Source organism: Chenopodium quinoa, unplaced genomic scaffold (genome assembly GCF_001683475.1).
Source record: "Chenopodium quinoa cultivar QQ74 unplaced genomic scaffold, ASM168347v1, whole genome shotgun sequence".
In the NCBI taxonomy this organism is placed as follows: domain Eukaryota; kingdom Viridiplantae; phylum Streptophyta; class Magnoliopsida; order Caryophyllales; family Amaranthaceae; genus Chenopodium; species Chenopodium quinoa.
Genome location: NW_018744062.1, coordinates 195,518 through 339,696, shown reverse-complemented (window position 1 = coordinate 339,696; position 144,179 = coordinate 195,518). Strand labels below are relative to the sequence as shown.

General features: G+C 36.7%; 8 protein-coding genes across 11 annotated transcripts; 3 read left to right on the top strand and 5 right to left on the bottom strand.

The window, feature by feature from the left end:
- The first annotated feature begins 22,911 nt into the window (after positions 1-22,911).
- Positions 22,912-33,709, top strand: LOC110690645. Of its 2 annotated transcripts, none has more exons than XM_021867497.1 (4): positions 22,912-23,250; positions 23,339-25,119; positions 25,316-26,373; positions 33,247-33,709. In XM_021867497.1, the coding sequence occupies exons 2-4, from the start codon at positions 23,635-23,637 to the stop codon at positions 33,362-33,364; spliced, it is 2,661 nt and encodes an 886-aa protein (XP_021723189.1). In that variant the 5' UTR covers positions 22,912-23,250; positions 23,339-23,634; the 3' UTR covers positions 33,365-33,709. The 2 variants fall into 2 exon arrangements, with proteins under 2 accessions (XP_021723189.1, XP_021723188.1); XM_021867496.1 differs by having other exon boundaries at positions 33,244-33,709.
- Positions 33,710-38,044: 4,335 nt separating this feature from the next.
- On the top strand, positions 38,045-43,920 carry LOC110690642 (probable glycosyltransferase At3g07620). The gene is made up of 4 exons (XM_021867493.1): positions 38,045-38,360; positions 38,886-39,112; positions 41,801-42,149; positions 42,717-43,920. Exons 1-4 carry the CDS (start codon positions 38,091-38,093, stop codon positions 43,377-43,379), a joined length of 1,509 nt encoding a protein of 502 aa, XP_021723185.1. The 5' UTR covers positions 38,045-38,090; the 3' UTR covers positions 43,380-43,920.
- LOC110690643 (CBL-interacting protein kinase 2-like) lies at positions 43,830-48,559 on the bottom strand. Of its 2 annotated transcripts, none has more exons than XM_021867494.1 (2): positions 48,240-48,559; positions 43,830-45,769 (listed from the first exon to the last, which is right to left on the bottom strand). In XM_021867494.1, the coding sequence occupies exon 2, from the start codon at positions 45,344-45,346 to the stop codon at positions 43,973-43,975; it is 1,374 nt and encodes a 457-aa protein (XP_021723186.1). In that variant the 5' UTR covers positions 45,347-45,769; positions 48,240-48,559; the 3' UTR covers positions 43,830-43,972. The 2 variants fall into 2 exon arrangements, with proteins under 2 accessions (XP_021723186.1, XP_021723187.1); XM_021867495.1 differs by lacking the exon at positions 48,240-48,559 and adding an exon at positions 46,739-46,942.
- Positions 48,560-56,664: 8,105 nt separating this feature from the next.
- Positions 56,665-61,379, bottom strand: LOC110690641 (proactivator polypeptide-like 1). The gene is made up of 6 exons (XM_021867492.1): positions 61,219-61,379; positions 60,463-60,558; positions 59,018-59,169; positions 58,211-58,408; positions 57,207-57,266; positions 56,665-57,041 (listed from the first exon to the last, which is right to left on the bottom strand). Exons 2-6 carry the CDS (start codon positions 60,551-60,553, stop codon positions 56,874-56,876), a joined length of 669 nt encoding a protein of 222 aa, XP_021723184.1. The 5' UTR covers positions 60,554-60,558; positions 61,219-61,379; the 3' UTR covers positions 56,665-56,873.
- A 5,374-nt stretch (positions 61,380-66,753) lies between these two features.
- On the top strand, positions 66,754-68,627 carry LOC110690809 (peroxidase 5-like). The gene is made up of 2 exons (XM_021867694.1): positions 66,754-67,179; positions 67,738-68,627. The coding sequence occupies exons 1-2, from the start codon at positions 66,847-66,849 to the stop codon at positions 68,536-68,538; spliced, it is 1,134 nt and encodes a 377-aa protein (XP_021723386.1). The 5' UTR covers positions 66,754-66,846; the 3' UTR covers positions 68,539-68,627.
- A 971-nt stretch (positions 68,628-69,598) lies between these two features.
- LOC110690640 (WEB family protein At2g38370-like) lies at positions 69,599-78,832 on the bottom strand. Its single transcript, XM_021867491.1, has 3 exons — positions 78,451-78,832; positions 76,774-77,007; positions 69,599-71,053 (listed from the first exon to the last, which is right to left on the bottom strand). The coding sequence occupies exons 1-3, from the start codon at positions 78,613-78,615 to the stop codon at positions 69,806-69,808; spliced, it is 1,647 nt and encodes a 548-aa protein (XP_021723183.1). The 5' UTR covers positions 78,616-78,832; the 3' UTR covers positions 69,599-69,805.
- A 15,387-nt stretch (positions 78,833-94,219) lies between these two features.
- LOC110690767 lies at positions 94,220-96,217 on the bottom strand. The gene has a single exon (XM_021867659.1). The coding sequence runs from the start codon at positions 96,215-96,217 to the stop codon at positions 94,220-94,222; it is 1,998 nt and encodes a 665-aa protein (XP_021723351.1).
- Positions 96,218-120,292: 24,075 nt separating this feature from the next.
- LOC110690639 ((-)-germacrene D synthase-like) lies at positions 120,293-124,592 on the bottom strand. 2 transcript variants are annotated; one of them, XM_021867489.1, is made up of 7 exons: positions 124,395-124,592; positions 123,314-123,593; positions 122,597-122,954; positions 122,192-122,410; positions 121,571-121,712; positions 120,978-121,229; positions 120,293-120,747 (listed from the first exon to the last, which is right to left on the bottom strand). In XM_021867489.1, exons 1-7 carry the CDS (start codon positions 124,497-124,499, stop codon positions 120,439-120,441), a joined length of 1,665 nt encoding a protein of 554 aa, XP_021723181.1. In that variant the 5' UTR covers positions 124,500-124,592; the 3' UTR covers positions 120,293-120,438. The 2 variants fall into 2 exon arrangements, with proteins under 2 accessions (XP_021723181.1, XP_021723182.1); XM_021867490.1 differs by lacking the exon at positions 120,978-121,229.
- Between the last annotated feature and the right edge of the window lie 19,587 nt (positions 124,593-144,179).

Here is a 144,179-nt window from a genome sequence, read left to right as displayed (position 1 = left end):
AAGATAACAAGGACCCACGCCCGCGCATCGCATTCCCCAAGACCCAAACCTGACACGGCGTGGCACGGCGCGCGCCTGTGTGGAGTAACACTTACCTCCCACTCACTCAACTAATAAGTAGTGCTAAGACACTACAATATAAAAACAAGGAAAAATCTTTCCCCCCAACCAATGTGGGATTTAACCCCTTTCATTTGTTTTTTTCTCTCTTTTGTTTTTTCCCCAACTCTCTTATTTTATATCAAGAACTTTCAACATTATCTACCATATACTTATATATAGTAATATATATGAAAAATTAGTTAATATCTGAAAAGATATGACTGTTCACAAAGCAACTAAGCTACCCAAAATGTTAAAACACTGATACGACTCAATGTACACACCCTATTCCAAAACCTATTAGGAAAATGGTAATGATCTTTTGATCAACCACTCGATCCAGCGTGCAACATCTTCACATAATGCAAAAATTTTACATAAACATGACTATTGAGCTTAGCCTGATCAGGCAAATTAAAGCACAAACCAATCTACATATTCTTATATATATTGTTTTCACCTAAGTTGCACGGAAACGGGAAACGGAAACGAAGACGGGAAAGGGAAAATCGGGAAACGAAAATTTTGAAATCATGGAAAACGGGGACGACACGAAAAAATAAATAAAAGACATTTAATTGAAATGAAATACCAAATGAACTTGCAAGAAATAAAAACAAATTAAACAAATACTTTGTTTTGTAAATTGCAAGAATTCCCCTTTCTTACAAATTAAATCCAAAAATAAACATCAAATTGGTGAAATCTGTCGGTGGTAGTTAGATCAACGTTGTTCTAACAAGATGGTGACGACAGTAAACAAGGATCTCCAAAGCTTGGAAACGACAATTACAAAAACAACTCAAACAACCATGCTGCTTGACTGCTCGTAATTTGTGATATCTTTAATTAAGTTTCCAGGTTTTTGAACTTCTAAATTATGTGAGACGTGTCGCAAAATAAGGAAACTCCATAAGCCGTTTTGAAACGTGTTTCGAAACGCAAGACGTTTTCAAACATTTCGAAAACGAAACGTGGGTAAAATCGAGAGTTTCCGTGCTTTGGAGGTTTTCACTAAAGTAATTTACTTTTCATTAACACTAAGTATATCCTTAAACTTATTTTCCTCAACACCTAGTATATAAAATGCAAACTTCATATATATGGTCCGATCTATCCCTAAGAATCTAAGATAGAGGGATCGAATCATTAGATTAGTGTATCTTTTCTTCTAAAAAATATATATGTATGATACATGCAAAAGCCCCATTTATCTCATAGAATGTTCCACCTTCTTACTTTTCCTAGCATTAGACTACATTAATTAGTACATTTCCTATAAATCCTAACATGGTAAATTCAACTTTTTATGTATTTGCACTATTCAAATGTAACAATCTTTTTAGTTATTTATCCATCAAGTTGGGCTGTTCCCATTAACATCAAAATTTTGGGACATTAATCAGTGGGAAGCTCACATTTATTACTATAAAGACAAGTCAATATATATCATTCCATCATTTTCACCTTCAATCATAGTCTTGTGACATTTACTCTTGTCCTTATAAAGTACTAAGCTACTAGTGTACATATAATTCTCAAGGGAAGAAAAATCAATTCATAGAAGAATAGGAAGAATAATAATGTACTAACTTTATAAGAAAATTTTACAACCACCAAATTTTTGTTAATCCTTTTAACTTTAAAGGAAAGCAATCAACTATAAATTAAATTAAGGGTCCTACCCACTTTCTAATGTCCTTATCAAATTTAATAATAATGTTTCATTTGAATGATGATTGACCTTGGTTATCACCTTTGCTTTCCATTCTTTAATACTTATACCATGGTTAATTAGTTTAATTTGATTATTAATCACTTAATCATATTTGTCTTTTAGTGATCCCATGTCAATTAGACAATCATTAGTATAAAGTATTGTCCTTAACAACAAAACTTATGACATTAGCTAATTAGTGCCTTAAACTAGGTAATAAATATTCCAATAACTTGTCCTTTTTAATTGAATTAAAAATTATTTAATACTAGTATGGTAGTATATCGCATGACATGTCGTCAATGCGTCAATGCGTTATGTGTGTATAGAATAGAGTAGCTAGCACGTACGTACACATACACCAAATACATTTTAGTACGCGTACAATATCTTAAAGAAAAGGATGACTAATTTAATTTGACAAGAAATGGTCTTTGGGAGCTTATGAATTTATGAGGTAATCCACAATATAAATAATAATTACCATAAATTTAGCATGAAAAATATGGCTTAGCTTTTCCAAAATTTGTTAACTACGAATTAGACCTTGAGAGTTTGAATATGTTAGATTTTGGAAAAACTCATCAACTAGAATGTGTACGTACTATTGATCAATATATATAGAGTTTTACAAGACTCGTAATGATATCATAATCTGCGACAAATTTTATCATAACTATAACATCTATCAGAAAATTAATAAAAACATTTTTGAGATACTATGATATGACAAATTTCAGCAATAATAATAACATTTTTGAGATATTATGATATATATGACAAATTTCAGCAATAATAAGTGAAATTCAGGTAAATTATCTTAAGCAATAAACTAGCTACTCTTTTTTCATGAATGGTCTCGCCAACAAGCGGATTACTTGTTCTAATATTAAAAGAAGGAAAATGTTATACATAGCAGAATGACTACAAATAAAGAGAGTTTCATCTTTACTTGTAAATTTCAAAATTAAAAGACAGAGGGTCAAAGCGTTTCATTTATTAAACACGGAGGGAGTAACTTTCAAAATAATAATTTAAAAAAAAAAACACTAGAATGAAAAGCACTTCATTGAAAGAAAAAGTAATCAACTAAGCAATGTAACTTAATTATAGAGCTATGTTAGACTTAAAACCTAATAAAGCAACCAATATCCATGATAGAGTATATAAATCGATCCTAGTCTCCTAGGCTTCAGCTTAAGGTTTTGGTTGAGTTGGTCATGTAGCATGGTATCAGAGCTAGCGTAACACAAAAGTCATGGGTTCGAATCTCATCCGACTTCTTTCAAAGTGGAATTAATTCGCACCAGGTATGGGTGGGCCTGTGTTGCATTCACATTTCAAGCCCAAAAGGTCTTTTATGTGTGGGGGAGTGATAAAGTATAAAACATATTCCTAGGCTTCAACCATCAGCTTGAGCTTTTGGTTGAGTTGGTCCAGTAACATCAACCATCAACTTAAACTTTTGGTTGAGTTGGTCCTCTAACATGGTATCAAAAGTCAAACGTGACACAAAGGTTACGGGTTTGAATCTCTCATCCACCTCTCCTTACAAAATGGAATATTAAACGCTAGTATAGTGGGGGCAATGCTATATCCACAACTCAAGTCTAATGGGATCTCATATAAGAGAGCGTAATAAAGTATATAAAACGATTATGAATTTCAACCATTAACTTAAACTAACTTTTGTGGTTGGGTTGATCCTCTAGTTCATACAAATTGAACTTTTTATAGCAAGTACTCTTTTATTTTGAACATCCCTTTCAGTTGTTGGTCATGGTAAAATGAGGACATTGGATAGAGGATATGATATTTTCCATGTATGAAAAGGGGAGATGCATAATTCGTACAATTTGTTGTACTTTGTAATATTTATACTCAATCTTAATATTGTTCTTTCCACTACTTGATCATCACCTCCTCTACAATACCTTACCACCACTCATCCTACTTGACTAACTGTCACCTAACTGGCTAATCAATATCCCATAGTAAGCCATCAATCGGCGGCCCCATGTCACCACTTGACCAAACCATCGACTTAAAGAGGCTTTTGAATAAAACACCAAAAGGTGATGGCGTTTGCAAATGCCATCACCACCTAGCCGAAGCTGTCTAGTGATTATTGTTCCTTTGTCTAAACTTTAACCAACTAAGCTAGTTATTCACAATTATATACTTATATTTGCATAGATATGAGATTTAGTGACAATAATCACCCCGAGATATATAAGTGTTAGCTTGAAAGTGCAAGGGTTTTAAACTTTTAACTAGTCTAGCTTCAAACTACCTCCATTACAGGTTATGTGCAACGATTTAACATAAAACAGAAAGAGAAAATGTATAATCGTTGCACATAACCTGTAACGGAGGTAGTATATACTCCGTAGTTTTCAAAGTGTATGTTATTATTACATTAACTAATTAAGGTGAATTTGACCAATAGGCGTAAATCCGACCCTAAACCCTAAATCACACAAGCTTAAGCAAAGATAATTTAACAATGTTATTATGCATGTACGAAAAACAATAATGTTCATTTTTCTGACATGATCAGCATATCGTTACATATGATCAGCATGTGAACATATCATCATTGAGTTATCAAAAGCACTAAAGAGTTTGGTAGATAATACAAAGTAGTTAAAAATAAATAAATAAATAAAATAGTTTGTCATTTATAGAGAATTGTGAATGCATGTACATGTGAACACATGGGATATGCAGCGGTCCACGTCGTCCAGCTTACGGATATTATACAAAACAGATTACAGAGCATTTATAGGATTCGGCGACTGTAAATAATCCAAGTATGAAACTACCAAGAAAGTATGGATAGATGCTTGTTCAAATCAGTCCACCTCTAAGAATCATTTGGTATATTCCAAAGAATCTAATATAATGTTAACTCATTCAAGATATTGCATGCTTCTCTAATCAATGACTAGAAGTTGCATGTACATTTTATTTAATGGAAAGAGAACTTTGAGTAGGTTGAGATTATTTTGATACAGTATTTATAGTGATTATATATTTGAAATTAAGCGTTTATTCTGATTTATTGAACTGAGCAAAACGAAACTGAACTGAACTGAAATGAATTGTTTATGAAAAAAGGAAATTAGAAACTGAACTGAATTAAGCTGAAGAGAACATGCTCTAAGTGACGTGGTAAGAGATTCTCAACTCTAAATATTGTGGTTGGGAGGATTTTACCTTGTAATTTCAAGGTTACAAAGTGCACCAACTACGGCAAACCATGCATGGTATAGTATTGCATATCTACATCGACTACATGCAATGATGCAAACAACCGTCTATATATATTGTGCTTAAATTATACGGAGTATTAAAAATGTGTATCCATACCTTTTAAAAAGTACCCTGGATTAGGTAACTCTAATAAATAGTGTTTGAACAATTATATCCTCTAAAGTATTTATTTACTTATTTATTCCCATTAATGTTATGTGATTTTCTAACGAAGTTCTGCTATAATTTGGATTTGATTGTCGTCTATGTGTTATAGTTATATTATCGTCAGTGTGTAGTAACATAATATGGATCAATATTTGTGCTTTTAGATTTTTAATTAATGAAATATTTTTGCTATTAAAAAAATATATATTTGTGATTTTAATTTTAATGTTAAGTGTTTTTGTGAAATATATTTGTGTTTTTTTTCCTTACCAGAAAAATATTAAAATTAACCTAATTGCATGTAAAAGTACATATAATTTGACCGGTTGTATGTTCTATTCGTGTGTCTAGACATGTTTAGTTGGTACATAGTACTTGTGTTTCTTAATAGACACGTTTTGATTTTAAACCCTATTCGTATAAGTTTTTTTTTTTTTTTTTTTTTTGAAATAAAATTGATTCATAAATAAGTCATACGACATCTACAAAGAGATTTAGATCTAACAAATAAATAATAATTGAATCAAATAAAACATTATGTAAGCAAAGCTACGATCGTTGTTGCAAATCGTACATTTTCATACCCTCTTTCATATTGTTGTGATTTACAGCCTTCTTCGGCGAGGGGGTCTATCGATCTGTTGTAGCCGTGCAGAAAATTTCCATCTGATTCGTTCGATAGTTGTCGAAATATTAATCTCTTTTTCAATACCGCACAAAATTTTACCCATGAAACAACTCTATAGTAATCCATGAAATAAAAAAAACAAATCCTCCCTCAAAAGAGAGAAGAAAAACCCGGTCTTTCGAAGGAGCCAAATCCTCCTAAAGAGGAAGAAATTAAAAATCTTGTCTTTCGAGGGAGAAATATTCCTCCTAGAAGAGGAAGAATTATTATAAACCTAAAGCAAGAGATTAGACACAAAAGAAACAACGATTGGGGCTTTCCACCGGTAAATCCGATGGAAGCCCTAGTCTTCCCGGCGACCGGGGGCGAGGTGGGTGGTGGCCTGCACAATCAGGGCTTGTTGCTCGTTGAGGAGATTCTGTTTGCTGTCTCTTCAAAATTCAATAATGGAGGCTAGGGTTTTAGAGAGAGAGAGAAAAAAAAACCCCTTAAGTATATGAATAGTGTAACCCTATTCGTATAAGTTATTTTCACATCTTTTGTGATTTATATTTAAAAATATATTATAGTGATATGGGGAGATTATATGATAATTTGAGTGATAAGTCATATTGAATTTTCAAATATGGATTTCTTCATTTATAAATAAATTAAACTTCAAATTAAATGCTTGGATATTATGATATTATCTTTCTCAAAAAATAAAAAATAAAACATCTTTTTTAAGAATTTTTTTTTTTTTTAAAAAAAAAAGAATAATACTTGAAGTACCTAGTTGTTATTAATAATTCTTCCACCCTACGCGCATTATTTGATGCCGCATAACGCAATTACGGAGTAATTCAGCGTGTTAGCTATTATCGTTTTGCATTAGAATGGGTCCGTTGGTTCCTATTTGTTGGGGAAGTAACGTAGTAGACTAGTAGTGTATTGTGCTTATTTGTGCATATTGTTCATGATACAATGTAAATTATGTAATATACTTAGTCCTGTTCTGATTGACTGAATTAAATTAAAGGTTTGTTCTTTTACGTTAAAATTCAGTTCAGTTCAGTTTATTTCAGCTCATAATTTACTTCTTTTATAAAATATTCATTTCAGTTCAGTTCAGCTAAGTTTAGCTCAGTTCAGTTCAGTTCAATACTTCAATTTAGTTGAGTTCAGTCAATGAAAACAGACCTTAAATTAAAGAAAAGATAATTTAAGGAAATTTTATCTAGAACTATCCTAAAGATAGGGTCATTTGTGAACAACTACCCAATTTTTTTTTTTATTTGTTTAGAACTACCCACAAGTTACAAAACGTTTGGGTAACACTACCCATTAACGTTTTCCGTCAAATTAAGACGTTATTGGGCCCACTTTTTCACTTTTTCCACTTAATTAACTCCCTAATTACCTTCTCTCTTCTCCCTAATTAACTTCCTCTCCATTCTCACTCAATAATCCAAAATATTATACTCAATCAATTGAACACAAATTCTCAACTATTCAAGTAATGTTTCACACTTTCCTTTAAATTCATTGTTTATTGTATTTGTATACAAATTTTAATTAAACGCAATTAACATAATTAGAGTGTAAATTAGGGATTCAGATTAGGGTTTATAGGTTCAAATAAATTTGGGGGTTTTGATTTCTAGGATTTAGGGGTTTAATTGAGTTCTAGGTTTCACTTATTTTGACTTTAAGATTGAATTCAATTGCACTTTAATTACTAATTGGCCATTGTAGTTGGTAGGATGTCTAATTGACCATTGTAATTGATAGGATGTCTAAATTTGGGGGTTTTAATTTCTAGGGTTTAGGGGAAGTTAATTAGGGAAGAGGGAGAAGGTAATTAGGGGAGGTTAATTAGGGAAGAGGGAGAAGGTAATTAGGGGAAGTTAATTAGGGAAGAGAGATAAGGTAATTAGGGAGTTAATTAAGTGGGAAAAGTGAAAAAGTGGACCCCATTAACGTTTGTTTGGACGAAAAACGTTAATGGGTAGTGTTATCCAAACTTTTCTTAACTTTTGGGTAGTTCTTAACAAATTAAAAAGAAAAGGGTAGTTGTTCACAAATGACCCTATCTTTAGGGTAGTTCTAGACAAAATATTTTGGTCGAGTTAATAATATGTATGAGATATGTACATAAATTTGAAAATAAATCCGAATAATATGGTTTTTTTTTTTTTTACTTTTTCTCATACATTGAAGAAGATAGACGTTCTCAATCAAAGTAGACGACACATAATCAATATTTTTTAATGTAGTTGTTAAGTTTTGTTGAAATCAAAATATACTTTTATATTCTTACTATAATTGTCTACCTCTTTGAATTGTATCTAGCTCATTCAGAAACTAGCTATTAAGGGTCAGTTCACATTTACTTAATTTCAGTTCAGTTCAGTTCAATTCAACTCCAATCAGTTCAGTTCAGTTCAGCTCAGTTCAGTTCAGCTCAGCTCTTAATTTCCCTCTCTCATAAAATATTCATTTCAGCTCAATTCAGTTCAGTTCAGTTCCAATCAGTTCAGTTCAGTTCAGTTCAGCTCCAATCAGTTCAGTTCAGTTCAGTAAATGTGAACAGACCCTAAATCAACTTCATGTTTTCCACCATTGAATGTATAAGTATCGTGTCATTATTATTGTTATTGTTATTATTATTATTGATGATTTGGGTAGACTTAATTATAGTCCAACACATGATTAAAATAAAAAATAAAAAATTATAGTCCAACACATGATTCATGACTAGCTATTTACCTCATAACATAATTCATTTCAAAACATCACTTCATAATGTTATGAACTTGTACACTACCATCCAAAAAATAATATGATACAAGTAGATTCAAGTCATTATCTCTTGATCTCGTGCTATAAATGGATAGGAAAAACTCATTATTGCTTGACTTCATCATCCTAGTAGTTCAATTTACGGACTATATTACAATAGACCAATAGTTTACCATGATAATTTTGTGTTTGATAAATTTTGCCAAATTAAATGAGCAAATGTACAACAAATTACTACCCTTAGCTTGATTTTGCGATAAATACAAATGATCTACCAAAATTTTCGTTGTTAATTTAGAAAATCTATTATACTCCGTATACTTTTTTTATGATTAGTCATGAGTAAGCCAAAAAAAAAAAAGAGAGCATTTTATGAATTCATTAACTTTTTTTTCATTATTAGTTCCTATATATACTTAAATGAATTGTAGCAAGAATTGTATTGCATGAGTCTTGTCATTGGTAATTTGGCTATGAAAATAAGATGAAGTTTGAGTCTTACAAAGTTACAATTAGATCGAGCATACATTAGTACTTGTTATAGTTACGAGAAATTTTGAGACAAAAATTGAGTCTCACCAACGGAGAACAATAGTTTAACTCAAAAAAGGTTAAAGTATATACTAGAATCTAGAAGTATTATACGAGTATCAATAATAATGAAATTCTTTAATTCGCCAACTATAATAATGTCACTAATTTATCAAAATATTATAAATTTGGACCCTTCGTGACATATTCAAGCTAATAATAGCCTAAATAATAATTTTTATTCTACTAATCAATGTTATAACTTCTCAACCATCGTCAATAAGAACTTATCAATGATTCTACGAAACTATTTGATGAATATTCATTTATTGAGAAAAGAATATATTCTAGATATAACATGTCAATTCCACAGATTCTTATACACTAAACAATTTTAATAAACACTCCATATAAATTTTCGTCACTTTCACTCCTTGAGGTATTGACGCATCACCTTCAATTAATTTATTAATTTATATGACTTGTCCCTAAATTATTTGAACCACTTTGTGATTGAGGATAATGACATGGTTCGTGGAACACGGGATATGATCATAAATTCAATATAACAAGCATTAAGTTTACAGGGTTTATGGACTACTCCATTAATGAGTTGGTAGCATTTAATTGGCGTTCGTCTTAGATAGATCGAGGCTATGTTTAGTTCACCTAACCTAATCAGATATAATCTGAATTGATATTATTTATATATTTAACAAAAAATATGACTTTACTTGTACACCAATTTAAAAGATATAAGTCAACAATTATCAAATGAGATATCATGAGATCTTATTAATATACTTGTTCATCTATACTTGTTGCATTTTGAATTCTTTGCAATTTTTGGTACATTAGCATAAGTAATGAATTGTAGTTCGTGATAAGTTTTGATAAATTTAGACAAATGAATATAACGTACTCTTAGAATACACCATTAGAAGCATTTTGCCGGCCACTTTTTGGTTTATCTCATCACCCACTTGATGATATAGTTATGTGGCCACTTTCCATATTAAAGCACTAGCTTAGATCTCGTACACAAGATAATACAAAAGAACTATAACGATTTTATAATTCAATCACTCATTATAAAAATAAATGTAATTTCTTTGAAGAAATCAAACTACTTAGGGCCTGTTCACATTTACTTAATTTCAGTTCAGTTCAGCTCCAATCAGTTCAGTTCAGTTCAGTTCAGCTCCAATTAGTTCAGTTCAGTTCAGTTCAGCTCTTAATTTCCCTCTCTCATAAAATATTCATTTCAGCTCAATTCAGTTCAGTTCAGTTCAGTTCCAATCAGTTCAGTTCAGTTCAGTTCAGCTCCAATCAGTTCAGTTCAGTTCAGTAAATGTGAACAGACCCTTAGCAAATTAATTAGTCATATAGCTCATGATAAATTAGAGCCTGTTCTAATTGACTGAATGGAACTGAATATTTTATGAGAGAAGGAAATTAAGAACTAAACTGAAAACAATCTAAAGAGAACAAACTCTTAATCTATACTTATGCAAACATAAATTGGTACAAACCTATAAATATGATAATAAGCTTTCCTAGATAATGGCTAGCTAAAATGAATGTAAAAAAGAAAAAAGAAAAAAAAAAGGTTTTTGGAGGAAAATTTTGCATTGTCATTCCTAATTTTTGTTTTAGTATTATTTTATTGATTGATTGATACATACAATTTATACAAATATTTGTAAAATAACACAAGAAAATCGGTATATATATAGGTATGTACATAGTATATGGACGGTTGAGGAGGAGAAGGGACGGTGATGATGGTGGTAGACAGCTAAGGATCGAATAGGGTTTAGAGAGGAAAAGAGAAGATAACCCTAGATAGAATCTGATACCATGTAGAAGTGTGTAATTCTCCTTAGTTGGAGTATTCTCATTAATCAATATATATAGGTATATCCGTATATGTACAACTTAATAATGAGAGCCCTAATACACAAGGTATATTTTACAAAATATTAACAAGATAATATATAAATCTATTATCTAACAATATGCATTGGCATCTTACCAATATTATAAAGAAAAGTTGTGTTATTATGTACTTTATATACTGTAATATATACCAATAGGTTATCATAGCTCATAGGGGAGTTAGTTCTTGACTTCTTGCCAATATTTTTCTATGTGTTTAGGTCTAGCTATATTATGTTTTAATGTTTATCCAATCAGAATAAATTATTTAAGAAATCATGCATTGATCAATAATATAAAATAGTTTAAATCATCTACTGAGAGCAAAGCCAATGGTTGTGAGCATCAAGAGAGAGAAAGATAAAAAAATATTTAAAAATTCAAAAGATGATACTTTAGGAGAGAGAAATCTAATGACCACGTCATGGCCATGACCATTGGCCAAGGGTGGGCAAACAATATGTGTGTGCCACTTGTCACGGTATGAATGGAGTATCTTTTTTTATTATTTTCTTAGTTAGTGATGAATATTATGATCATAAAAAATTAGAGGGCAACCAATGGGTATATGTGGGCATAACTGGGCATGGTGATTGGGCATAGATGAGATGGAAGAGAGAGATATTAATAAAAAAGTTGATGACCACCATTGATTTGGGCAGCCATTGGCTTTGCTATGATAATAATGAAACAATAATGTCTCAAGACTTTGCCTAGACAAACAAACACCTTAGTGTACTACTGTTGGGTGTTGGGTTTGTTCTTAGGATTATTAGGGGTTAATTATGCCTTAAACCATCTTATTAAACCAACAATAGTTTGTGTTCTCTTGCAAAAAATAGCCCAGCTAAAGTTGGAACTTGAAAGGTGCTATCTAGTGCTCAAACTATATGTTACAATATGCAAACCACTCGATCCCAGGATCTCCTGAAATCGGGAGGGACACTCTAACCACTTGAGCTATCCCTCACTCTCTACAAATCATTCCATAAATATTCTTCCTTAGCTAGGGGATGTTTCAATCCCGAACATCCAATTCTATACAGTCAGTTCATTCAACAATTCTCAATGACATTTATCATTATCATCAAGGAATACACCTTAAACGTACTCAACTTTGAGCTTGCCATAGGCCTGTAGCACGTATCAACTGTAACATATTTAGTCATTTGGATGTAGAGGAAGCGAACCTACTAAACTATATTAGATCCGATCCGATCAACGTTAGAGTTGCAAGAAGCTATACTTCATTTTATTATATGCTGACGAAAACAATTTATGGGTGTGCAAACAGAAACATAACCTGTATTCTTCTTTCAAAAAAAAAAAGAAACATAACCTGCATTCATTAAATTGCATTACAAGGGGTATATATAATCTTGTACAATTTAGAGATATTAAGCCCAATTAAAATATATAAGCCATAAACATAAATCAAATAATTAAGCCAAATTAAAATTTAATCTTGGACTTTGACCCACTTGATGTTTGGGCCTCATTAGACCATCTAACTGGGCTACTGGATTGTCATAGCCCAACACTTAGGCATCTTAGACTCATTAATGGACTTCTGGACTTGTGCAGGATTATTTGGACAATGGGTCTGAACTTGATAAGCCCATTACTAATTCAACGATCAAATTGTTAAGAATCCATTTTACAAACTTGAACAATCTTATTCTAGTTCATACTTAAACAAACTAATACTTCGTATACTGTAAGTATGAACTAGAATATACAACTCTTTGTAGTTTGTACATGTGATTTAATTTACTCCATACGCTTTTAATTTTTTTTTTAGGCAAATTCTGTATAATAATAAACAAGTGCGTCACTATTTTATGCATAAAGTTTAGGGGAATTAAATATTCTAGTTCTTTTTTAATCCCAACTTTGAAAATTTTAATAATATCCCCACAACTATTCTGACTATGATTTATACATTAGAAAAGCATAACTAAAGATAATGGTATATACTAAAAACATTAGCTTTAATTTTTATAATCCGTTATATTTACTAAAGTTTAATCAAAGATATTAGTATAAATTGTGCATTAGCAGGCGTGAAAACCCTTATGGTTGCAATATTTGACATACAAATTATTATTATTATTATTTTTGGTGTTTAGAGAAAAACAAGCTAAGGGCAGGGGTGAGAATCGATCCCATGATTTCCTGAAATCGGGAAGGGAGCTCTAACCACTTGAGCTATCCTTCACTCTCACATACAAATTATTATACAAGTGTGAAAAAGACAGAAAACCGTAATGTTGCAATTTAAAAAGTCAAGTGAAATGTAGTATTATGCAAATAATATTAGAAAAAAGGAAAAATTAGATTTAATAATCCCAACTTTCATCAATTTTAGTAGAATAATCCCAACTTTAGATTATTCTAGAATAATCCGAACTTTGAGGGGTCTTCTTTTTCTTCAATCCCAAATACCGGTTACCGGTTCAATGGGTTAAATTTTTTTTTTTAACAAAGTGACATGTGTCACGAGTTGATTGGTTAAGATAAATTTAAAAACAAATAAAATTGAAAAAAAAACCCCATCCAAACCCAGATTCCGGCCACACTAACTTTCCCGGCGGCGGCTGCTTCTACTTCCCCTCTGCCTGCGCCGATTTCTCCCCTCTCCCTACACCGGTTTCCCCCATCCCCCAGTTCCGGTGATACAACCCACCATCCTCCCCTCCTTTTCCGTCAGCAATCACAACTAGAAAGATCGAAACTGCTTTTCCAGCCACCACCACCACTCAAAACACCCTTTAAAACTCTCCCCCAACTCCCGAAAACCCCCAAACACCCTTCCCCCACCATCTAAAACCCTAGTTGCTAGGGTTTTGGGTGGAGGAGGAGTTTTTTGGGGGGTTTTGGGGAGTGCGAAAGGGGTTTTTTGTGGTTTTTTGCGGGGTTTTGGAGGGAATTTCGGGGAATGGGGAAAGCGACGGTCCGACTTAGGAAGAGCAGTGGTCCGGCGTGGGAAGATCGACGGTCGGCGAGGGAGTGGTGGTAGAGGTTATGGTGGGACGATGGGGGGAAGGGAGGTAGGCTAGGTGTTTCAGATTTTTTGGTTTTTTTTTATTTTATTTTTTGTTTTTTTATATTTTGTTTTTTTGGACCAATCAGGGATTGACACGTGTCAAGTGACCTGATATAATAGGTCATTGACTTTTGTTGACCGGTTACGGATTGAAGAAAAAAAAGATCTCCCAAAGTTCGGATTATTCCAGTATAATCCAAAGCTGGGGTTATTCTACCAAAATTGATGAAAGTTAGGATTATAATTTCTAATTTTTCCTAGAAAAAATAGGGAAATTATCAATGGTACACCAAAGGTTCTGGCTTTTATCAATAGTGCACCAACTTAGTTTTTGTTTATTAGCGGTACACCCAAGGTTTAATACACTCATCTACAGTAACCATAACGTTAATCAAACGTTAATTAATGGTTAATCCACTTAAAATGAAATGACTAATTTGCCCCCCTACTCCAAATACATTAAATCGCTCCTTTTAAACCTCAACTACCTTCTCACTCTCTCCCCTGTTTCTGCTGCTGTGAGGTTCCATAATCGATGAGCGAATTGAACAAAATTCTAGCAAATTCTGCACTTCATTGTTGATCGCTTAAGGTAAGTTTTCATCTGAGTCTTTGATTTTCTGACTTTCGCTTAGTTTTGGTAGTACATAAATTTTTTGTTTAAATGGTTGAATTTTGGTTTCCATGTACAATTGTTAGCAAGTTATGGTTTAAATTATGCACAATGTGCCTGTGATTATTATTTGTTGCTTTATTGTTGTATTTTTTGCACAAATAATTCGAATTAGGTGTGTTTGAGTAGATATATGTATGTTTGTGTGTGAAAAGGGAAAATCAGAAAGGAGGGAAACTATATATAGAGGAAGAGGGGTTGGGTAGGGTAGAGTACATAGAGGAGGGAAAATGAAGAGGGAAAAAAGGAGGGAATTTTTTAAGTTAAAAAAATCGAATTAAACCCCAACTTAACCTTTACTTAATGTTTGTTTAACGTTAAGTGTATAGTTGATAATCGTGTGAAACCTTGTGTGTACCGCTGATAAACAAAAACTAAGTTGGTGTACCATTGATAAAAGCCCGAACCTTGGGTGTACCATTGATAATTTCCCGAAAAATAAGTATATATTAACCTAAAATCGTAATCAATATCCAAAATTATAACTATTAACCTAAATACCAGCTATTAATCCAAAATTATAATTATATTAATTTAAAAACCACAACTATTAACCTAAAATCATAGCTATTTACACAAATATCATAATAATAATACAAAATCATAAATATTAATTTAAAAACCACAACTTTTAATCTAAAATCATAGATATTTACACAAATTCCTAATAATAATCCAAATCCTTAATAAATCTAATAATTAACCCTAAAATCACACTTCGTAACTAATAAGATGATCCTAGCAAATATTTAGAAAACTAACTAAAAGTCAATCTAGTGGGGTTTGATGAGGTTGGTGGGGTCAAATGGTGGTGGTGTAGGATTGTAGGATGATCAAATGGGTTGGTGGAGTTAGCATGAGGTTGTGTTGTCAACCGAGTGGTGGTTGTTGGGCCTATATTCCTAAGCAGCCTAAAGGGCGTAGGGTACATCCAAGCATCCAAGAGCAGAAAGACTTGCGTGGACATGGTCCACGATAACATTATTGTGCACCCGAGATTTATACACACGCAACTGACATTATATTGAACATAATGACCCTTATTTTAAACATAGAACCTTATTTTTAACATAATAACCTTTATTAAAACTTGTATAACGTTTAATATTATTGTGAACTTGAATAAGACATTATGACCCTATTTTAATACAGTGACCTTTATTATTCATATTGACCAGCATATAAAATATTTCATTAAATAAATTAACCTCTTATAGCCTATATATTACCAAAATGACTTTTATTTTAACATAGTGACCTTATTTTTATTATAGTGACCTTTTTTTTATTAATAAAACAACCATAGTTTTTCTAATATTAGTGGTCCATAATAAATTAGTGTGAACCGGTTCATTTAAGAATTTGTGTCCATGTAAACCCTAACAATTCCTAGGTATAAATAGTCGAATTAGGCATTGTAATACTCTCATACATTCACGGATACATCAATACAAACTATATATTTATATGTTCTTTCGAATTCTGTATGTTCTGATCAAGGAGTCTATCCTTACTCAGTATTGTATTCTCTAAACTCTTTTTTATACTTAAACTATTCGTTTATTGCTTTATATTTGTTCTTGGTTATTATTGTTTATATCGTGGCTTTGATTGTTATTCCCCCTAATAAAAACCTTAAGCAAATTCCTAAGACTATCTGTCTAAAGATTTGCCTAAATTGTGGTGAAAAACTTTAACTAGGAGGGTAGGTTAATGCATGATTAAAGTTTTTATGGTTTAGTAAATTTTCCATTAGTACAATTAGTTTTTGTAGACCAAAGATAATAGTGCTTATAGTAAAGAGAAGGTTTTGAGAAGGTTCTAATATATGAAATTAATATTCTAATATCTGATAATAATATAACATTTTAATATATGACGATAATATTCTAATATACGACATTAGTAATCTAATCTCTCACATAAATATTTTAGGGGCTCATTCATTTAAATATTATCCAATACTCTCCACTTCCTCACTCTCCCCTCTCATTTTCTCTCTCCTCGACCACCCATGTCCGATCTGAATGAGTTATGTCTTCGATAACTGCAATTACTAGATATATCAAGGATCACTATTATGGAGATAATAAGTTCATTCTATAGGGTCGTCAATGTTTGGTGCTAGATATGACAATTGATCTTTGGGCTAGCTTAATGGCCCAAAGCCTTATAGAATGGATCCTACAAGGTCACACATAAGAGTATTGGGTTAAACAAATTAGAGGCCCATTATTTGGCCTCATGAGTTCATGACATACCATATTGATAATTGGGCTTGGATAGTTAGAAGAGTCTAATGGGTTTTGGACTTGACATGGTTTTATTTCTAGATATGATCTATAAATTTAAACCATGCCTAGGGTTGCAAGAGAAAACAATTGACATACAGTGAATTGTCACACAAGCAACCTATTTCCCAAAACCCTAACTCTCTCTCTCTACTCGGTCCTCTCTTTCTCCTCCCTGTCCGTACGGCCCTCCTCCCCGGGTGGCGCGTGGGTTGTGTTGTGGTGTGTTCGTGGCTCGAATCTCCGTTGAAGGTTGATTGAAGTGTTCAGTCACAACTAACTAGCATTAGTGGAGGTTTAATCCGTGCTCGTGGACTATGTAGAGGAATCACACGTGGGGTTCTTGTTCTCCTTATTGTTCTTGTTCGATCACTTGTGGAATCACGCTTCAAAGTTATAATTCTTGCTTCTTTATGTGTTATGTATGGGATCCTTGGTTTAGGTGCTTTATGAATATGATTCATATATTTCCGCTGCATAGTACCTATAATCTCCTACAAGACCACAACCACCTCGTCCTCTCTTCCTTTAATAAATACCTCTCTCTCGAAATCGTAAAAAAAAATTGGGGCTTTTTTTAGACAATTGAAAAGCTCACGTTCTTGCTTTTGTCAATAGATTTAGGAGGAAGAAAGGGGATTGTTGCTAGTTGTTTGGTGATTTTGAATTGTGGTGCTTAAATATAACAAAAAATCTTGCTTGGATTTGTTACATTTCGGGAAAACTCCTCACCCTAAAGTGTGTACCATTTATCAATATATATAGTTTTACAATAGTAGACCTAATCTTATTAGGAATCCTAGTACGATAAGAATACAAAATTTATACAAAATATATCCCACATCTGCGACAAATATTATCATAATTATTATATCTATTAGGATTGTTGAATTTTTTCATTGGAACTGTTCAATTGTTGCCTAATTTGTTGAATTTCTGCAATTTTGTTTGTGTTGGTGTGTTTGTCAGGTTTAATGGTAGAGTGAATTGGAGAAGACAAAGGAGAACTAGAGTGAGTGCTACAATGGTGAATTAAGCACTACAATTGTTGAACAAATTGTTGCCTATCACTGGTATGTTTTGGGGGATATTTGCACTAATTTTTCGTTGGAATGATTTGCCCAATTTTTTTGTTGGACTGATTTGTGGACAGGAAAATTTCACATTTGCTACCAGGGAAATGATCCTAATTCACATTTTCTATTGTAGGGAATAGTTTCAAGCCTTTAAAAATCCCAATAGCTTGAACCCCACTGTGATCATACACTAAAGTACGGTGGCGTCCAAAAGGGAAGAAGATAGAGCAAAAGAGTCGCCAACAATTTTTTAAGGAACTTGTAAACCGTTCATAGGATGAAGGTTACACCCCTTAACGATCCAAAAGATCGTCAACTCCATAAGGTCATGAACCAAATAAGGGTTCGGGGATGATGGTACAAATCCAACCTAAAAAATATTGAACCTGCCCTAATAATAGGCCTCTACTTTATTCTGTTCGTATTCATGTGCGCTTTCTGACTAACATACAATTAATAGGATTAACCCTAAACCTGTTTAATCTATGTTGGTTGAATTTAATGCACAAATAAACTATTATTGGTGATCACTTGAATTTATAATCACAATTAACCTAACAAGATTATTAATATCTTATTAAGCGTGGTTGCAAATACCAATTCCCTTTAACCTGCAATAAAGGTGATCAAGCAATAACAATACAAAATAATATGCATATCAAGCAACATAATAAATAATCATAATAATTATAAATAATCATAATAATAATAAATATTAGAAAGAACATAGGAAGCATCATACTTTATCATACTTAATATTAAAGATACCCTAGACATGATACTATGAATCAAAATAACGACCTAAGCATGATATCTACATCATAAAATCAATTAATCAATTAAAGTACTTACTTGGATGCCTCGTACCTCTTTCTAATAACAAAATACACGCGTTAGTAACTTCAAGGAAAACAATAATCAAAACAATTAAATTAAATAATTGAAATAGAGATTTGAGACCAAACCCTCAGAAATTAAACCTTTCACGTCTAGGGCGAAGGCAACTTCGAATATGGCTAGGTGTTTCTAGATCTTGTGAATGCAGAATTTTGTATTAAAACAAGAAAGAAGAGAAGGAAGAGAAATGTTAAGAATTATCGAAAAGAGATGAAGATGATGAAAAGAATTGATGAACGATTTATTCATAAAAAGAGTTGATTAATGGTCAATGAATATTGATCATGGGTAATTGAAAAAGTGATTGTTGATGATGAAACCGGAGTTTATTAAAACTTAAGAATAGAGAATTGGTGAATGAAAACGGGGTTTTTGATACGATATTTATAGAGAAAATCATCCAAAAAAGATAATTTATCAAAACAGAGTCTGAAGATCACAAAACTAACTTGGCGCCAGCCCTGGCTCATTGGCGCCAGGACCAGTGGCTAGCGCCAGGCGCCAATGGCTGGCGTCTGGCGCCAATCCTGATTCCAGGCGCCAAGGCCTGGGGTTGGACGTCAAACCGGATTTTAACGCGTTTTCGAAAATCTGATAATTTTACCGTACTGGAAGATAAAATAATATAATTTCAGTCGAAAATGCTATTTGATCTTGATTAAAACTCTGAAGAATCCTAATTGAATTAAGAATGATAAGACCTTTTAGAATGTTCTAGAAGACCAAAACCATTCCTAATTATATTAGGAATGATAAATCATATTAGGCCCTCCCCTAGATCATTGGGCCGTACTCAAACCGGGCCCAGTTTAGTAAATTGGCCATAATTTCCTCAATATTCATCGGAATTGGGCTTATAATATATCGTTGGAAAGGTCTTTGCAAGCCCCATCCAACTACACCACTATTGGAACCATATCATGGACCAACCAAACTGGATTGGCTGTTTTCTTAAAATAAAGTTTTCAAAAACAGAAAAAAAAAAAGAAATAAAACTTTCCGCAACACTAGACCTTTCCACACTTTCGTTTCATTCGATTATGATTCGACGTGAAAGGTACTCATCACTGGGTTTGGTTTTGGGGAGACACAAATGGGTGTCTACAACTACCCTTTTAATTTTTTATTTTATATTGCTACCACCTAAATCAGAGTATTTTAAAAATTACTACCACTAAACGGAATCCGTTAGGATTTCTGTTAGGTTTATAAAAAAAAATTAAAAAATTAAAATTTAAAAAAGATAAAAACCACCTTCCCCCCCTCCCCTACCACCCCTCCCGTCAGCTGTCACCCCTTCCCTCCCCCCTGCCGGCGCCCGACGTCCAGAGCTTCGGTCGGCGCCGGCGCGAACCCATCCCCCACCCTTTCCCCCACCCCTACGCAGCCAACGCGAGCGAACCCTTCCCTTTCCCCGTTTTGCTGCCCCCACCCCGAACCAAAACCCCTCCCACCGAAATTCGTCCCCCCAGCCCCGTTCCCCCACCGAAATTGACCCCCTCCCCTTCCCCTACCGTTTCGGCCTTCCCTAACCCTAAACCACCACCCAAAAACCACCCAAAACGAATTTAGAGTTTTGTTTCCGGCTCGATTCAGGTTAGGGTGGGGATAATCGACCGTTTTCGGCTTGATTTAGGTTGGGGAAAGGGAAAATCGACCGTTTCCGGCTCGATTTAGGTTGGTGTGGTGTCGGGGCTGGTGTTTAAGGGTTAGGGGTGGTTGTGTTTGGCTGTTTTGGGTGGGGGAAGGGTGGTGTTGGGGTTGGTGTTTAAGGGTGGGGGCAGCAAGGAAGGGATAAGGGAAGGTGGTGGGCTGTCACCGGCGCCGACAAGGGGTAGGGAGGTTGCTGGGTTTTTTTTAAAAAAAAAAATCATGGTGGGTCGAAGGTGGCAAACGGGGAGGTAGTGAGGGTGTCCGAGGAGGGAGGGGTGACAGTGAGGGTGGTTGATCTCAATAACGGAAATTGTAACAGAAAGTGTTAAGTGGTAGCAAAATTAAAATTATGTGATTTTGTGTGGTAGTACTATAAAATAAATAATTAAACCGGTAGTAAATGTGAAGCTAGGTGGTTTCGCTGGTAGCAAATGTGAAATTTTCCTTGTGGATATTATAGTGGAAAATTAGGGAGCAAAAACAAAAGAGGGAAAAATGCCTAATAGTGCCTGCAAGCCTGCAACTCTGCAAGTAGGGAAATTCTTGAGTCAAACGCTTGAAAGTTGGAGTTAATGCCGAAAAAGAGGGGGGGGGGGGGGGTGAGGTTTTACCAAAAAAAAAAAAAGGAAAATTTGATTCTAATAATCCAACCTTTGTGTGATCTCTTTTTAGTAATCCGACCTTTTGATTATTCTGCAATAATCCCACCTTTACACCCTATTCTATTCTATTAGGCCAAGTTGTTCAGGTAATCTTAATTTTCTTTTTTTGTAACAATTAAGGATTTTTTTGTAACTTCCCCCTTCCCCGACCACCCCCACCTTCCTACCTCCCCTTCCCATTTATTTCCATTCGGACCACCCCTTTAGCCACCTTCCTCCTACCACCATTAAAATCAATCAACAAAAATACCAACAACAACCACCATGAAAGCTCGATTCCATTATCATCTTCATTCTCACTCCCTCCATTGCCCCTCAACTCAACCTCTGATTTCGATTTCAAAACCACTTTCTCTCTCCTAATTGTTGTCCTCATTTCCCCTAAAACCCAAAAATCTGCCATTAACAGCAATGTCTCTCTTTCCTAATTCCTCTCAACCTCCATTTCTATGGTACTCAAGCTCCAAAACCCATCATTCAATTCTATAATTCCGCGAAAATCCACCTCAAATTCTGCCTAAAAGACATTTATATATTCGAACGCACGTTTATTTGAGCGGTTGCCGAAGGATCTACCATTTTTGGCTGGATTTTGAGGAAAGGTAGGTTGGTTTTATGGGTTTCGAGCTTTTGACGAATGTGGTTGTTTTTTTTCTTGGTTTTTGAGCTTTCGACGTAGCTTTGACAGAGGTGGGTGGTTGTTTTTTCTGGCTGGGTTTCAAGATTTAGATGGAGGTGGGGATTCCAGGGGGTGGGTGACATCGGGAAATGAGGGAAAATGGTGAGGGGTACGGGGAAGGGAGGTGGGTAGTGGAATAGTGGTGGGGTGGCCGGAAAGAGAAGAGGATGGGAAGGAAAGGGAAGTTGGGTGGTTGCTGGTTGGAAATTATGGAGGAAGGAATGAGGGAAAAAATAAAAATAAAATTCAAAAATGTTTTTTTTTTAAATGTAAAATTAAATTTGAACTAATTAAATTTTGACACATGGCAAGGTGACTTGCTATTGTAAGTTGATAATTGGGTTGGCCTAATAGAATAGAATGGGGTGTAAAGGTGGGATTATTGTAGAATAATCAAAAGGTCGGATTATTAAAAAAAGATCCGGTTGGATTATTAGAATTAAATTTTCCAAAACAAAAAGTGATCGTGGTGGTTTTTTTTAGCAAAGAATCGCTTAAAAGGGTTTTTTTTTTGTTTGTGAAATGAGGCATTTAAAATGTTTTTTCTAACTAATTTTCCTAATTAAAGATATTAATGTTCAAATTTGTTTATCTGCAATCGTGTCCACCAAATAGAAGAGATACTCCAATCCGTATAAATGTATGACATAATTTTAAAATTTTAAAATCGTATAACATCTAGTATTTAAAGTTATAAGCTTTTATGTTTATATGCTCCATGTGACACATAAATTTACTTTAAACGACTTTCTAATTCATAGATATTGATATTGATATAGATATAGATTTCCCTAATTAAATTCTATTCCAATTTTTAATTTTTATAATATTTATATTAATAAAAAAAAATTAAAAAAAAAAAACCTGCTGGTCATATCATATGAACATATCGACTTATCTGTTTGGGTTACACTACCTTTTTCCTTAGAAAAACCAAATCGAACAAAAAAAAAAAGAAAAATACCGATAGACGAGCAAAGCAAACGCCGTAGCTGCCCCTTATCATCCGAGTAGACTCAGCCTCAACTCGCTTGCTCACCTTCTTCTTCTTCTCTCTCTTTCTTTCTGCAACATTTCTCACATTCCAAACAATCGAAACGTTTCATCAAATTCAGCAACTTTCAATCTTAGGCGCTGTTATCTTCATCAATTCGTAAGTTTTCCCTCTTTTTTCAACCATTTTTATTTATTAATTTTAACTCTATTTTTTTAATTGGGTTTTTAATTTTAATGGGTGCCAGAGAAATTCACAGCTCGATTGAAAACCCAAGGTATTGCGATTAATCAATCAATTAAAAATTTTTGGGAATTTTTTTTATGATTGCCGTGTGATTGGGGGTTTCTTTGATCTTGCGTGTTAAATGCGGAAAAGGGTATTGATGAATTAGGGTTAGTAAGCTGTTAATTTTGTAAAACGGAAGAAGTTTGAATTTTTGAGGGATTTGGATAAGAAGCTTGGATTATTGAATTTCTTGTTGTTAGGGTTTATATCGCTGGATACAATTGTGGGAAAGATAGGTGTAGGTTAAGGGGGATAATGTGTATGTTCTGTGTGATTCAGAAGTGGTCGCGCAGGGTTGCTACTATGCTGCCTTGGTTAGTTATTCCGCTTATCGGCCTATGGGCTTTGTCTCAGCTACTACCGCCCGCTTTTAGGTTCGAGATTACGTCCCCGAGATTGGCCTGTGTGTTTGTGTTGTTGGTTACTTTGTTCTGGTATGAGGTTTTGATGCCACAGTTGTCGGCTTGGCGGGTTAGGAGGAATGCCCGGTTGAGGGAGAGGAAGAGGAATGAGGCATTGGAGCTGCAAAAGCTGAAGAAAACTGCTACTAGGAAGTGTAGAAACTGCTTGACACCTTATAGGGATCAGAATCCCGGTGGGGGGAAATTTATGTGTTCGTATTGTGGGCATATATCAAAAAGACCGGTTCTTGACTTGCCTGTTCCGCCTGGTATTTCGAATTCTGGAATTCTTAAGGAATTGCTTGGTAAAGGTGGGAAGATATTGAATGGGAAGCCCTGGTCGGATAATGTCTCGCTCTGTAGTCAAGAATGGGTAGAGAATGGGAGTTGGGCGGTGAATGGCTCTTTTTCAGTTAAGGCTTCTTTTCCGTCCCGGAAAAATGGTGTTGGATTGTATGGAAGAAGTGAATCTTGCCTCGCTGAGAAGTCTTATTCGGGTGTTTACCTTTTCAGTTGCAAACTCTTGACTTCGTTTTTGCTGAGTATAAGATGGCTTTGTAGGAAGCTTTTTAGGATTAGTTCTTCAGAGGATTCTTCGTCAGATGGTGATCATGGAGGGGGGATGTCCAAAAAGGGTGAGAATGGCAGCACAGGACAGGAGAGCAGGGGTGAGAAAGCTCGTAGGAAAGCTGAAGAGAAGAGGCAAGCTAGAATAGAAAGAGAACTCTTGGAGGAGGAAGAAAGAAAGCAAAGGGAGGAGGTGGCAAGATTGGTTGAGGAGCGCAGGAAGTTGCGAGATGAAAAGATAGAAGCTGAAAATCGTGCTAAAGGAACCTGCTCATTGAGGGAGAAAGATAGTAGGAAGGAAGCTGAGAAAAGGCGGCAGGAGCGAAGAAAGGAAAAAGACAAAGGATCTAGTAAAAGCAACTCTGATGTGGATGAGTTGGAAAAGAAATCGGGGAAGGAAAATGATCGGAAACGGGATACTGAAAGAAAACATGAGTCGCCGAAGTCTGGTGTAGATGGTGTGAAGGGTCAGAACACTGAAGCAGGTTATGGAGCAAAAGGTAATTCTACAAACAGTTTTAGCCGAGTGTATGTTGGTGCTAGATATTTTGACCGTGTGAGAGGTACTTTCTTGTCTTCTTCAAAGGCACTTACTGGCAGTAGTTTTTTTGGCAAAGCTGCCCCATCTCATGTTCCTGCTTCCAAAGAAATGAAGCCCAATAGTTCTGTTGAAAATTCCTTAGTTTCAAACAGCAAACGTGATTTTCTTCCGCCAGAGCGTCTACCTGGGAGAGCTAATATGAATGCAGACGATAAGAGCCATAGTCGCCCTGTAAGTCATGGTTATTTGTTTGCTGATATGTTGGTTATTCCTTTTTCTCTTTATTAGGTTTAGGGTTGGGAGGGAATGCTGTTCTTCTTTAGTTGACATCATACCCTATACATTCTTTTTATCAAGGTATAGGAACTTTATGTGTGTTGATATTTATAGTCGGTCTGTTGATAAGCTTAATCTGCCTGTGCTTCAGGTCTCTTCAGATATACAACATAAGACACAACCAAAGTCATGGCAGCAATTATTTACTCAAGCTCCTCCCTCCCATCCTAATGTAATTAGCAGACCAAGTGCAAACTCTGCAAAGTCTCAAGTTAGTCAAAGTTCTCAGCTACCTTGCTCAGTATCCTCTACACCGCTTTATGATAACCCAATTAATTTGCCATCTCCATTTATGCTGCCTGCCTTTTCAAGAGGGCCCCTGACTAATAATTGTAGCCCACCTGTTGCAAAGGATCCATTTTTTCCTAGTGTTTCGGACATGTCTCATGATTTTTTCACGGAAGAGCCAGAGCATTTTGAGGACCCGTGTTATGAACCCGATCCTGTATCACTTCTTGGCCCTGTTTCAGAATCACTTGATAATTTTCAGCTAGACCGTGGCAATAGTTTTGTAAAAGATGGAATCGGTAATTCATGTCCTATGATAAATGTTTCCACTCCTTTGGATGTCACCAGGCCTTCTCCAATCGAATCTCCATTGTCGCGACTGCGAGTTGCTGATGAAAAGCCAAATAACCATAGCCACTTCTCTAGTAGTCCAAGGGGCCTTGATATGCACTTTTTTCCAGCTGCTGACATGAATGATAATATCAATGATAAGGGAACATGGCATATGTGGAATTCTTCTCCACTTGGTCCCGATGGGTTAAGCTTGGTTGGTGGTTCTGCCAGTTGGATTTCACCTCTAGAGCGAAGCAGACTTAACAGTGAAGACCTGATGCATCAATCACCTCAGAAGACCATGGCTTCTTTGTTTACAAATGAGAGCCATATTGCTTCAGGAACACATTCACCTCAGAAGGCCACCATGGGAAATGCTCAAAGCTATAGTGCCTTTGGTGTCTCTGGTTCCAGCTCTTATGATCAAGATCAATGGATGCAGAAGGCTTTTTATCCACCGCTGTGTAGCAGTGAACTCAATCTTCCTGTTAGTCCTACAGAGGAAGCTTCCGAGAGCAAACTTTTGTTTGGGAGTCCTAGCAGGGCTGCTGCCAATGGTCTTGATCCATCCACAGTGAGCTGGTCCAAGTAAGTTACCATCTTTATGCATCTAATATGCAATTTTTTCTTTTACTATTTGATATTTAGTTGCTGGAAAATGGATGACAAATTGCATGTCTTGATTCTGTTATGTGAATCAGCTTATTTATTTATTGATACTTTATGTTCTGTTGCTACCTGGATCACTTAACTTATAATCTAGACACATGCTAGGACCTGCTGCGTTGTCTTCTACGTATAAAAACAATTGCCTTACTCCTTTGTCTTTTAATTGGTGGTTTTAATCTCTATTTTGGGCCATAACTAATGCTGGGTTACTATATTTTCTGGGGCCTGTTGGCTGAGTATGCAAGTTCCTAGAGAGTTGAAACCGTGAAGTGCATACATCTGACTTTAAATATCCAAAGAATTACCATATGTAGTCTTTGGATGAATGACATGAATCACATCTGTTGGTTTTATATACATTGTGGTTGCAGGTTGTCATGAAGGACATGAAATTAGATGACCATGTGTTTTGTAACAAATTGAACCAAACACTTCCTATATGACTAATTCACTCTTGACATTTCAAATGCAACATTTCAGACAGTACAACTATGACCATGTTTTTTGTAGCAACTACGTTTGTGGATTTCTGTAAATCATTTCATTTGCTGTTGAAACTCACCTCCATTGCTAAGGATAATGTCTTGGAGCAGCCAAAAAAAAAAATAAAAAAATAAAATAAAATTGTGGATCTTTGTTAGCCTTGGTGGAGTTTGTCATGAATCATTAATTTTGCCGATGGTAAAAAAAGGATGGGGTTTTTTCCATAATTTCTCTGATGCTAGTTTGTCTGAAATCTCTAGACAGTGCCTGATATGGAAGTCAATCTGGAAAGGCAATAAATGTTGATTTAAACTAGGTATCTTATACATTCTCTATTTTCTTTTATTTGCAATATTTCCCTTTCATGGAAATGTTGTATCATTTGCAAACTTGCAACTAAGCCTTTCTAGGTAACTTTGAACCTATAAAATTACCGCATAAGGTGTACTTTATTCACATAATCTCATGAATTCTCCTACCTCCTCCCCCCCTCTCTCTCGAGTCTTTATTTTCTTAAACATGCCACTTCACTTGGTTGCTACTTAAAAGGAACAAAGGGAGTAGTAGGAAATCAACGAATCAAGTGACAAGGAAAAATTACTTGAACTTTTATTTACTACTTAGATTTTTTCTCTGTAAACAGGGAAAAATTTTCCACTCTACTGATTTTATCCTTCTAATATCTACTTTTGCACTAGCAAGTTGCATTTTAAACCAACTAGCTTCCCAACAGTTTTTAATACTGCATTCCTTCACAATTCAGTTTTTATTTTATTTTTTATATTTTTATATTTATTTATTTATTTATTTTTAAGTTTTTATTTTTTATTTTTTGTTTTAATTTTTATAATGCAACTGAAACTATAATACGGTAATACCACATCAAACATTTCAAAAACCATTGGATAGCTTTTCTCATGGGTAGGTACATTTAGGCCCAGGAATGCCAGGATGGGACCAATATCTCCTTTAACAAATTTATTTACTTATTTTATGGTGCTCCTGATTTTGTACAAATTTATTTATTTATTTTAAAATTTCCTTGTTATTTTTGTTATTATTTGTATCCTTACTATTTTATTATATAATTTATGTTATTTAGAATGAAGATAAGATATATATTTTTAAATCAATATGATAAATTTCTTGATATATATTGGAATTTTGAATCCTTATTAGCTGTATCGTTTTTTTCCCTTGTTTCTTGTTGCCTCATCTTGTAAAGTAAAGGATTTAAATATAACTTTTTGTTGAAGCCTATGACTTTGCTGTTCACAATGAGTGAGTCCTGTGATGCTCTAGACTTGTACCATGTACCTGTTACTCTGTTAGAGTGCTAGTTGGGGGTGGGGGGGGGGGGGTTGAGGGGGGAGGCAATTACGAACTTCTGTTGTATAGCACTACATTAATCTAGCGTAAGGATATAGCACTACATTAAAGGTGGTTCCTTACAATTGTATAATGTGTTGCCTTTGTAACAGTCCTCTCTTTCCATCTATGTTGGGTTGGAGGGGATTTATAGGAGAATTGTACAGCAGACATTGAGAAGTTTCCATGACTATAGTGCTTTGAATGAATGCTGTGAGTAGTTATATTGGTATCCATATTCGACCCATGCTTCTTGGTCCCTTCTACGTCTTAGCTCATGATGACCAGTTGTGCAGCTAGCTATCTGCCTTGTAAATGGTATGCTTGCTTCACGTAGCCCTGACGGTATGATGAGTTATAGTTGATATCCTGGTTCTTAGTTTTTGTTGCATGATATCTACAAGTAATAATAAGTACTCCTTTTGTCCCCAATTAAATTTCCTATTTGCCATTTGCCTTTTGCTCAAGTTTTTACAAAGGTGAACACAATATCCATCAATCACAGCCTTAATCCCATAGGTGAGGTCAACTACATGAACCAAAAGTGATTATTCCGTGTAGTCATCGACAAAAATCTTCCTCCTCCATCCCAATCCAATGCCTCATCCTCATGCAAATCCATGTACTTCATATCCTTCGTAACTCCTTCCAACCAAGTCATTTTTGGTCCCCCTCTTTCTCGTTTAACCCCTCCATGGTCCCACTTTTCCAATCTTCGTACTTGTGCACCCGGTCTCCGTCTTACATGTCCAAACTAATGCAAGCGATTTCCCTTAGTTTTTCTGTAATGGTTGCCACCCCCACTTTCTTGCAAATAACCTCATTTTTTATTCTATCTCTTAGAGTGTTGCTGCACATCCACTTTAATATGCACATTTCCGTAATCTCCATCTTTTTAATGTGCTCCTTCTTAGAAGCCTAACATTCTGTATCGGTCCAATGGAAATCCTATAGATATTCCCCTTCAATGTAAGGAAATGCTTTGGTCACATAACACTCCCATGCCGCTCTCCACATAAGCCACTCTGTTTTAATCTTGTGGGCCATGTCTTGATCAATGTCACCATTTTCTGGATGATTGACCCAAGATATTTAAAACATTCACGCATGGTGAAGTCTTCTCCATCCAAACTCACCACATCATCGCCGAGTACCAAAGCTACATACTAAGTATTCAGTCTTACTCCCATTTAGCTTAAACCATATAGATTCCAACCTTTGCCTTCATTGCTCCAATTTGGCATTTACCCCATCTTTAGTTTCATCCACCAAAACGATATCATTCGCAAACAACATACACCATGGAACCTCATCTTGAATCATCTAGAACCGTTGCCAAAAGAAAAGGACTTAACGCTTGATGCAATGTGATTGTAATTGAGAAATCTTTTGTCAACCCTCCTCATGTCCTCACATTTGTTGACATATCCCGATACATATCCTTAACCAGGTCCACGTACCTTCGTGGGATACCTTTGTTTAACATTGGCCACCAAAGTACCTCTCTTAACACCTTGTCATATGCCTTCTCTAAATCAATAAAGACCATATGAAAATCTTTCTTCTTTACCCTATAAAACTCTATTATTTGTCTTATCAAATGGATTGCTTCCATATTAGATCTCCTAGGCATAAAACCAAATTGGTGATCCGAAATGCTTGTGAATGCCCTTAACCTATGTTCGATTACTCTTTCCCACAACTTTATAGTGTGGCTCATAAGCTTGATCCCTCGATAGTTAGAATAATCTTGAGTGTCTCCGTTGTTTTTATAGATCGGGACCAAGTTGCTCTTCCTCCATTTTGCGGGATTCTTGTAGCCTTCCAATCTTGATTAATTGAACACAGTAATATTATTTTGGAGCTCGATTGATTAAAGGTGAATATAAAAAATCAAGATAGTGGGGGTTGGTTGTTTATAAGATATGCTAACCCGAGTGAGATTTGGGTGTCGTGTCGATCTAGTGTTTGACAACACTCTACTCCAAAATTTTGGACAGTCAAAAGAGTATGGTGATCAATTTCTTAAATATGGCTACCATATAAGGTATTTGAAAATTTTCAACCCACATTTTTCATATAACAAATAAATTGTACTTTAGAAGAAATTCAAAAATAAAAAATGTGAAATTTAAATTATGATATATATGAGTAAAATCTTCTTACCTACTTAAAATGAATGCAAGCTCCAAAACCTACCTTAAATATATATAAAATCTTTTTTAAAGGGACAAAATGTTTGAGCAGAGACATATGATCATGCTTTCATCAATTATTTGATTATTTCCTAAATTAGGCTTATCTTCTTTCTCCCTTCAATTTGGACGTCAAGAGGTTGGTGAAGGCCATGACATGTGCTCTATTTTGAAGGTCAAAGCTTTCAACCAACTCAGCCCAGCCTCCCATTCGCTTAATTTGTTTTAGGGGAAAGAAGTATGGAATTGTCGATAACACACCAACCTTCTATTTGGAATTGCCTTGTGTAATAGGTTCAGGATATGAGAATGGGGAGACTAGGAAGGGAATGGGAGGCTATGAGGGAAAAGCGGTTGTTGTGTAGTAAGTAAAGGTTATGAGAAATGAGGGGACTAGGAGGGGTATGGGAGGCTAGGAGGGAAAAGAGGTTGTGGTTACAGTTTGGTTTGGTTATTGGTAAGGAGGTGAGAGTGGAGTTCGTGGAGATGGTTGGGACTGATTACAAGGAAATGGTGGTTGAGAGCAGAAATAATTTTGCGATTTAGGTGTTGCAAAGATGTCCTTCATTTTTTGTATTGTTATGTACAGTATGAGTTAAAGCTGATGAAGCAGAAGGAAAAGCAATGTAGGTGTGTAACCTTCCTTCAAAATTAAACTAAATAACTAATGGGTAGGATGAATTTGCTCTTCCTTTTTGTTTCCTTTGATTTCCGTTTTCACCTCTTTTTGTAAAGCAAAGATCCTTTACTCTCCCTCCCTCTTTGATCTCTTCCTGATTGGACTTGTTAACAAGAAAATTGTGTTTTCTCTGAAGATACCAAATGAATTTTTCTTTGCTCTGATTGTTAAAACTATAAATTGTGGGATAGCAAAGGATACCTATGAAAGTCACTCTTTTATCTGTGTTTGGAAATCCCGAGCTGTTTTAACTGCTATTCGATTTTTCTTCCTGCTTGGGCCATTTACCTGAGTGACTACCTGATATTTGATGTTGGGGATGCCAGCTCTCAGTAGCGATATTGCTTTAAACTGCTCAGAGCCTCATATGGGTAGCCATTATATGGATCTAGTATCAATGCTGTATTATCCATATGATTGATGACTATTGTTTGTCCTATTGTCTTAAATTAAATTAATGTTAACAATACAAGCCTCACCATGAGTCACAACTCTGCTCTAAATCCCCTATTTTGCACCTCCTTTCTTATAGAATGTTAAGGTTGCTAATTTCAGTACTATCCAATCTTGAGAAAAGTTTGAGATGAACCAAGACGGGAAGTGGAGAACAAAATTTGGTACTGAGGGATTACATATTAATATATTATCTAATTTAAAAATTATAACTTCCTCCCTGCGGCCCTTGCTGGGTTTCACAGTAGGTTGCTACATTACAAGGCTAGAATATAGGATTTGATAGTTGAAGTACTAGTATTTAAAATTGAAAGTGGGAGTTATAATATTATGTAGGAAAAGTACAATTGAGATTGTGCCCATCAGGGTATTGTGGGAACATGACCAGGTGTTTATTACCCCAAAATGTAAAAAAGTTTTGGGACATTTACATTAAGAAAAATGCAAGAAATTATTTTGGACTTACATTATTAGTGGCTATTAGTATTAGCTACCAAAAGGAAAATAAAAATTTGATTTTAACTATTATTGGCAGCATCAAAGACTGAAATATATTTATCAGTTATCTGAAAGATGCCTTATCTTTTCATGTTTATGTAATTATTTTTGGACTTACATTATTAGTGCCTATTAGTAATAGCTGCTTGTTACTTTTCTTCTTTAAACTTTAAACATACCTAACCAAGTAACCTTTGTCCCCATGCCGTTAATGAGGCTCTTGCCTAGGGCCTTGAAGAGAAAGGGAGGGGTTAAATGAAGTCTACGTTTTAGTATCCATACTATTTCACATGGGCAGTGTTTTCCTTGCTTTAATATTTTAATGATTTAGAGCCTGTTCAACCCAGAATATTGATTTGAAGGCAAGTAAATAGTATATGTATGACTTATTGCCGCTAGATATTTGATTAAGATTTTTGTAAACCAAAGTCGGACATTTGTATATTGAAGACTCTTTTGGTTAATCAGTTTTTTCTGCTCGTGAAATCAGCTCTTGGAGAACTGATCATTATACCTTAATCGATCGGTGTTTTAAGAACTTTACGGGGTTGCTGACCTGCTACTTAGTCTGCTTTGTTTGTGCTTAGTTTTTAATTGGCCTTTATGGGGGCTAAGTGGTGCTTTCTTATACTACTGAGATGTGTTATTAAGTGGACAAGCACGAGTCATATGCAGTTTTGGTTATCATACTTAAATTATTCTGTAGGGATGTGCTTGACAGTGCATGTGGTTCAACCATTCTATTGCTAAGTAATCCAAAATTTTAGGAGTACTGGTTACTGTCTGGCATAATTTAACCAACTGCTGAGGTTACTTCAGCTTTCCCTTTAGGAATTTTAAACAAGATTGGTGTTTGAACTTTTTTAGACATCAACCTCATGACAGATCTGCACCCCTGGTCTCTAGCAAAAGAAGGGGAAGAAACGAAACGTTGCCCAAAAAAATCTCTTGGGCTTGCAGAATACTGGTTGGATGCCTTTATATAGACTGCAAGCAGTTATGACTGACATAAGACATGATATTTTATTGTTGTTTGCTATGCTCATTCTCTCTTGTTTTACATCGCTTGCTTTCGAGTGGTTGTCTAATGACAATGTTAATTTTTCCTTGTAGCAGGAATGAATGGTCTGTTCAGGGCATCGGAGAAGGTGTTACAAACCCATCTATTGTCAAATCTCCTTTTGGTGGCTTATACTCTCCCCCTAATGTACATTCACTTTGGTCATTTGAATGAAAGGTAGAAAAAGCAAAAAGAACATAAAGGAATAGAAAGAAAAAAAAAATGAGAGGAAAACTTATGAGGGTACTTTTTATTATACATGTTCTTGACGAGGCTGCCAGCCTCTTTTTGAGGGCGCTTCAGATACACTGTAAGCATTGTATCATCCTTCTCCTAAGGGTGACCTATGTTTACTTACATTAGCAATGGGTTAGGAATACAAAAAGGGCATGCATGCTTTTAGTGCATCCGCGGAAAAAAAAAAAATGTTGGTAAGATCACTACTTTTGGCCCCTTCCCATGTTCAATGGTTTATACTCCATGTCTATGAGCAGGGAAGTTCCTATCTGTTCTTTTATCTTGTTGTCAATTTTGGCTCTCGCTTCATTTTATTTTGAGATAGTTAGATAGCGGGTTCTTATGCATCAAGGTCCCTGATTTGTAACTAATTTGATATCGGGCCGATGAGTATGCATAGGTCTAGCAATTCGTTCACATATAGCCTCCTCGGTTGGTGCCTATGAGTTGCTAAATGATGCAGTTCCATTCTCATCATATCGATAGCGGTATTGGACAATGATTCCCCACCTTAATTATTAGCTTTTGTTTTAGTTTGTCATGTGGGTATGTTTTAGGCTGATATCTGAAAGACCCAAAGATAACATAAGCTCTTGGAATCATAAATTCCAACGTAAAAGAGCTTGAGTCCCCCCTTTTCTACATTTCTTCTTATTGAGTATTGAGTAAAATCACTTGACATCAATTTAGCAAAGAAATTAGTTTATGACTGACTACCCTTCTTGAAAGAAAACGAAGCTCAGATGCTCACTTGTTTCGATTGGTGTTCGGACTTTAGAGTCAGATTACCTTAAGAGTCGCAGCTTGTTTAATAGTTGTACACCAAGGCTACGAACCGGGAATTAACCATGGTCCTTATAGTCTACTACTAGACTATGCTCAGATATGCTCTTCAACTTGGGATCTTATCAGAGTAATGTCGTATGCTAATCAGGTGGTGGGCAAAGCATAGCTTAGCCCTCGTTAAGGCAGCTATGGGTAGGGGGCTGCTTATCGTGCAATCATTTTACGAGTCCTGGCATCATACTAGATTAGATCATACTAAATTATCTTCTGCTTAATTGTAATTATAATCTGTGAGACGATTCATCTGTCTCGTTTTGGTTTTTCAATGATTTGGGATGTTTAGATAACAGAAGTTAACATGATACGCTACAATATGCAAGCACGTTCATTATTATCGATGATTAATCAAGATCACTATACTTGTAGTCATTACATAAACATATATACGAGTACTACACGAATTAGTGCAACCTTCAGCGTTGTGCATTGCAACATCTAGCGTTAACCAACAATTGCGTGGAAGCACAAATCTTGCAATCTAGCATGGCTTGTCGAGGTTCAGGCATTTATTGAGCATATATGTGTAGATGCACCAGTCCTGCAGTCCAACACTGACGTGCATAGATCTTTGGCGTTGACATTAGAGGTGTTAAAATTAAATCCGATTTGAAAGTGATTCAATACAAATTTTGACTTGCATGAGCACAATGATTTAAGATAATTTAAACCTGAGTTACACTTAATCCGATTATTCACATTGAACCCGACCCTAGTCACCTTACCTTAACATAAAAATCCAATCATTTTGTTACTGGATAATGCTATATGTAGCCCTAAGGGCTAGAAATAAGCATTAAATACACTCTTGAAAATGGAGTATAAAATTAGAAATTTATGGCAAAAACACGCTTAAATTAGTGTGATTAGTATTTATATTTTTATAATTTCTTAACTTTTTACGATTTTTAAGTGTAAATTTAATGCAGTATAGCATTTTCCTTTGTTATTACCCTTGATTATCGGCTACTAAATGAGAACATAAAAAATTTGTCAATCTATCTATATATTATACTAAAAGACAAGCGCCTCAATGTGAGGATGACAAATGTCACTCTCTCATTGGCTTATCTTATGTATAAAATATATCTATATAATTACTGTTTACATATTCAAGCATAGTTTTTTTTTGTTAAACTTCAAACAATAAAAGCAAGTTTCTATACATGCGTAAGATTTTCATGATTTCCTAACATAAATATTGATTTAATTTTTTATATAATAAATATATACTTTCCAATACTACAAATAATCCATAAAGTCTTTCCAATCTTTATTTATAGTAAGTTGAAGAATAATAATTAATTTGAAATAATATGATTAAATTGGCATAATTAAGGAAATAAATATTTCGTATTTTGAAAGGCTAATATTGTTTTTTTTTATGAAAATTAAATAAAATCGATAGAATTTAGTTTGACGTCAATTATGAAATCAATACAAACATTTTAAAAAAAAATCAGATGTACAATAAAATATTGTGCACCTATTATAAAAGCTACCCTGTAATGAATGAAAGTTATTTATGCTTTATTGATAAAAGTTACCTAAAATAGTCTACAAGTTATCCTAAATTCAATTCAAGTAATCAGATGAATACAAAAGTTTTTGATAAAGATACAAAATAGTGTAAAAATTACTTTTATTGTTTGTTGTACTCCTTGACAACTACTGAATGCTGAGTCGAAATGTTGTCTTAGAAAAAAAATACATAATCTTGAACATAAATTTAATTTTAATCGGCCTTTCATTTTCTATACAATGTGTTTTACAATGACCTTTTGTTTTTCTTGCATAAATTTTTTTTTTTTTTTTAAAAAAAGAACCAATAACCAATCTAAACAAGAAGAATAAAAGTTAAATTGAAATAGACATTTGACGGAAAAGGGATAGATATAAATTGTAACTATTACTCGTGTTTTAAATTGTAATAAACAATGCTATTACTTATGAATTTTTTTTAGAAAAACTAACATTATGATTTAAAAATCATGCATTGCTCATGTACTATACTAGATATACAACAATCATGTGCAATAATTTATGTTGTTTTATACATAATAATACTTTTAACTATAATAGTATGTGTATATAATATTTTTTATAATATAAAAAAGTATATGTATATAATATACTGGAAATATTTATAACATGTGTCCTCCATATCAAGTGTAGTCTCAATCACCACTACACCAATTGGTTGTTGGTGTAGTGGTGATTGAGACTACGCTAGGTAGGGAGACCTGTGTTCGCTCCCCTGCAACAACAATCGGAAGGGGAATGAAACCTAATAACCTAGAACCGATTCTCAAATCTGGATTAGCCCAAAGGGTGAACCGGATAAAATACCCAAAACTCAATGCATATATGACAGGAATTAACTTATCCTTTATCTATCGTAAACAAAACTCCAAAGTCTAATTTTTTTTTCAAAATATAATAATAACATTTGTATATTTTTGTCAATATGAAAGATATAAACCTATTAAAATGTATATATAGTTAAATTGTTTAATAACTTATATCGAATGTGTAGTTTTATTAATATTATTTGCATGTAATCATAAATGTGTTGGATGTTGTGTAGCTATATGCAATGCCCAAAACTTTAGTTGAGCGACTTTAATTTAGTGATTGTACGGTAAAAAGATATTGACTTCGATCTTGAAACCTAATAGTCTTATAAATTCTAAATAGAAAAATTAAAACAAAAGGAAATGAAAATAGTAAATGACTTTAAATATTGAAAACATAACCTTTTAAATCAATTTAGCGAATTCAAGAGATAATTTTAAGGCTTTTAAAATTAAATGGCGGAAATTATATGTAAAAAGAACATTTTTAGATATATAAATGTCCATGCACTATTATAAGAGTTTTGTTAAACTTTTTATAATTAAGGTAGGGATAAATCTTAGTAATATATATTTCGTATATTTTATTTATATAAAATTATCAGTATCCATACCTATATACGAAGTATTTGTGTTGTATACTATATTTAATCTGTTGGTTATATATGTGACTATTATATAATATATAGTTTTTGGCACAATGGTTAACTTAGGAAAATATATGTTCTGGTAGGTCAAATATAAGGTTATTATTGTGTCTATAGATTTAATGAGTGCGATGGGTAAATAAAACATGTATATATTAGGTTGATTGTAGCTACTGATGCGGATGGTATGATTAGAAAATTTTAGTTTTTTCTCAACGGGAGATTTAAATAAATTAGTCCACTTCTTATATAGCTATGTGGAGTATTATTCAATTATTTTTCAATTAATAAAATAACATTATAAAAAATAAAAAGAAATTCAAATAACATAAAATACTATTCAAAAAACGTTCCTTTAATTTTTTTTTATTGGCCATTAGTAACCAAGTCCTTCAATAGTAAATGAATTACCTTTGTTTTTATTTTTATTTTTCCTACGGGTTTAATAATTTGATTTGTAAACCGTACATTGCACGGGCACTATACTAGTGTCTAAACTATTCTCGAAGGAAGTTCAACCGACAAGTTTTTGTCTACCTCTTTTATGACTTCCTTTCCCCAAAAATCAAAGTACATACTACATTTATTTTATTTCCTTCCAAAAAAAGAGTCTTAATTAATTGTCAGGAAATTAAAGTAGATCCAATCGAACAGTCAAAACCTTCTTACCATTGTTACTAATAATAATTAATTAATTACCATTACTAAAGTTATAATTAATTAATTACAATGGCTCTTATTTAATCGTACAAATTCTATCAATAGTCTTTTAATAGAGCAATAAAATGAGAAAGCCCGAGTAATGCTAGGAAAACTATAATGAGTTCATTTTACACCAAACATTTACATATCTTTATTTCAATATTAGCCATTTTATCATTAGTTGCTATCATTTTTCAATCAAAAAGTTCAAATTCTTTTTCAAATTTCTTCTATTTTGCACCATCTTCTTGGTTTTGGCCTACAACAAATACAAATTCAACTCAAAATAATATTGTTATCCATCATGGAGTTACTTCCTCATTGTCGTTTGATTCTTTGGTGCATTCTCTTGCCGTTATTCACAATTCTTCCACTCTATCAAAATCCGTAAGTTCATTTTCATGTCATATGTTGTCGATATTTTGTAAATACTTAATTATCTCGAATATATTTAGATTTCTTCAAGTTGAACCTTAATATAATTAATTATATTCTTTGGAAGTATATCATATTTTTATGATATTTTGTAAATACTTGATTATCTCGAATATATTTATGTTTCTTAAAGTTGAATTCTTAAAAGGTTTTCCTTGGAAAAAAAAAGTTGTATCCTTAAAAGTTGCAAAAATAAGATTCTTTGTTCTCCACAATCTTGTATACATGTAGTGCTTCTTGTCTTTTTCTAAAATAAATCACTTTAATTAGTATACTTTCAATTTATAATATAATCTTTTATTAATTTTGTGTATCATATGATTATTCTCTAGGATATAATTTATGTATCAAATGATGATATATTACATTTAAAATTGCCCTTTTCCCCCTTAATTTTAGTTCAATTTTTTATATTTAAAAAATTTATTTTCTTGCATTACTTTAATTGTTAATTTATATTTTACAATGTTGTTTTAGGAGGAGAAAAGGCAAAGAACGATGAAGAAATTGCGTGATGAGATTGATAAAGTATTAATTGGAAGAAAGAAAGATGAAAAGGTAGAAAATATGGAAGAAGATCTTACAAGAGCAAGAATTTTGATTAAACAAGCTTTTGAAAGTAACACTTCCAATATTATTTCTCTTGAAGATGATGATGTACAACCTCATGTCAACATATACAAGAATGCTTTCTCCTTTAAAAGGTACGAGTACTAGTTCAATTTCTTAACATAAGCTCGTTAAACATAAAATTAAATTAAATTGAGTTTATAAAACATATACGATGGAGTACTATTTTTACATTTAGCATAAATTTTTACTAATATGGGGTATTATAAACTTTTCATTCATTCATATAAAATTAAATAAATATGTAGGGGTTGTTTTTCATTTAATTTACTCCTTAGTAATATAAACTTTTATTTCATTCATCTAAAAAAAATTAAACAATTGCTTGAAGATAATTGCTTTTTTATTTGAAAGCGCTTGAAGATAATTGCTTGAAGACAGAATATCTTAATTTCATTTGCATTGAAACTTGGAGTTCGGAATTCAAGAATAATTAATGTTTGTCAATATTGACGATTAGAAATTTATTTAGGCCGACAACACCTGATTTATGCAGCAATTAATGCCATGTGCTGCATTTGACCCTTACTTCTCATAAATCACTTGAACTTGTTCACTTTCCCCACATAGGGCACGTACTACTCCATATCTTAGGGTTAGGGATATACATAAACATTAAATATACTACCTAAAATGGAATTAAGTTGGGAATTTATAATAAAATTACGCGTAAATTGGTGTAATTAATGTTAATTTATTTATCATTTTCCTTTTTTAAAATAAATATTCCCCCCCCCCCAAAAAATAAAAATAAAAAATTGTCATAATATTATTGGAATTCGAAAATCACAAATTCTTATGTATGGGCCACTTGGCCGGCCACTCGCTATACAGTGTGGTCAACCATAATGAGAGTTACTTCGCAAGTGTTATCGGAGTTACTCGGTCATTGTTACAGGAATAAATTCGTTAGTGTTATAGGGTTACTTGATCGCGGTGAGAAATTACTTAATCAGTATCATAAGAATTACTCCGTCGAGGATACAGGATAACTCAGCCGCACACAAAACAAGCGGTTTAAAAATAATATGAAATCCATTCAAAAGATTTATTTGTAAAGAAAAATGGAAAATAAAAGTAAAATACAAGGGAGCCACTTTTACCATTTCGTATATCAGTTTATGGATTTTATGTTGCCACATAATCATCGTTATGATGATCAATTTACAATTTATATGAACTTTTGAGTTGCAATTTGCAAAAAAAAAATTTAAATGACTGCAATTTGCAAAATACAAACTTTAAATGGCTGCAATTTGCAAATTTTTCAAAATTTATTAGCATAGAAATTAGAAAGATCCCGGTTGAATTTTTAGTTGATCACTATGAAAAGACCCGCTGATGAAATTAAAGGCCCGAATCTTTTAATGGTGATCAATAGAAAAGTTCATCACCATAAAGTTGATGATATATATATATATATATATATATATATATATATATATATATATATATATATATATATATATATATATACATATATATATATATGAAGAAATAACATTTATAAGAGCTACATAATTCCGCTTATTTAACCTTTATATTTTATTATATAAATAGCAATTATCCAAATATTTTTCGGGATTTAAACGATTAAATAAAATTCATTAAAATATTTCGTGGAAAAAATAAAGGTAAAATAAAACACTTTCAAAATGTGACTTGTATGCTATCAGGTCATCACCCTTATGGTGATCAACTTTTGGTTAATAATTGTATTATAGAAAAAATTTCACTAGTGGAACTTTTTATGGTAATCAAGGAAAGGTTGATCACCATAAGATTGATGACAATGCACAATCTCTTTTTTATCTTTATTTTGTACAAAAAATAAAGGTAAACTAAAGGGATCACTTTTAATGTGACTTGTATGCTATCACTTCATCTATTTTATGGTGACCAAAATTTCTTTGATCACTATATAAAGATCTTGGCGTGACAATTTTAAGATGATTACCTTAGTATTTTCACAACTTGTTTGGTTTGTAAAGGTTTGGGACAGGAAATGAAGCTTGAGGCAAAAGACAGGAATTTGGGTCCAAAAGCTTGTTTTGGAAAAGCTAAAACAAGCTAATTTTATGAGCTTTTGTTTATAGGGGTTTGTGGTAGATTAGTAGTTGAGAGAAAATGACTTTTATATCCTAAAATAATTAATCATATTTACTACCCTTACCAAATTTATTAATCATATTTACTACCCTTACCAAATTTGCTTAAGCTAATACTGGTAGTAACTATGCTTATGAAGTTCCTATTAGATCTATTCAAAAAAAAAAAGTTCCTATTAGATACAAAGTAACAGTTATTTATCAATACTTTTACATAAACAATTAATATAAGCAACTAGTCGAAGGACTCATATAATCAGCTAGTCAAATCAACTCACACAAACAGCCAAGAATCGAACTGACTACTCATTGCCAAATCAGGTAATAATATATGTTAACAACATTTAAATAAAATAGTGTGTAACCAATTTACAACTTCGAATTGGAATAGGTGTGTTGATCGAGAAAGGAGATCTAACCTCGAATATCCTAAATTCTACGAAGCATATAATTATTGTACTACTCTCTTCGTTCCATAATTGTTTTCTCTCATACTTATCTTCCCGTATGATGTCTCGATTTAATCATTTGGTCCTCACTTTTTCTAGAAAATTGTGCTCGTGTCGAATATAAAATTCATGGAAAAGTGATTTTTGCTTTTTAAAGTATTGATCTATAAGTTGAATATTTCATCTTCATGGATCTTATTCATAGGAGCTACTTATTAATGGAAAAGATGTTCAAGATTTATATTTATGAAGAAGGGGAGCCACCTTTATTTCATCATGGTCCATGCAAAGGTATATACTCAATGGAAGGCATCTTCATGAATTTGATAGAGAAGAGCAATCAATTTAGGACAAATGATCAAGATGAAGCTCATGTTTATTTTCTTCCCTTTAGTGTGGTTATGATACTTGAACATCTTTTTGATCCAATTGTACGTGACAAGGCTGTTTTAGAGCGCACAATTCTTGATTATGTGGATATCATATCACACAAGTACCCTTTTTGGAATAGGAGTCTTGGAGCCGATCACTTCATGCTTTCTTGCCACGATTGGGTATGATTTCAAACTTCGCACTGTTCTCTCTATCTTTATTTACATGACATACTTTGACTTTTTGCACTTATTCGACTATTTTTATGGTGATATATAGATACAAATGTAAATATCAATTAAGAAAATGAAGCAAATTTAGTCGTAGTCACTATCATTATATTAAATTGGATGGATTACGTTACATGGATGTAACGATTGATGTTGTCTAGGGTTGGATAGATTGGCTCTAGATGATTGAAAACGAGGTAGTGTTACCAATCTTACCATGTCTTTATATATCATAGTATAAATTGTCGGTTGTTAATATTATGATAGACAACCATACATGACATATTTAAAATTATTGTACACATTCATTACATCTACATTTAGGACAGTGCACATATAAATTAAATGTATTAGTCATAAATCAATTAAGTAGACAATCACTTTCCAAGTTAAAGTCAACAAAATTCAGCTTTGTATTAAAATTTGATGTAAAAGAGCTGAAGTACATATGTTTTGCAATCACCATAACTTTGATAATTAAGCAGTGACACAAAATAATCAAGCATGTTTTACTTGCAGGGGCCGCGAGCAACATGGTACCATCCAATATTGTACTTCCATTCGATACGAGCATTATGCAACGCGAACACATCAGAGAATTTCAATCCAAGAAAAGATGCATCAATCCCAGAAATCAATCTAGCAAGTAGTGAATTTGTTGGCCTAAACCGCGGAACACCCCCTTCAAATCGTACCATCCTTGCATTCTTTGCAGGACGGATGCATGGCCATATTAGGCCTGCGCTCCTTACTCACTGGAAGGGCAAAGATGAGGATTTGCAAGTATATGAAGAGCTTCCGAAGGAACTTTCTTATAAGGAAATGATGAAGAGAAGCAAGTTCTGTCTTTGCCCTAGTGGATTCGAAGTTGCTAGCCCTCGAATTGTGGAGGCTATCTATGCTGAATGTGTGCCGGTTTTAATCTCTCAAAGTTATATCCTTCCTTTTAGTGATGTTCTTGATTGGAGCACATTTTCGGTCCATGTTTCAGTTAGTGAAATTCCAAATCTGAAGAAAATATTGATGGATATACCTTATGAAAAGTACTTGCAAATGCTGGAGGGCGTGAGGCAAGTACAACGCCATTTTGTAATGAACGATCCTCCTAAGAGATTCGATGTTTTTCATATGATTATTCACTCGATTTGGCTTCGAAGATTGAATGTACGTATTCATAGTTGATATACTTCAAGTTATACTGATGATTTTTTGCTCATATTTTGCTCCTGTCATATTATCTTGACTTAGTTTTCAAGGTTTGATGTGTTGACAATGCTAAAGCAAGAAAAACTACATAATTCTATCTTGATCAGCTTTGTGGTAAATAAGGCTTTCAAGGTATAGGCACAGGCGAAAATGAAGCTTCAGGTGTCCATACCCATGAAAACCATGTTATAGTATCGAGCATCAAACATTCACACCCCAAGAGGCCAAGAGGGCAAGAGCTACATAATAAAAGCACACCTACATTTGTCGAAGCACCATTCGATTTACCATGTATCATATAGGGCTCGTAGTAACAGGACAAAGACTCAACTGCGCCTCAAGTTCATCTTCTTTTGTGCATATTGATTTCAGAATCAGTTCAGAATAAGCAATCTTTGATCTTTCAGATCATAATTACACATCAAATATGGAATCACATAGTTACTTGAGTATTTAAAACATATTACCAAGAGTATTTCTATAAAGTAAACAGACGCAGGGGGATTAAACATGTAAACGCCAACAGTACGAAACTTTCCAAGAAAGAACTAAAGCCAAGATACATTAATCTAGGACTCTTCTGAAGAAGGCAAAGGCAATGGGAGCACAGGTGAAGATTGTGCTTCTGACTCACCTTGCCAAGTCCAAATAATATCCTTGAGAGCTGGTCTCATCTCCTGCTTCACAACCTTCTGATACTCATATGAATCCCCGCCACGTTTCTTCAGCTCCACCATATGAAAGGTAGGAGTAACCTCATATATTTCAGCATCGAAAGATAACACCCCTTTCCTCCCTTTACATCCTTCAAATCTCATGAGCCCTCCATCTTTCTTCTTCACTGTTAGCTTTGACTTCAGAGCTACTTCCTCCAGCTTTGATACAATTGTTGAAGCAGATTGACAGGAAGAAAATCTAACCTCCTTTTTCTGGCTCCTCTCTTCAAATAAACCAGATAAATCAAACCCCTCTGAGAAGGAGATAATATCGAATGCATTCAGGTTATAACAAGGCTGGGTATCTTCCTGCTTCGGTTCAAGGTTCTCAGAAGGCCCAAAGATAGCATCAACATCTAGCGCATCAGGCTTCATATCATTAACTACAGGCCTAACTTCTAAGAGTTTAGAATCAAACCCTTTTCGGAACCAAGAACTCTCCATAATCTTTGCTGTTGAAATCCGTGTCTTGGGGTTTGGATCCAAGATCTTGATGAGCAATCGTCGTGCATCTGAGGGAATCCAATTAGGGGATTTAAACTCTGCCTTTCCAATCTTTCGATACATTTCCATCAAATTAGAATCTTGGAACGGGAGATATCCTGCCAACAGAACAAACAAGATTACTCCACATGACCAAATATCAGCTTTTGCTCCGTCATAGCCTCTCCTGAGAATAACATCCGGAGCAACATAGGCAGGGGTCCCACAGGTGGTGTGAAGCAAACCGTCTTGCTTTCTGGTATCAGCGATAGCACTCAGCCCAAAATCTGTAATCTTAAGATTTTCATTTTCATCTAACAGAAGGTTTTCTGGCTTCAAATCTCGATGGTAAACACCCCTACTATGACAGTAATCAACAGCTGATATTAATTGTTGGAAATACTTCCGTGCAATATCCACCTTCAGCTTGCCTTTAGCAACCTTGTTGAACAGCTCGCCTCCTCTGACGTATTCCATGACAAAATAGATCTTGGTTTTGGTGGCCATAACTTCATACAGCTGCACCACATTTGGGTGCTTCACAAGTCCCATAACCGAAATTTCCCGCTTAATTTGCTCAATCATTCCGCCCTTCAAAACCTTCTCCTTGTCAACTACTTTTATCGCAACACTTGCACCAGTTTTGATGTTTCTCGCATAGTACACCTTTGCAAATGTTCCTTGTCCAAGAAGCTTTCCCAGCTCATACTTCTGCAACAAGATGGTGACTTTGTTTTGCTCCATCTCTAAAGTAATGATTGATTATTTATTCACAGCAGTATCTAATATTCTTACTCTATAGTAATGCAATACCAAAAATCAGTCAGCCATCTTCGCAGAGCTCATATGTAGAAACAAGGTAGTCTTCGACATTCTTGGCAACAGTGGGGAAGTAAAGCTTAAAACATAAAGAACAGCAATCAATGTGCTTATTCTTATTGATAGCTGATAATGGTAGCTCAAACAGAGCTCTAAACAAGGTGGGATTAGATCGAGAATACTTAGAAGTCAAGCACATCTTGCAGCATTCCCTATGTATTTTGGAAAAACTGGGATTCCAAAAGTTGACAAAAGATTAGCTAAAAAGATGGATGTTGTGGACAAAGACCGGGATTTCAGTGCTACTACATGAAACAGTTGCTTCAATTGAAATACGGATTAGTTCACCTGCAAAGCAAATTTAGAAGGTTCTGTCAGCTCAGTGTTAATTGACTTACTTCAGAATATCAAGCACAATCAACAGTAGATATCTACTTAATTCAATCGAAACTCTTATGACATTGGCAATCTAAATAAACAGAAAAAAAGAAAATAATAAAGAGTGCTGCATATCAACAACTTTAATCCAACGTGCATGTTTTCCTACATTAAATACTCATATTATTTGATACGTTTCCAACAAATCAACAAGTATAGTACATCAGTACACAAACAAGCAATTGAATACAAACAAGCATCATCATTTTCAGAAATAAATCTATAGTAGACAGTTAAGTAATGATATCAAACATATCCTTAAGGAGTAAAGGTTCATTACAAGTATGAGAAATTGTGAGCAGAATTACAACAAAAATAAACAGGATTTATGCATCACAGTATAAGCGCTGATGTGGTGTTACCCTACATACCTAAACAACAAAATATAATTTTGTTTACTCTCTAAATAAGTATCACAGTTGACATGTTGCCAAGGTAACACTAGAATTTTTTTAATAATCCAACTTGATTAAACAAGAAAGGGATAATATATTCACAAACTTCAGGTTAGTTAGCCATACAACCATACCGTCACTCAAAAATAGTGTTATCTATGACCTGAACAGCAGATGTAAATGAAATAAAAATCTACAAAAGAAACTGTCACTAAATAGCAGGTTGTGTTCTTGAAACAAAAACATATACTTCACAAGTATATTAGTTTGTCTTAGATGGAAAAAACAAGGGAGGGCTCACTTTAATTTACACCTAATAGATTATACCTCCTCCTCTCGGCTTTTCTTTGTGACCACACTTAAAATCTAGGAAATTCTATACAGGCATCGAGATAGATAGTAATGGCTGAAACATTTATGAGGCTAACATCTATAAAAGTAATAACTCTTTGTTACTAAAATAAAACAATCCAACAGCACTTACAGAAAACTTATTATATACGGAGTACAAATATTGCCAACGACGTCATTTCTCAAACAAAATACTATTAACTATTTATAATCGATTGTAAAGTCATAAAAAAGTTTAGTGTGTGAATAAGCATGAAGCATGTATATCTCACTACATTGCTACACAAGACGCTACAACCAATATCAATGGGAATAGTATTGTTTTAATAATTTTGGTTTACAGATATTTTAATCGAATGTACTGTCTTATAAAATGAGTACAGAGTATTGTATATCCCACAAAATTTATTTGTTAAAAAAAAAATATCCTAAAATGAGAGAACCTCAAAAATCAACAAAGCATATGCATCTACCCATGCTCCTATGTGGTCCAAATTGTGTGGTGGCCTACTAAAGATTGAAACTCAAACCAAACATAACAAAAAATGGTCTAAATATTATCTCAAACACCTATTTTATTAATATGTTCTTCCAATCAAACAAGTTGCCATCATCCAAAAATCACCTAGTCAAAAAGCATATCAAATGAAACAGAAGATGACTAGACTTGGCTTCATTTTAATTTTAAGACATTAAAAATCATAATCAATCATTATTCAAGACCAAATTTGAAAGTAGGAAGACATATCTACTAACATGATGTGTCAATTGGACAGGTAATTAGTTATTTCTTGTTTGTTTGGGCAGGTTTAAGGCATCTTCATGTGATAGACAACAAATCAAAGTCTTAAATCATCTTATTCGAGCTAATTATCGTGGTTGGCCCATCATTGAGACACAAGGAAGCAATCCGGGCAGACGGGGCAATGCCACATTTGCTTTGGTTCCAATTAAGGCCAAAGATTAACATGAATTTATTAATCTACCTTACACCCTATCATATACTCGTAAAAAAGTTCACATGCTCACGTGCAGAGCATGTGAGCTAAAAAATGTGAGAGTATATAATTTTACATCCGGGTGTATAATGGACATCCCCGACAAATATGGGGTTGGGTCTAGTAAAAAACCGAATTAGGGTTTCGGGTTTTGTTAGCAATTCAGTAAATGGGTCGGATCTCAATTACAATTATTGAAAATCGACAGTGGAAATTGGAGCAGTCATAGGGCTCATATCACAGCATAATCACTCTTAAAATCAAGCAAATTCAACAACTTTAATGACATACATTAACAAAATTTAACTTATTTGTATAAATTCAATAGATTTTCTTCTATGTGTATAATTTTAATACTAGTAGAATTCTAAATTATTCAAGGGAATTAATTTGTGAATAATCACATAAATTACACTCAATTATTGGGTCTCAAACCTATCAGAAATACAATGAACATTGAAAAATAAACCCAGAAATTCAAAGAAACAATGAACAACAAGGCAAAGTTACAGTCTTTTTGATCGATATAACATAGAATCACAAATTAAATCAAAAACCCAGAAATTATGTGATGATAAATTGATATATACACTAAAATGAAGCAAATTTTATCAGGAATTCAGAGGAATGCATTACCTCATCGAAATCAGTTGAAGGAGTAAGAAAGGTAGGATCTTTAATTGTGGAGGAAAAACCCAAAGCAAAAAAAATGAAAAAAAAGGGTTTTTGAATTGGAAAAATGTGTTGCTCCAATGCCTTTGGAATTTATAAGACTACCCACATACACTTTTCTTTCTCTCACTTGTTTCTCTCTCTTGTTGTGTAGTTTGGTGACGCATACAAACTAATCAATCAGTTACTACTTACCCTTCTTCCTTTGTGGTGTGGTAGGCCATTTAAGTTAAGTCCATTTGTGTATCATTATAAAATTATGGTGTATGGTTTGGAATGTTGGATAAGTAAGGTGAATGACCTTAGATCATATGTATCGCAATACGGAATTTTCATTCATCTGTCGCGGGCCTGACTTTACATGAGTGATTAAGTAAGAGTAATGATAAGAATATCTACTCTTTTACAAATCTAAATAACAAGTCTGTTGCTGAGTTTATTTTTATAGGATTGACATGTGGAACAAATTTTATCGGGAGATTGTTATTTGTATACTAAATGATTAACCTTAAACTTCTTTCTAATTCGAGATATATAAAAGAGATGTTTTTAATAAGGAAAACAATAATTTATATTATATAATAATACATAGTGGAAGATAATACGTTACTTCAAACTTTATGAACCGATTAATCGATTATCAATTTATTATCGATTATCAATTTATTATCGATATATGTAATATTTAAGCATGCCTTGAAAGTTGGAACATACTTCCTATATTCAAAGGTGACGTAATATTGTTTCAAGAGATGGAAGTAGGGTATGCTACATTGGCCTCGTACCATATATTTGTGACTACACCTTGGCCAAGCATACCTCACTGTTTTAATGTAGTTTCATGTAGTGCCAACATTGGCTAAGCCTTGCCCTACATTCCATGCCTTGATTGCCTTCGGATTCGGATTCTTGCTATACTAATTGCTAATTGATCAACCTTTAATTAAGTTCAAATCCACATGTGATTCACATATATATATATATATACATTTTTAGGGATATTGTTGCCATCAGTATATGCTGGTTTGATATGATATTGATGTTAGTGTCAAATTGTTAGTTTTGTAAATTAAAAATTTTTACAACATCTTAGACTTAGGTGATACTCTGATTCAATTGTAGCACGCAATCACGCATGGTTTAATGGTTAAAGCTTGAACATATAAACTTGAGGTAATTAAGGAGATCAAATAATACCATGTTTAGAGGTGAAGCACATATATAGAGAAGCAAATCAAGCGGCGGATTGACTAGCTAATCAAGGTGTCAATTAGAACAACAAATTCGAGTTGATTCAAGTCCCCCCCTTAGCTTTAGGGCGTATTTTACATAATAATGTCGTAGGAGTGACTTTGTCACGATTGTTCCCCCTTAATTTTATTTAATTTTTGTTTTTCTGGGGTTTTGCCTCTCGTGTGCACCAAAAAAAACCATGTTTAGATGTTCTGGTTTTAATTGTATACGATTGACATGGAATTAAACACCCAAAAGGAGAATGCCACATAACTTCTTCTTTCTTTCTTTTTTCTTTTGATAGATTACTATAAATTATTATAGATTACATATAGGATGTATATAAAAATAAAAATAAATATATTCATACCTATAGAAATCGTGTTGAATTTGAAAACTAACAATTGTTAACTACCTTTTGTGATACTCACATATACGTTATTACCAAAAACAAATTGAATAGTTCAAGGTTTATTTGATATTGTTGTGGGTTTTGTTTTTCAAAACCATATGATATTATCATATAATGAATACAAAATTAGTCAAAGTTATTAAATTATGATAATTATTTTGAAAACAAACAACTAAAAAGTGAAAACATCTTTTTCTTATTTCGTTTTTTTGGTTAAACAGGAAATTGAAAACAAAAATCGATTCCAAACAATTTTATTTTTTTGGGTGCAAACTAAATTACTTTCGGGGTGTATATAAAAATTAAACTCACTTTTTATTTGGTGCAAACATAAATGCTCAACAAAATGATTTTTCATTTAAAGGGCTCATTCATCTATCATGAAAATTCATTACAAAATTGTATTAAAAGATATTATTAACTTCATGGGCAGTTTAATAATCAAATCTAAAATTTTTCGTTATGTTGAAGAGGCATAAATAGTTTTATTTGAATATTTGATACTCCTACATGTTATAATAATGAATTATTGTTATAATAATGAAATTATTGCATGGAGTATTATATAAGCACATGCCCAAAGAACATAATCTACCCCACTAGAGGGTATTGGTACATTACTCCATATACAATTTTTCATTTGACAAATCAAAGGTAGAGATTTGGGGATATTTAATTAATTAGAATACAAGCAGAATCTTTTTTTTTTAAATAAATAATAAATGTATTAAATAAGTGAGTTCCAATCAAGTATGGGAAAAGATACAAAACTCATGACTACGTAAAGTAGAATTGTCTAATAAAATAAATATAATAACAATTATAATAATAATTTTTTATATTCATTTTGTTTAATTGTTTTACCAGAAAATTTTTCCAAGGGTCAATAAAGTTTCAATTGGAGTCAATCATTTGTTTAATTGATAGCCTCATTGTTGGCATCATATAAATATTATTGTAAAGATATAGTACTTGGTTCTTTACTACGGAATACTACGTAATAAAGAAATGTACACAAGTTGTGATTTTTTTATATATGTTTTTTTTTTTTCTTTTGTGCAAGTCTCGCATAAAAACGTCTGCATTATCTTAATTAGGAAAACAATGAATAATATCTCCTTAAAAAAAGTAGTGAACTTACAAATAAAATTAGTTATGCTCCACCAAACAATTAGGAATTCCGATCCATCCTAGCTTAGATATATTGAAACTCTTATGGAAGAAACATGTTTGTTTCAAGGCAATGTTCTCCCATGTTAGTTCAATCAAGCAAAAAAGAACTACAAATAAATATCAATATGATAAATTATTGGCTCAAACTTTAATTAAATCAATAGAAGAAAAAGTTATTTTGAGAAAATTCTAGTTAGTAATTAAAATTTACACTATATGCTTCTTGTATCACTTGATTAATAGCTTTGAAAAGTTTTCATTTTGCTTATTTAATGAAGAGACAATTAATTAATTTAAATTAGAGATAAGATAATTGATTTGATGGTAACTGGCATAGTAACATTAATATGGTGATCTAAATGAAAAATTGGCCTTCCCTTCTTTTTCATAGATATGATGGTAATAAGATTAATTAGCATATGGTGATAATGTATTGCTATGGATTATAAAGGTCATTTTTTTTTTTCAGTAGAGCAATGATTTAATCAGCTTTTTATATTTTAATTTGTTCTTGCAATAAAAATATAAAAAAGGTGTATTAAATTCATTAATAAAATATTGTAGATAGCCTAATAAAGATGTACATAATCAAATATGGAAACAGATTAAATACAACATAAAAATAGAAAATGTAGTACAGTATAAAATTAAAGTTGACATGTGTGAAATTTATAATTATATTGCTAGTTGTTTGATATCAAGATATAGTAGTATATCACCTTAAATAGGTAGGAGTACACTTGATTAAATATTGACATGGTTTTAATAATTAATAATTATTTTCTAAGTCTACATATGATCAACACTTTTTTGAGCATTACAATAGAGAAGAGTAGTAAGAATATTAATTAATTGATCGAGTATAATTATACTTTTTTATTGTATGTTATGATGTTGATATTTGATTGTTTATCAAGTTGAGTTCAAGATTAAAAATCTAACATTTAAGCCAAGCTTGAATTTTATGGTATTCCTGGTTTTAAACATTTAAAAAGAATTTCAAGTGTGTTATCCTCATTTATCTTACAGTTACTCAAAATTTAACATAGATAGCTTAAAACTATGTTTCACACCGCCTTCATGTTCATATATATTGCCCATCCCTAACCTTTAGCTAAGCAAAGCATATACAAACATGTGTAGTGTAAAATTATATTTGTATAACAATACGTATGTTCTTAGCACACATCTCAATAAATTTCATTACGAGTCATTCTTTTGGTTGAGCTCGTAACAGACCAATAGATGTTAAATTGTGACTTACCCAAAAACCCAACTTTCCTTTGTACTTTCACAAGCCAATTATTGAGATTTCTTTCATAATTCTTATTGGAAGAATATTCATTGTCCACATTTTTTCCATCAAATGACAAAATTGTTGCTACAGAAAGATTCATTGATAATCTTTCCAACAATAAGTGGCAATTAGTGCCTAATTGTACAATCAAACAATCACATAATTCAATTTGATATAATATATATAGCACATTATTGATAGAATTACGTGCTACAATAATCTTAATCAGTAGTAGTTGATTAAGCCAATCACCAAGTAACACCTACATAAAACCATTAGAATTTAGAAGAGAGAGAGAGTGATATGTCTTGCCTGCCATATGCCAAAATTCATTGTTATTATTCTTTTTTGGAGAAAGTGACTAACGGTTGTTTGCTAAACAAAGAATCTCTTGGCTCTCATAATTTGCCCATTTTTCATTATAATAATTATTTTTTTTTGGGGAAAACTTGGCAATTATTGATATTACTATTTTCTTTTTAGAGGTGAACGTGGTGCATGCAAAGGGATTTGTCAATAAATCCGTCTTATGCAAATATAATTTTTTAGCAGCGCGTTTTTTGTTTACTGGTTAACACATACGAAAATACTGACCAAATTAAATAACCTTTGATTAACCGATGATTAATTATTGACCAAGTAACTAACCTCGACCACACGGTGTAGTCAATCATTTATATGAAACTTTGTGAATTTTTAATATAGAATGAGAAAATGGTTGATCGACACATAGGAGAAATATAATACTCGACATAGAACAAAAAAAAATAGTTTAAAAAGACATACAGTATTAAGTATTTGATAAGGACTTTTTATTTGTTTTTTTCTCAAATGACGTGCAATAAATTTATATTTTTGGAGTTATAAAATATTGAATAAAAAAAAAAAAAGAGAGAACAAAAGAATGTGATTATATTAGTAAATTAGTAATATTTCAAATTTTATATATTTATTTAATTTTTGACCTTTGAAGGAACACTATTCTTCTTATGAATTCTAAATCTCTAATTTTTTAAGTCACAAATGACTCTAATAATATTAGTTGGTAACTTGATATTAAATTGTACTGTACTTTAGATTGTATTCTCATAATACTAAAATACGTACTACTTTAATTCACTAGTACCAACAAAAATCAATTGATTGTTGGTGTAGTGGTGATTGGGATTACACTTGGTAGAGAAGACTCGACTACACTCGGTAGAGAAGACTCGTGTTCGATCCCCGCAACAACAATTGGAAGGAGACTGTAACCTAACCACTCAGAATTAATCCCCGAATCCAGATTAGCCCAAAGGGTTAATCAAGTGGAACACAAAAAAAAATAAAAATAAAAAAAAAAAATTATTGGTATCAATAGAATTGAATTCTTTATTAGTATTTAGATTATATTATAAAATACAATTTAATATATTACAAATGCGTATTATTAGAGTAATTCAGGACTCTAGCTATTATAGATTTACAAGAAGAATGCAAAAGAAACAAAATAGTTGGATGGATAAATTAAAGACATAGACTTATTGCAACTTTGCAAAGAACATGCATGTGGTCCGACACCAATTGCCTATATGAATTGACCATTTGCTATCCTCTTGCTTTTTAGTCTTGTATTCATTCTACATGTTGTGGATGAATAATAATGTTTACAATCAATATCTTTGCCTTTCCACTTATATGCGTAAGAGTAAAGGTCAATTATTCTCTTTATTAATAAAATTATTTTTAAAATTTAAGAAATGACTCACTTGGTATGATTCATAATATTGGACTATTGTCTAATAAATCGTGAGGAATAAAGTTTGATCAGGAATCCTTCTCCTTGCCATTTGAAATAATATTTTGTGCAATTTAATTATTTTGATTGTATTTTTTGATATCTTGAGTAAGCTGATTTCAAATTTCTATTTCAATGATTTTAATCACAAAAGGTTAATAATTTCCCCAACCAACAACCCACAAGGCCACAATTATAGATAGATGGAGAATAGGGTCTCAAATCTCAATGGTAGTTAGCATTGAAGGGTTATGTGGATTTAAGAGTAATATCTTAAGAATAATTGGAGGATAGATACCATATGAATTAGGCTAAATTACAACGGCACCAAATAAAAAAATTTAAATTATTTTTATGTTTGTGATTGGAAGACAATGTTTCTTGCCACTTTGTTTTTGAAAACTTTTCACTTTAAAATAAACGTTGTTCTCTTAAGTTTGATAGATTTTGGGCTGACTTAATTTGAAGAACAATTAAAATCCATATTGCTAGGTGTACAACAATACAAGAGTTGAGTCGAGGTAAGACGAGCAAAACACAACACGACTACACGAGCATAGACCAACACAACCAAATGTAATATCTGAACTTATTTTCAAGAGAACAACACGACTCATAATTTGTACCATACGTGAACCCGCCTCTCAAACGACATTAATCAATCCATCCATATCAATGAAAAAATTAGACAAGTATAGATTCTAAAAAATAGCAACAATTAGAATACATGTTAAGTTAATTTTCTTAGAAACTTAATTTGGCACCACCTATCTAATCTACTTTAGCTAACAATAATAACAATATTTCTTATGTCAAAAAAAAAAAAAAAAAAAAAAAAATCAATATGACATCTTATTGAATGTGTCAAATTGTCAATCCATAAAGTAGAACCAAGAGTCGAAAGATGGGATATTCTCCAATCCTATTCAATCCTTAGGGCTGAGAATCGGGATCAATTTTCAGTCGACATGTATATTGTTGTTAGCCCATCTGAATTTTCGATTTGGTGGGGTGTGATATGATTTTCTAATTTTGACTGATTTTTTTTTTATTTTTTTTATACATTAAAGTTTTACACAAAAACAAATTATCAATAAAATAATATCAATAGATTTGTATTTAATGTCTATTCGTCAAATATGATTTATTTATTTTATTTTATTTTTTGAAAAAATTAACCTGCTCTAATACCATGCTAAAATTGTATAAACCTCAATACAAATTTTTAAATGGACCTGGTTCACACTAATTTATTGTGAATCACCAACATTAATTAGTGACAATATGATTGTTTTATTAATAAAAAAAGGTCACTAAATTAATATAAAGGTTATTATGTTGAAAAAAGAGTTAGTGTGACATTATAAAAGTTATAAGGAGTTAATTTTTTTTAATGAAAATTTTAATATAATGGTCAATATGAATAATAAAGATCACTATGTTAAAATTAGGTCACTATTCAACATAATGTTGTACTTTAAGTTCATAATAACATTAAAGATCACACAAGTTTTTAAAAATGTGACTGTGTTAAAAATAAGGTTATTATATTAAAATTAGGGGTCACTATGTTGAATATAATGTCAGTTACGTTGGTATAAACCTTAGGTTCACAATAATATTATTGTGGACCAGGTCCACACAAGATTTTCTGAAACCTCAAAGCTTGAATTTCATTGAATGCTCTCGTGCAAATATATAATACAAGATATTCCCTAATTTGATAGAATTAAGAAACTACCTGAGATATACTCAAAAGATATTCATGCCATAAAATAGGTAACAAAATATATCCTAAGATATTCCCAAAATATATCCCTCAATAAAATATTTATTTAAATAAGTTGAAGCTTTACTCGCTGTATTAGATTTTACAACTGATGTCTCTTTTTATTTGTATTAAAGAAGGACTATTTGTAAATAATACAAAACGGATGTAGCATATTTACTTTACACCTGATTAATTCAAAAGAGTCTTTATGAGAATCTTGTGAAGTGAGTTTTTATGTAGGGGTTTGTCATGGCTGTTGGCAATGGTTTGTGGTGGTACCACTACCACCTCACTAGTTACCTGTTGGTAAGGGTCTCAATTTTTTTTTTCCTCCTTCAAAGCTCCAACCAACTTTGCAACAAACTCATCCAAATTAATTGGAAATTGTGATCAAAATTGGACTCAAATAAATGGCCTGAAATTTTGGATTGTCCTTCATAGCTGCTGGTGTAAGAAAAGAGATGATCAATGATAAACTAAGGGGATGACAGCCTAGTCACATGAACACCGCCTAAGACACCTGAAAAAATGGCCTCGTTAGCTTTCGAGGGTGTCAGCAAAACACCCTAAAAAACGCTCTATAACTCACACCCGTTATCTGATGTCACGCATCTACTCATATTAACAAGTGCAAATGTCCATGTCAATCACTAAGCAGCAACAGAATATTCTCTTAGAATGATCATATGCTATTTGTACTTGTATTAGGCTGAAGAATAAACCTACTTGAGAAAATGAAGAACTGGATATTCCAAACATAGTTTCAAGATTATAAAGTATTATTAGCACATTGGTGAGTGCTTCTGTACAATAGAATATGACGGTCTTTCTGGCCACAAAAAATACATACCATAAGCATGTTTGCGTAGAATGAAACGCGTAGAATGAAACTCACTTTGTTTAGAGGGATATTATACAACATGACATTACGATATTTAAGATGAAGTCACCATTTCGATTTTCCCCTCAACTGTCTCTTGTTCTGTCTCAGCGTTGTTGTGCTTACTGCAAGCATGGAATGTGGAGCAGAGGTCGACTTTTGCAATAAACTTCTGTGCGTCAACAAGGATAAGAGGTCCAAACTCGAACACCATGGATTTACACTGGTGAAACACACACAAAGAAAAGGAAAGCTCAGAATCATTCAAGCTTTTTCAGTCCTGTAAATGAAAGGTAGTACGAAAGGCAAACGGAAAAATGACACTAAAGAATGAAGATATTTTTTATTTTAAGGGGTTACTGGATGCAATGCAATAAAATATTCGTACCTTCTTTGTGTAACGTCCTACAGCATTACAAGCCTTCAGTAGGATCTGAATTACCTCTAGCTGTATACAAATAATCAGAAAATGAGTTTGGTGAATGGCTTGATAGTTGAGACAACTAGAAGCTACATTAAGGAAAAAAACGCTATCATTATTTCAATCACCTATCTTCGCTAATCTGCAAAATCATTTACTCTGTCACAAGTGACTATATACACATCAAAAACAAGTTACTTTATTCTAGAAAATCAAACATTAATATATTTAACTTGGCAATTACTTGAATATAAATGTCAAGATGGCATACTGCTATTAATGGCCGGAATAACAATAAGAGGGAACACACACACACACAAAAACAATAAATAAATAAACAAATTTGCCTACGAAACCAAAATGTACAGGTTATACTCACAATGCAACCAATGTGCATCTACCATACGAGTATACCACCCCCCCTACCCTCTCTCTAAACACCCCCCCCCCAAAAAAAAAAAAAAAAAAAAAAAAAAACGGTCCATACAATAATATGTCAGAGATTTTGTGAAGCAGCTTAACAGCTCAACACAGATCCCCACTCAACGTTAACATTCTACTAATGGCCAATTCTTTCTCTCTATTTTTTTTTTTAAATTTAATTCAAGTACATTATTATTTTTTTACTCTACTTTCTCCACCTTAATTTATGTGCTCCATACCAATATTAACCTCGAGCTGGGACAGAGGGAGGATGAAACTGTAAAAGCCAAGGTATCTGCTTTGATTAGTCACTCTACAATAAGAAAATCAAGGTATCTTCTTATAAAAATTACTCTACAACAAGAACCTTAGTTGCTATTGACAATAAAAGACATGTTTCTTTGTCAAACCTGGGTAGGGAATGGGAAAAGGAAAGGTTTGGGAGAGTTGGAACTTCCATTTAGCATCTATTCAATCCTAAAACAGGACTACGAGAGCAAGTAATACTTGATTCATTAGAAAATACAATAACAAAGTCAAGTACTGACCTCAGTGTCGGGGTCTTTAAGCTTGTCAAGAGCTTCATCAACAGCTCTGTGGCAAAGATCGCATTTATTTTTCTTTTCAGGAACGGAGGACACCACAACATTTCTACAGAGATCAATTTTCTTGCAAAATCCTTCAGGTTCAACTGATGAAACCTCTAAGAAGAAAAGAGGAGCATAGTAGTTCACCAACAATGTACACTGTCAAAAGAGAAAAAAAAACAGTTTAAAACCTTAGCCTGCCAACTGTAAAGTAACGACTAATATTACAATAACGACACAATATCAAGATATATTTGCTGAGGGATCAAATATATGGGGTGATACTATGCTACGGCTTCAATAACTGAAAGGGCAGACAAAAGTGTAAAGAAAGACATCTAAGCCTCAAACCATTTACTTCTCTTCACAACCCTCTTCATTTTGAGCTTTACATTCGCAAATGATCTTCCAATAAGACATAAAACAACTAGCACAGTTCACTTGTGTATGACATATCTTAAACATCTTCTAATGAGCCAATTATTAATCAGGAAAATACTGTAGCAAAAACTATATTTTGACATGTTAAGAAACCATGTAATAATCATTAGACCAGTTTTCGAATTTGACTGATCACATGAGGCAACTACTTTAACCTAAAATTATTATGAGGAAGCTTATAGAAAGGGAACCAACATACAAGAAATATAAATAAGTTGATGCAAAAATATTAATGAAAGATAGCAAAGAAACAGCAGTGGAGAAAAGAAGAATTGCACAGATTTTGGCAGAGCTAACAAACTCATTCTGCCTTGAAGAACTCAATACCTGCTTCGCCAAACCATGCATTTGTAAGCAGGCCTTGTGAAGGGACTCCATAATCTCGTTACGGGTCTTGTTTTGGTTAAGGTAGTCAAGAGCCAATGTGGTATACTCTTCACACATAGTGCAGACATCAATAGGTCCGGCAATTTCCAAACCTGAAAGTAGGACATCAGATTGTCAACTGACTACACCAGCAACTGATAAAACTAGTTCAAGAATCAAGACAACATCATCTTGTAGAGAGTTGAGATGCTTCAACAATTAACATTAATAATCAAACAGAAGTAAAAAATTTGTAGTAAATAATAGGAACCCATCATAAAGTTTCTTGGAACTTTCCTAGGATATGTAAGCATAGAAAACTAAGCAATTACAACATTTTGGTACTGGTTGTACTTGTTTTTTTGGTCACTACAAGAAGCTTTATGAGGTCCATATGGCCCTAAATTCTTTACCAACCTCTTTATTTCCAAAGTCAAATGCCTTTCATGCAATTATTAACTCAACATACGATTCAAGATGGCTCTCACAAAGACAGCAGCACATCACAACACAAATTCATAAATATCTTTCTCCATATTTTTAGTAACAGAACCTAGATGAGAGTATCAGTATGCCAACAAAACTGAAAAGAAAAAAATTATAGGGCATTGTCCAAGTATGTTAAATTTGTGACCTTCCATCACATCTCAACAGCCTCAATAAAAATACAATCCAGTCAAGGAACATATAATCCAAACCAACATGAAAAAAAAAAAAGAAAATGAAAGTCGACGCCTAAAATACATGCCATTTATTTCCAATACTCCAAAAGGATATCTCGACCATTCAAAAAACCCAACAGTCAATGACATTGGAAAAGAGAAAAAATCACAAAAAATTATGGAACATACACATATAGCCATAATATTTCAAGGTAGTTCTGAAATTCATCAATCGAATGAAATTTGGTGACACATCCAAGGCAAAGGCCTATATGAGGAATATGGAACAGGAAGGCTTAATGCTATCTGGTATTCTGGGTATGAGTTTGTAGACAACATTCATTTGCTCTCGGTTATATGACAACTAAATCAGTATCAATATGGCCAGTATGCCATATGCATGGACATAGTCATTAAGTCACTAATACATTAGACATAAGCAAGCTACGAAATTTAACAATCCCTATTAGAGATTCTGTGAATTAATGTTAACGAACAGAAGAATATAGAAACAGATTTCATAAACAATTAAGGTATGCAGCACCAAAAACAATTGTAACAATAGTAGTATCAATCAGATACTTATATCATAATCACAGAGAATTCGCAAAATCGCAAGCTATATAACAACAGTGATCAAATAGACTTGAAACATAATAGTAAACCATGAAATTTGAGCTATAAAGAAATCAAATGCAGTGAAGTGATCACATAGTCTACAGCTAAGATAAGCTGAAACATTACCTGAATCATCCGAAGCCGCCAAACTTCTAGCATCACACACCAAATTACCAGCCAAAACTAAAAGAACTACGAGCCCGACTCGGACATCCATGATTCCTGAAGTAAAACATACGAAGCTTGGTTAAAAAAAGTCTCTATATTTCTATAAGACTATAACAACAACAATTGGCAATTGATGAAACAATAAGAAGATTATAGGTCATAAATCAGAATTCCAAAGCCTAAGAATCAAAAAATTTGGTTACAACAACAAGTACAACGCAGGTACATCATCATCCATTCCTAACTAGGTTTTTTCAAGAATTGAAAACCCAGTTTAAAATATCAACTAATCAACTTCTTAATCGAATTTTCAGGCCTGATTAGAAATTTTTGAGGTCAACCATGATTCTCAAATAAAAACAGAGAAATTTTCACAAAATTGCGATGATAAATTCAACAAATTCATGGTAATTTCCACAAACAAGAAAAGTGCTTTATCAATTGAATTGATTATTCATACAATTAATAATCAAGATGTTTACCACGAATTAATGGCGGGTTTAATTAAATTAAAGTATAATCACGAAAAAACCCAGAAAAACAGCAACTTTCATCAAATAATTCAGACGAACAATCAAATTATACAATCAAGATTACAACTTTATTAGAAAAAAAAGTCATACAATCAACAAAAACCACTACATAAGACATAATAATCAAAATTAAAAAATTAAACAAAATCAAAGTAGAAAATAATAGAAAAGAATTAGGTACCTGATTTTTTGTAAGGATTGAAGATGAGTAGGAAAGAGATTAAAAAGGTTGGAAAGAAGAAGAAGACTACAAAAATTGAAGAAGATTCCTTAGAGTGGGTTTTTGATGGGGTGAAGTTGAAGTTTTAAAGAATTGGTGAAGAACATGGAATTTAAAGGGCCCACTTCATAATTCTAATAGGAGTATGATTCTTGTATACTCCATACATTGAGATATACTGATATTGACTTTAGGTAGCATACACGACAAGTCAGACAATAATCCTAATTATTACCTCCGTTTCATATTATCTACAACGGAAAATAGAGAAGAAAAATGTCTGATCGTTGCAAATAATATGAAACGAAGGCAGTATAAGATTGGTTGATGATAGTTATTTTATTTTAACTCTGTACTGAGCAATTAGAGGTGTTAATGAACCAAACTTGAGCCTCCAGTCTCGAGTTTTTTCGATCTAAAATTCTCAAATTCAATTTATCTTCCCATGGGATTTAATTTGCAAAAATTAGCATATTAAGTTATAATTTTTTATTTTTAATCTTTTTATTGAGGTAGTAATAAACCGGCCTTTTTTTTTTTTTTTTTTTTTTTTTAATTCAAGCATGAGCTTACATTACATTCTTTAATTCAATTTATTTCAAAACTGAACTTCAATTGCAAAATTTTAACTTTTTTAGGTTAAACTAATGATTGCTTTGGCTTATATGATGCTTCAGATTTTTACTTTTTGTAATTTTATGTTTAGTGAGAATATGCCATGACATAATTAATAATTGTGTCATATTTAAAACAAAAACCATTAAAAGCACAAGAATAAAGAATAACTTATATTTAGATAATCTCAAAGGTATCACGTACGTGTCACCTAAACATTCTTTAAACCGCTACTAAATAAATTTTTATAACTCTATATTTGCAATATTTTCTTAACTTTCCAACATAATAGTACAAATCTTAAACTTTTTACTCCGTAATATCTATCTATCTATATATAGATATATATATATATATTTTTTTTCTAAAAAATCGAGATTGTTAATAACCTTTTCTAAGTTGAGCTTAGATGTTTAATTAGCATTTAATATTTGGGAAATTCTCATTGGTAGCCTCGTGCTTTTGCGTATTTCCATTGGTAGCCACTTTTTATATGAATTATCTTTGGTAGCCTCGAACTCTTAACGTTTTCACTTCCGTAACCATATTTAACATAATCCGTTAAAATTTAACTGAATTAATTAAAATGTAATTAATTTTTTTTTAAAAAAAAAAATTAGAACATTCCTCCCACGCATTAGCCCAGGCCAGCCACCTCCCTCACCTAGTCCCCTCTGCCGGCGCAATGCCTTTAGCGCCAAAGCTGGAGTCATTAAGGGCTCAAGTAATCAATTGGAAGGTGTTTGAATCCAATCTGACATCAGTTGATGATGAGGAAGCATCTTCTTCTTCGACTACTCTTTTTACTTCATTAAAAGAGTTGGATGTCTCTACAATTGAAGATGGACCTAATTCTCTGTCAATCAGTAGTAGGTTCTCTAATCTACAAAGTATACAAATAGGTTGTTGCAACGAACTGACAAGTTTGATGACAGAGTCGCTAAATCCCATTAGGCATCTCCAAATTTATAAGTACGTTCAAGAGCTTAAAAAAATCCAAACCTTGTCTGTTTGCTGGCTGGTGTTGCGGGGTTCGCCGATTTGGTGCGTGAGGGAGCAGGGGCTTGAGTATTCGGGAATTAGGGCTGGGGGTGTCGGGAATTGGGGTGTTGGGAAGTGGGCGCCAGTGGAAGGGGAAGCTTGGGCACTGGCGCCGTCGCCGTCGGTGGAGGTGGAGATGGGAGAAGGTGGATGGGTGGTTAGGGGAAGGGTTGTTATTTTTATTTTTTTTTAAGATTAATTAAATTATGATATAACTAACTTAGTTAAGTATTTTTTAATTGTTATAAAACTAACCTCGGTTAAACTTAACGGTCAACTAACGGTTTTAGCTCAATAAGGTTATGGAAGTAATTTTTTAAGAGTTGGCGGCTACCAAAGATAATTCATATAAAAAGTGACTACCAATGGAAATACGCAAAAGTACGAGACTACCAATGAGAATTTCCCTAATATTTTTGAATCAATCCTGAATAATTTGCGAGTTGAAATCAGCTTGTTAACACCCCTATAAATATCATTTAAAACTAATCTCAGCTGTTAAGTGTGATTTTCAAAAAAGATTTGCTAGTGTTAGGATTACAAAGATCAAGAATTATAATTATAAATCATGAACAAGCTAAGCATCTTCCAATATATTTTATCCAACTGAATGTACATGAAGTATGTACAATACTTATATGTGGCTGACTACATGGTGTGACCACTTAACATGTAAAACAATTAATTAAAAAATAGGGGGTCATGGGCCTCATAGTGACGAGTAAATGGGATTTTTCTTTGATTTTTTAAAAAGAAGAAAGTAGGAGTTACTCGAATGAACAAATGAGGTTACTAGTTTCTAAAGTAGTTGATATTACTCATATAATGAATTGAAGTTACTTTATTATACAAAATGAGGATACTCTTATGAAAAAATAAGGTTACTCTTATTTATAAATAAGGATTATTCCTAATTTCCTATAAACCAATGTGGTCACACCGTATTGCTAGTAGGGGTGAACATTGTTTGGTTTGGTGCGGTTTGAGTCCAAACCAAACCAAACCGCAAAATACGGTTTGGTAAATTTTTTAAACCAAACCAAATCATATTAGTATTGAAACCAAACCAAACCAAACCGTAATAATACGGTTTGGTGCGGTTTATGATGAGATGATATTTTTTTTTCAAAAATTGTCAAATAATACTTCACTAATTTATAATAATATTTAAATAAGTAGCCGAAACGGATTAAATTGTACTACAAAGTTACAATAAAAATATCAAGTGCTAACACATAATAAAAATAATACATAACAATAAAAGATATTCATATGAGTACTACATTATAGTCATTAATTATGGAGTATTGACGGTATAGTTTTTATTATTTTTCATGGTTTTTTATTTATTCTTTAATTTTATTGAAAAATTATATAAATATAAAAATACGATTTATTGGTTTACGGTTTGGTTTGGTTTATAATTTTTGCTAAACCAAACCAAACCATAAACCATATTTACAAAAAAATCGAGACCAAACCGTAATTTTATAAACCGTAAACCAAACCAAACCGCTAAAATACGGTTTGGTCTGGTTTGGTTACGGTCCAGACCAAACTGTGTACAGCCCTAATTGCTAGCCACATACAAGACTTACTTCCAAATATAACATTGATCATCTTGATAAACCCTAAAGTCCCTAATCTATTACAAGTATTTGTTAGGTACTATATAATTTGCAGCAAAGGAAACTTCCCCTGATTAAATGACTAAATGAGTGATAACTGATAAGAGTGCTTGGATTTAGTGGTGTACCTTATATATTGTGGTAGAAGATTTAGTTTCTAAGTTTGGAACTCGGAGGAAGCTTATATGAAAAGGGCTTTTGATTTTATTGTTGGGCTGGCATCCCAGCCTGATCTGCACTTAACTAATCCAAAGGACAAAATAAAAATGGATGGTAGAATAAAAATCTTTATAAAAAGATACGAGTATCGAATTAATCATTGAAGATGGTCTAAGTATGATTAGTTAAAAAAGGTTTGAGGTATAAAACGGAGGTTGAGGCAAAAAGGTGGATGGGAACTATTCACCATTTCTTTAAACTGTTTTGGAGAGTGAAGATTCACCTCCTCCCGTGAAAATAAGTGGTTAGGAATTTTCATTTAAGCCATGTGTCGCACCTAACACTATAGTTGGTGGTGTTTTATCTACTATGCAAAGTTTAAGGTACTCAGTGCACCTAAGTCATACTTTAGGGTGTTGCGGACAATTTTGCTTACAAATTATGCAATTTTACACTTACTAGTTTTTAGCTAATCATTGATTGTTTGCTTTACTATCTTGTTAGATGGCTCAAATTTTATAAGCTCATTATTTGGTGGAACGTTTGTGCAAATTTTTAAAGTTTTCGGAAAAAAAAAAAAATCAGCGAAGTTAATTTATCCGCATAATTTCTCTTGAATTATTTACTTAAACGTTCAAGAAAATTCTTCACATTGGAAGCAACAAGAAATATGGTTCGTGAATATTCTAGAATATTATTATGGATAAGAATGATGAAGGGAGTTTTGGAATATTCATTTCTTTCTACCTCCATCTACAACTATAAATGTTAATGATGGACATTCAATCAAGGGATACATATACAAAAATCCATATCTATTCACACATAAGCCTTTAACACATTTTAACCTCCTTATAAATCTTTACCTATTTTCCTTATCTACTAATCAACTATTTCTTTTTGCCCTCCTACTCCTTTGCATGGGAGTTGTATAGTGAGAGTTTGCTTGTACTCCTATTTTTTACAATGTGAATTAATGTTGTGTGTCCTTTTCTTTTTTACTATTTATCTTGCCTTATTGCAATTCCGCTATATAGGTTTATTGTGGTTATAGGCAGCCTGATACTATTCTTAGTTTCTTACTACTTTTATCACACACACAAAAAAAAAAAACAAAAAAAAAAAAATAAAAAAAATAAAAAAAATTCACGAAATGTCTCTAAAAAATTTATCACAAAAGTTTTTAACAAACTCTAATTTAGGTGGTAGCAAAGTTAAAAAATAAAATAAAATAAAATAACCGATAGCAAATGTGAAGCGAGTATTTTCCCTGATAACAAATGTCAAAATTTTCCACCTTAAATGACTTGTATATAAGCAACACATCTATCTATCTATATTTTAGTATTTAAAAACAAAAACCACAAATCTAAAACTAAGCCCCATGCCACCATAATCACTCATATGTCACATGTCACCTTTTTTTTTTTTTTTTTTTTTTTTGAATGTCCAAAAAAAAAAAATCCTTTCTTTTTAAATTCTCATTTTAATATAAAAACAAAATATATATAAATAATGTTTGATTCTTTAATCTTTATGCATTCTAAAACTTACAAATTTAAGTAAGAAAATTGAGTGTTTAATATTCAATATAATAAGTTAAAGTTAAACTAATTAGTGTTCATTACATTAACAATAAAATAGTCTTTTCATCTCCTAAACTTAAATATAACTTAAACCAATGTGTCATTTCATGCCCTACAATATCTATGTATATATACCCAACTAAATTCAACAACACCACCGACACTTTTCAAGAAAAATAACTTAAGTAACAACCCGTGAATCGAACGGAAAAAAAATTACAAACCATGACCTTAAGTGATAGGCAATTAATATGAACAAAAAATGTATAAAAATGAGAAATCATTATCACAAATTCACAAATTTGTAAACTTGTATGTTATACTTTTGTTAAAACTAGACATATGCCAGATATTAGACACTACATTTCACATTCTATTTTAATTATAGTTTTACGAAGGTAAAAAACAAGCTAATTATTAGGAAAACTACAAGTCATTCTTGGTTGTCATCCAAATATCAGGGAATTTTTATTTGTAAAGCACATAAATATTTAACAAAAGTGCAAAATTCTAATGATTTACCAAAAAAAAGAGGGGGTGATTTGGTGAGATCACCAAATATGGAGTCCCCCTTAGCCATTCTCACGACCCTTCTTAGCATTATAGGCCTTAATAATCATTCTTCATCCCCATCTTCGTTCCCACTCGTATCGTCTCCTTTATTCCCTTCCGCACCATCTCCGTCTCCATCTCCATCTCCATCTCCATCTCCATCTCGGGGAGGAGAAATAAATACGACTGCGATTAGTGACAAACTCAGAGTAGATTTCTACAATTTAAGTTGCCCAAATGTAGAGCAAATAATTGGTGATGTTGTTTGGAAAAAATCACAAGAGAATCCAGGAATTGTTCCTGGTATTATCCGTCTTCATTTTCATGATTGTTATATCACGGTAAGTTTATAACAAAATTCATATTCATCCATAAATTATAATGTTGCATCTATATGTTGAATGAAAACTTTGTTAATAAAAGGCATAAAAAAATATCATTTTAATTCCGAAAAAATATATATAATTCTTCATGAAATTTTTTTCAATTTGCACAATGCACGCAATGACATTAATCGACAACCTTTTAAGAAAGATGATGATACAAATTAAACTATTAAAGTAAATATTGTAACCACATTTTTTTAATCAAATGGACCATAAAAAAATACGTCAGTTGTACGACATTTTCATATCTTGTCAAATAAACCTCCACATTTTAAAGTGACCATTAACAAAGCAAGTTTTTATTTTATTTTTTGTGGCACATATGCAAGGTAAAATATAAGAGATTGGTGGTAAAAATTGCTAGGCAACCTATAATATAAAGATTTTAATTTATTTCGGTTTAAGCGATTATCTAGATTTCTAATGCAGTAAAATGGTGATTAAAGGTGATTTTTTTTTTTCCTTCATGCACATAATAATGCTAAGATTGCTAGCTCACTGTGATCATAACAGGGATGTGATGCATCAATCCTTCTCACCGCTCAAAGATACAACTGTTACGACGCAGAAATGACATTCCCAGCAAATGGAAATTCCTTAAGGGGCTTGGATGCCTTAGATGCTGCGAAGACAGAGGTTGAGAAGCACTGTCCCGGTGTAGTATCCTGTGCAGATCTTTTAGCATACGCAGCTCGAGATATGATTGTTTTATCAGGAAACCCGAAATATGATGTTCCTGCAGGACGTCGTGACTCTTTCAACACTCCTGGTGGCCTTGCAAGTGCCCTTCCTAAGGGAAATGATACTGTTGCTTTTCTGCAACAAGCGTTTGCAGACCGAGGTCTTACGTTACAGGACATGGTCGTGCTAGAGGGGTCACACTCGATAGGCCAAACCCGATGCCAGAACACGATTGCAGAAGTTGGGTCGATGGATAAAATGCCTGATACAGCAAAGTTTGTTGACAAGCAGTTCCTGCAGATGGAGAAGCAGAAGTACTGTCCTGAATCTAAGGAAGTGTTGTTCGGGGAGTTAAGAGTACCTTTGTTTCCCGACAATCCTAATAACTCCGATTGGGGCAACGCCTTCTACAACCACATTATGAAAGGCAGGGGCTCGCTCCCTTTCGATGTATCACTAGCTGTTGAACAGACCACAAAAGGTATGGTCCAACGTTACGCCTCAGACAGTGCTCAATGGCAGAAAATGTTTAATGAAGCCATGGTCAAATTGGGAAAGGTTAATGTGCTTACAGGAGACCAAGGCGAAATCAGGAGGAATTGTAAATGGATTAACGCGGTTTCTACAGCATAATTACTAATTTATAGTCCAAAATTTACGCGATTATCTCCTCCTTTGTACCAATCATTTACTTAATGTGCAAGGCTAATAAACTAACAGAAGAACCACCCTGTGACACTGTTTTCAATCTTTACTACTTTCAGACGATTTTTGTTAGTCTTAATTGTATCACTTAATAATTGAGGCTACCAAGTTAATTTACTAAGAGTATATATTTAGTTGGTTATTCCATATTACTATCTAAAAAGAGGGTACAACATTTTACTGCGACGTCTATGATCAAGAATGGTGATACTCACTCAATAGCGTGAAAATCTAACATTACATCGTCTTCAATCTTCATCACATATTCACATTTACTGCATAATACCAAGTACGTGTACTGCATAATATTGATCGATATATGATTTCGACACAAATTGACACACATATCCATTTGGTTGTACCATGGTGTTTTAACATCTTCACTATAGGCAACTTATTGTATGTTTAACATTTTCCTAAAACATATGGAGTACTTCCTAATATTTGTTATTTAATGTAACATCAACTAATGTAATACGAATCGACTCGTCAAAATTGGACCAAATAAACCGTGAAGATTAAGGTCTGGTCAGGGTCCTTATCAAGTAAAAAAAATAAAATAATGTAATACGAAGTATTTTTTACAACACATGCCAATTGCTTTGCTTTGCCATCCAGAGTTCACTGTTTATAAAATACAGTAATGATTAAAAAAAAAAAAAGAGCACAAGAGACAACATTTTAGTCATGTAGTCCAACGGCTACTTTAAATCATAAATGGCATGCAGTAAAGCCGCAAATTCTGCTTACATGGCACATTAACAAATCTCTTTTTTTGATGATCAACGGCTACTTTACCACCATAATAATAGTAATAATTAAAAACAAAAGGGTGTAACGGCTATATTTCACTATGCATGCTGACGGTTGACCCTAACACCATCATACTGTTATGATAAATTAATCAAGCAGGAAATTCACCATGAAACTTGGCAAATTTCTGAGGCAGAAACATACATGTAGCATGTAACACAAGACGATTAAGAAATAAGAACGCTTAGCTTTTATAATACAAAGAAGCACGGCCGAGCTAATACATGGTAAGTACTCAATAGAAACATAGGGACAGGAAGTAAATCCAGACAATTAGAATTATAAGTACAAGAAATAGAATGGTATACAAAAACATACAAATAATGTTATAAACTAGCAGTCAGGTTATACATCAAGTAGCAATTCTTGTAAGGCATTTTTGTTACCTTGCCGCGGAAGTGGGCTGCTTCTTTTTCTTGCTTTGCTTGGGCAAAAGCATTGAGAATCGTCCGAATCCAAGCTTCTTCCTTTTGGCAGGCAGCTGCTTTTGAGAACCCCCACAGTCACTCTCCACCTTCCAAGCAGAGGATATGACAGCGTTCTGTTTCCCGAGCATCTGACCCAATGAAACCTTCCGTTTAACATTACTTTTCCCTGATTCATATTCTTCGGTGATGAGCAACTTCTGGCTAAGTATTTGCCCTATTGACAAGGTTGACTTTAACACGGGGGCTTTCGCGTCACTTACTAGATTAACACCATTCACATCAAGCACCCAAGAATCTCTCCTTCGGTTTGAAGGGTAAGGATTCTTGAATTTGGTTGAGTTTTGTATGGAACGCCTTCGCTCTCCATGCTCAGATCTCCACTTCCGAAGAGCCTCCTCAACACCAAGCTTAGCCCTATTGGCAGCCTCAACTCTGTTCAAAGCATCTTCCAATGCCTGTTTAGAGGTTTCAACTTCGTCCATGGCTTCTTCTACCCTCTTCATAATATCCATTTTCGATACATTTGCTTCATCAACTTGAAGTGCTGCCTCAAGGGCTTTTATATTGCAACTTTCCTCGGCATCTTGAGCCTTGCTTTTCAAGGTAGAGTATTCTTCAAGAGTAAGTGTTACTTTTTCAAGGTTTTCCTCAGTAGTTGAATTCTCGCTCTGCTCTATAGCCTTGATCTCAGCAAGAGCAACAGCTTCAGCAGCCTTCGCTGCTAACTTCATTTTTCTAGCAGCAACCAATCTGAACTCGGCTGTCTTTACCTTAGCCTTTGTTTGTTCAATCTCTGACATGACCTTCATGACTTCAGACTTTGCAGTCTCTCCTTTCTTCTTGAAATCTTCTGCCTCATCGCTCAACCGTTGAAGCTCCGCTGCAATGTCCTTGCTACCGTTGTTAGCTTCCTTGGCATCTTCCAGTTTAGATTTTTTGTGGTTTATTTCTTCTTCAAGTGAGGAAACCTTCAATGTGTTCGATCTCAGTCTTTCACGAGTTTTCTCCAAGGACACCCTTTCTCGCTCTATCTTCTTGTTGTAAGATTCCACAGATGCTCGAATTTCAGCAAGATCACTCGTTGTCTTGGTAAGGTTCAACTTAGCCTGTTTAAGTTCCATCAATATCAAACCCGGAGTTGATGATGGTACAAGGTTTGAACCTTCTGGAAGCTTCTGAGCTGAGAGATTAGGATTATTCTCCTTCTCTTCTGCAACGGACTACGTGGTACGGCAATAAATAGCTAAGACGGGAATTGTTTGATTGATTAATGGCAGCTAAAAGCTTGCGAGAAAGATAACAATGGCTTTAGGCCATTACTCTCCAAGAGTTCCTTACAAATTTCTGCTTTTCTCTTCTACTCTTTTCTCACCTATTTATACTACTACAACTCATACTACAACTCATACGTAATCGGACAAAACGCCTTAATTGCTAAATTTACTACAATTTGTCAACAAGCTAGAGTTACCACAGTTAATAAGCTAATACTCCAAAAGTGTCCCCTGCTACACTCAGATAACCGTTGCTTGTGTTGGTGTTGGTGGAGTGTCCTGCTGCCCCTGCTGTTCCTGTCCCCTCCTTTGCCTTCTGCTATACACCAAAATAGGTGGAGCTTGTGGGTGTATTGCAATACCGGCCCCCAAAAGAGCCACCTTGTCCTCAAGGTGGAAGCTCGTAAACTGCTCTTTGACTGCTACGGCATCCTCCCATGTAGCCTCAAATTCTGGAACCCCCAACCACTTAATTAACACCTCAACTCGACCTTGCTGCCCATTCTTGCGCCTAACATCCAACACCTCCTCTGGTTCAACCACCATCTCCAACTCCGGGGTCAATTGTGCGGGGATGGTGGGGGAAACATGAATACCACCAACAGCGCGCTTCAATTGCGAAACGTGAAAAATGGGATGAATGCGACATTCCTCCGGCAATAATAACTTATACGCCACCTGACCCACACGCTGCACCACCTCATAGGGTCCATAGAAGCGAGCCGCTAGCTTCTCAAAAGGCCTCCTAGCCAAAGACCGCTGTCGGTAGGGTTGTAATTTGAGGAACACAAAGTCCCCCACCTGAAACTCTTCATCCCGACGCTTACCATCCGCATTACTCTTCATAATCTGCTGAGCACGCACCAAATTGAACTTCAATTCGTCCAAGATTAAGTCCCGTTCTTGCAGCAATTCCTCCACGGTGCCCACCGAAGTATGTCCTGCTCCCACCCGTATCAATTTGGGAGGCTCTCTACCGTAAACCGCCATAAAAGGAGTAATCAGTGTAGCGGAGTGAGGGGTGGTGTTGTACGAAAATTCGGCCCACGGCAGCCACCTTGCCCAAGACTTGGGCTGACCCCCCGCGAAGCAGCGGAGATACGTTTTAAGCCGCTTGTTTACCACCTCCGTCTGTCCGTCGGTCTGGGGGTGGTAGGAGGTGCTGCGCTTCAAAACAGTCCCCTGCAACCGAAATAACTCTCTCCAAAAATTGCTCAAAAACACTCTATCCCGATCCGATACAATGCTGGCCAGAATTCCATGAAGCCGGACCACCTCCTTAACAAACACCTCCGCCACCGTATACGCCGAGAAAGGGTGCTTGAGCCCAATAAAATGGGCGTACTTCGACAATCTATCAACTACCACAAATATGGTATCCACTCCCTTCGATCGGGGTAAACCCTCTACGAAATCCATGCTTATATCCTCCCATATTTTCTCGGGGATGGGCAGCGGTTGCAACAACCCTGCCGGAGTTTGTTGAGAGTGTTTATTCCTCTGACAAATTGAGCAGCTTCGTATATATTGCATCACATCCTTCCGCATCCCACCCCAAAACCAATCCGCCCCGATTTTCAAATAGGTCTTAGTTTCACCGACATGTCCTCCCTCCGGTGAGTCGTGATAGACTCGAAATAGGGTGGTTTTGTGCACCGAATTCCTTGGAATGACGACCCGACCCTTGTACAGCAACTGATGATTGTCCACCGTATAACCACGGGGTCCTTGTCCACCCTCGACCTCCGCGATTAATTTCTGAATTTCGCCACTTCTCGCGATTTCCTCCTTCAATTCATCCCAGTTCACCAATTGCGTGGCCACGATCGCGTTACATTCCCCTTTTTTCTCATCCTCGCCACGCCTCGACAGGGCGTCGGCCACCCTATTGGCCACCCCGGGTTTGTATTGAAGTTCAAAGTCAAACCCCACCAATTTCCGAACCCATTTATGAAATTCCATCCCAATTTCCCTCTGTTGTGTTATGTATTTGAGGCTTTGTTGATCGCTTCGGATTACAAATCTTCGACCCAACAAATAGTGCTTCCATTTCTCCACGGCGAGGCAAACCGCCATCAATTCTTTCTTATATATCGATTTTCCTTGTCCTCTAGGGACGAGCACCTTACTAAAGAAGGCCACCGACTTCCCACCTTGCATCAAAACTACTCCGAGGCCGTACCCCGAAGCATCCGACTCCACAACAAATTCCTTCGAAAAATCGGGCATGATGAGTACGGGCGCCGAGATCATCGCTTGCTTCAAGGCGTTAAACGCCTCATCGGCGGCCGGAGTCCACCCGAAACAGTCTTTCTTGAGTTGCTCTGTTATTGGCCTTGCGATATGAGCGTAGTGATGAATGAATTTCCTGCAGTATCCTGTCAAACCCAAAAACCCCCCTCAAATCTCGGATGGACTTCGGTGTGGGCCAAGAAACCATTGAGCCCACCTTCTCTTGATCTACAGCACATCCCTCTTTAGAGATTATGTGGCCCAAGTAAGCCACTTTGGGCTTCCCAAATTCACATTTCTTTAAGTTGGCAAACAGTGAGTTCTCTTTAAGGGTGGCTAAGACTAACTTCACGTGAGCATTATGTTCCTCTTCACTAACACTATACACCAAAATGTCATCAAAGAAAACAAGGACAAATTTATGCAAATAGGGTCGGAATACCTCATTCATGAGAGCTTGGAAAGTCGCCGGGGCGTTAGTGAGACCGAAAGGCATGACAAGAAATTCGTAATGCCCCTCGTGAGTCCGGAATGCGGTCTTGTGAGTGTCCTCCGGTCTAACTAATATTTGATGGTAGCCGGCTTTGAGATCAAGCTTTGAAAATACCCTTGCTCCATGTAACTCATCTAGCAACTCATCGATTACCGGAATGGGATATTTATCGGGAACGGTCTCTTTGTTGAGGGCCCGGTAATCCACACAAAATCTCCATGATCCATCTTTTTTTTTTCACCAAAAGCACCGGACTTGAGAAGGGACTCGTGGACGACCTTATGATACCCGCTTGCAACATCTCCTCGATGAGCTTTTCGATCTCATCTTTTTGGAATTGTGGGTATCGATAGGGCCGGACACTAATGGGGTTAGTACCCTCCTTAAGCACTATAGAATGCTCATGTCCCCTTGTTGGGGGTAATCCACTTGGACACTCAAACACCATGGAAAACTCCTCCAATACTTCTTGCAAGTATTCTGGAGGCCCACTGATTTTCGGCCCATCCTCAATGGGGCAGCCCACTTGCTTCTCCAACTTGCTCATTTCCACTAGTATGCCTCCTTCCTCCTTCCTCAACGTTCTAATCATGGCTTTAAGGGTAATTCCCGACTTGGTCAAGCTTGGATCCCCCCTAATTACCATGGTCTTCCCATCCATGGAGAAACTCATTTCTTGCAACTTCCAATTGGTGAGCACGGTTCCTAATTTCTCGAGCCATTGTATACCCATGATCACATCCGAGTTTCCCAACTTAAGAGGTAAGAAATCCTCCTCTACCACTACCCCTTCTCCCAATTCCACGCATACTCCTCTACATTGCCCCTTCCCTTTGATATTCTCCCCATTCCCAAGTGACACCCCAAAACTAGTGTCACCCGATACTACTAACCCAAGACTCTCCACGGTGTGCAAAGATATGAAGTTATGGGTGGCCCCCGGGTCGATCATGATCACCACCGGTTGCCCCTTGATCTTTCCTCTAAGCCTCATCGTCTTTGGATTGGATAACCCGATAATTGAGTTCATAGACACGGCGACCGGGCTCTCCTCACTTTCCAACTCCGGTGCCTCCATCACCGCAAGGTCCCCCCCTTCCTCACCTTCTTCCTCCTCTACTAACAACACACTAAGCCCCTTAGCTCCACAAACATGGGTAGGTCCGGTCCATCTTCCATCACACTTAAAGCAAAGGCCTTTTGCCCTTTTATCTTGCATTTCCCGCTCAGTCAATCTTCTCACACTTCCACTAAACTGAGAGGAATTTGGGTATGGTCGGTTTGAGTAGGAATTTGTGGGTTGGTTTACAGAGGCTAGGGAGTTTTGTGAGGATTGGCTGGGTTGATTGCTGTGGGTTGGGCCAGTAGGAGTTGGGCCGAAGCTTCGGGCTGGTTGGGTATTACAAGTGGGGTTGGGTTGATTTGTGGGTTGATGAGGTTGGTTGGATCCAGCCCCTAATATGGTGGTGGCGGGGCTCCGGTTAAAGTAGGAATAGGGTCCGGGTTTGGTAAACACTCCACCCGACTTGAACCCGGCTACCCGATTTCTTTCCTCGACCCGCACCGCCAAGTCCATTGCTTCATCCAAGGTCATCGGATTCAACATTCGAATTTCAGCCTTTACTTCCTCCCTCAATCCATTAATAAACTGAGCCTTGAGAATGTTCTCCGGAATGTCAGGAAGAGGCGTCGCCTTCTCTATAAAAAACCTCCGATACTCCACCACCGTGGCGGTTTGTTGCACCGCCAACCATTGCTCGTGTAGCGAGACGGCGTTAATAGGTCGGAATTGGTTTAACACTCGTAATTTCAAATCTTCCCAGAGAACCACTGGCCGGCGACGGTGTTCCCATTGATACCACTGGAGCGCGTCCCCATCAAACGCCACTACCGCCGCCTGTATTTTCTCGGCCTTCGACAGTTGATAGAATTGAAAAAATTGCTCTCCTCTCAAGATCCACCCGTCTGGGTCTTTTCCGTCGAACGTGGGCATGTCCAACTTACGGAATTTCCAGTTGCTGCGAGTCTCGTGGTAGTTGCGATTCTCCTGGTTGTTCTCGTGGTGGCGAAATGCACCACCCAACCCTGCCTCCCAATTTCCAAAGCGGAGGCCATTGAAAGCCCTTGCTCCGATTGGTGTGTCTTGGTAACCCCCTGCCGCGTGTTGAGGCTGCTCCACTTCTTCCTCCGCCCCATGCGATGGCGCCTGCTGACCCCCCAATCCCTTCAAGGCGTCGCGAATCTCGTCTAGAACCTTATCTTGTCGGCTCGTCGCCATGTTCACATGTTGGGTTATGTCTTGACGGAATCGATCCATTCTTCTCTCCAACGATTGCCTCACCTTGTCAATGGATTCATCTTGTTTCTTCAAGAGGGTATGCTGAAGCGAACCTTCCCCTTCACCGAGCTTTTCGAAGATTTCCTCCACTCTTTCCTCTAGCGCCGCCACCCTCTCTGGTGTCACCGTTAACGGAGTCGGCGGCATTCCGGCTCTGATACCAAGTGCAACGGACTACGTGGTACGACAATAAATAGCTAAGACGGGAATTGTTTGATTGATTAATGGCAGCTAAAAGCTTGCGAGAAAGATAACAATGGCTTTAGGCCATTACTCTCCAAGAGTTCCTTACAAATTTCTGCTTTTCTCTTCTACTCTTTTCTCACCTATTTATACTACTACAACTCATACTACAACTCATACGTAATCGGACAAAACGCCTTAATTGCTAAATTTACTACAATTTGTCAACAAGCTAGAGTTACCACAGTTAATAAGCTAATACTCCAAAAGTGTCCCCTGCTACACTCAGATAACCGTTGCTTGTGTTGGTGTTGGTGGAGTGTCCTGCTGCCCCTGTTGTTCCTGTCCCCTCCTTTGCCTTCTGCTATACACCAAAATAGGTGGAGCTTGTGGGTGTATTGCATCTTCCTCCTCTTCTTCTTTCACAATAGATGGCTTCCCATCAACACTAACATTCACTTGGGCTTCATATTCTTCTTTTTGTAGCTTTGACTTGAGCTCCTCAACAATCCTCTTGGTTGCTTCGAGTTCTTTTAAAACCTCAAACGTATCTTTTTCTTTCAAGATCAGCTCTTTCTCCAATTCGGCTGCTTGTTCTTCCACTTTTGCCACATCAATTTCCTCCACATCACCGGGCTATAATATTTTAACATAAGATTAAAAAAATAGTTAGAACTGTGTTTTCTTGACAAAATCAGAAGAATGCACCATGATATTTGGCATATAGATAATAGTAGAACAATAATGTTTCAACTCAATAATTTATCACTATTACATTTGATACCCCAACTACTTCCACAAAGCAAATCGTATGATCCTAAAAAACATACCTATTTGGGCACTAATTGAACTTCAGCTTCCATTTATTTTGGATTTCATTCAACAAGATAAATGTCCAACAGTCCTAGTATTGGTTAAAATAACAGTGCAAATATGCTAAAAGTCTTTCTGATTTTTACCCATTAGTTGATTATAAATCTTTCGAGTTAATCTTAGTTAATGTGAGTTGATGAACCATTTACCTACCACCCTTCTTCAATTATTTTCAATAAGAGAAGCATTTCATCTACTCCCCACCCTAAGACATTATTTTTTTGAATTATATTTTGAATCGAGATACATTGAACTTCCTGATTCCGCCATTACGTCTCAAAGCTGTAAACAATCATACTATGGCAATGTTCTTCCATCAACCCCCGTGTGTGTCCTAGCGTCCTACATCGACTGATATAAACAGCCATACTACTAAGAGTCCTAACCCATCCAAACAAATCCTTACCCTTTCATATTTCGGCTATCCTGCCAACACTAATCACATTCCTTTTTTAAGTAACACCAACTAGTTCCACACTACCACTTTAACTAGTTTTCTACACACCACTCATTCCTATCATAATGTCTAACCCGAATAACATCTTTAAATCCAACCACAATCAATTTTTCCTTAATATACCATCACTAAGTATCGAACTTCCTATATTCGTCATTTCTCCTCAAAGCTAGAAATCGCAAACATAAGATCATACTAAAATGAATCAATGTACTCTATCATCGATTAAATATGGGTCCAACAAACAAATTTATAGGAATTCAAATGTACGCAACCAGGAAACACTAACCACTTTAAACATTTCCAACCTAAAGAATTCACTTTCCTCCTAATTGAAATTTAAATACATTTAGCTACTACACTACTGATTACTAAACACTAAATCCTTTCACATTTTCCATGACTAAAATATTCAAATTAAACCCCAACTACAAAAAAGAAAAATTAATTACACATTTACACCAGAAAACCAACTATCATGTTAACACTTCATAAAAATTTATATGATCACAAATTCACATATACCGACACCCGGTTGGGCGTCCTCACGACTTTAATCAGCTAAGCTAGCTCGCGTCCACAAAAATTCACATACACAAACACATAGGAATACATACATTTTACTCCATCAAATTCTCAGTCTTTAAAAAAACCCATAAAAATTGAAACAGAACAAAAACAAATTCAGTACAAATCTGTAAAACAAAATTGAACAATACTAAAAAAACAAAATTAGAGCTAGAATTTACCAGAAAAGAATGAGTGGATTTATGTAAATTGGAAACAGGCTTCCAAAATCCAAGACCACCAAACTTAGTGACAGCTTCTTTAACAGACTCAAATGGTGCTGAAGTATCAATTTCACCTTTCAATTTTCCTGAATCCCCAAATCCTAGGGTTTCTTCGTCCCCCATTTTCAATCAATCAATCAAAAGAAACCCACAAAGAAAAGCCCAAAATAAAATTGACCCTTTTGATTTTTTGACCTTAATTGCTGAAAAAATTATCTGGGGTCTTAACTTAATGTTGACTGAAGTAGAAAAAATCAAGAAAAAAGAAAAGAAAAACAGAGGAAAAATGTGAGAGTAGAAGAAAAGTGTTGTTGAACAATACTAAAAAAACAAAATTAGAGCTAGAATTTACCAGAAAAGAATGAGTGGATTTATGTAAATTGGAAACAGGCTTCCAAAATCCAAGACCACCAAACTTAGTGACAGCTTCTTTAACAGACTCAAATGGTGCTGAAGTATCAATTTCACCTTTCAATTTTCCTGAATCCCCAAATCCTAGGGTTTCTTCGTCCCCCATTTTCAATCAATCAATCAAAAGAAACCCACAAAGAAAAGCCCAAAATAAAATTGACCCTTTTGATTTTTTGACCTTAATTGCTGAAAAAATTATCTGGGGTCTTAACTTAATGTTGACTGAAGTAGAAAAAATCAAGAAAAAAGAAAAGAAAAACAGAGGAAAAATGTGAGAGTAGAAGAAGAGTGTTGTTGGGAGTGAAGGTTGAGGGGTTTAAGGAAGTAATAAAAGTGGGGTTTGTTTGTTTGTTTTGTGTTGGCGTGGGGACAACGTTGATTGTCTTTTTAACGTTCGAGTTTTGGGAGTAAACGGTTGGAGATTTGTTGGGTTTTGTGCTTTTGAGTTTTTGATTTGAAGTTTGAGCATATTTCTATTGTTTTATAATGATTTCTTTTTGGTCTACTATAACGTCTACTATTTGAGTTTTAGAGAGTCTTCTTTTGTCTTTCTCTTAGAAAAGGGAGGCTAACTAGACATATGGATTATGGAGTAGATTTTAGGTCATGGGGTCTTTGTAGAAGTCAATCCTCTTTCACATCTTAGGCCCTGTATTTTTTGAGCTTTAGAGGAGAGCAGGACAGATTTCAACAGAGCATAGCAGGGCTAGGCTTTCACACATTGCGGAGCAGGGCAGAGCAAAACAAATTTCAGCAGAGTAGAGCAGTGCAGTACAGAGTAGAGCACCTCTAAAGAACAAGGTCTTAGTGGTCATTTGGTTGAACATCACAAGTTTCTTACCAGCTATTTGACTAGACGCGAGACATAGTCCGCCCTTAATAAAGATTGATCTCCCTTTTTTTGAGCCAACACCATAAACCTAGTTTTGAACCCTTTTTTTGGTCAAAGCCAAATGATGAATAGAAGGAAAGGAGATCATAACAACTTCTCATACTTCTAATTCTAAGGATTTTGAAATTCTTGTACATTTCTATGTTGCTGATTAATTGGGTGGATTAATTAAAGCATATGGTACTCATCTTCTCTCTTTCTTTCACTATTATTAATTGCTAATTAATCATAATTTCTTCAATGAATATAGTTCTTGCTATTGTTAAAAAGTGTGTTTAGTTTCTTGATCCCGGATTAAGCAAAACCTGAATGTGATCAATGCTTGAGTTGTATCTTTAAGTTCTCCAATAACTAACCAATTGACATTGCATGGTTAATTGATTGTGTTTATGGCAATACTAGATTAAGAATAATTGGTATTGTTATCCTCTCATTGAATTCTCCTCATACATAAGTAGTTAGAATGAAGGATTAGGAAGTTAGAGTATTGAGTTTAATTTTAATAAGTTGTTTGATTCCATGAAAGTAGATTTGATAGTTTATTCGAAATATCATTGACAACTCAAATGAGATTTTTGGGACTTATAGGGAATATTTTTCTTCGTGTCATTCGAATGATAAAGTAGGAGAAGAAAATAATTGCATTGGTTGTATCTGTGGTGATGCTAGCTTGGATGTTTTATTATTATTATTATTATTATTATTATTATTATTATTTTTGAAAACCACGGAGCAATATATTAATTAATCAAGGGATAAAACATCCGACAAAATGTACGGATTAACCTCACACGGGAAATGGTTAATCCACACTTGCTCCACACCGAAAGGAATAATTTTAGCTAGGTGATGTGCAACAAAATTGCCATCCCTTTTTACATGATTCCAAATAACAAGATCAAAAGAAGAGGTAATAGAGAGAATGTCTTCCAACAAGGAGTCCAACTCGGTCAAGTGTATAGTTGCTTTCGAAAGCCTGGAGATGAGGGACAGATTATCTGATTCAAATATCAGCTTCTTGTAACCAAAGCTTCGAGCAAGCCTCGCAGCAAGTAGTAACGCTTTGCCTTCAGCCACGATCGGGTCCCAGTAGCTGCGTACCCTTCGTGTGGCAGAGAACAGCACCACACCTTCCGAATTCCTCGCCACAACACCTGCACCTGCCCAGCCAATGTTACTCAAGGATGCATCACAATTTACCTTCACAAAGTCAGAGGGAGGGGCCTTCCAAATCTTGGAGCTGCGATGAACAGGAGGTCTGCAAATTCCCCCATAGACCTTCGATGAATACGCGAGAATATCAGCAGCAAGGCGTCTAGAACGCTCAATTAGAGTGCGGTGATCCACCTTAACCCCATTAAATACCTTATCATTCCTTCTATTCCAGATTTGCCAGAGCAAAATCGCCCCAAGATTACATTTGTTGCTCGAGTTTTCCTTCCATTCCACCACCAAATCTGCGAAGGGGATGTCTCCTTTCCACATGAGCTTCTCACAATCAGTTTCCCTCCATATATCACGTACAACATAGCAATCGAAAAATGCATGATGCATAGTTTCGGGGATGTTTGGGCACCAAGGGCAATGCTTATCCTCTGTCATGTGTCGATAATTAAGGTAATCCTTCACAGCCAGGGTACCAGAGCAAGCTCTCCACATGAAATGCCGAATCTTGGGAGTGACTTCAAGACCCCAAATTGTAACCCAAGCTCTATGGTAAGCATCTAAATCACATGATTTCCCTAAGAAATAGGCTGTTTTTACCATATACTCACCACTATTTGAGAATGCCCAGATTAGTTCATCACTCGGACTCCGAAAGCTAAGAGGAATGGCAAGGATACATTTAGCATCACGCTCATTAAAGTTCTCTAGGATGAAATCATACCTCCACTCCTTCGACTCGGGGTCAATTAAATCACGCACCTTCGAGACCCCAAGAATGACGTTCGAAGTAATGTTGCTTTCATATTCATCCGCCACCCAAGCCTCGTTCCAAATATTAATACTCTTGCCATTTCCCACCTTCCAAATCAACCCATCTCTCAATATGGACTTCGAATTCCAGATGCTAGACCATGAATAACTCCCAGACTGACCAAGATAAGCCCCTAAAAAATCAGAATTAGGAAAATATTTGTGAGACGTGACTCTCCCAAATAAAGAAGAAGGGTGCTTTAAAAGTCTCCATGCTTGTTTCCCGAGAAGAGCAAGATTGAAAACCCTCATGTCACGAAATCCCATACCCCCCAAACATTTAGGATAACATAACGCATCCCACTTGATCCAATGAACAGATTTCTTTTGCTCTGAACTCCCCCACCAAAATCTTGCTGTCATGGAGTGAATATCCTCAACTACCGAATTCGGAATTTTGTAGACTCCCATTAAATAGGTTGGAATTGCTTGGATAACCGATTTAATGATCACCTCCTTCCCCGCATTGATAAAAGTTTCTCTTTCCACCCTTTCAACTTTTTCCAAAGCCTGTCTTTAAGAGCATTGAAAATAACTCTCTTAGACCTTCCAATTATCGTCGGGATCCCGAGGTACTTCACATGTGTCTCCACCTTCTTCATCCCCAAAAGATCAACAAGTTCCTCTTGCTTTGACTCACACACGACTTTGCTAAAAGAGACCTCCGATTTCTCATAATTAATTTTCTGCCCGGAAGCTGCTTCATATGTGTTGAGAATTTCAACTATCTTTGAGCATTCCCGTCGGTTGGCTCTTGCAAATAGCAAACTGTCATCAGCAAAAAGGAGATGTGAAACACTCGGGCCACTCCTACTAGCTTTCGCTCCATGAATCTCATTTTCTTTAACCGCTTTCCTGAGAAGACCAGAAAAAGCATCTTCCACCAAGATAAAAAGATACAGAGATAAAGGGTCCCCTTGTCGAAGACCCCTAGTCGGAGCAACGAGACCCCCTACTTGGCCATTAATAATGAAAGAGTAAGACACCGTTGAAACACATGATATGATTAGACTCACCCAGCTTTTCGCGAACCTTAGTCTGCATAAAAGATCTCTCAAAAAATCCCACTCCACCCTATCATAAGCCTTGCTCATGTCAAACTTCAGACCAATGGTACCTTTTCTTCCTCTACTTCGTTTCTTCATTGTGTGAAAAATTTCCAAAGCTATCAAAGCATTGTCTGTAATTAATCTCCCTGGCACAAAAGCACTCTGATTTTCCGAAACTAGTCTGGGAAGGAAATTCTTTAGCCTCATGACAATAGCTTTTGACCCCATCTTATAAAGCACATTACACAGCGCAATAGGATGAAATTCCGAAATCAATTCAGGGGACTTCACTTTCGGAATTAAAGCCACATTGGTACCATTAACACAACTCGGGGATATAAAACCATGCAAAATATTACAAACAAACCGAGCAACATCATCACCAATAATATGCCAGAATTTTTGATAAAAAATAGCGTGCATACCATCTGGGCCCGGCGATTTGCATGGTTTCATCTGAGAAAGAGCAGCAAAGATGTCATCCTTTGAAAACGGCTTGAGCAGTTCTTCATTAATTTCACTCGAAATCACAGGATCAATGGCTTCGAGCACCGTCTTTCTGGCAGTATCGGATGGCAAATCTGACGAAAATAGGCTGTTATAGTAGCCTACTACTATCTCCTCTATGCTCTCGTCATCTTCCTGAAGGATCCCGTTCCCATCCTTTAGCCCTTTAATTGTATTCTTTGCCTTTCTATGTGAAGCTTTATGGTGAAAATAGGAGGTATTCCTATCCCCATCTTTAATTTCTGCAGATCTCGACCGAATGTACCAATATGCTTCTTGTTTATCATGGAGCTCACCTAACTCTTTCTCAATTCTCATACATTCCCTTATCGACTCCTCAGACACTTCTTCTTCTTGCGTCAATTTCAAAATCTTCTCCGCATCTGTAATTTTCTTCCCAAATCATCAAATTTTCCCCTACCCCAGCTAGAAAGGGAAAGAGCCATCGAGCAAAGCCGAGCCCCCATTCCTTCTCCTGTAGTCATATCCCAACACTTGCGCACCACCTTCTCACAGTCCGGGTCTAGCAGCCACCCCGTTTCAAACCTGAACTCCTTTTTCTTTTTCTTTCGTTTCTTTTTGCGCTGAGTACGAAGCTCCAATAAAATTGGATTATAGTCAGACTTGTATCTCAGTAGGTGTTGAGCCGAAATTCCAGAAAAAATTGTCAAACCAAGCCGAGTTGCCAATGAATCGATCCAGCCGCTCTCTAACTCTAGTTTCAACTGTCAATCCTTTTTCCCACGTATACCACTGCCCAACATAGCCAAGATTAATCAACTGGCAGTCTTGAATCACACTTCGTACCCCGCCATAGCTTGTCTCTCACAATCAGAAGTTCCTTCCCTCTCCTCGTAGCTTAAGATTTCATTAAAATCTCCCCCAAAAAGAGTTGGAACGTGAGCCTCATCATAAAGTCGTCGCATAAGTTCCCAAGTTTTGTGCTTGTTTCCAGCTTCCGGCCACCCATAAAATACCAATGAATCTCCAAGTACCCATAGAAGAACTAACATCCCCACAAATGTGGTTATTAGAGAAGGAACGGATCGTCAGAGGAGTGTTATTCTCATTCCAAAAAATACATAACCCACCCGATCTCCCTACACTACTAACACCGAAGGAGTTAGTAAAACCAATCCTACTTCTCAAAATCTCTGCTTCAGTTTTATTCAATTTGGTTTTTGACAAAAAAACAATATCCGGGGCAAACGAGGTACAAAACCTCTTCAAATTCGAAACTGCCCAAGGTTTGCCCAACCCCCGACAGTTCCAACAAATAGTACTCATTGGGAAGGGCGGGGTTGGGTTTCACCAACCTCCGCCAAAAAAGAGATATCTGAAATAACCCCAGGGACAGTTTTCACTTTTTTCCCAGAAGGCAAATCCTCCTTCTCTGCAGTCACACTTATGTCAACAGCTTGTCTCTTCAAAGTCTCCTTGATAGTGTTATGCTCAAGAGAAACTTTCATTGGGTCCCTAACTAACTTCTTCCACTTTTTACTAGGTGGAGCAATATTCTCAGTTAAAGGCTTACTCAAAGTCTTGCTAGGTGGGTCCAATACATTGCCAAACTCCAAAATTCCACCACTTGCTTCAGAAGAAACAAACAAGTGCATAGAATTCTCACTACAATCCATATCACAAGTTTCAGAAGTACGAAGAGCTTCATTATCATACACACTTGGAACCTCATAGCCACTACTACCCTCTGTATTCTTCTTAACTTCAGCATTTTTTATAAGCAGTTGCTCTGTCTCAATAATAGGTGAAGAGTGGGTATCAAGGTTCTACTCTCCACCTGTAGAAAAATTAATTTTTTAGCTGCTCCAGCGGGCCCCGATCGGATGACATCCGGGTCAGAATAAGATGGTCTACGAGAGCTCTTCTTTGTAGCCAAATTTTCCTTCCACTTCTTCATTCTCTCCATATCAGAGAGTGTCACTTTAGCCTTTTTGCGGGGAGAAGCTCGCAAATAAGGGCCAATGGGCCATATTGGTACACCGTAACCCTCCTATCATCACCTTCCACAGCAATACTTTGACAATCTCTATCAGTATGTCCTAGTCGTCCACAGTAGAAGCAAAAATCGCCAAGTCTTTCATATTTTATGTCAAGCCACTTAGTCTTTTCTTTATTAATGGCAATCATATTGTTTCTGCAGAAATCCGACAACCCGAATTCAGGATCCGAAGCTCGAGTATATAACCCGTTCTGCTCCTATCGGTCAAATAAGAACCTACACAAAGAGAAAAGATGAGTTAGCCCCGGGGTGAATCCGGGGATAACCACTCCAAAGATTAAATCAGTAAGTGTTTATAGAAGAGAAGTGATTTAGAGAGAGAAAGTAGTGAAAGAGAGAGAGAGAAAGTAGTGAAAGAGAGAGAAAATATATTAAAATGCTACCTTGTTTATGAAGTAAAATCGGATTATTTATATGTTTACTAGGTGACAGATGGCAGTCTAATAAGTAATGTAATTTCTGCCACGTGTCAATTGTGAGCGCGACACGTGGCAGCTACCTATATGCTGATATGTCTACTTTATAGGAACGCCGATATTAACAAAGGCCATTTATGGATCAAATTCAATTCGTATGTCGGTATGTCCAACCATATCGGCCCATTATGATTTCCGTTATGTAGACATTTCCCCATACAACTAATATCGACCCATTATGATTTCCGTTATGTAGATATTTCCCCATACAACTAGCCCCCAAGTGAGGACGTTCGATCAGATGATCTAACGTGGTCACTTATTATTATATTTAGGCTGGGAGCGAAAAAACTTCGTTTTCCCCCCCCAAGTAAGGACGTTCGATCAGATGATCTAACGTGGTCACTTATTATTATATTTAGGCTGGGAGCGAAAAAAATTCGTTTTTCCCCCCAAGTAACCTTGTTTGCCGTTAGCAAACAAGGTTTACTTTAACTATATTCAAGCTGGGAGTGAAAAAACTTCGTTTTCCCCCCAAGTAACCTTGTTTGCCGTTAGCAAACAAGGTTTACTTTAACTACATTTAGGCTGGGAGCGAATAAACTTCGTTTTTCCCCCCAAGTAACCTTGTTTGCCGTTAGCAAACAAGGTTTACTTTAACTACATTTAGGCTGGGAGCGAAAAAACTTCGTTTTTCCCCCCAAGTAACCTTGTTTGCCGTTAGCAAACAAGGTTTACTTTAATTAAAATGGTTTTAAATTTTAAGCGGGAAAATTATATAAAGTAGAGGACACGTGTTGATGATCTAACGATTTATTTTTTAAATTAACTATTTATGCTAACCGTTAGATTTCTGACTAGGTGTCGTATCAAACGTCACCTTTTCAACTTCCTTTTTAACTTCTCTCTTTTTTCTTTTTTTACTTTTCACATTCACACTTCATTCACTAAAAATTGCGAATTTTAGCGGAGAAGGCTTTGGGATAACCGCAATTGGGTCTTGCTGGATTTTTCGCATTACTGAAGCGTCTGATATTTTTCTTTGCGTCATCGTTGCCATCAAGTAGCTGAAGGTATTTTAAAGATTTCAATTTCAATTTGCATGCGTTGGAATACATTCGCTGTTTACCCATTTTTTAATTTTTTAGTTGGTTTATTAAATGTCCAATAATAATTCTGAAGAACAAACCCCCCTTAGTACTGTTAGGCGGCGTCTTATTAGGTAGTCTTTGGTAAAAGATCTCGGCCATAAACAAAGTGGAGTTTCGTCTTTGTCTGATAATATTGACGATCCTTTTCAGCCGTTATCAGAGATAGAGCAAAAGGAGGCTTTTTATCGCCATAAAATACTAGTGGATTGTGAAAAGGCACGACGCCCTACAAACCCTAACATTCCCGAGGAGGTTGAGGTTCTTGAAATTGAACCTGTTAGCATCCGGTATCATTTGCGGAGTTTTGCCGATAAACTTGATTTTAATCAATACGGAAGTAACGTCGGAAATATTAACATCAAAACCTTTGATATGCCGAGATCTAGGCCGACTGATAACCCATCTCAGACCGCTGAGGCTGAACCAAGCTCTAGGCCTGAGACAAGTAAAAGGCCTGGCCAAGCACAAGTTATAAGCTCCTCTAGCTCCGAGTCTGAAAGAGATTCGAAATCTCCTGTTCATGATTCCGCTATCAAATCTGTATTAAATGATGATGATGATAGCGATGAAGAAGTAAATCAAGGTGGCAACGCTGAAAGCCCTGAGAGAGCCGAAATGATTGATATAATGGCTCAAGTTACTCATGAAGAAAGTTTAGATGAGGAGTATGAGTCTGAAACTGATGAGGCTGATTTCCGACAACCTCTTATCTTACCTTCTAACAGTAAGGTCGCTGAAGCTACTGTTAGCAAGGTTTGGTTGAAATTAGCCAAAGAAAAAGAGTATTGCCGTAAGGCAAAAATATTTTACGGTTTGCCGGATGGGTATGAGTTAATACTCCCACCACCTTCTGCCACTGTTCTTGATTGTCCTGATGGTCATATTGCCGTTTATGCTAAACACTTTGAATTCGGCCTCCGATTTCCTCTCCATCCTTTTATTGCTAAAATTTTTAAGGCATGGAATGTATGCCTGGTACAAGTTACTCCTCCTACTATTCACGCTGTCATTTCCCTGATTTGGGTGTTGATATATAAAAATTTTCCGTTAACCTTAAATTTGTTTAGGAGGTTAATAACTTTGAAACGTGACGGAAAATCTGAGGGTTGGTGGTCGTTGTATACGGCCTCTCACAAGTTTACCGTAAACCCTAAGCTGTCAAGCTGTAAAGGTTGGCAGGATAAGTTCTTTTTCATGAGTGTCCCGGAAGATTTTCCTATCAGGAGAACTTTCTTTCGGCCTCATCCTCATTTCGGCCATATTGCTGAAAGAGAGCTTGGCCCTCAAGAACAGAAGGCCTGTGATTACTTTGATGCCGTTAGGGTCAATATTGATGGAAAAACTCGTGTTGTTCCGAAAGTGTGGCTGCCAAATGTAAAGTACATTTTGAACAACGCACCACTATCTTATATCAGTTTATGTCGGACTAACAATTATGGTACTAACCTTATAAATTATTGTCATCTTTTATATTGTCAGTATTTACGCATTAATATAGTAATTTTGTTTGTATTACTTATGTAGATATGGTTTTCAATGGTTTATACTTGTTGATAATCTTTGACATGTAGGCCCGCACAAGTTGGACAAGACAGCCCTCGGCTTATCATCTGACGGCAGAAGAGTGTTGTTCCGTTTTCCTCCATCTCCGAGACCGGCATTAGAAACCTTCACTTCTTTCTGCTCGCGTGCCCCTACACGTAATCCTAAAAGAAGAGCAGAAGAGATGGATGACGAGAATGTGAGGAGAAATCGGCGTCTGACCTCGCTGGCTAACAGACGCGGTGGTATCGTTCCTTCCATTTCTACAAGGAAGGAAGATGGGCCGGAATCAAAGCGGTCAAAGACCGACACTGAACAACCAAAGGCTCCATCGCCACCTAAAACTTCTGCTCTCGAAAACGCCGATAAGGCGTTTGAAGACTTGACCGCGTCTCCTATTCCTCAACAGGTAATGGATTTGGTATATAAAAATTTACTTGTTATAACGGCCGAAAATAAAATTATTATTATATTGCTATCATTATTTTTATTATTTTTTTACTAACTCATTGTATATTAGGAAACCGTTCCCATTTCTGCTGAACCTCAACAGGTTGGTCCTGTTATTTCTGACGTAAGTGCTCCCGGTATCACTTATCGGGGCGAACAGTGGATCGAACATGTTGAAGGAAAGATTCTTGATGAGGTTCTAAATAGAGTAAGGGCTCCTGAGGGTCGTTCTCGTGATCAATGGCGGCCTGAAATGGACGTCTTCCGCAATGAGTCCATTTTCACTGATGATCCACTTCGAGGTGGAAATCTGGGATATCGGCTGTTACGAAATGTTTCAACTCCTGTTGATAGGCCGTCTGGACAGATCGGCCTAGTTGCAGCTCAACACACGCATGATCTAATGAGGGTATGCTGTTATTATCCATTTTTTTTTTCTTAAAACACCTGGCTTATTTCTTCTACATTGTACTTGTTTATAGGCAGTTGCTTCTGGAACAGAGTTGGTTGAGATGTATAGGTTTTATCAAGATAAGTATCATCAGAACACGTCTAACCAACAATCTCTGGAGACAGCTTTGAAGAATGCCAAAAGGCTCTTGATGGAATTAAGGTGATAAAGGCAAAAGATGATGCCGAATTGGCTACTCTGCGCTAGAAAGTTGAAAACATGAAAAATCTTGAAGAGGAGATAAAAGATCTTAAATCCCAGCTTGAAGATAAGAACGTTGTAAAGGATCAACTTTCCATTGTACAGAGTGATCTTTCTAAGGCTAAAACAACATCAGCAGCTTAGAAGGTCAGCTGCAAAAAATAGAGGCCGATAAACCTGGTATACGGAAAAGAGCGGTTAGCCGTTATTTGTCATCGGCTGAGTTTTGTAGTAGATTACAATATCGTTTTGATGGTGGTTGGACTGCTGCTCAGAGGTGTGCTGCTCATGTTATTGGTCTAAAACAAGAAGACTGGGCTAAGATTGAAGCAGCATTTAATAATGATGCTCACAAGACACCTTCTGGTTTTGAGCAACAAGAGTTCTCAGACGCAGATATCTTTAACCTTGCTCCTTCTGATGATATCGGTGTTTCTGATCCTAAGATTTTGGATTCTCCGGAACCCGAAAACAAAACAGCTTAAAGGGGCGGGCAGCCATCACCATCATCTTGTGGCTCTTGTATTATCGGGCCTTACTCATTGTAATTTCTTTTTTGATTATGTAATTTTTAGAAAACTTTCTTTTGACAATGTTGTTTTATCGGCATATACCCTTTTGCGGTGATGTCTGTCGATCTCTATTTTAGCTTTGCCAAAGAATTTCTTCCTTCACGATGTTATATTTGTATACCTATTATGTGATTCTCGTAAACACTACAACTGTGTTAGTTTTAACTTCTATTTAATTTCTATTGCTTTTAATCACTCATTTCGGAATCAATTTACTTTAAATAATTCGTCCATTATACTTATAAGTATAATGATACCGACATAGCCCCCTATTAAAGCTGTAATATCAGGTTTATATCGGGCATAGTATAGCCCCTCATTCTTCCCCGCATAGTGCAGACATCATTTTCATGATGTATATACTTTCACAATTTTTTATACATACGGCGGTAGTTTGTTTTATAACTCATTGGTCACTTGTGCAACTATACAACAGTTTCGCAAGTACCCTTATCGGCTATCATGTTCTAGCTGCGCCTCATATTGGCGCATACTAAATAGTGATTTGGCCGGGATATTATATTGAACAACAACCTCGTTATTTAACGAACACAACTGATCAGGTTGTGAGAGCGTTATCATCACGGAAGTGGTTTTTAGCTGTCCATCCCAATTAACAGTGATCTGTTAATTGGAGGATGCCTTTAAACTTAAATTGTAGAGTAGATCATTGTTTTTGATTTTATTTATCACTATTATCATACAAAATACTTCGATTGTACCTTTATATTATACATAATATTTCTTAAGAACTGCAGTATTCCAGACATTCTTCAGCGGCTTTCCGTCTTCAGTTTCTAGATAAAATGATCCTTGCATAACCATGTCTCTTATTCGATATGGACCTTCCCAGGTAGCCGTTAACTTTCCATCTTTATTACCCTTTCCTGTTGCTGATGTTCGTCTCAATACTAAATCTCCGACCTCTAACGGTCGGAGGTTAACCTTCTTATTATAAGCTCTTGACATTCTGTTTTTGTATGCGGCCGATTTAACTGCCGCTTTTTCCCTTACTTCTGGCAAAAAGTCTAACTGTTGTCGCAATAGTAGATCATTTTGCTCTTCACAGTAATGCTGTATTCTGAATGTCGGCAGACCGACCTCGGCTGGTATAACGGCTTCTGTTCCGAAAACTAAGTGGAAAGGGAATTCTGCTGTTGCTTCTTTAATTGTTGTTCTATTTGCCCATAAGATCTCTGGAATCAAATCTTCCCATAACCCTTTGGCATCTTCGATCTTTTTCTGTATTTCCATTATTATCTGCTTATTAGCTGCTTCTGCCTGGCCGTTCGATTGCGGATGACAAACTGACGCATATGCAAATTTGACTTTGTAAATTGTTAACAAAGTTTTTACGGGCTTGCAGTCAAACTGTGATCCGTGATCAAAAACCATTGCTCTCGGAAAGCCAAATCTTGTAAAGATATTTTTCCAAATGAACTTTCTAACTTCTGCTGCCGATATTGTTGTTACCGATTCTGCTTCGATCCATTTGGTGAAGTAATCTACACCCACCAGTAGGAACTTTCGATTTCCAGTTGCTGACGGAAAGGGACCAACTATATCCATCCCCCACTGCGCAAACGACACCAGATTTAATATCGACGTCAAATCATTTGGTGGCCGGTTCAGGATAGGTGCAAACTTTTGATATTTTTCACACCTTTTAACATAATCGGAAGCATCTTCATTCATTGCTGGCCAGTAATATCCTCGTCTCATTATTTCTCTTGAAAGAGCTTGTCCTCCTAGGTGATTTCCGCAAGTTCCTTCATGAATCTCTTCAATTAGCTTTGTAGATTCCTCTGCTGTTATACACCTTTGTAATGGGAACGAGAACCCCCTTTTATAAAGTTGGCCCTGGTACAGTATGAACCATACACTATTTTTTTTTATTTTCCGAGCTTCTTCTTTCTCTAACGGCAAAGCCCCTGTCAGTAAGTATGTTAGAATTTTGTCATACCATTGCCCCCCCAGCTGAATACATTGAACTTCCTTTGCCGATTTATCTATACTTCTCTGTTTCAGAACTTCTACCATAACAGTTCTTTCCAAGTCATTAAAACTTGAACTGGCTAGCCTTGCTAGAGCATCAGCCTGGGAATTTTGTGCTCTCGGCACTAATTGAACTTCAAAATGTTACAGCTGAGCTGTAAGCTCATTTATTTTTTCCAGATACTTTATCATCGCCAATTCTCTTGCTTCATACTCCCCACGAAACTGACTAGAAACCAATTGTGAGTCGGTTTTGAGGACTAACCTCTTTGCTTCTGCCGCTATAGAGAGCTGAATACCCGCAATTGCTGCTTCGTATTCAGCTTCATTATTTGTAGCTTTGAATTTAAACTTTAAAGCATACTCAAAAACCTCTCCATTCGGGGCTGTTATCACAATACCGGCTCCAGATCCCATTGAGGTTGCTGAGCCATCTACTGATACCTGCCATGTTCCCAATTCTTCCTCTTCATCATTATAAGAGGTTTCTACAACAAAATCTGATAGGGCTTGTGCTTTTATTGACATCCTGGGTTTGTAATACAGCTCGTATTCCGATAATTCTACAGCCCACTTCAATAACCTTCCCGATGTATCCATTTTCTGCAATGATTTTTCCAATGGATGATTTATAAGAATTTCTATTGGATGTGCATCAAAATAAGGTCGTAATTTTCTAGCAGCAATTACGACAGCAAAAGCCATTTTTTCAATCACTGGATATTGTCGCTCAGCAACATTAAGGATATGACTGACAAAGTATATCGGCATTTGCTGTTTGGTCCTCTTAACTATCAGGACTGAGGCCACTGTTTTTAGCGATGCCGATATATAAAACTGTAAGTATTCTCCTGGCTCTGGCCGTGCAACTGTGGGGAGAGACTTCAAATGGTTTCTTACCACCTCTAGAGCATCAGCTTGATCTTTCCCCCATTCAAATGTCTTGTTTTTCCGTAAAACTACAAAAAACGGAAGTGCTTTATCTGCCGATTTGCTGATGAAGCGCGTCAAGGCTGCCATTCTTCCTGTCAATCTCTGAATGTCTCGAATTGATTTAGGTTGTTTCATTTCGAGAAGAGCGTTAATTTTATCTGGATTTGCATCAATGCCTCGCTGGCTAACCATAAATCCTAAGAAATTTCCAGATCGGACTCCGAAAACACATTTTTCTGGATTGAGCTTCATCTGATATTGCCACAAAGTTGCAAAAGTCTCCTTTAAATCCTCTATGTGATCTTTTTTCAGCTTGCTTTTTACTATTGTATCATCTACATATACTTCAACATTTCGGCCCTTCTGATTTGCAAAAATTTTATCAACCAGCTTTTGATATGTCGCACCAGCATTCTTCAGCCCAAACGGCATTGCCTTGTAGCAGTATACCCCGGCTTCTGTTATAAAAGTCGTTTTAGGCCTATTCGCTTCATTAAGGCTAACCTGATGATATCCAGAAAATGCATCTAAGAAGCTTAGCATTTCATGGCCAAAAGTCGAGTCTACCAACCTGTCTATTCGAGGTAACGGATAACAGTCCTTAGGGAAAGCTTTATTCAGATCCGTAAAATCCACGCACATCCGCCATTTTCTGGTTGGCTTTCTAACCATTACAACATTTTCCAACCATTCTGGATAAGTACACGGTTCTATAAATCCTGCCGTTAACAGCTTGTTGACTTCAGCTTGAATGGCTTCAATTTTTTCTGTGGAGAAGTTGCGCTTCTTCTTCCTTACTGGTCTGAACCTTCGGTCCACATTGAGCTTATGCTCCATCACTTCTGGGTGTATGCCTGGAATATCACTTGCCGAGTAGGCGAATACATCCGCATTTTCTCTCAACAAGCTGATCAGATTGCACCTCATTTCAACGTCCATATCAGCCCCCACCTTAACTGTCTGACTTGAATTTCCTGGTCGGAGCTCTACTTGCACTGTTTCACCTCCTGGCGATGGTCTCGGCATAGTTTTCGGCCTAGAATCAAAATTTTCCATCGACAAATCTCGCACTGTTGGTTCTCTTGCCCGCTTAGGGTTGTTTGGTACTTCTCCTTTCTGCCCCGGATTTTTTAACGCCGTGACATAGCATGACTTTGCCATCACCTGTCCCCCATGTACCTTTTCCACAACCTCTCTATTTGACATATAAGCAATATTAAATGATAAGTTGATACTACTGCCTGTATGTCATGAATTATCGGCCTTCCCACAATTGCATTATACGCCGACGGTACATCCACTACTAAAAATTCAGCCATCGCATCTCTTGTCGTTGTACCGTCTCCGAGTCTAATAGGGAGAACTATACTTCCTTCTGGCCTCACTGTTGAACCGTTAAACCCAATCACCGGATATGATACCGGCGTTAAATATTGTCGGCCTATCATCAACTCATTGAAGACTTGCATAAACAGAACATTTGCTGAGCTTCCTCCATCAACTAGAACCCTTTTCACATCGGCCCCATTAATCTTTGCTATTAATACAAGGGGATCATCATGAGGAAACACTATTCCTTTTGCATCTTCTTTGGTGAAGGTTACATTCGGAATTTCAGACGGCTGTGGGCGATCAGCAACATCTAATGCATTAACAATGTGCCGATACTCCGACAGGTGCTTCCGTGCTCCACTTATGGTTCCTCCGTGAACTGGTCCACCAGTTATTACATCAACTCTTTTTCCAGTAGATGACGGTGGTTGTCCGCCTTCCCCCTGTCGGTTCACTTGACCTTGTCTTTCTGACCGGTATTCTATCTGTTGACGTTCTGGTTGCCTATATTGTTGTTGCTGACTTTCCCCAGATTGCAACCGATATTGCGTAAGGTGCCCCCTTCTTATTAATTCTTTGATATTATCCTTCAACTGCACACAGTCCTCAGTGTAATGCCCTACATCCCAGTGGAACATGCAATACTTCTTGGTATCCCTTCCTTTTGCTTTCATCGGCACAGGTCTCACCCATCCTTCTCGGTTCTGATTTATAGAATATATTGCAGCCCTTGGTGCATTTAGAGGCGTATACGAATTATATCGCATTGGTGCTTTGGTTCCTCTGACCTCTTGGCGGCTTCCCCCTCTTGCTGCCGTTGGGTTCCTTGACCTTACAACCCTTGAAGATCCCCCTTTCGACATAGGGTGAATTCTATCAGTAGAACTTATTCGGCTGCTTGTCTTCATTAATTCTTCACTCTTAATATAATTATGAGCTTTATTAAAAGCTGCGGCTAATGTTGGCTGATTTTTTCGAGTTAGGTATCTCTTGAATTCCGAATCATTCAGACCATTCATTAGTGCCATGACTGCTATCTCCTGCTGCAATCTTGGAATTGTATTGGCTTCATTATTAAACCTCCTTATGTAATCCCTTAAAGATTCATCTGCTTTCTGAGTAACAGCCATTAACTCTCCAGAAGTTCTCTGCCGAACACTATTACTGACATACTGCCCTACGAACATTTCGGCTAACTGCTGGAAACTGTGAACTGCTCCATTTTCAAGATTATTAAACCAATCGGCTGCTGCTCCAACCAAAGTAGTGGGAAACACCTTACACCAAACGGCATCAGAGTTGGTGTATAAAATCATGTGACCCTCATACGAGGTTATGTATCTTCCTGGATCTCCCCTACCATCATACCGACATTTCGGCATTTTTATTTTCTCCATTGGTTGATCAAGGATGATTTGTGCAAATGTTGATGCCCTCAACTGAACTACTCTTCGCCCCGCTCCTTGCTGGAAAGTTCCCGTACTCTCGTCCTGAGCTGAGGATCGAACCTCTGATTCCCTAGGGGTTTGCTGGGATCTTGTCGGCGACCCATCATTCCGGCGTCTTTGCGAACTTCCAGCCTGGTCAAATTGATTGCCATGAGCTGTAAAAAGCATCCCTCCTCCATCTTGGGTTGCCCCTATTTCTTTTCTTTTTCTGCTCATAACTGTCATTACCCTTGCAGCTGTTTCCAACTCTTCTGATGTAAATTCTTCCATAGGGTCTATATCTGCCGTAGCCTGCCTTTCAGGGGTTAACGGCATATGAAACTCATTACCCCCCAACGTATGAGTCTCATCCTCGATCTGAATTTCAGGATCAGGCATATTTTATATTATTTATATTATATATATATATATATATATATTTATATTTATATTTATATTTATATATTTTTATCGGAAAGTATAAGGCTCTTTCAGGCGATAGAAGCTATTAAGTAGCTCCCCTCCTTCTAGCGCCAACTGTTTCTGCAGAAATCCGACAACCCGAATTCAGGATCCGAAGCTCGAGTATATAACCCGTTCTGCTCCTATCGGTCAAATAAGAACCTACACAAAGAGAAAAGATGAGCTAGCCCCGGGGTGAATCCGGGGATAACCACTCCAAAGATTAAATCAGTAAGTGTTTATAGAAGAGAAGTGATTTAGAGAGAGAAAGTAGTGAAAGAGAGAGAGAGAAAGTAGTGAAAGAGAGAGAAAGTATATTAAAATGCTACCTTGTTTATGAAGTAAAATCGGATTATTTATATGTTTACTAGGTGACAGATGGCAGTCTAATAAGTAATGTAATTTCTGCCACGTGTCAATTGTGAGCGCGACACGTGGCAGCTACCTATATGCTGATATGTCTACTTTATAGGAACGCCGATATTAACAAAGGCCATTTATGGATCAAATTCAATTCGTATGTCGGTATGTCCAACCATATCGGCCCATTATGATTTCCGTTATGTAGACATTTCCCCATACAACAAATATCGGCCCATTATGATTTCCGTTATGTAGATATTTCCCCATACACATACAACCCCTTCTCAAGGGCTTTCCAATGTCAAGATCAATTTTAATTCTCATAGATTCATCCCACCCCAAAGGATCAGATCTCAGAGTCATCATAGTTTAAAAAACCTCCCAAACTTTCACCTATCTCGTAAGCAAAGGCACGATTACGCCTACTAAAGGGAACGTCCATTAAGTGAATCCAGAAAGCATCGAATAAAATTGATTTCAGAAGGCTGTTTATCACCTTCCATCTCTTTGAGTAGTAGAACTTGGTTGTCAAAAGTCCAAGGTCTACCCTCCATCACTCGTTCTTTATCATCCTCACAGTAAAATTGAAAAACAAAGAGGTTCGTTTCGACAACGCGAACAGCCATACCTTCCTTTAGTTTCCAGATTGAGGTGAGGGTGCGCTTCAATGCTTCAATATTGAAAGGTCGAATCGTAAGCAATCTGCCTATGAGAGATAGAGATATTTGAGCCTCAGCACTCTCATCATGAACCTCCTCCAAATCGCCTCCAATAACAGATGTTTCCTCCTCGGTGAAGGATAATTTCTTCCAACCTTCAATTAATTCGTCTTCCATATCAAGAAATTGACAATCTTTGTATAAGATTTAGGGGAAATCGTATTAATTTCTATGAAAAACGCACTAAAACTCACGAACAACTCTCAACCCTAGCTTAAGGACTCGTACTCACCCTAAGCAAGGGACTTTAATTCAATCAAGAAATTATTATTATTATTATTATTATTATTATTATTATTATTATTATTATTATTATTATTATTATTATTATTATTATTATTATTATTATTATTATTATTGATTTATGTTTAGATTTTTAATAGCTTAACTACAATAACTAGTATTCCTTTCCTTTCAAAAAAATTATAAAAAAAACCTAGTATTGGCTCGGGCGATGCCCCGTCTCATCATAAATTTATAAGTTTAATCAAAATTTATTTGAACTCATTTGGAAAGATTGCTAGCTTCTTCATTATTGCCTAAAATTAAAGTATAATCAATGATATTATGGATAGAAATATTAATACTTAATGGTTAATATATTATTGATAAACAAATCACAACTTCTTTTGTTTCCAAAAAAAAAAAAAAAAAAACAAAACAAAACTTCTTTTTTAAATGATACTTAAACATTTATAAGCACACAATAATTATCTCACTAGATAACAAGTAACTTGATATTAAAGGCTATTTTCAATAAGAACTTAGATCTAGTAAATTGCGAGAGCCTGTTAGATCTATGTTGGTTAATAAATTGCGAGAGCCTGTTAATCATGTTATTTATGCTATGTCAATGATTGATTACTATGTTTTACCCTGGAGTATTATTTATTGGTGAACCTATGCCCTAGATCCTTTCATATATTGTTTTCTTCCTATTCTCAACCTTAGTAGTTTAGTTTCTTACTTAATTATAAATATTGGTTACTTAAATAATTTAGATTATAATAATTAATTAGAATTAAAAAGACTTGTTTCCCTGTGGAGTTCGACCCTACTTCCCTATCTACTTTAGTTAGAGATTTAGGTAATTATTTTTGATTAGGGGATACGACTTTACCTTGTCAAAATTTGGCGCCGTTGCCGGAGAAACGGTTTTATTTTTATGTCTGATTGTTTTTGTAGTCTAGATTATCTCTCTTTTGTCTCAGAGAGCGTTAGTTCTCTGAGACAAATCTCATATTTGCTTCTAGTTTTTGTTTATGCCCAAGTGTTCCAGATCAGGTTACAACCTATTCGATCCTGAGATCGAACGATCCTTCTATAGACAGAAAAACTTCTACAAGCAAATCCTGGCGAATTCTGGTGATAATAACAATAATCACCGCGATCCTCCAACTGATTCCAGCGATTTAGAGGCATCATCAGACGCAGAATCAGAAATGACGGCTCCAAAGAAGCTTAGTGACTATTCACAACCAAAGCTTACGGATTTTCCACATCTCACCCCCACTCCGGCTCTTGATGGGGTTCAATTTGAAATTAAACCTTAATTTATAACGATGATAGAGAGGAAGCAATTCAGTGGAGCCAAGGGTGAAGACACGAATCTTCACATTGCCGACTATTTTCAATATTGCAATACCATCAGGCAAGTCGGGGTCACTGAAGACCAAATCAGGGAGATTCTCTTTCCCTTCTCCTTAACTGGAAAAGCTAAATTGTGGTTTAATGGATTAAATAGAACTGACTGGGAAACTCTTGTTTTGAATTTCTATAACAAGTATTATCCTGCAGAGAGAACATCAGTACTACGGAGTGCGATTCAGAACTTTGCCCAAGAAGCCGATGAGTCTTTATATGAGGCTTGGGATAGGTTCAAGGACTTACAAAGAGAATGCCCTCACCATAATTTAGCACAATGGCAGTTAATCCAAGCCATTTATAACGGCGTTGGAAATTCCTCTAGAATAATTTTAGACTCTGCAGCTAGTGGGAGATTTATGAATCTTAATGTTGATGATGCAGTTCAGGTTATTGAAGATATGGCGATACACAATTCCCAATATGGGAATCCCAGAGGATTTGCTAACAAGGGGAAGCATAATGTCGACTCTGTATCCTTTTTGCAAGCTCAATTAACCTTTATTTGCCAAAAATTAGATAACCTGAGCACTGCTAATGTAGCCAATGTTTCTGCGATTAATAATAATTCTAATGAGGCTTTCTGTGAAAATTGTGGTATTATAGGTCATTGGGAGCAGGATTGCAGGAGTTCCGTGGAGCAAGTTAATGCCTTCCAAGCTTATAGGTAGAATAACCCATACTCCAACACTTACAATCCTGGGTATCAGAATCATCCATACGTTTCCTACCGGAGCACTAATGTTCAAAATCCACCACCACAAGAACCACAGGCGCCACAACAACAACAACAGAAATATTATCATCCCAATGCTAGCTAGAAGAACCAGCCACAACAACCCTCCTCATCTTCCGACCCTTCTCTGGTGGAAATTAGAGCAATGTTGGTCAATATGCAAAAGCACATGGAGAGCAGAGATGCAACAATTGATTAAATTCTAGCGCATAATAAAATTGTAGATAATCAAATTGCGCAACTCTCCGCTACTTTACAAGCCCGCCAACAGGGAGCCTTGCCGCCATAGCCTACTAGGCCTACGGATCAAGAATTTTCAATTACTCTAAGGAGTGGTTCAAACTATGAAGGGCCCTCTATGCCCAGAGTTGATGAACCTGTTTTATCAAATAATGCTAATCTTGATTCCATTAAACCAAACAATGTAGTTGATAGCCCTGCAGGGCTAAAGGATAATACTAATATATCTAATTCTACGTTGCAGGGTACAACTCCAGAGAAGGTGGCTACTCCAGACAAGAATAAGAATGCTCCAAAGCCAATCATCAAATTTCCTTTCCCCAATCGTCAATTAAAGACAAACTTGGATAAGCAGTTTGGTAAGTTCCTGGAGGTGGTTAAAGATTTGAAGGTAACAGTTCCCTTTACTGAATTGATCACACAAATCCCCTCATATGAAAAATTTATGAAAGAAATTTTGACGAGAAAAAGGTCTATTAGTGAGGTAGAGACAGTAGCTTTCACTGCAGAGTGTAGTGTCGTACTTCAAAATAAGTCTCCACCTAAATTAAAATATCCGGGTAGTTTTTCTATCCCTTGTCATATTGGAAATCTCTTGATTGATAATGCATTATGTGATTTGGGTGCCAGTGTTAGCGTCATGCCATTATCTGTGTGTTCCAAGTTGAATATGGGTAAGTTAAAAGCTACCAATATAATTCTACAAATGGCCGATCGTTCTTTCAAATACCCCTTAGGTGTTTTAGAGGATGTCCCCGTTAGAGTAGGTAAATTTTATATACCTGTATATTTTGTTGTTCTTGATATGGCTGAGGATATGCAAACCCCAATTATTTTGGGTAGACCATTCCTTAACACTGCAGGAGCAGTCATAGATGTAAGAAGTGGTAAGATAACACTATCAGTAGGGGACGATAAAGTTGTTTTTAATTTGAATAATGCCCCCAAAAGCTCCATGACTGAGGAGAAATGTTTCAGTATTAATGTGGTTGTAAATTATTCTAACAAGCCCCAAGCTCTTGAAAAAGATCCCTTGGAGGCGGTATCCTGTGTTGCATCCTTTTTAGATGAGATAGACAAATGGCAGAAGGAAGTCGATGCAATAGAAAGAGCACTCTACAATGTTGGTCTTGGTTTCGAGGATGAACAAGTGGAACCGATCGAGCAAGTTGTGCGAATCGAGCCTATGGTAAGTGTTCCGCCAGATCGAGTTGCAAGTGTTGAACGCAATGACAATTTGAAGCAACATTCGATCGAAGAAGGGTTTCTAGTGCGTAGCATTGAAGATCCCCCAATCCAAGTCAAGGAGGATCCACCAGATAAGGCGACTTGGCATCCCATAGGTTATGTCAGGAAGCCGCATCGCAGCTTAAACATCGCTAGACCGGGTGAGAAACCACCTGATCAAGCGTTAGGCCAAGGGTCCTAGAAATTGTACTTGGTAAGAAGGTCGTGCGGGACCTAGATAAACCAGCGCTTCGCGGGAGGCAACCCGTATTTTTAATGATTTTTAGACTAGTTTTTCTTTTCTTTTTCTTATGAGAGGAGAGATGAGGGAATTTAATGAGTTTTATGAGTGTTTGTACAGGTTTGAATGAAAAGAGTTAGTTAATTTATGGAGAAAAGAAGAAAATTAACAATCCCCGATTTAGTCTCGGGCCCGACCGGGCGAAGCTCGCTCGATTGGGCGCGAGAGCAAAGCTCTGAAAATGAGAAATTTCGCCCAACCGGGCGAGTGGCGCCCGACCGGGTGCGAGAAGGGCAAAAATTTTGGACTAAAAATCGCCCGATCGGGCGACTGGCGCCCAACCGGGCGCAAGAGCAAGATGGATTGAAGTCGTTAGATCGCCCGACCAGGCGACTGGCGCCCGACCGAGCGCGAGAGGTTACGAAATGAGTGCGAATCAGATTGCCCGACCGGGCGCGAGAACATGCTCCAAAATTTTCAAGATCGCCCGACCGGGCGCGAGCCCATCCGCCCCCTTCTTCTTCATTCTTTTCTTCTTTCTTTCTCCATTTCTTCTTTCTTCCATTACTTTCTCTCTCTAAAAACTCAAATTCTCTCTACCTTCTCTCTAAGATTTCTCCTCCATTTCTTACCCAAATTCAAAACTCTTTACATATTTGTGATCCTCTCTTCGCCCTCTTCACTTTCATACAAAAATTTTTCAGTTTTAATTCACAAAATTTTAAACCCATTTCTTGAACATGGCATCAAAGAGGGTTAGGTCCATTTTTGGTAGGAGCTCCAGTACGAGGGAGGAGTACGGCCCAGATTTGCAGCTCCCGTATTGGCCGACGATCCGGATCGTGAGCCGGGAACAAAAGGAACGATTGGAGCATTTGGTCGGTCGTGAGGTAATTCCTTCTCGGTGGTTACACCGCCCTACCTTAGAATCATTTGGTTTGTATGATTTTGTTAAACGATTTTTGAATGATATTGGCATGAGAAAATTTGTTGACATGCACTATCCTACATACCGAGAACTTACCTGTGAATTCCTGTCCACTTTTCATGTTGTTAATAGTAGGAATGGGCCTAATTTATTTTTAAGGTTAAATAATAGAAATATTAGTTTAACTTTTGTTGAATTTTGTAAAATTTTTGAATTAAATTCTGAATTATCTCACCAGTGGCATGCAGACTATAAAATGGGTGACTTATATTATGCTTTGACTGGTTTACCTGCCCCCGACCCCCAGCATGCTAGTACCAAACCTATTCACCACCCTGTCCCAAAAATCTGGCAAAGATTTGCGGGTTTGTGTTTTTTAGGTAGGGCTGAGCCTCATAACGCTCAAACTAACGAACTAGCTGTCATAGGACATTATGTGTACGGGTTTGGGAAATTGAACATAGGCAGGTTTATAGTTCACCATTTGAGTAGGCATGCCACAGCCAGCACCACTTCCAAGTCCCCTATCCGTTTAGGTGGCCTTATCACTCGAATAGCGGTGAAAAAGGCCGGTTTTGTAGTAGACGGACCCCACCAGCTGACGAACTGTGAACCAGTTACCTACATGACTGCTAGGTATTTTGAGGATGTGGGGTGGGTTAGGCCGGATAGCGAGCAGACACCCTTTTAGTGTATTCGGACCGGGAACGAGCAACCTTTGCCCATTTTTCCCCTACCCAGTCCAGACTTGACCGCCTTTCCCCAGGGAAACTTTCTTACACTTACGATACTTTAGTTGCCAACGCTAGGGGGCAGGCACCACCACCACCAGTTCCACCACCCCAGCCTCGGCCCGAGGTGGCTTTCTCTCCACCTCGTATGTCCCATTCCGTCCCTCATGTTGACTCTGACCCAGTTTGGGATCTTCAGAGTATAGGTCAGGCCCTAGGCCGTATCGATCATTCACATACTGACCTTAAAAGGATGGTAGGATCCATAGACTAGAGTTTAAGGTACCTAGAGAGGAACCAGGGTAGAGCTCTCTACCCTATGTATGATTATTATGCTCGTCGGGGCAACATTCCCGACGACGCTATTCACCCTGACTGGTTTCAGCCTCCACCCCAGGGATACGATAGGGATCCCACTGCTCGTGGTATTTACACTGACTATTCTTCTTTCTTCGGGTACGGGCAGGACATTCCTTTCGGGGGACCGGCGGAGGGGGGGGGAGTTTTCACGCTGATTATTTTGGTGGTAGCTCTTCTGGTGCAGGTGGTGTGGGTGGTGCAAGTTGAAGTGGAGGTGCGGGTTTCGGCTCGATGGACGAGGATGATGAGGACTAGCTATGCTGAGCTAGTTTCCGAGCCACTGAGGACATTGTCTGATTTTGGCTTGGGGGAGATTTTGGTTTGGTATTTTTCTTTTTCTCTTTTCTTTTATTTTTAGTGTGTTTTTCTTAGGTTAGTTTTCTTGCTTTCTAGGTTAGTTTTATTGCTTTCTTTATATATAAAAATAAAAAAAAATTGAAAAATAAAAAAAAATTCCAAAAATACGTTCCAATGAATTATAAATTATGCTTCCCTGTGCCCCTTACTTGAGAAAATTGTTTTGATTCCTGGTGTTTGATGATAGGCATTGTGGATTAGTTGATCATGATTTGATGTTTGATTGCCCTGAAACTTTAACATGCGTCAATTTTGTCCAACTACTTGTGAATATAGTGCTTGACTAGTTGATTTGGTTAGGAAATGTGTGATAGTTCCATAGTTCCTGGTATGTCAATGAATTTGAGTATTGGTTTGCAACTATGAGTAATGTTTATATGATTCATTATTATGCACATTGTGGAGGACGAAGGCATTTGTTCTTTTAGGTAGCCTCCAGATATTGTAGAAACATTTGTTTTCTTCTTGCTACCCATGTTGTTGCCTTGAATTTTTGTTGTTTGTTAGCCGCATTACAAGCCTATTTTGCCCCATTGGTTACTAGTCCCAAGCTTGGCTTAGGGGAGCTATTAGTGAGTGAGGTGAGGGAGTTTGTAGTGTGCTTATTACTAGCACAATTTGGGTGGGATTTGAGAAGTTGTTTTGTTGTTATTCATGTTTATTTTTGACGAGTTTGAGTGTTATGTTTTCTTGGAAAAATAAAGCATGATATTATGAAAAAAAGAAGTTCAAAGAAAAACAAATGTGAAAAAATAAGTGAACTTCGAAAGAAAAAAAAAGTTCAAATGTTCTATTTGGAGGTTGATCAAAGGAAAAAAAAAAAGAGCTTCATTGAAAAAATTCAAGTTTGGAAAATAAAGTTTGTTTATTCACTCTATTTCTTCATTATTATATTTTTATGAGTGAAATTGTAAGTGTTGGGTTTATTTATTATGACTGGAGTATATTTGGTTGATGTTTGAGTTGGTTATGTAGGAGATGTATGATCATTATTTATTTTGATCATGGGCTTTATTAGGATTTGCTCCCTTAAGCATAGCTTTACTCTCACTTGTTCCCAAATGATTCCTACCCTTTACCCTAGCCTTACATTACAAGCTTTAAAGACCTTCCGACCTTTGTGCATAGAATTGTATGAATGTGAAAGTGTTGCTTATCAATGCAAGTTATGATTTGACATATTTCGAGTCGACTAGTAGGATTGAGCGTATATTGTTTTTATACACATGAGAGTGTGAGTTGGGAGGGAATTGTTCACATAAAGGGGTTGGATGGAGAGCGATCGAGTACATCTTTTACTCGCCACATAAATGAGAGTTGAGTGTGTGAGCACTAGTCTTGAATTCTATATGCTCTTGTGGTTTGCTCTGTTTGACAAATGTTAGGGAAGAATGGTAATTAGAGGGATTTGATTGGTTGATTCTGAAGCATGTTTATTTGATTTACCCTGGATCGTTTGTGCTTGATTTTTACTTTTTGGGGTGAAGCATATTTATTGATTCATTAATGAGATCTTTGCTTAGGGACAAGAAAAGGTTTGGCTTGGGGGAGTTTGATGTGTCTATTTTATATAGTATTTTACCCCCGTCCCTTGGTCGTAATTGGTAGTGTTTTTGGCTCTTTAGAGCCACTTTTATTACTAATTGGTGTTTTCTAGTATTTTCGTAAATTTGGTTGACTTTTGCAGGGATTTATGCTTTTGGAGTATTTTCCCGAGATATTTTGGAGCAATCACGAACATTGGAGAAGCACGACCAGAGTTTATAGCCCAGGGCCGGTTAGAGCCATCGAACCGGTGATTAAGGCCTCGGTATAGGTGATACCGGGGCATTTGGATCGAGTATTCAAGACCCAAAGAGGAAACCCAGATTGGCCCGAAGAATTGGATCCCAATCGAAGTCCAAATAGTGGCCCAAATGAGCCGCCCAGCCAAAAAGGTTGTCGCCCGGAGGCGCGCCCGGCCGGGCGTGAGATTAGTAGTAATGAGCAAAAAAGGCGCGCCCGATCGGGCGCGTGTTATTGTTAGGAGACGCTTAACGTCGCTTTAATTTTTTTTAGCTTAGGATTTTTGTACGGAGTATAAATACTCCTCCGTAATATGATTTTAGGATCTTTTCTTCTTTTCTTCTTCTACTTTTTACTCTTTCTTTACTCTCTTAATTATTATCTTAAAATTCTTTCTCTAGACTTTTGTCCTTAATTCTTCCATTAATTCCAGATTACTTTTTGGTAACAATTTCTTCCCCTTTAATTTCAGTTATTTTATTTACTCCCTTGATTATGCTTTTATTTATTTATTTGATTAGTTTAGTCATGATGATTTGTGAGTAGTTTAATTTCTAGGGTTTATGGGGATCTAATAAATAATATGAAGGGGTAAATTATTGTTGTTGATTACCAATGCTAGATTAATTTTCTATTGATTGATTTAATGTTCTGTGACTAGATTAGGCCTATCTTTTATGCATGAGTTTGACAATATTGATTCAAGATTCGAGAGAAGAGAATTGATGTTTAGGTCTAGTTTCAATAGGCAGGTTAATTTATAAATGGTTAAGTCGAGATTCGAGAGATGAGATTTAATACCGGTAGGTATAGATTAATTCTGTGATTGTAATACGTAGAGAAAGCCCCTTACAATATGGTTAATTGATGCATTGATGATTGACTATTATTGATTATTGGTATTGCATGATAATTTCTTATTGGATTGTTTTAATGTTTTACAATTGCGGCTTGTAAAAGTATAGCAATATTAAATTGATGAATCGAGCAGATGTTAATTTGATATTAAAGGCTATTTTCAATAAGAACTTAGATCTAGTAAATTGCGAGAGCCTGTTAGATCTATGTTGGTTAATAAATTGCTAGAGCCTGTTAATCATGCTATTTATGCTATGTCAATGATTGATTACTATGTTTTACCCTGGAGTATTATTTATTGGTGAACCTATGCCCTAGATCCTTTCATATATTGTTTTCTTCCTATTCTCAACCTTAGTAGTTTAGTTTCTTACTTAATTATAAATATTGGTTTCTTAAATAATTTAGATTATAATAATTAATTAGAGTTAAAAAGACTTGTTTCCCTGTGGAGTTCGACCCTACTTCCCTATCTACTTTAGTTAGAGATTTAGGCAATTATTTTTTATTAGGGGATACGACTTTACCTTGTCACCGTTAAATACCCGTTTATTTTTTTTATTTTTTTTTAGCTGGAAGTCCCTTTAAATCTTTAATCCTTTAGGGAATTAGGGACTTTAGGGTTACTCTTCTTCTTCTTACTCTCTTAGTAGCCGCTTACACTCACTCTTCCCTCTTCTCTCTCCTCTTTCACTCAGTCACTCACCCCTCTTCTCTCTCTTCTTTCACTCCCTCTCAGACGACCTCATTCCTCCCTCTTACGCGACCTCCGTCAGACCCTCTCAGAGTCTCAGGCGACCTTCATCAGCCGCGCAAGGGTTACTCTTCGCTCGTTTTTTTGGGTTAATTTATTTGCTTGTTAATTCTTTGCATGATAATTCAAAGAATATCATCCTCCCTCTTATGCTTGCTAAATTTTTTATCAGAATTGTTTTCGGAGGACTTGACGGGGGCAAAATCGAATCAAACAAATGGAGATGAAGACTCTGATGATTTTTAGATTTTGATGAAATCAGTTTTTTTGAGAATAAAATATCAGATATTTTTTTTAATGAAATCAACAAGTTCTTTTAATAGATAAACACATCACTTTTTGTTTTTGATGAAAAAAGTTAAAGTTTTAATAAAATCAGCAGGTTTAAATCCATATTAACAACATGTTTTTTTTAAAAAAAAACATATATATTAAAATTGCGGGTACCCGATAAGCGGGTACCCGCTTTTAGCGGGTCGGGTAATGGGTCGCCCCACTAACTACCCGCACTTGCGGGTACCCGAAAACCCGGGTACCCGGTTATGAACACCCCTATGGGCTGGTGTGGATTATTTATAGGCGACGACTAGTGGTAAGGCAAGTGGCTTGCGGTTGAAGTGAGGCAATGAAGTATTGGTTTGTTGAAGGAGATGGCGGGTAGCGTGTGTTGCTGCAGTTGGCCGACTAGGGGAATGGTGTGGGTATTCCGGTGGAGAGGGGAATGGGGTCATTGAATTCCAGTGGCGTGGGCGGTGGGGATGGGGTGGTCAGGGAAGGAGGGTAGGACAGGGTTTCTAGATTTTTTTAATTATTTTTTTGTTATAATAATAATAAAAAATTAATTGACCTATTAATAGCTAATACATGGCATATTACTTACAAAAATCGGTCATCAATAGGTAATGGATCTTTAGATGAAGGTGGGGTATAAAGGATGGATTTTTGTGGGATCAAATGAAGGTTGAGATTTTTAGAGAAGAAAGTGCAAATGTTGGATTTTTAATTTCTATTTTTCCTAATAATAATTCAATATTCCGTATAATTTTTAACTATTTTCACTACTAGAAATAGGCTAAATAGCGACGGAATACTTGCGACGGACCTGTTTTTCCGTCGTAAAAGTGAAAATTTTCGACGGAAAACGTTTCGTCGCAATTTAGCGACGGAAAATTTTAATTACGATGCATTTTCCCTCGTAAATGTTCCGACAAAAATAAATTCCGTCGTAATAATAATCTTCTGACGGAATATTCCGTCGTAAAGTGATTTGCGACGGAATATTCCGTCGGAAGTTTATTATTACGACGGAATTTATTTCCGTCGGAATTTCTGTGTTAATTTTGAAAATTAAAAGTCGTGGCTTGACCTAAAAAAAAGGGGAAAGACGCAGAGAGAGAAAGAGAAGGAGAGAGAGAAAGAGAAGTAGAGGGCGGCGCTTAACATTTACGCCGGCGACGCCTGCTGTCGACGCACACCTGCCGCCAAGAACGAAAGAGAGAAAGAAAGGTGAAAGAAAGAGAGAGGAGAAAGAGAACGAGAAAGAGAAAGATAAGGAAGAAGAGAGAGCTGTCGAGGAAGAAAGAACGACCCTGGTGGTTTCTGGCGACGCAACCGCGTCTAGGTAAGTGCGTTACCTTCGTAAATATGTATTTTTTTTAATTTTGCAAAAAAAACCACCATCGGCCAACATTTAACCACCACAACGCAGCCTATGCGCCGCACCTCCGTCCCCTAGCCGTGACTGAACCATCTGGCCGTGGTTGTTTCCGACGACGCCACTTTCCCCTGAAAATTCAGTAAGTTGCCTTTGCTTTCCCCCTTTTTTCAATTTAATTTTGTTTACTTATAAACCCTTAATTATTTTATTTTTTAAAAAAAAAAAATTTGTAGGATTTGTACAATTTTGTTGGTTTAATTGTTTAAAAGAAGTGCAAATCTAAAGGTTAGTTACATTACAAACCCTAATATAATGTATGTGTGTATGTTACTTTGGTTATTAGATAGTGTGTTGGATTATAATTAGAATGTATTCAATAACTTTTAGTTTGGTTAATTTAGTGACATTGGTCATCTCTTATAATTAATTAATTGCTCCCTTCTCTTTAAAAAAAAAAATAATATTAATTTGGTTTAGTTTAGTTTAACTTAATGTAGTTTAGTTAAGTTTATGTTAATATAATGTGTTTTAGTTTAATTTATTTTAATATAAATTATCTTAATTTAGTTTAGTTTTTTTAGAAATATGTTAGTTTAATTTAATATATAAAACGGTAGTTTGGTTTGGTTTAGTTTAATATGATATATTAGTTTACTTTGGTTTGGTTTGATTTGGTTTATATTAATAGTATGGTGTTATGATATGTTTCTCTTGTTTAGTTTAAACTTGATATATTTGTTTAATATTATGTATGTTAGTTAAGTATATATATTTTTAAATAAATCTTATAATTAATTAATTGTTCCCTTCTCTTTAAAAAAACAATGTTAGTTTGGTTTGGTTTAGTCTAGTTTAACATAATGTAGTTTAGTTAATTTTATGTTAATATAATGTGTTTTAGTTTAATTTATTTTAATATAAAGTATCTTAATTTAGTTTAGTTTTTTTAGAAATATGTTAGTTTAATTTAATATATATAAAACGGTAGTTTGGTTTGGTTTTGTTTAATATGATATATTAGTTTACTTTGGTTTGGTTTGATTTGTTTCTCTTGTTTAGTTTAATCTTGATATATTTGTTTAATATTATGTATGTTAGTTAAGTATATATATTTTTAAATAAATCATTTGCATAATAATATACCTAGATACCCGTTCAAGGCATACACATTAGGAGTATGTCTTGAATAGTCCCCGGTTGGGACTGACTTTGTACGTTTATTCTCACTTAGGTGGGGAATGTATTCCTTTGTTTTAATTCTAAGGAAGATCCTTGCTTGTCATTTCTCTACAATGTTCTCTAGATACATATATAGGTGTTTCTAATCGCCTATATCGTGTACTTGGGGAACTGTAGGGAGATGCTGCCGGATTTTCCATAGAATTGAAATTCTGGCATACATTCACTAGTGAGATTGAACGTACAAGGATCGGTTAGGTTGGAGTGATAAGGACCCTTGGAAATCATTTCTCTTTTCATTTTCATTTCCATAACACTTTGATCTATAATGAATATATATTGTGCTTTATGACTAATGTGATTAATGGCATATGTGTTAGTTGTGTAGAACTTGTAATCATGAAACGAAAAGAACGTAGCTGGATGTACGAAAGGAAGGTTGGGAATTCTATTAATCCTGAGTTCTTGAAGGGGGTAGATGAATTCCTTAAATATGTGGAAGATCATCTCGAGAGTAGCAACCCGAATGAAGTTAGGTGTCCATGTTTTAAATGCAAAAACAAACGTTTTTGGGATCCGGATATGGTTAAACTTCATTTGTATCGCAGTGGTTTTTTACCTAATTACTATGAGTGAATTGGACATGGGGAAGGGTTTCCAGGAACCCGTAGAAGGCAGTCAAATGAATATCGTGAAATGGTTTTGGATGCCTTTGGTCAGTCTCAAGATCAAGGCCATTCTGAAGAGGCACCTGTTTCATTATAGGAGGAGCCTAATGCACAATCCAAGCCACTTTTTGATTTGTTAAGGGCTTCTGAACAACCGTTAAAGAAGGGAGTTCATTGTCTGTGTTAGAGATGGCTTCTAGAATCACTAGCCTAAAGTGTGAGTATAATTTGCCGCACAGATGTGTTGATGGATTTGCTTCTTTGGTTAATGAAGCGATTCCTAACAACAACCACATGGCCGAGACATTCTATGAGGTCAAGAAAATTGTTAAGGGGTTAGAGCTGCCCCATGAAAAGATTCATGCATGCCCGAAAGGATGTATGTTGTTTTTGAAAGATGATGCTCAATTATCTACATGTAGGGTGTGTGGCAGCGACCGATACAAGAAGACTTCTAAAGGTAGCTTAGTGCCTTTGAATGTTCTATTTTATTTCCCTATCACACCTAGGTTGCAAAGGCTTTTTGCAACTAAAAACATTTCTGAGGAAATGATATGGCATGCTAAAAATCCTCGAGTTCAAGGCACAATGGCACACCCTAGCGATAGTGAAGCGTGGAAACACCTAGATAGTTGCTTTCCTGAGTTTGCCTCTGAACCTCGTAATGTTCGACTTGGCCTATGTACGGATGGATTTTCTCCACATGGTAATTTTGGGGGACAATATTCTTGTTGGCCTGTCATTTTGACCCCTTATAACTTGCCTCCGTCAATGTGTATGAAAAGACAGTTCATGTTTCTTTCGTTACTCGTTCCTGGTCCTAAAAACCCTAAGGGAAACTTGGATGTTTACATGAAACCGCTCATACATGAGTTGAAACAGTTGTGGGAAGTTGGGGCAAATACTTATGATATTTCGAGAAAACAAAATTTCAATCTTCGAGCAGCCATCCTATGGACCGTTAGTGACTTCTCGGCTTATGGTATGTTATCTGGTTGGACCACAGCCGGTGAGAAGGATTGTCCATATTGCATGGAGAAAAGCAAAGCATTTTGGCTCAAAAATGGTGGTAAGGTTTCTTGGTTTGATTTCCATCGTCAATTCCTTCCGACAAATCATCCTTTTCGAAATAGTAAAAATGCATTTTGTAAAAACAAAGTTGAAAAAGGTTCACCACCTCACATCATGTCAGGAGAGGAACTTTAGGAATGTGTTAAAAACCTCCCAAAAGCAACAGATGGCCCCGAGGCACTGAAACGTCTCAAGAATGCAAAAAAGGGTGGTTCAAGCAAAGCACTCTATGGGACCTTCTATATTAGAAACATCTGCTTGTTCGTCACAACTTAGATGTCATGCACGTTGAAAAAAACTTTTTTGTTCAGTTGATTCACACTATAATGGACGTGAAAAAGCTATCTTGTGACACGCCATCAGCTTAGAATGACATTGCTAAATACTGTAAACGGCCCCAGCTACATCTTCAAGAGGATGATAGAGGAATAGAATTCATGCCAAAGGCTCCATTTGCTCTTGACAAGGCTCAGAGAAAGGTTTTGTGTGAGTGGGTCAAACAGCTGCGGTTTCCTGATGGTTACGCTTCCAATTTGAGCCGATGCGTTGATTTGCAATCAGGTAAGTTACATGGAATGAAAAGCCATGATTCACACTATAATGGACGTGAAAAAGCTATCTTGTGACACGCCATCAGCTCGGAATGACATTACTAAATACTGTAAACGGCCCCAGCTACATCTTCAAGAGGATGATAGAGGAATAGAATTTATGCCAAAGGCTCCATTTTCTCTTGATAAGGCTCAGAGAAAGGTTTTGTGTGAGTGGGTCAAACAGCTGCGGTTTCCTGATGGTTACGCTTCCAATTTGAGCCGATGCATTTATTTGCAATCTGGTAAGTCACGTGTTCATGGAGAGGTTGTTGCCCACTTCTTTGAGAGAATTGCTCCCTACCCATATATGGAATGCAATTACAGAGATAAGCCAATTCTTTCGCGATTTATGTTGCTACACAATTACAGTTAGCGACATGGAGCGATTGGAAAAAAACATAGCTGAGATCCTGTGCAAGCTTGAGAAGGTTTTCCCCCCATCTTTCTTCAACTCCATGGAGCATTTACCAATTCATTTGCCATATGAGGGCAAGTTATGTGGACCTGTTCAATATCGGTGGATGTATCCTTTCGAAAGGTAAATCAAAGGCCCTTTCTCAACTCTTACTTTCATCTCTTTCATTGCTTTTCGTTACTAATACTTCTACGGCTATATAAAAATAATTACAGGTTCCTCACTCACCTGAAACGAAAAATTGGTAATAAGGCTCGTGTTGAAGGTTCCATATGCAATGCTTATCTCACTGAAGAGATATCAAACTTCTGCTCCAATTACTTTCAGCCCTCAGTTGACACAAAAACACGAGATCTAGGTCGAAATGTGAATGCTGATGTGGAATCCAAGGCTGACAACGATGAAATCCCAGAGCTGTTCACGGTGGATAAGGGTCGTGTGTCAAATTTGGGTAAAACTCGGTATTTAGATGACAAGGAACTCGAACGTGCTCATTTGTTCGTTTTAAGAAATACCGGAATTCTTGGTGAATACGAAAGGTATATATGTTTAGGATAAACTTTTGATAATCCCTTAAATTTAATATAATTGCTGCAATGATTAACCATGTGTCATTAATCTATTAGGCAGTTTGAGGACTACATTCTTAGTACTTGAACTTATTTTGCGTCGAGAAGATGTCATGGAGAAATGCGAAAGTGAATTCCCTGATTGGTTTCATCACAAGGTGATAATACTTTTCGAATATTGCATATCGATTAACTTGTGATAATACAATATATTTCATTTCAATTAGTGTGACATTTGTATTCGTAACGGTTATAGGTGAGAGAACAGAAACCAAGTTCCGATGTGTTGCGAGCATTGTCTATGAGGCCTTTCAAGCATGTTCAAACTTGGAACCAGATATTTGTCGGTGGCTTTAATTTCCACACACAGTCCTATGGAAAACACAAATCTACGATGAATTATGGGGTGTGTGTCTCAAGTGAGGACGGTGGAGAGTACTTTGGCATTTTAAACGACATAATTGAACTTGTCTACACCGGTCCCGAAAAAGAGTACAAGACTATTTTGTTTAGTTGTAGTTAGATGGATTGTGGTAAAGGAATGAACATTCATGAACAATACAAGCTTGTCGAAGTAAATCATACTAAGAAGTATCCCAAGTATGATCCATTTGTCTTATCTTACCAAGTGTCTCAAGTGTATTATGCATCTTCCCTAGCCTTAAACGTGATCGGGTTCAATGGTGGGCTGTATTTAGAAATCAACCAAGGTCGGTGATTGATGCTCCGGTGGATTTAGAGTTTTTGCAGGGTCCTTCACCACAAGTACATGCAACGCTTTGTCCACCAACTGACATTCCAGACTATGAACTTGATAGTGATGATGATGATGACGATGGCTTTGTTATCTCAAGCGATGAAGAAGAAGAAGAAAGCATTGGCTCTAGTGATAGTGACAAAGAAGAGGACATAAATGTATTTTTAGATGACACTAGTGATAGTAATAATGATAGTGATAATGATAGTGAGAATGATAGTGAGAATGATAGTGGTAGTAGTGATAAGAGTAATGAAGAGGAGAATATGTAGTTACTCCTTTAACTATTGTCTTCGAATGTTTAGTTTTTAATGACTATTCGGACTTGTAATATTGCATTACATTTTTATTCTCATTTTATTTTTTTAATGTCTTATGGATCTAATTTATGAATTTACAATGTGCGATCATGGTACTAACAACTTTTTCAGGTGGTCATCATGGGAGGAGGAAATAAAGGAGAAACGTCCAAGAGGAGAAAGTCTAAGGGGAAATCTCAGGTTGTACGTGTTGATGAGGATGAGTCAATGGAGGAAGAGGAGGCACATGATTTGGGGGCTCAAGAAATCGTCAATCGGAGACAGATTCCTAGGCGTACAAGGGCAACAAGAGCAACAGGAACAGGAGCTACAGGACCCTCAACCTAATGACTTGCTGGAGTTGGACCCTTCCACACTTTGGTGCATTTATTTGTAATGAAATATCCTTAAATTCGTATTTACTTTGATAAAGTGAATTTGTATTACTTTTACCATGTTTGGTTCACTTTTTGTTGATTATCTACTTACATGAATGTTTATTCTTAATTATAGGTTTGATGATAACCAGGAGAAGAATGTGCTCTCCGACTCACTAACCGGCTACTATGTTGAGCCTTGGAGGAATTATGGAGAGGTTGATGAAGATTCGAGAGAGCACTTTTGGAACTTGTTCAGCGTATGATAACTTTAACCAAACATAATACATGTTTTATAAAGTATATTGATGGAGTTGAATTTTGTAATAAAGACATTTTCTTGATTTGCAGAAAAAATTCAAGTGGGCACCTGAGTTAAACGACCGAGTAAAGGACACTTTCGAATCTAAGTTTGCAAATCGCCTACGTGACACGTTCTACAACATCACACACAGGCTGAATGGTGGCAGACCAAGATGGCTTAATAAGGATGTCCACGAACGCATGATGCAAATTGTTGCCACCGATCCAGATTATAAGAAGCGGTCGGAACAAAACAAGAAGAACCGAAGAGGCGGATCCATGGAAAATGTCGTTGAACCGACCCACTTTCAAGGTTCAATGTCAGCTGTACAACATGCTAAAAGGATGGTAAGGTTCCTAAAATATGTCCAGTAACAATTAAGTCATTTGTCTATTAATGAATTTTGGTGGGCTAACATGTTTTCATTGATTTTCTGCATGTATATATAAAGGTTGCACAAAACCAAGGCCAATTACCAAATGCCCATGATCTTTTCTTGAAGACACACTTCAAGGAAGTGCCTGGAAAAGGCCAAGTGGCTTCCAACACCAAAGCAAAAAGGATTGCGGTAAAAACTTATTATATGAGTTGATATATGGCAAATTAGCAAAGTAGAACTCATTATATGCTTATTTGGATGATTTTGGATGAGTTAGGGTCGAAAATTGACTTATGTGCTTATTTTTATTTATTTCTATCCTTAGGCACCTAAAAGTATGTGATATTGGAATGTTAGAAGAAAGAAACCTTCCATTTGATTGAAAACATAGAAAATAGGCATGGTTTTAGCCATATAGGCCAAATTTGGATGATTTTGGATGAGTTAGGGTCGATATTTGACATATGTTCTTATTTCTCTTAATTTCTACCCTTAGGCACCTAAAAGAAATTGATATTGGAATGTTAGAAGAAAGAACGAGTCCGTTTGATTGAAAACATAGAAAATACGCATGGTTTTAGCCATATAGGCCAAATTTGGATGATTTTGGATGAGTTAGGGTCAATATTTGACATATGTGCTTATTTATCCTAATTTCTATCCTTAGGCACCTAAAAGCATTTGATAGTGGAATGTTAGAAGAAAGAAACTTTACATTTGCTTGAAAACATAGAAAATAGGCATGGTTTTAGCCATATAGGCCAAATTTGAATGATTTTGGATGAGTTAGGGTTGAAAATTGACTTATGTGCTTATTTTTCTTTATTTCTATCCTTAGGCACCTAAAAGTATGTGATATTGGAATGTTAGAAAAAAGAAAACTTACATTATATTGTTGGTTGTTTTTTTAACAATATTTTTTTATTATCTTCAATATTTTGTAGGAGACCTACCAGAAGAAGCTCGAAGAAACAAGGAGTCAGGGGATTCAGAAGAGTCCCACTGAGTTGTACTGGGAGACGGTGGGTGGGCGCAATAAGAAGGGGCGTGTGAAGGGACTTGGCCAAAGTGCAGAGCTCTACTATGGAAAACGGATGGGTCGAGCTTCCAGTTCTTCACAGCAATACACGCCGTCTGTCATTTCTCAAATGCAAGACCAGATGGAACACAGGGTGCAAGCTCTCCAAACTCAAATGGAAGCCAAGATGGAAAGGCGAATTGACTCCCGAATGGCTGAAATGGAGAGGAGATACAAGGAGAGTATGGATGAGATGATGAGTCGTTTCACCAACAAAGACTCATGTTCCACCATTCATCCTCAGCATCGAGACCCAAGGGACGACCCGGGTAGTGGTGGAGCAGGCCAGGGTTTCCAGGCGATTGCGTAGCTTAGCTTTAGTCTAGCATAGAATCACTCTAACCTAGCTTTTGTTTGGTATAGATACCAAAATGTGGACTATCTTTTGTACTAGGACATAATTATTATATATATATATGTAAATAAATATAATTTCGTAGGTCGGTAATTAATTTTTTTTAAAACAACAATTTCAGGTTTTGAAATGCTTTTTTTTATGTCGATTTATCATAAAAAAAATTCAGGTTTGAAAATGCATATTTTTACAGAAATTTCTTTCGGGCTGGAACTAAAAATTCCGACGGAAAAAAGCGTCGCAAACTATAATTTACGACGGAAGTTTCTTTTGGAATTTATAATTTGCGACGGAAAATTCCGTCGGAAATATATAATTTGCGACGGAATTTTCTGTCGGAACAGTATAATTTCCGACGGAAAAAAGCGTCGCAAACTATAATTTACGACGGAAGTTTCTGTTGGAATTTATAATTTGCGACGGAAAATTCCGGCGGAAATATATAATTTGCGACGGAATTTTCTGTCGGAACAGTATAATTTCCGACGGAAAAAAGCGTCGCAACTTATTTGAAATCTTATACAATATTTAAATCATTTCTCTTACCTGAACTAAACTGAAATTAAGCTGAATTAAACAGACTCTAAAAGCCACAAAGAATACTCTACACTCTACAGCCGAAGATTAGCCAAACTAAAGTAAAGATTAGTCGAGAATTTCCTAAACAGACCACTACAAACATTGCCAAGAACTTAAAATAGCAAACGAGAATGAAAGCTATTCTGTAGTACCTTTTCTTATTACATTCAGATTTGCATTTGCAAGGGAGAGGACTGACAATCAAACTCCCGGTGATGGTCGAATTATTATTTTCGGGCGAAAACCCAACTCCGATATCATCACACTCAAGCTTAATCTCGCACTTGTCAAAATAGTGATCACGAGGACGTACATAGTGACCCTGAGCTTGTAAACCAAACCGTAAAACATTATCTCGATAGATCGAATCCATGGTCTCGTTTCGAAGGTATTGTGCACTGATGAGCATTCCAAATTGAATCTGGCGTTGTTTATCATCTTGAAGAAAAGCATCAAGTGTCGTCGATGAAATAATCTCATCATTTTGGTGATACTCTAATGACACTTGCATTTCATTAAAAGACAATAAGCCTTCATCCTTGTTCTTTAATGTGACAGTAAAGTTCAAATCAGCTGTTGCAAGTTTCTCAGTATTATTATATACTTTCATGGAAAGAGAATCAACCTCAAACTCTGGAACAGAATTACGATTGTTGATACGGCCAACGAAAATAAACATTAAAACAAACATTAAAACAATCAAAAGGAAGAATATGAATACAAAAAGTTCCATTTTGCTGCGGTTGTTGCTGCTATTGTTGTTGTTGTTGTTGAGTTCCATTTTTCGTGTTCTATCTTCTTCAACACCGACCACAACATAGAAAAATTACAAAACACTGAAAAAATGTTTATACAAAGTATTATAAACTTTACAAGTTTGCAGCAGTCTAATCCAATTAACACAAACAAACATGTTTAAGGGCTTGTTAGATAATTAGATATCGTTTTTTTTTCAATTTCATGACATATTATACTCCATTATTTTAAAAAACAAAAATAAAAACTACAATTATACCAAACCGTACCCTAAATCCCTAATTAGTGCTTATTTTATTTCATCATCAACGACACTAGTGAGTACATTATAAATACATTTACTATTACAATAACATTGAAAGAAATGGCAATTTCACATAATCGTGTTCGATTCCCGCAACAACAATCGGGAGGGACTGAAACCTAACCATCCATAACTGATCCACGAATCTGGATTAGTCTAAAGGGTGAACTGCGAGAAATACCAAAAAAAATATCCAATGTGAACTAACGAAGTTATATACTACCTCCGTTACATATTATTTCCAATGATTAGACATTTTTTCTCTCTACTTTATGTCATTGCGAATAATATATATAGGAGGTAATACTTACAATTTAATCCATCAAAACAAGTAAACAATAACAAATTAATCAATTATCCAAGTATCCAATAATAAATCAGCAATTATAAATTAATTATCCCACAAATTCCAAGTAACCTTGATCGAATAATTCACTTCAATCCAATCATCCAAGTAATCCAACTCTAATTGAACAAAGCCTATCAATTGAATACTTAAATTTATAAGTAATTAAACATTAAAGGGTTGTGCAATAGATTAGCAACTAATTTTGATTCAATTGTCAAATTAGGCTCGAAAAATCACATAAATTATTTTAGGGATATTTGATTTGATTATCACATTAGGCTCACAAATTTATTTTCATAATATTAGAATTCAGAGGCAAAAGTTGAGATTTTCGAACCCTAATAAACTAATTGCACTGACAATTAAATTAAATTAAATTAAATTAACCCTAGATTGTGAAATTGATATGATTATTACAAAAAGAGACGACAACTTACCTCAGAAGCTGCTTCAATGGCGGATACCAGTGCGCTTCAATGGAGAACTTAACGTGAAGTGCGCTTCAAATGGAGAAGTAACAGGAGAAGGAAACTATGCAATCATCCGTTTTATATTTCTTGTTTTTGACAAACAATTCACTGGGCTTGGAGCCTAATTAATACAAAACATAACCCGACTTGCCTAAAAGTCCTAACAAGATAAACTTGCCAAATATACAAACATAACATAAATACACCAAACCGACTCTAATATCTTTATACAATACCATCTAATTATGGATTCTTAATGGGACCGGTTGTGTCTTACATATTACAAGAATTCACAATTGAAAATAAATAAACCACTCTTGTCAAAAAATAAGAAGAAAAAAAGAAATTAAAATAGTTAACCTTAGTTGAGTAGTTTGTTACGGTTAGAACTTTAAAAATTATATCATTACCAAGGATAATCGAAATAAAAAATTATCTACCAATTCAAATAAGCAAATACAAAGGGCTATCATTGATAATTCCCCAATTTTAAAACGTGTTCATATAAAATACAAGAAATTATTATAGGAGACATGTTATAATTAAGGGTATGTTCTCATTGACTGAACTTAGCTGAACTGAACTGAACTGAACTGAGCTGAACTGAACTGAGCTTAGCTGAACTGAACGGAACTGAACTGAACTGAATTTCAACGTAAGAGAACAGGCCTAAGTATATCAAAATCCAAAGTTTCATGCTTAGTTTATAATCAAGGATATCATTATCCAAAGTTTCATTTCGTCAAAAAAAAAAAAAAAAAAAAAAAAAAAAAAAAAAAAAAATTCCAAAGTTTCATGCTTAATTTATAGGAGTTAGGAGACATGTTATATACGAGTAAATGGAAAATGGTAATATTCAGTAATACATGAACAAATTACAAATAAACAACGCACACTTTCGTGTGTATACTCAAACATTAAGCTCCACACAATAACATCACACAAGTACCAACGTCAACAACAACATCACCGTACAATATATATCAGACATTTAAGTCTAGAATCTTTACTAGAAATAGTAGTACAAATTTTATTTGGCGACCCAATTCAACTTATTTAAAGAGGAATAGGCTGAGTATAAGTTGAGATTATGTCGCCCTTAATCAGTTTGGCCGAGTAAGTGTACCCATCAATGACCTTGTACAAGGCATCCACCACTCGAGCAAGGTTGAGGACTCGTTTGAGCACTGCCTTTGGAAGGTCGTCGTCTCCTGGCCTAGACTTGATCAGAAATTCCTCATTCAATTCCTTCCATGCATCTTCAACCATTTTGTTAAAAATTTGCACCACTTCTTCTCTACTCATGTTATAGTCTTTCATATAGCATTCCACGCCCGAGGCAACATGGCCTCTAGCTTGCTCCTCCTATTATATAATATGAGATGTGTTATTTGGTTAGAAGCATGCATCGAATTAATTTAGTTAGTTTTATGTCGCATTGTAGGATTTGTATATATAAAGATTAATCAGAACGACCAGCCAGAATCCTTTGTCCCATGTTATGTGCGCACTTTTTAAATTGGTCATGCTGACACATGTGGAACATTGTAACAAAAAAAAAAGAACAATTATTGTGACACAACGTAGTAACGTACTTCATGACTAACAACATCATCCATGATGCGTCCAATAATTTCACAAGCTCTAATGGCCTTGTTAGGGGCTTGTATTATCTGCTTAAATGGTTTCACTTCCATAATTTCTTCCATTCCCAACAAGGATGAAGTAGTAAGAATTTGAGCAACCCCTGTGATTCTTGCATTCACCATATATTCTTCAAATGTAGGCACATATTTTGCTTTGTACCACTTCGCTTCAGTGTAATAGCTTCTTATCAAATCCATTACCTAAATACATCAAAGTTTATAGGAACGCCTAATTAGGAAAACAAACCATACAATTGCTTATTCTGCCTACATATTATATATATCCCACTATTTTTTACGTCTTTTTATCTTAACGATAAACCTATTAAGACATATAAGCCCGCGCCAAAACCACAATTCGTAATAGTTTCTCAAAGATATATATAAAATTGTAAATAGTGGAGAATTTATAGAATTCGTATATTATTAACTCTATTTCTCCACAATTAAGTGAGAATTATTATACATATATATGTGACCTTATTAAATGGACCGATTGAGGAGCACAATAAATCAAAGGAAGTTACAAATTAAAGACTCACCCGGTCTTTAGCGAACTTAGCTGCATATGGTTTCCCAAGCTCTGTCATTTCTTTAGCAAACCCATTATAAATGTTGTATACAAATTGAAAAACTAATTTCATGTACTCTTTAGGAAACTGCTCCATTGCGTTCAAGTCCCACCTGTATCATTATTCATTTAGCATATGTGAAACTTAAACTTTTTTTTAAATATTTTATTCTCATTTCGCCCTACATTAATTTACTATTTATATATATATATATATATATATATGGAAAGAAAGAACTCAATAATTTTCTCACTAATTTAACAAAAAAAATTCTATAAATCTCACTAACTATTTATATATAAAAAAAAAATCATACGAGTCATACCTTTGTTTTAACAACCCATGTCCCACTATATATATATATATATATATATATATATATATATATATATATATATATATATATATATATATATATATATATATATATATATATATATAAAAAAAAACTCACTGCCAATTAATAATAATGCAATAAAATAAAAAGTCATTTATTTTGCATAAAATCGACAAACTTAAGTGACTAAACCAGGAAAAAGTGAGTACATTATTGATACATACTTCGTAACCGTAGTTTTGTGTAATTTATACCTTTCAAATGCTTCTGTTAGGAGCTCAAGTTCTTCAAATGTTCCATAAGCATCATAAGTATCATCCAATATTGAAATGACAAGGAGAACTTTAACAAGTAACATTCTAGCATGAGAATGTTGAGGTTCATAGTACATTGCTATTGACCAAAAATGGCATTCCACACTTCTTTGTCTCGCATAAGGAAGCTTTGTTTTAAAATCCAACACGTGCCACCACCTGTGGATTAAGACGTGAAATTATTAAACCACTTAAAACTATCATATACTTCCTCCGTCCCTTTAAAATTGTCATGTTATCTATATTCTTTAGTTTTTGTTTGCTTTAATTAATACACACAAGCACGTGTACGAGTTTTTATATTGTGCCCCTTGTGGTAGGTTAAGTTAAAATAGATGAACTGACCTTAAGACTTGGCTCAATTCTTTACGATACAATAGTTGCACCCTATTGAAATCAATCTTTGCTAGCTTCAAAAGCGTTTCATGTCGTGTTTCATCTTCCTCGTAGAAAGAAATGAAAAGGCGACTCTCCACCCTTTGAATGCCAAAGTGCAATACTTGCTTCAATGCATGACGAGCTAGCTCGGAATATGGTGCACTTGATTGGAGGACATCCGTAGCGAAAGCGAAAGCTTCGTCTAGGATAGGTTCACCATATACCCTTAAGTGTGCAGCTTCATACAAGCTCACTATTGCCTTTATGTCATTCCTTAGACTCTCTTTAAACTTGCCATCACTATTAGTGAACTTGTTGAATACATCTGCAATATGTGAGAGTTTATTAAAAGTGATAGATATAAAAACACTTTAAAAAGTATAATAAACTTTATAGATATATAACATACGTCGTATATGCACTTCCACCATTCTTTAATTTTATCATAATAACAATTAGTGTTTTACAAGCATTACAACCATCTAGACTTGAGTACAAGTTTAGCCACTTATATTTTCAATTTTTGAGAAATAATTGCTGTAAATAGTTGATATTTTAAAAGTATATATATCGATACAAATCTACTAATTAAGTCCCCATGGCACATATATAGAAACACGTGAATAGCGTTAAAAAACTCTAGTAGTTCTGAAAATTAAAGAACAAAAGAAGTATGTGTCTTACCACAAGGCATTTTGTGTCCATGTTGCCTAAATATGCGAAATTGGCATGCAGTGTTGTATAAATCATAGTCGATGTCAAAATTATTTGCAGCAAATTCTTTGAAAATCTTGTTCAACATGTCTTCGATTTCACTCTCAAAGTGATAGGAAACTCCTAAACGTTCCACTGCATCTATGAAACTCAGCTTCCTCCCCAAATCAACAGAATCATTCATAATGAATAGCTTCTTTCTCAAGTCCTCCTTCAATGGTTCAATCTCTTTTGCATATATTTCCATTTTCTATACCATGAAAAACAACACAAAATATTAATAAAATACTTCAAAAAATTAAACGTACTATGACATTTTCTTTGAACTAGTTTCATCTTTTAACTAGCTCAACTTAATTAGTTGGTAAAGTCATGTAAAAGTATCGCACATGAACTTAGATTGAATCTCGTTTATATGATCACTGCCTTTAATTTGTTATTCTTTACTCATATATCTTTTGGACAAATACGTAGCAATTTACTTAAGTAAATTTGCTCATTGGTACAAATGAGAAAAATCTAATTTATGAATTACTCATTCATGCAAATTATCAAAATGGACACCAGCGGTTGGTTGTAAGTTTGTAACGTCCTAGTATGAGGTGAAATTTAGTCATGGTATGACTTATACTTGAGTTGGATTTAATGATGGTGTTCTTGAATCAAAAGTGCACAAGAAACTTTAGTGTATATACCTAGTCCAATCGATCCTAGGTGTGCTCTAATCAACATATATACTCCCTCCGTCCCTTTATTAGATGCCTACTTTTCTCTATTATGTGATAAATACATGCTAGAAGTAGACATCTAATTAAGAGACGGAGGGAGTAATATATATCAATTGAACAACTATGAATTTTTAGCATAGCATAAGAAAAAGGAACCCAGGCCAAAAACATCTTATCATAAATATTGTATATCCTCATGTTAAAGTACACGGAAAAAAACATACTTCATGTAAAAATAATATCTCTACAATTATATACAAAGTATATGGGTATAGAAAATTGAAATATAATTATAAGCATAATAAATTGGAATAAGTAATTACCATATTGTCTTCTGGAGTGAAAGTGACAAAGTGTTCACCCCAAATATCCGGAGGAAAATGAGCAAGAGGTCTAAATGTAACATCCTCTGCCTGATAACATCCCATAATTACTTTGCTAATTAGAATGTGTTGTAATTAATTGTATAATTAAGAATTTATTTAAGGTTGCTAGGTTGGCTCCTACAAAAACTAATGAAGACTGGCATGGCTATTTATAATGCTTGGAAAGTACTTGTACATAATTAGTTAATTATCTATATAATTATCTAATAATTAAGAGCTTGTGTCAAAAAAAAAGACGAATAATTAAGAGCATTATTTTGTGGGCCAATCAAGTTGTTCAACTAATTTCTGACTTTTTTTTTGGGTAGAAATAATTTCTGACATTTTTTTTTTTTTTTTGGTGTAGAATAATTTCTAACTTTAATCTACGTGGTTCTAGAGGTGTCAAATCGGTTCTTTAAGTCGCAAAGTCGGGTAAATCAGGTTAAATTCAGGTAGGCTTTTCTTAATTACAAATCGGGTTCAAGTCGGATTAGGTGAAGTTTGATTCAGGTTATGACAGACTTTATATCTTTTCGGTTGCAGTTAAAGTTTGATTCAAGTAAATTTTGGGTCGGGTAATGTTTTGGGTTCAGTTTGTTTCAAGTCGGTGTACAGACAAGTAAGAAGCAGGTAAATTTTGGTCGGATGAATTTCAAGTCGGGTCATTCTAAGGGCATGTTCTGATTTACTGAAAACAATTGAACTGAACCAAACTGCACTGACTGAGATAAATTGAACTAAACTGAACGAAACTGGACTAAATAGAGTTGAAATGAATTGTTTATGAGAGAAGAAAATTAGGAATTGAAGTGAACAGATTGGAACTGAACTGGATCAAAGTGAACTGAAATTAATTAAGCTGAACAAAACATACCCTTAGACTTTGGTCAAATTTTTGTCAAGATAGGTCATTCTTAGAATCGGGTAAAATACAAAAAGAAGTAAATAGATCAAATACAAAGTATATAATTCAGGCTGTAAAAAAAAGAAGGTATAATATTCCGCTATTTCTATTTATGATAACTTTGATAACATTTTCAACTCAGATCTATTCGGGTTATCAGTTAATATTAGATTTATTTCGATACACGTACACTATCTTCCCCTATACTTCGGGTATGGGTCGAATACAAATCATGGCCGATTCAGGTCGATGTTTGGGGTTGAATCAGAATTTGAAACCTCCGCTATGAGGTTCTACTTACACAGCCAAGTGTTGACTGGAAAGCGGGGGAAAAAACTTTACAATTGAAGCAGTTTTTACAAGTGCATGCGTATTGCGTATGTATACTACATGGCATTAATTATTTCATAATGTTTAATTAACGTGTCTCTCTCATAAGGAGGGGGTCCTAATTCTTTCTTTTTTTTTCTTACCTTCCAAAAAAAAAATTAACGTGTTTGTTTGGGTCCAATTTAGTCCAATTGGGCCTAAGCACTAAATGATCCAATTAAAAGCCCAAGGTCAAGGTTCAACTCTCCAATTGTGCTAAAGTCAAAGGTCAGCCCACAAAGCAAGCCAATTGGGCTAAGGCCCAACCTCTCCATATATGATGAGGTATAAAAGTCATCATATATACACATTCATATATATATTCTGATTCATTCATAGATTCACATGTTCATTCATACATTCTGAGATATTCCATAAAAGCCTCAAGCTACAAACTCTCTTGCATAGTGTCTTCTTCTTACTCATTGTACTGACTTTAGCATCGGAGGGGCCTTCCTCGGCAACACCCCCGAGGCTAGCTTACGTGTGTTTACTGTGCAGGAAACCTTCGGCCCAACATAACTTGGACCGAATCCAGTCTTCTCCATCTCAGCGGACCTTCGGCAAGGTCCCATTGTTTTCACCCGAAACAATTTGGCGCCGTCTGTGGGGAAGACTTTCAAAAAATCTTTAAGCCAAATTCCTAACCAAGATCATCTTGCAATTATCTTAGCAGCAATGGCTAAGAACCGCAAGAGCAAAAGCCTCCGTCAAGGAGCGGGCGAAAAGCCAAAAACCCCTACACCATCGCCCTCGCCGGACCGGAACTCTCCCAAGGGTGCCGGCTCGGAGGGAGGATCATACAAGGAGGATTCCCTATCTCCCGTAATTCATGACTCTCAATATAGGCCGGGCCACTCTCGGTCTAGCAGGGGTCAGTCCGATCATAGGACATATTCAGTGTCCCAAAGCCAACCATCAGCTGCGCGGCCTCATTCCCACACTCGGCCAAGGACCCCTTTGACGGGGCTGATAGGCTTATCGCGTACCTAACAAAAATAACCTAACTATTCCTTCTAACTGTGTAGTAGGGCAAGTAAGGATCGAATCCCAAGAGACTATGGTTCATTCAATTAATCAGACTCAATTAATCACTAAGCACGTCACCAATCAATAATGGATGATAATAATCAACTAATATATTAAATAACACAATTAACTAGAGGAAATATTAATCAATAAACTAAAGCATCCAAGATCAAGCATTACCACGATTATGATTGATAAACTAATAAATCTACCCCCAATATATAAATCAATTGACAAGAAGAAAAGCAATCCCTAATAATAATACCAAAGGTCTCTTCCAAGTTATCAATGGCTTCCCAAATTAACTATCAAGCCTACTTCCGTGGAATCAAGCGAATAAGGGACATTAAACACCATGCCTAGATTCCTAATTATTCAATCATCTACTTCCGTGATGATCTTCAAACCCTTAATTGGAATAACCTAATCCCGTTAATACCCAACTTCCGTTGCAATAAGAACAAAGGGATGATAACAATACTAATTATTCCTAATCTAGTATTGGCATAAACACAATCAATTAAGCATGTCAATTGGGATTATTATTGGGGAATTTAAAGATCTACTTTATACATCAATCATAATCGAGCTTAGCAAGATCCCGGATTAAGGAAACTACTCACACATCATAATAAAATCAAAATCAAGTTCAAAAACAAGAAACAGTAAAGAAAACATATTTAGAGAACAGTGAATATCAGAAAAGAGTGAAGTAAGATAAATACCAATTACTCCAATTGAAAGAACTCAAATTGTTGATGAACAATTGATTAATCTGGGATTAAAAGATTGAAATTGCTTAAAGGAAATAAAACTAGGGTTCTTGAGAGTTTTCTAGGGCTTAAGGAGAAAAACTAATGAAAAACTCTCTTTAAAAGTTAATTACAAAAGGGTATTTATACCCTCAAAAGATAGAAATTCGGAAATAGCTGAAATCGCGCAATCTTGAACATCGCCCGGTCAGACCGGGCAAACCTCGCCCGATCGGGCGGAGGAAAGCTGCGTAAAATACGACAGTTTTCCTTCTTTGCCCGGTCAGACCGGGCGAGCCTCGCCCGGTCGGGCGCGCGTAACACGTTTCCAGAATTGCATCTTCATAACTTGACTTCTTCATCGCCCGGTCTGACCGGGCGAAGCCTGCCCGATCGGGCGCGCGTTGCACCGTTCAGAATTGGGCTTCTTCCTGTGAACTCTTCATTGCCCGGTCTGCCCGGGCAAGCCATGCCCGGTCGGGCACTCCACATAAATTGCAGTTCTTGGCTATCAACTCTTCCGAATCTACTAAAAACACGTCCAATTGCCTAGAAACGCTTCATATTCCTGAAAAGCTTACTAAAACAATCGAATACACTAAAGAAGAGATTGTTAGCAAGAAATGGCTCCGTAGAGCTCAAAACCATATAAAATTACTAAGTAAAACCGGGGAAAACCATTGTATAAAACACGTATATCAAATTCCCCCAAGCTAAACCTTTGCTTGTCCCTAAGCAAAGCAATGAATAAATAAATCAATACTTCACCCCAAAAGCAATTCAAATCAATAAATACGATTAAAGGTAAACTCGACAGTTATGCATCAAAGTCAACCAATCAAATCCATCTGACTACTCATCCTGTCTGACAATAGTCAAATAGAGCAAACCACAAGAGCATATAGAATTCAAGACTAGTGTTCACACACTCAACTCTCATTTATGTGGCGAGTAAAAGATATACTCGATCGCTCTCCATCCAACTCCTTTAAATGTGAACAATGCCCTCCCAAACTCACGCACTCGTGTGTTTAAAGAAAACAAGCACTCAACCTAGCAGTCGACTCGAAATATATCAAATCATTCTTTGCATTGGAAAACAACTAATTTCACATTCACACAACTCTATGCACAAAGGTCAGAAGGTCTTCAAAGCTTGTAATGTAAGGCTAGGATAAAAGGTAGGAAATATTTGGGAAAATGTAAGAGTAAAGCTATGCTTAAGGGAGCCAAAATCCTAATAAATAAAACCAAGGTCAAAATGAATTAATGACCAAATCATCTCCAACACAACTCAACTCTACCAAAAATTCACCAAACATCCAATTATATTAAAAATTTCCAACACTTAAAATTTCACTCATATATACAAAATATAAAATTATAGAACTTGAGTGAACAAACAAACTTTGAACTCTCCTTTTTTTTCTTGAGCAGCCTTCAATTAGAACACTTGAACATTGAAACAATTTTTTTCTTTTGCTCTTTCTTTTCCCTTTTTTTCATCTCACATTGGAATTTTTTCTTTGCACAATAAATTTTCAATTTTTTCAATCCACAACAATAAGAACAAATAAAAACTTCTCAAATCCACCCAAAATTGTGCAGATTACATGCACACTACAACTCCCTCACCTCACTCACTATTAGCTCCCCCAAGCCAAGCTTGGGACTAGTAACCAATGGGGCTTAAATAGGCTTGTAATGTGGCAAAATAAACAATAAAAGGGCACAAGCAACAACATGGGTAGCAAGAAGGGAACAAATGTATCTAATATCGTCTGAAAGCCACCTAGAGGAACAAATGCCTTCGTCCTCCTCAATGTGCATATTAATGAGTCATGCAAACATTACTCAAAGTTATAAACCAATACTCAACTTCATTGACATACCAGGAACTAACACACATTCCTAACCAAATCAACTAGTCAAGCACTATATTCACAAGTAGTTGGGCAAAATTGACTCATGTTAAGACATCCAAGTAATCAAACATCAAATCATGGCTAACCTATCCACAATACTCGTCATCATATACCAAGAATTAAAACAATTTTCATGAATGGGGCACAGGGAAGCATGATTTATTATTCATTGGATCGTATTTTTTGTATGTTTTTTTTTTTTTTTTTTTTTTTTTTTAAAAAAACAACTAAAATAACTACACTAAAATAAAACAAGAAAGATAAGAGAGATAAGGAGAGAGAGAGTACCACATGTACGAAGCAACTCCCCCAAGCTAAATGCGGCAATGGCCTCATTGCAGCGTAAGGAGAGCATAGGAATCTCGACGGCTCCTCAAAAAGAATCGGGTTGCCTCCCGCAAGCGCTTGTTTAGAAGGTCATTAGCTTGACCGTATTCATCCTCATTGAGTTTGTGGTGAGGAAGAGAATGTGATATCTGACTTTTCTTCAATAGGATCTCCCGCTCGATAGTGCTTCACCCTTTGTCCATTGACTTTGAAGGTGCCCCCGGTGTTGTTCCATAATTCAATGGTGCCATAAGGATATGCTTTGTAGACCGTGAAAGGGCCCGACCATCTTGACCTGAGTTTCCCTGGAAATAGTTTCAACCTTGAATTGAATAGAAGGACTTGCTCTCCTTCTTTCACAGAATTTGGAGGGGGAAGTTTCTCTATTACCTCTACTTTGGCTTTGTCCACCTCAATCCCTTTGTTTGAAACTACATGGCCTAAAACGATTCCCTGTTGTACCATAAAATGGCACTTCTCCCAGTTCAATATCAGATTGACATCCTGGCATCTATGGAGCACCTTTGTTAGATTATCAAGGCAAATATCGAAAGATGAACCATAAACAGAAAAATCATCCATAAAAACTTCCATAGAATTTTCTATGAGACCTGAGAAAATAGCCATCATACACCGTTGGAACGTGGCTGGGGCATTACACAGTCCGAATGGCATTCTGCGATATGCGAAGGTGCCATATGGACATGTGAATGTAGTCTTTTCCTGATCACAAGGGCGGATGGGGATTTGAAAAAAACCGGAATATCCATCCAAGTAACAGAAAAAGGAATGGTTAGCCAATCGTTCGAGCATTTGATCAATGAAAGGCAAGGGGAAATGATCTTTACGGGTGGCTTTATTTAATTTTCTGTAATCAATGCACATCCGCCACCCTGTAACAGTTCTTGTGGCAACAGGCTCGCCTTTGTCATTCTTGACAACTGTCATACCTCCTTTCTTTGGTACTACTTGTACAGGACTAACCCACTTACTATCTGAGATAGGGTAGATTATTCCTGCAGCAAGCAATTTGAGAACCTCTTTCTTGACTACCTCCATCATAGTTGGATTTAGCCTTCTTTGAGGTTCTCTAGAGGAGGCATGATCGTCCTCAAGAATGATCTTATGCATACAAAAAGAGGGATTAATACCCTTGATATCATCAATGGTATACCCAATAACATTTCTATATTTTCTTAAAACAGCGAGAAGTTTCTCTAATTCAATGTTATTAAGCTCAGCATTAACAATAACAGGGTATGTATTTTTAGGACCAAGATATGCATATTTAAGATTAGATGGAAGGGGTTTCAACTCTACCTCGGGAGGCGTCGAACTCTCCCCAACACTCGATGTACTAAGGACTTCCTTGACTGGAGCGATGATTGGATTAGCTTTTGCGTCTTCTAGTAGCCTCGTGTACTCCCTTACTTCCCAATCTTCATCATGGATACTCCCTATCAACACCGTTTCAAGAGCATCTTCCTTTTTGATCAGGGGAAGTTGTTCTTGTTGTAGATCATCGAGGACATCCACTTGACAAATAGTCTCACCCATAGACGGATTTCCCATAGCATTCAGTAATGAATACTCCATTTTCTCATCCCCTACTTCAAATGTTATTTTCCCATTCTTCATGTCAATAATTGCACCTGCAGTAGCTAAGAATGGTCTACCAAGAATAATAGGGACATGGGCATCTTCTTCCATTTCCATAACAACAAAATCACATGGAATAAAGAATTTACCAACTCGCAATGGAACATCTTCAAGTATACCGAGGGGAAATTTAACTGACCTGTCTGCAAGTTGCAGAGATATCCTTGTAGGCTTTAGCTCACCCATTTGAAGCTTTTCGCAGATGGAGAGCGGCATAAGGCTTACACTTGCACCAAGATCGCATAGCGCTCTATTGATCTCTATATCTCCGAGCTTCACTGGGATTGAATAGCTGCCTGGATCACCTAGTTTCTTAGGAAGAGTGTTTTGCAGAATGGCACTACATTCTGCAGTTAGAGAAACAGTAGCATTCTCTGCAAGCTTCTTCTTGTTAGATAGCATGTCTTTCAAAAACTTTGCATAAGAAGGCATTTCAGAAATTGCATCCAAGAACGGTATATTAATGTGAAGTTTCTTAAGGATGTCTAGAAATTTACCGTACTTTTTCTCTAACTTAGCCTGGGCTAACCTCTGTGGGAAAGGGACTCTTGGCATGTATGGGGCGAGAGGTGGGATCGGTTCCCGTGGCTTTTCTTGAACATCATTCCTTGGAATTAGGCTGTCTGGATCTCCCGCCCGGTCGGGCAGTGATTGCCCGGTCTGACCGGGCGAAGAAGAGCTGCTTATGTTCTTCTGTTTGTCTGGAATTTCTTCTTGCGCCCGATCGGGCGGACCTTGCCCGGTCTGACCGGGCGAAGAAGAAATTCGCACAGTCCCCTGTTTTTCGTCGACTGCTTCTCGCGCCCGATCGGGCGGACATTGCCCGGTCTGACCGGGCGAAGAAGAATTTTGCAAAATCCCCTGTTTTTCACTCATTCCCTCAATATCTATCGTTGATGGTTCCCTTACGGGAAGGTCTTCCAACTGTTTTCCACTCCTTAAAATTACAGCATTCATGTGCCCCTTTTGTGGTTGCTCTGTTTGGCCAGGAAACGTACCTGGTGTTTTTGAAGATTGGCCGACTTGATGAGCAAGTTGGCTTATTTGATTTTCCATGAGCTTATTCTGGGCTTGTAACTGTTGGATGGAATTATTTGTGGTGTTGATGAAGTTCTCCATCATTAGTTCGAGATTGGATTTTTGAGGGAGTGGTTGCATAGGTTGCATGGGTTGTTGTACTAGGGGTGGTCTTGGTTGAAAACCAGGTGGATTATAATTGTTGTTTCGAGGTGGGGGCGGAGGTGGATTTTGCTGGGCCTGGGTGTTTTTGTATGAGAAATTTGGGTGATTCTTCCAACCTTCATTATAAGTATTAGAATGGGGATCGTATGGTCTTTTAGGGTTGGAATTGTAGAAGGCATTGGCTTCCTCAATTGATACCTCATTCGAATTTCGTGGGCAATTAGGTGCGATGTGACCTTGAGTATTACACATTTGACAAGTTTCTAGCACATTATTAGAAGATCCAGTTTGTAATCTATCGAACTTGCTTGAAAGTGCCTGCACAGAACTAGTTAAAAGAGTTAGAGCATCAACATCTAATTTACCTCCTTTCTTGACACTATTTCGGCCGCCTGGGTGATAGTTGTCATTGGCTGACATCTTCTCAACCAGCTCCTTTGCTTCGGTTGGATTTTTAGTTAAAAGGGAGCCTCCAGATGCGGCGTCGATATAGATCCGGAATTCATGGGTTAGACCGTTATAAAAGGTTTGGATTAACATCCATTCAGGTATGCCATGATGAGGGCACTGTCTCTGTAATCTCTTGAATCTCCTCCATGCGTCATATAAGGATTCTTCATCTGATTGCCTGAAAGTGGATAGCTCGTTCCTTAATCTTGCAGTCTTTTCTTGTCCCAAGAACTTGACCAGAAAAGCTTTTACTAGTTTATCCCATGTATCAAAGGAACCAGAACCCTCATCTCTTAACCATTCCTTCGCCCTATCCCGTAATGAGAATGGAAAAAGGCGAAGTCTAAGAGCATCATCTGTAACACCATTCAGCTTCATAGTGTCACACTTTTCCAAGAAACCATCTATATGATTCACTGGGCAATCAAGAGGTGTGCCAGCAAATGAATCATTGGATATGAATTGAATAAACTGCGGTTTCAATTCAAAATTCTGAGCGGTGATAGGTGGTCTAACAATGCTAGAAAGGAGTCCGGTTGTTGTGTCAGGGATACCGTACTCCAAAAGAGACTTTGTTGCTTGGTCTTCCATATTTCTGTTACCTGCTCTTCTTCTACTTCTTCGTCTTCTTGCAGTCGCTTCAATTTCTGAATCGAGAGGCACTAAGTCGTCTGACCCTGAGCGACGTGTTTGCATACAACAAAGAACTAGGCAAAGAACATCAAAAACACAGGAGGCAATAGCCGAAGCAACAAACAACGCTTAGTAAAAACGAATCACGGAAAATCAATATGAAACCGTTAGTCCCCGGCAACGGCGCCAAAAATTTGATAGGCTTATCGCGTACCTAACAAAAATAACCTAACTATTCCTTCTAACTGTGTAGTAGGGCAAGTAAGGATCGAATCCCAAGAGACTATGGTTCATTCAATTAATCAGACTCAATTAATCACTAAGCACGTCACCAATCAATAATGGATGATAATAATCAACTAATATATTAAATAACACAATTAACTAGAGGAAATATTAATCAATAAACTAAAGCATCCAAGATCAAGCATTACCACGATTATGATTGATAAACTAATAAATCTACCCCCAATATATAAATCAATTGACAAGAAGAAAAGCAATCCCTAATAATAATACCAAAGGTCTCTTCCAAGTTATCAATGGCTTCCCAAATTAACTATCAAGCCTACTTCCGTGGAATCAAGCGAATAAGGGACATTAAACACCATGCCTAGATTCCTAATTATTCAATCATCTACTTCCGTGATGATCTTCAAACCCTTAATTGGAATAACCTAATCCCGTTAATACCCAACTTCCGTTGCAATAAGAACAAAGGGATGATAACAATACTAATTATTCCTAATCTAGTATTGGCATAAACACAATCAATTAAGCATGTCAATTGGGATTATTATTGGGGAATTTAAAGATCTACTTTATACATCAATCATAATCGAGCTTAGCAAGATCCCGGATTAAGGAAACTACTCACACATCATAATAAAATCAAAATCAAGTTCAAAAACAAGAAACAGTAAAGAAAACATATTTAGAGAACAGTGAATATCAGAAAAGAGTGAAGTAAGATAAATACCAATTACTCCAATTGAAAGAACTCAAATTGTTGATGAACAATTGATTAATCTGGGATTAAAAGATTGAAATTGCTTAAAGGAAATAAAACTAGGGTTCTTGAGAGTTTTCTAGGGCTTAAGGAGAAAAACTAATGAAAAACTCTCTTTAAAAGTTAATTACAAAAGGGTATTTATACCCTCAAAAGATAGAAATTCGGAAATAGCTGAAATCGCGCAATCTTGAACATCGCCCGGTCAGACCGGGCAAACCTCGCCCGATCGGGCGGAGGAAAGCTGCGTAAAATACGACAGTTTTCCTTCTTTGCCCGGTCAGACCGGGCGAGCCTCGCCCGGTCGGGCGCGCGTAACACGTTTCCAGAATTGCATCTTCATAACTTGACTTCTTCATCGCCCGGTCTGACCGGGCGAAGCCTGCCCGATCGGGCGCGCGTTGCACCGTTCAGAATTGGGCTTCTTCCTGTGAACTCTTCATTGCCCGGTCTGCCCGGGCAAGCCATGCCCGGTCGGGCACTCCACATAAATTGCAGTTCTTGGCTATCAACTCTTCCGAATCTACTAAAAACACGTCCAATTGCCTAGAAACGCTTCATATTCCTGAAAAGCTTACTAAAACAATCGAATACACTAAAGAAGAGATTGTTAGCAAGAAATGGCTCCGTAGAGCTCAAAACCATATAAAATTACTAAGTAAAACCGGGGAAAACCATTGTATAAAACACGTATATCAGGGGCCCAGTTCGGAAGAGGTGGCAAGAGCGCTGGCAGTACTCATGGAGGCGATGAGGGCACAAAATATGCCACCACCTCGTGATCGAACTCCTCCGCATACCCGGCATCAGCGGAGGAAGTTAGACCATGATGGTGGGAAGCTTCCTTCCTTCCGGGAACTGGAAGAGTGGGAGGAGGATTCTTGGAAAAATGAAAAACAGAGGAAAAAGAACCCTCAATTTTTAAAAGGATCCTCATCCTCAAGACCAGAAGCGCATAAGAGCAGCAGCTCAGCTTCTCGGCCGGAATCTACTCACCGAGAACCTGAGACTGTTCGTAGAAGCGTCCTTGACCGACTCGGCGGCCAGGAACCGAGCGTGCGTAGTCGCCTCTCGTTCCCTGCAGCCGAGGCCCAGACTTCCCAGCCAGGGACGAAAACCACTCCTACCTCTCTAAGAGGGCGGAGCGCGGTCCCTTCGGCTAGGAACAAGGGCAAGGCCGTTATGCTACCCGCTAGTTCACCATTCGAGCAATGGATACTGGAAGAGCGCGTACCCACGGTTAAAATCCCTTCGCACATCACATATGACGGGACCACGGATCCGAAGGACCACATGGCCTCGTATGAGACTCATATGCATCTTTGCCCCAGATCCGAGGCGACTTGGTGCAAATATTTCCCAACCACTCTCAAGGGGGTCGCGCAAGCGTGGATCTCCAAGGGAGTAAGGCAAGGCTCCATAACAGGGTGGGATGATCTGTCCTCCAAGTTCAGGAGCAAGTTTTCCACGGCAAACCGCCGAGAGAAGACTACCGCAGAGCTCATGAGTCTGCAACAGGGGGAAACCGAAAGCCTCCGAGACTACCTGACCCGTTTCAGTAACGAGTCATCAAGCGTCTCCCAGCTGGACCAGGGGCTAGCCGTTTTCGCAATGCAGAATGGCCTTCAGCCAGGAAAGTTCCTAGACTTCATGGTCATGCATACCCCGCAGACTTTGGAGGAAGCTCTTAGTGCTTCGGATAAGTTCATCCGAGCCGAAGAATGGAACAAAGCGAAAACCCAACCTCAATCCGGGGGAGGGAAACAGAGGCAAATACCCTTGTCTGAAGGCCAAGGTCATAAGGCAAAGGGAAAGTCAAAGGCCCCGGAGCAATCTTTGGCTAACGACCCAAAGAAGGAAAGATTTGCCTCATACACAGGCAGATACGAGTCCTACACTCCGCTCTCTCTTCCACGCGCCAAAATTTACAGTGTGACGAAGGAGGAGCAGAGTTACCGAAAGCCGAGACCACTCCCAGAGTGGTATCAGCGAAAAAATAAAAATCAGTGGTGTGAGTTCCACGAGTCTTCGGGCCACAACACTGAGGAGTGTATCCAACTGAAGGACCAGATAGAGGACATGGTCCGGAAGGGATACTTGAAAAAATACATCGCGGATCACCGCGAGAAAAAAGAATCCGAGAGGTCAGCATAGGACCCTCGGCAGGACCTTGATTTCCCCCGGAAAAACAGTAAAAAGCCGGAGGGGAAATTCCCTCCGATCAATGTTATCTCGGGAGGAATATACTCTCGGAGGGAGCACAAGCGCCACCTTAGAGCTTTGACTCACCAGGTGAACAACGCTGACATTCAATCTCCCCAGCCGCCGGTGCCGAACATGACGTTCACAGCCGCCGACTGCCGGGGGATTACGTTCCCTCATGAGGATCCGTTGGTGATCATCGCCACGGTGGCCAACCACGACGTCAGTAAGGTCCTTGTTGACGGTGGCAGTGGAGCAAACATTCTGTTCCGAAAGGCCTACAATCAAATTAAGCTGAAGCCCAAGCACCTTACGCCGGTACCCTATCCGGTATCCGGGTTCAATGGGGCTTCAACTTATCCAGATGGGAAGGTGACACTTCCTGTCACCATCGGTTGCGATGAGGCAGCCCGGAACGTCATGATTGAATTTTTGGTCATCGACGCTCCTTCAGTGTACAACGTGATTTTGGGGAGACCCATAATTCACGAGATCCAAGGGGTCGTCTCAACTTATCATCAGCTGATGATTTACGTCTCAGACGCCGACTTCCCCGAAAGGATACAGGGCAACCAAAAGGACGCCCGAAGGTGCAACTACCTCAAGCCATCCAGTAGTCGCCCAGATGACGACAAGGATGAGGAGGAGAAAGAAAAAGAAAGAGAGCCAAGCACAAAAAAGCCGAAAGGCCTAAGTGCTTCGGCCCAAGGATCTGTGCCCAGAGAAAAAGGGCCCGAAAGGGAAAAGGCTAGCTCTTCAGCTGAGCCGCAAGACTCAGAGAGCCAGCCGAAGAACACAAAGACTGGGACACCTGCTGACATTGGCAGCAGGCCAGATTCTGAAGAGTCCAGTCCATCGGCAATGGACATGGACCAACAGACTGAAACAGTTCAGTTGGCCGAAGGAGACGGTGAGAAATGTGTAGCAATTGGGATGGACCTTGATCCGAACACCCGTTGTGAACTTATTCAGCTCCTTCGGGACAACAGAGATGTGTTTGCTTTCTCGGCAGCTGATATGCCCGGGATAAGTTCAGACCTCATCTCCCATAAGCTTAATGTTGACCCGACGTGTCGACCAGTTAAGCAAAAGAAGCGGAATTACTCCGCCAATAAGAACCGAGACATCGCAGCCGAGGTCAAAAAATTATTGGAGGCAGGATTCATTGAACCTTGCCAATATCCAGAATGGTTGGCAAATGTGGTGATGGTTCAGAAGCCCAATGGTACCTGGAGGATGTGCGTTGACTTCACGGACCTAAATAAGGCTTGTCCAAAGGATTTCTATCCCTTGCCGAGAATCGATCAGCTAGTCGATTCGACAAGTGGCCATGCCTTGCTTAGCTTCATGGACGCATTCTCGGGGTATCATCAGATCTTTATGCACCCCGACGATCGAGCCAAGACAGCATTCGTCACGAACGCTGGGGTGTACAATTACAAAATGATGCCCTTCGGATTGAAAAATGCGGGGGCAACCTATCAAAGGCTGGTGGATCAAGTTTTCGCCGATCAAAAGGGCCGAAACATGGAAGTCTATGTTGACGATTCGATCGTCAAAAGCAAAAAACTAGAGGACCATGTAAAGGACCTGGCTGAAACTTTCGCCACCTTGAGAAAGCATCAAATGAAGCTGAATCCGAAGAAGTGTGTCTTCGGCGTGAAGTCAGGGAAATTCCTGGGGTTCATGGTCAGCAAAAGGGGGATTGATGCCAATCCCTCTAAAGTCAAAGCGGCGCTCGACCTTCCTGAGCCGAAAACGAAACGGGATGTTCAGCGGCTCACCGGAAGAATGGCAGCCCTCTCGAGGTTCATTTCCAGAGCTTCGGATAAGGGGTTACCTTTCTTCAAAGCCCTAAAACTCCCGAAAACAAAAGAGCTCGTTTGGGAGGAAGAGCAAAAGGACGCCTTTAAACAGCTTCGGGAACATCTGGCTCGACTCCCAACGTTGGCTAGCCCAGCTGAAGGAGAAACTTTATACCTATATGTGGCCGTTAGCCCGGCCACCATCAGCGCAGTATTGCTGAAGGAAGAGAGTAAGAGTCAGCAACCGATCTACTTCGTCAGTCATACACTGACGGATGCCGAGACTCGCTACCCTCTACTCGAGAAAGTTGCTTTCGCGGTAGTAGTAGCTGCTCGGAAGCTGAGGCCCTATTTTGATTGCCATCAGATAGTGGTCTTAACTGATCAGCCGTTGGAAAAAGTTCTCGGCAAGGTTGAAAAATCTGGTAGGCTAGCCAAGTGGGCTTTTGAGCTCACCGAATTCAGCATCAGCTACCGTCCGAGGGCTGCCATTAAGGCTCAAGCCCTAGCGGATTTCTTGGCCGAATGCTCATACCAAGAAGCGCTAGACAGTGAAAAGAAAGTCTGGACCGTGTTTACGGATGGGTCTTCCACCGAAAACCGTTCGGGGGCTGGAGTAGTGATAACTTCTCCCGAAGGCAAATCCTTTGAGTATGCACTAAAGTTTTCTTTTAAGGCCTCGAACAATGAAGCCGAGTATGAGGCAGCAATCGCCGGCCTACAATTGTGCATCTCCTTCGAAGCCGATCATGTCTGCTTAAAAACAGACTCTCAGCTAGTTGCATATCAGATCAGTGGCAGCTACGAGGCCAAAGAGCCCTCCATGATAGCTTATCTTGCCAAGATCAAATCAGTCATTGCAGAGCTGAAAACTTTTGAGGTTCAGCTGATCCCAAGGGGTCAGAATACTCAAGCCGATGCACTCTCCAAACTTGCTAGTTCATCTTTTACCGAGCTGAACAGATCTGTATATGTAGAAGTGCGTCGAGAGAGAAGTGTCGACGAAGCACCTGAAGTGTGCTGCGCTGACCCAGAGCCTAGTTGGATGGACCCCATCCTAGCTTTCAAGCTTCGGGGAGAAACTCCTGAGGATAAAGCTTTGGCCTCCAAGATGAAGAGAACCAGTTCTAGGTTCATTGTCTTCAGGGGGGAACTTCTGAAAAAGTCCTTCTCAGCCCCATTGCTGAAATGCGTGGGACCAACAGATGCAGATTATATCCTACGGGAGATTCACCTCGGCATCTGTGGGAACCACATTGGGGGAAGAACCTTAGCCCACAAGGCATTGAGGGCTGGATATTACTGGCCCACCATGATCGCAGATGCTAAGGAGCTGGTTCGGAAATGCGAAAAATGTCAAAAATATGCTCCAGTTATCCATCAGCCAGCAAGGGATCTTCAGCCGATCCTTAATCCACTCCCGTTTGCCCAATGGGGACTGGATATACTGGGACCATTTCCAGAGGCTGTATACCAGAAAAAATGGCTGATAGTTGGTGTCGACTACTTCAGTAAATGGATCGAGGCCGAAGCAGCCTCGAACATTACAGAGCAAACTGTCAGAAAATTTATCTGGCAGAATATCATCACTCGCTTTGGCATCCCGAGAGTATTTGTCTTCGATCATGGGAGGCAATTTGATAACTTACCGCTGAAGCGGTATACAGATCAGTTCAGCATCAGACTGGCATATTCAGCGGTATGCCACCCGCAAAGTAACGGACAAGCCGAAGCTGCAAATAAACAGATCTTAAATGCCCTCAAGAAGAGGGTGGAAGATCAAAAGTCCAAATGGCTAGAGGAGCTCCCTGGAACCCTTTGGTCCCTTCGGACAACTGAAAAAGAGGCAACGGGCCACTCACCTTTTGAACTGGTGTATGGTGCCGAAGCCGTCCTTCCAGTGGAAATTGGCTCTGAGAGCCTTCGAGTGCACCACTTCTCGGCTGAGAATGAGCGACTGATGAGGGAATCTCTTGATTTCCTCGACGAAGTAAGAGACTCAGCCCGAGATAGAATGGCCGCCTATAAGCAGAGAATCAGCAAATTTTATAACCGAAGGGTCCATGCAAGGCCTCTCAAAATTGGAGACCTTGTCCTTCGGAATGCTGCTGCAGTTCAGAAAGGCCGAATCCATGGGAAACTCTCAGCTACATGGGAAGGACCTTATGAAATTTATGATGAGCTTCAGCCAGGGACATACCGACTTCGGCAGTTGGATGGAACTGAGTTGAAAAATCACTGGAACGCTGATGTACTGAAAAAATACCATGTGTAAACCCTTCGGGGCAGAACAATCTTTGTAAGTACATTTTGAACTACTGAAAGGCCTTGGAGCCGCCATTTATATAAATATTTACAACTTTTTATCCTTTCAAAATTTTCTTTGTTCTATCTACTCTTTAAGGGTTTTTTTTATTCAGCCTCGTCTGAAACCTTCGCCTTCGGGTAACTGGGTTTCAGATTGCTGACAAAACTCGTCTTTTTAAAGAACACTGGTCTTTCAGCTGAAGTCAAACTTTAGTAAGACTTGTTCTCCAAAGACATGAGTCCATGGACAATTCTGGGATATTGCCTTAACTGAGCCTTGTATCCCAGAGAGCCATTATCCGAAACATTGTCTTAAGTTGGCCCTGTGTTTCGGGTATCCATTTTTCAAAGATAGACAGAAAATCAAGGATAACAGCAACAGTTGAAAATTTTTAAATCAGCCTCGTCTGAAACCTTCGCCTTCGGGTAACTGGGTTTCAGATTGCTGACAAAACTCGTCTTTTTTAAAGAACGCTGGTCTTTCAGCTGAAGTAAAACTTCAGTAAGACTTGTTCTCCAAAGACATTAGTCCATGGACAATTCTGGGATATTGCCTTAACTGAGCCTTGTATCCTAGAAAGCTAATATCCAAAGCATTGCCTTCAGTTGGCCCTGTGTTTCGGATATCCAATTTTCAGATGAAGTCAATCTTCAGTAAGACTTGTATCCCAGAAGCATTGCCTTCAGTTGGCCCTGTGTTTCGGATACCCATTTTGAAGAAGTGAAGAAATTGCTTATTCAGCTGAAGTCATACTTCAATTTCTGGGGGGGCAAGAAGCACTATCAGTGCAAGTATGTTCGGCAGAATTGAAGAAACAGAAACAGTAAAGCATTCAAAAATAAAGCAACTGAAGAAAAGAGCATCAGATTAATAATTCATGCTCTAAAATTGAGCTACAAGTTCAATTTAACAGTATCGGCAGCCGCCCACAAGCGGAAAATAACAGCTGCCGAAATACGTACATAAGCAAAAAAAATAAAACTGCTGTACGACAAGGCAAGCTGAAGCAAAAAACAAGGCAAAAAATTCAGAAAGCGGCAAGTCTAAAGTTAAGCACATGATGAACCGCAAGATTCTGAAGACGACTGCCCGAGTTCCTATGCTTCAGCCTGAGGATCAGACTGATCAGCGTTGAGCCCCATGGTGGCCTCAGCCCCAGCAGCAGAAGAAGCGGGCTTTGCACTCTGCCGAGCCTCCCTTTCCCTCTGTTCAGCTTCCAACTCCATTCTCTCAGCTTCCTCTTCGGCTTCCTCAGCCTTAAGGATTTCAGCTTCGGCTGGAGTTGCATACTTCATATGAGGGTCTTCGGGATTCTGGACCCATTCAGCACACTTAGACCAGTCCAGCTTCGGTTCAGCATGAAGGCAGACTCTTCGGCATACTCGGAACCCGTTTCTGAAACCCATCTCATATTCTTCTTGGGTATAGACACGGACTTTGAGTAAAGCCTCAGCATCAGCCAGCTTCTTCTGGGTCTCCTCCAAGTCTTCCTTGGATTTCTTCAGCTCATCAGCGAGCTTGGAGGAGGAACCTTTCAGCTCGTTCAGCTCCTGCTGAACTCGGGAAGCCTTTGTCTGAGCTTGGGCCACTTCGACTTTCTGGGTCATCAGTTGATCCTCAGCCTCATGGAGTTTAACTCTTTGGGCTTCGGCAGCAGCAGCAGCCTCTGAGAGTTGGACATCTTTGGCATGGAGCAGCTCTTCAGCAGCCATTCGGCTGGCTTCAAGAGCCTCTAGACGTTGCAGCACTTCAGCTTGTGCAGCAGCTCCTTCCTGAATTCGGCTCTCAACAGCAGCCTTGAATTTGGAGACGTCCACTCCCATATGCTCCTGGAGGAATTTTTCCACTTCCATCAGTGGGGGAAAAACTTCCTTCTCCATAGCGTCGCAGAAGGTTTTGAGGGCTTCAGCAGCTCTTTTCTCATACTCCTCACCCTTCTGCTGCTTCTCTTCAGCTGCTGCTTGCTTCAGCTTAGCAAGCTTTAATTCCTCTTCAGCCACCTTCTTGTCGTGCACAGCAGCGTCTACCCTATCTTGTAGGGTATCTATCAGCTCTACAGTGAGAGTCTGATTGTGCACGAACTGAAAACAGGAAGACAAAAAAAAATAATAAATAAATAAAAAATAAAAAAAAATATAGAGTTGAATTTCAGAGGAAATGAAGACAAGGAAAATTACCTGCATCATCAGCAGTTGGTTAGACCTGGCTGGGTCAGGAACTGATCTGCTGGATTCGCCCATCCCAGCAGTGGCCTTCAGCGACCAGATCCTTGCCCTGTCTACTTCGGACATGCCAGCAAAATCGCCGAAGTAGGCTGCAGCTCCTTCTCGGTTCTGACCCCATATGAGGTCCCAGATGTGGTCTGGGATTGGAATTCGGGGGGCCGAGAAACCCATTTCTCCAGAATGCAGAGTCTGGAAAGAAGGGAAGGATGACGATGGAGCTTGATTAGCTTTGGTTGTCTCAGCATCATCCTTCTCAGAGGAGTCAATTACTATGACCTCCTCTTCTTCAGGGGTGAAGACGAAAGCCTCAACCTCTCTTGCGATATCTGCCGTGAAGCCCTCAGCACTGGACATCACGGCATCCTTGTTTTGGTGCTCAGCAGCACTCTCCTTAATTTCTTCTCGGACCCCTCCCTTAGATTCGGGAGTTTTCTGATCCACCTCCATCTCAGGAGGTGGCGGAGAGGTCTTTTGAGGTGATTGGGGTGGTGGCCGGGGAACCCTCAGCGATCCATTGCCTTCATCGGGTTCCCTTATTGCAACGCCGATGGTCATCGGCCTCCTCTGAAAGTCATGAGGGCCGATGATGGCCATCCTTCGGCGCCTTTTCAGAAGGGGCTGCTCGTCCATATTTGAGTCTGAAGACTCTTGTATTTGGTCTTCGGGACGAACAGGAGCTTTGCCTTCTCTGTGTCTGTTACTCTCTTCAGACTGTAACAGACAGGGGGGAAGAAGAATGTGAGTAAAAAAAAAAAAAAAAAAAAAGAAAAGAAAAAAGAAAAAGTTGTCTGAAAGCTCACCGAGGTCTTCAGCAAAGCCTCGTCTTCTTCAGCTGCTCTAGCTGCAGCTTCGGCTTCAGCAGCTCTGGAGGACCCTTCTCCTCCTTCGCAAGCTTCGAGAACCCGTGCAACCTCTTCGGCTGTGCGGGCAGCTTCAGCTTCTTCGTCCAGCAGCTGAAACC

Coding starts and splice junctions, on each gene's coding strand:
- LOC110690645 (XM_021867496.1), top strand. CDS start 23,635: ATGTGTATGTTCTGTGTGATTCAGAAGTGGTCGCGCAGGGTTGCTACT. Junction 25,120..25,315: donor ATAAGAGCCATAGTCGCCCT/GTAAGTCATGGT, acceptor CCTGTGCTTCAG/GTCTCTTCAGATATACAACA. Junction 26,374..33,243: donor TCCACAGTGAGCTGGTCCAA/GTAAGTTACCAT, acceptor TTTTCCTTGTAG/CAGGAATGAATGGTCTGTTC.
- LOC110690642 (XM_021867493.1), top strand. CDS start 38,091: ATGAGTTCATTTTACACCAAACATTTACATATCTTTATTTCAATATTA. Junction 39,113..41,800: donor AATGCTTTCTCCTTTAAAAG/GTACGAGTACTA, acceptor TCTTATTCATAG/GAGCTACTTATTAATGGAAA. Junction 42,150..42,716: donor TGCTTTCTTGCCACGATTGG/GTATGATTTCAA, acceptor TTTTACTTGCAG/GGGCCGCGAGCAACATGGTA.
- LOC110690643 (XM_021867494.1), bottom strand. CDS start 45,346: ATGGAGCAAAACAAAGTCACCATCTTGTTGCAGAAGTATGAGCTGGGA.
- LOC110690641 (XM_021867492.1), bottom strand. CDS start 60,553: ATGGATGTCCGAGTCGGGCTCGTAGTTCTTTTAGTTTTGGCTGGTAAT. Junction 57,267..58,210: donor TTAAAGACCCCGACACTGAG/GTCAGTACTTGA, acceptor ATTTGTATACAG/CTAGAGGTAATTCAGATCCT. Junction 57,042..57,206: donor TAGGACGTTACACAAAGAAG/GTACGAATATTT, acceptor GTGTTTCACCAG/TGTAAATCCATGGTGTTCGA.
- LOC110690809 (XM_021867694.1), top strand. CDS start 66,847: ATGGAGTCCCCCTTAGCCATTCTCACGACCCTTCTTAGCATTATAGGC. Junction 67,180..67,737: donor TTCATGATTGTTATATCACG/GTAAGTTTATAA, acceptor TGATCATAACAG/GGATGTGATGCATCAATCCT.
- LOC110690640 (XM_021867491.1), bottom strand. CDS start 78,615: ATGGGGGACGAAGAAACCCTAGGATTTGGGGATTCAGGAAAATTGAAA. Junction 77,008..78,450: donor AATCCACTCATTCTTTTCTG/GTAAATTCTAGC, acceptor AAAATATTATAG/CCCGGTGATGTGGAGGAAAT. Junction 71,054..76,773: donor AAGAAGAAGAGGAGGAAGAT/GCAATACACCCA, acceptor GCAGAAGAGAAG/GAGAATAATCCTAATCTCTC.
- LOC110690767 (XM_021867659.1), bottom strand. CDS start 96,217: ATGCCTGATCCTGAAATTCAGATCGAGGATGAGACTCATACGTTGGGG.
- LOC110690639 (XM_021867489.1), bottom strand. CDS start 124,499: ATGGGATGTTATCAGGCAGAGGATGTTACATTTAGACCTCTTGCTCAT. Junction 122,955..123,313: donor TGGACACAAAATGCCTTGTG/GTAAGACACATA, acceptor CACATATTGCAG/ATGTATTCAACAAGTTCACT. Junction 121,230..121,570: donor CTAAGTTCGCTAAAGACCGG/GTGAGTCTTTAA, acceptor TGATGTATTTAG/GTAATGGATTTGATAAGAAG.